Source organism: Equus asinus, chromosome 3 (assembly GCF_041296235.1).
Source record: "Equus asinus isolate D_3611 breed Donkey chromosome 3, EquAss-T2T_v2, whole genome shotgun sequence".
Classification (NCBI taxonomy): Eukaryota; Metazoa; Chordata; class Mammalia; order Perissodactyla; family Equidae; genus Equus; species Equus asinus.
Window position 1 is genome coordinate 154,076,930 of NC_091792.1, and position 125,171 is coordinate 154,202,100.

The 125,171-nt window shown below is 41.3% G+C and overlaps 2 long non-coding RNA genes across 2 annotated transcripts; both read right to left on the reverse strand.

Annotated features, from left to right (window-relative positions):
• Positions 1 to 13,339: 13,339 nt before the first annotated feature.
• Positions 13,340 to 15,687, reverse strand: LOC139045000 (uncharacterized). Its single transcript, XR_011502492.1, has 3 exons — positions 15,554 to 15,687; positions 14,593 to 14,676; positions 13,340 to 13,559 (listed from the first exon to the last, which is right to left on the reverse strand). It is a non-coding gene; the product is annotated as an uncharacterized lncRNA (long non-coding RNA).
• Positions 15,688 to 21,471: 5,784 nt separating this feature from the next.
• On the reverse strand, positions 21,472 to 101,183 carry LOC123284795 (uncharacterized). Its single transcript, XR_011502493.1, has 3 exons — positions 100,913 to 101,183; positions 98,734 to 98,770; positions 21,472 to 21,581 (listed from the first exon to the last, which is right to left on the reverse strand). It is a non-coding gene; the product is annotated as an uncharacterized lncRNA (long non-coding RNA).
• Positions 101,184 to 125,171: the final 23,988 nt, after the last annotated feature.

Genomic DNA, 125,171 nt, shown 5'->3' on the forward strand with positions numbered 1-125,171 from the left:
AGCAAACCTTCCCTGTTTGAGGTATGACTCAGATGTCCAGTTATACCCACTGGGACCCTTCATGAAACCTGCCAGAAACTGGCTATCCAAATATCATCAACATAATCTGTCAGCAAGACAAAGCTGAGTTTATTGGTGACCGAGGTAAAGCAAAGTCCCATCTTTGGAAGGTTTTGGCAATGTCTCATCGTGGGGATGGTAAGATCAGAATTTATTGAGACTTGGATGTTTGGCCTAAGGAAAGGCTTTCAATGTGGGGACTTGAAGAGATTGGCTAAGAATAATGATACTACAGTCCAGGATGGGTGGAAATTGCAGTGAAGACTTCGAGGTAAAAGATTCAGAGAATTTTCAGGTGCAAACTACCTGTTGCTGCTTTTCATTGAAGAGTCACGGGTCTTCTGGGGAGTTTCTGAAATGCACAATCCGTCATTTGTGTGGGCAGGACAATTCCAGAAAAGTAATGTAATAAAGATAGTAGAAGAGCAAAGCCAAGGTAACGTAGACAAGAAAGTGTGGTTTCTGATCTCTGTGCTCAGGCTGCGTGTGAGGGCAGACAACTTTGGTTCTCAAACCCTTGGAGTTTTTTAGAGCAGAGCTGGAAATCCACACTCACCCTCACCCTGCGCCTCCACCGGGCACTCCTTAATGTAGGTGACACCCAGTGTGAGAGATCCTAGCTCTTGGTTCTCTGAAAATTGTGAAGTCTCTTTTCTCGTCTAATCCTGCTTTTCACCTCCACACCCTCTCCTCAGCCTGCCCCACTTCTGTTCATGTGTGATGACCCATAAAGCCTCACCAATCTCCACCTTTGGATTCTGCTATAAATAAGACCATGCGTGCACTCACGGTCTGGCTTCATCCTGCTTCTGCCCAGCCCAGCCCAGTGACCCATGCGTCCGCCCCAGCCCCAGTCCCTGGAGCCTATGCTGCCCTCAGTCCAGAAGTTTCAGGAGGGCCAACTTCATCACCTGGGGAAGAGTTTGACATCCAGGCTGCCTACCTATACTTTTGGAAGATATTTTTTATGTTGACACAGGTTGACAATAAACGAGTGCTGAGAAATGTATTGATTCTCAAAAGGCAAAATTACCCTGAGTTGCAAAATATTGATCCCCCTTCTGAAGAACGTGACCTTCTCTCCCCTACCTTATTTATTATTTTTCTATTTGCTGCTAGATATAGCGTAATGATAAGAATGCCCTATCAAATGAATAAACCTCTATTGGGAATACATTGAGATTAACTTTGTCACAAAACATTTAAAGACAGCTTGCAAAGTAGATTGCTTTATCTGAGTGTGACAAGCTTGCATTAGAAATCTAGAGCTCTGCCACTTACTGACTTTAAAAGCTTTAATGCATGATTTAATCTCTCTCATCATCAGTGTCTTCATCTTCATTCTAAAAATGGGGCTGGCAATGCTTATCTGATAAAGTTATTGTCAGGATTAGAGGTTAAAATATAATGTACCAGATATATAGTATATAATCCATTTACAGTAGTTCTTATTACTTTTACTTTCTTTGGTGGAGTCTAGCTTCTATGCCTGGATATAAATACTTCCAAAGGTAATTATTGCTGTAGTTGCTATAGAAATTCTACCAATGTATGTTCCAAATGCAGAAGACAAAGAAAAAAGAAGAGGAGGTGGGGAAGGAAAAAGGATGAGAGGAAGAAGGAGAACCCATATTTACTGAGGCTTTACCATATGCAAGGCACTGCGAGGAGACTGCAGCACATCCTGACTCATTTACCAGGTACCACTCTTCTCATCCTGCTTTACAGATAAGGAAGGTGAAGCCCAGAGACCGGGAAGTCATTTATCCAATGTGCCACTAAACACCTGCATTTATATGTATTCTAACAACTTTCCAGGGGTAGGGAGGGGTTGCTTTCTACACTAACGCTGAGGAAACACGGGGAGAAATTGACACAAGTGGCTCAAGCTCACAGAACTAGCCTGATGCATCCTGGCTGCAACCTCACGTCTGTCTACTCCTAAAGTTCCCAGAACTTTTGTGGCTCCAAGGCTGAACAATAGGAAGATGTCCACATCCATTTGTAGAACTTTACTTTCAAATTCACATTTTGTTGTTCTACTTTGTTGCATGAAGCAAAAAGCAGACACTATTTGAATGAGAGAAAAATTAGTTTTAAGAAAATACCCTTGATGATCTCAAAAGTGACAATATTGTATTTTAATGGCTCTTGTTCCTAAGAGACAGAGCTAGGTTACTTTAAAGGGAGACTTCCCAGAGGCAAGTATTCATTCAACCAACAGATATGCCGAGTACGCTGTGTCCCAAGTATCAGGTTAGGTTTGGGATCGCGGTTTTTGATAGTAGTGATATTTTCTAATTCTGGTTAGATGTTGCTTTTGTTGAGAAGCGAGAGGACAAGGTGACCTGGGGATGAGTCCGGACGATTAGCACTGGTAATAATGGTTACCATCTTCTTGCATGTGCCCTCTGACCCAGCACTGCTTTAAATCCTCTATCTGGTTTATCTCGCCTCCTCTTCACAGGTAGCAGGTTAGCACTGCCTTTATTACAATAGCGTTCCCTCTTACAGGTAATGAAATTGTTTCTGAGAATGGAGATGTAACTCACCCCCAGCCATACAGCTTATAAGAGGTAGAGATGCTGATCAAAACCAAAGGTCCTGATCGTTAAGTCCTTTGATGACAGTACCTGGTGTGAGAGGGTGAACCAAAACACTCATCATGAGCAGGAGCTGAAAGATAAGACATCCTTGCCACAAAGTCCAAGCCAATGGAGTGAGCCAGGAAGCAGTGCCAGGATATAAAACCCAATCATGAAAATTAGACCAAGTAAAGGCAGCATAGAGGCCGGGCCACATTAGATGCCTGAGACCGCACGTCTAAAGATGAAGACCACCATCCATAGCAATAAAATCAGAGAGCTGGTGATTCATCTCACTCTTGCAGTGGCGCCTCATAATATGAGCCATGTGTGTCATATAAGCCATTGTTTGTTATAATATAGCCATGAACACCGGTGAATATATAGCAGGCTCTGAAATTAGGACAAAAAGTCTTCATTTCTGACACCAGGAATCTTGTAAAAACAATTTGCAGATGAGCCAGTCATAAATTCCCATGGCACAAGGGAGCACTGACATCAATAAAATTTTGAAGAAGAAAATGTACCCTCCCGAGAGCCACAAAGTTCCCGCCTGTAAGAATAAAGCTTAAACTTAAAGGAAGGATTCAGTCAGTCAGTCAGTCATTCTCAAAAAATATTTTATGAGCATCTACTTTGCACCAAGTTCAAAAGTGGACTAAAATAGAAGGATGACAAAATGCCCGGCCTCATGTAGTGATATTCCGGTGGAAAGAGGGAGACGCAAAACAAGCTAAAATTAAAGTATTTCTGACAACGTTGAGCACTATGAAGGAAACAAAAAAGAGTAATATGATAAGGAGGGACCAAGGGAGAGAAACTGCTTTCCATGAGTTGCTCAGAGAGGAAAGCCTTCTTGGAAAAGATCATCGTGTGTGCTGAGATCTGAATGACTGGAAGAAGCCGGTGTGTAGTCAGCCAGGTGAAGAGCATGCTAGGGAGAGGGGACAGCAACTCCAGGGTCTGGGAGGTGAACCGAGTTAGGCATTCAGAATAAAGGAAAGGAGGCGACTGCTAGCACAAAGGGAACGTGATAGGAGTTTTTAGAAAAAGGGTGACCTAGATCTTGTTATATTTTGAGGGCCATAGTATATAGGTCAGATTTATTCTGAAAGCAAAGGGAAACCATGGAAGGATTTTAAACAGCAGGAGGGGTGATATAATCTGGTGGCTACTTTTAAAGTATCTCTGTAGCTACAGATCGTAGGGGGGAAAAAAATGAAGCTATTTTATTACTCCAAGCAAGAGGTAGTATCGGTGGGGACAGGGAGATGGAGAAACAGGAATCGATTCAGGATGAATTTTGGAGGAAGATCTGCCAATGGGCCAGCTGAGAAGTGAGAGAGAAATGTAACCAAGCATAGATGAATTCAGGGGCTGGCCCTATGGCATAGTGGTTAAGTTTGGCACACTCTGCTTCAGTGGCCCAGGTTCACAGGTCCAGATCCCAGGCACAGACCTACACCGCTCATGAGCCATACTGTTGTGGCAACCCACATATAAAATAGAGGAAAGATTGCCATAGATGTTAGCTCAGGACAAATCTTCCTCAGCAAAAACCAAAAAAAAGAAGAAGAGGAAAGAAAAGAAAAGAAAAAAGAATAACTGAATTCAGTGTTCCCCTGACGCCAACAGGTATGGTAGTGCTACACACTCAGAGAAAAGATTAGCAGAGGAACAGATCTGGGGATGCAAAAGAAAAGGGCTCCTGTTTTGATGTTGTTAGATGTGAAATTCTTTTAGATATCTAAGTAGAACAGTCAGGTAAGCTGTGGGAAAAATTATTGAACTCAAGGGAGTCTTCAAGACTGAATATATACGGGCCGGCCCAGTGGCACAGCAGTTAAGTGCGCACGTTCCGCTTCGGCCACCCGGGGTTCACCGGTTTGGACCCCAGGTGCTGACATGGCACCACTTGGCACGCCATGCTGTGGCAGGCGTCCCACATATAAAGTAGAGAAAGATGGGCATGGATGTTAGCTCAGGGCCAGTCTTCCTCAGAAAAAAAAAAAAAGAGGAGGATTGGTAGCAGTTAGCTCAGGGCTAATTTTCCTCAAAAAAAAAAAAAAAATACTGAAGATATAAATTGGAAGGTCATCAGCTTGTTGTTGTTTTTTACAACTATGGATCCAGATGAGAGCACCCAGGAAAGAGTACAGACAGATAAGAGGACACAGGAACACGCCTGGGCACTCGACAGTTGAGAGCTGCAGGAGAGGGGTGAAGGTTTCCCATTGGTGCTATACCAACAACATAAAGCCTTCATTGAAGTCAAGGGGGAAATTTTGCCCTTTAAAGTACTGTCCTACCATTCGGGGAAGTGCTCAGAGCTAAGACAAAGAAGCAGGTGAGGGCTCTAGCCGGGGAGACTCTGCAGAGTCTGGAGGAAATTCAGTCCTTAGAGGAGGGGTCTCATTGCTGCCCACACCCAGGCCCTTTTTTATTATTTAATTTAATTTAACTTAATTTTTATATATCATTAGAAAAGATAAGGAGGAAGGAAGGGGAAATATCTGTCTCTCACACGCTCACACACACACACACACACACACACACACACACCCCTGAAACCAAAAGTGAACAGAAGAGAACATTACATCTCAGAGCTATCAAAGATCGTGAAGAATGGAATGATCAACTCAACATTCTAGTCTTCTACCTCAACTTCCCCTTCTTCCACCTCTCCATGTCTTTTTTCTCTTTATATCCCATAAAGAAGCTCGACCAGAGGAATATGTGGATTTGCTCGGGGCAGGGCACACTGTTCCTCTGTTCTAGTGGAGTGCCTTTCCCATGCTCATGTGCATATGAATCACCTAGGGATCTTAACAGAATACAGATTCTGATTCAGCAGGTCTGGAGTGAAGCCTGACATTCTACAAGTCTAATGAGCCCCTAAGTGATGCTGGTGCTGCAGATCCAAGGACACACTTTGAAGAGTGGAGTGCCAGTAGTCCCCACCCTGCCATGTTCCAGAGTTGAGCTCTGAGCCCTGAGGCCTGGAGATTTAGAAATATGATTTACGTTGGCACCTTGAGTGAAAGTTCTCCTTTCTGTGGATCGCTCACATTAACGAAATTTACACATGTAATGCACACAGGCAGAGAGGCAAGAAAATGGGCTATAATGAGAAGCAACAATCACAAGGATCAAGTTGTTTAAATCCATATGGCCAGCCGTCATCGCCCTTGGACGGATCACAGCCAAAGTTAAATAGTAATTAGGATACAGATTGAAAAGCATGGAATCAGAACAAGGATCGTCGGATGAAGTGAATATGCGTATATCTCACAATTTCTTATGTGTCCTCAAATTCAAATTTGTTAGTTAGTGCCTACCTCTCTGAATCTCTTTTTCCAGTGATTTCAAGTCTAATGGACCCCAAGCCAAGACATATAATCTTTTCCCACATTTGTTAGAACAGTAGAAATTCCTCCTCTGGAACATCCACTTAAAGACAAGCATATTATTGATTTGTATTTACGGAGTTTAGATATTTGAACTACAAAATAATAATAATAAGTACTAATATTTAGGGAATGCTTGCTATGAACTAAGCTCAGTGTCACCATCTTATGCACACAATATCACCATAAGGTAGATACTATTATTAGTCTATTCTGTGGAGGAGAAAGGAGAGGCCATGAAAGATTTAGTAGGTGCCAGAGCTGGAATTTATAGCCAGGCAGCCTGGTTCCCAAGGCTGAGTTGTTAACCAAGAGCTGAAAAAGACTTCACTGCAACACTATACAGCAATTTGTTTTTTAAGTATCATATGTGAAAAGAACCTATAATACTGGAAGAAATAGATTCACTTAAAAGTAGATATTTATGTAAAACAACTAAATTGTGGGCTTTCGTATAGTTAAAATGAATGAACTATAGCTATCTCAACATGGATTAACTCAGAAACATAACGGGACTACATATAACAAATAGAATATGTATATGACGATTCCATGTATGCAAAGTTAAAATGAAAATATCTGAAACTTGAAAATAAGATAAAAAGAGGCCTCTCAACATGGTCCTAGAGCCTTGTCTAACAAGCTTATCTGAGGATCATCTAACACAACTTTTGCTTAACTTGCTATTTACTATCACGGACCCTGCTCTGGAAAGTAAACGTTAATTAATTTACTTATTCATTTATTTATTTTTTGGCGAGGGAGATTGGCCCTGAGCTAACATCTGTGCCAATCTTCCTCTATTTTATGTGGGATGCCACCACAGCGTGGGCTGATGAGCAGTGTGTAGGTCTGCGCCCAGGATCCAAACCCGTGAATCCTGGACCGCCAAAGCAGAGCACACGAACTTAATCACTATGCCACCAGGCCAACCCCATAAACATTAACTTTTGAAGGTTGGTAAATTGCAAGTGAGCTCTGTCCAGTAGAAAAGATAATCCTAAAGTTTATGGGTTTTTGACCTGTAGGACATTAGAGTTTTTATCTAATTTAACGATCACATTTCGTTTATTAAGTTTATACTCTTGTCTCTCTTACCCTCCTTTGAATTGGTTCTTTCATGGTGCTCCTTCCTTCACTCCTGAGTTCAATACATCGTTGACATGTGCTCACTGCATAAATCTAAAGAGGTTATGTTTTTAACTCTTTGAAACTTATACTTCAACAAAGTTCAGAAACAGGCAAAACTAAACATACTTTTTAGGGATATTTACATATTTGGTGAAATTGTAAAGAAAAGGAAATGACTGACAAATTTCAGAAAGTGATTACTTTTTGCAAAGATAGAAAAAGATGCGATCAAGCTGGAGAAAAGAGAATGCTTAGAGATGTTCTGTTACTTAACCCGGGTTTGGGGCACATAGCTATTTGTAATATTATTAGTATGATTAATAAAATGTAAGTATGGGGCTGGCCCAGTGGCTTAGTGGTTAAGTTTGCACGCTTCGCTTTGGCGGCCTGGCATTTGTAGGCTCAGAACCTGGGCACAGACCTACACCATTCATCAAGCCTTGCTGTGGCAGCATCCCACATAAAATAGAGGAAGATTGGCATAGATGTTAGCTCAGTGACAATCTTCCTCAAAAAAAAAAAGAGGAAGATTGGTAACGTGTTAGCTCAGGCCAATATTCCTCACACAAAAAAAAAATAATAAAATAAGTAAATATATAAAATGCATGTATGATGTTTTCTTTTATAAGTATGATATTTTTATACAAATGCCTAAAACATATATCAAAATATTTTATTTATAGTGACTATATTCTATAAACTAATTAAAGAATTTTAAGTATATATCAATTGTGTTTATTAAAATACCTGATTTTTCCTGAGTATATATTGTCATAGTTGTAACTGTACATTTTAAAACAATCCCTAGCCATGAAAATATAGAAAATAGAGAAAGCTTTGATAACCCATGCTCTCTTCCATCATCAGGTCTTTGCTGTGGTGGACCATTCATCCATCCATCCGTCCATCCATCATTCATCTATCCATATGTTCATTCATCAGTCCACCCATCTATCTATCCATCCATCCATCTATCTATCCATTCATTCATCAATCTACCCATCTATCCACCTACCATCTGTCCATCCATCCCTCAATCCTTCAAACACTTATGAAGTACCTGCTTTTCTAATATACTTTCATAAGGAAGATAGGTACTTACAAGTAATTAAATTGTGATATATGTTAAGAAACAGAAATATAACAGAAAACCATAGAATATAAGACAGAGGACCTAATCTAGTTTGGGGAATCAGAGAAGGTTAGTTAACACCTAATACTTAAATCCTTAGCTTAATATTTTGTTAGATTAATTGACATCACTTCCTTTAGAAATGTTTTTCTTACCTCCCACGTCTAAGAAGCTGCCACATTCCTAAAATCACACAGTCAGAACGCAGCAGAGTTGTTGCTCGGCATGTCTGGATCTGGAACCCACCTTCCTTCTACATGCCATGTTGGAAGCTTCCAGTTTGTGCTGCAAAGGCCTTTGAGTGACTGGAGGTCATAGAAACATTCGGCAGGATTTTACTGAGATCGTTGAACAACAATTTGTAGAAACAAGCATCAGTATCATGTAATAGGTCAGTCAAAAATATTTATTATAATCCTATTGTATATAGAAATAATTAGGTGCTACCAAATTTTTAAAATTCTAAGAAAAACGTAGTCACGATATTTGAAGTCTCCTTTATTTAAGTCACTTTGAATTAGATTTCTCTGTCTTATGATCAGAAAAAGGAAATCCGCTGACTCATGTAGCTGAACATTTCAAGAGGCTAAAGCTGAATTTGACACAGCAAGAGTCAGGCCCTCAGAGAATATCATCAGTGTCAGTAGATCTCCATGAAAATTCTCTCACACTAGAAGTTTGGGCAGAGCAAACACACATAAAGAATTGTTTGTCAACATATCTAAGAGTTGGTTTGTTAATCACTTACTGTGATTTTCTGTTGCAAGCAAATAACAGAAAGTAAAACAACATATTTCTCAGCTGGCCACAGAAAGACATGTAGGAGAGTTTGGATGTAAACATCTTGTTACTTCGGGCATCAGGATGGGGCGCTGATAAGATGCCTGTCCAAGGTCCTCAAAAGGAATGGGGAGCACTGGGGAGGGAGATCAGAGAAAAACTCTGCAAAGGAGCTAAAGAAGTGAGAAAGATTTTAAAAGAATCTCTTTTCTTGCATAAAAGGTGACAGACTCTACCAGAAGGAGTCATTTGCATCATAAAACACTAGCAGAAATGAACTAGGCTGAGCAACAGGTGCTGTGGGGCTTGCAGTCAGCAGAGGTGCTCACACATTTTAATAAGCTCCAGGTTTGAGCCTGTGTCTGGATGCACTGGAGTCAGCGTGAATGTGGCAGTCAGGGAAAACTCCTCCTGCACAGAATCTTGGGCAGTGGGTTCCATAGTGGTCTTCAGCCTGGGGACCTCACCTGTATGGAGGCTGTAACTTCTCGTTGGGTGACCAAAACAAGGCAGTCTGACCCCTCTTCCTCCCGTCTCTCTTGGTTAAAATTGGGGTGAGAACATCCATCTCCGAGTTCTTGTGAAAATTAAGTATGATAATGAACGCAAAGGGTCTGCTAAATAGTAGGTTCTCAAGGTGAGCCTCGCTGCCCCTCCCCGATATGAAAAATTAAAAAGTCACTTTAACATTGGAACACTCAGAGTGGACTCCTCGAGGATTATGAATTCTATTAATATTTGTCTCTCAAATAAAAGAACAATTGGGGGGAAAATTGCATCCAGCCAAATCCATTTGAAATGGATGAGAGTTGAGCAGTAAATAATGAAGAAGAATGTAGACAGATCCAGAAAGGGACTTGGACCATTTTGCCACTAATAGGTGCCACAGACAGTTCATTACTGATAAATGTAGAATAATGATGTCCTTAATGAGTCTTTTCACGCACAAATTCATCATAAAACAAGAGGATGAGGTACAACAAAAAGTCTCTGAATAGCATTCATGCAGCGTGGAAAGCAAGGATAATTTCACATCCCAAAGAGAGCTACAGATTTAACAAAGCCTTCTGAGATTTTCTTCACTGCGTTTATAGGCAGAATCCCAACTAAACAACTTTTCTTCTAATATCTCAAAGGTAAATTTCAACCTGCCACACAGTTTGGGGCATCTGGAAGAACCCAAGAGAGGAAGATCTGTAGTCTTGTGCTTAAATGCTTCTGTGGTCCCTTATTATTTATTTGACCTTGAGCCATTTCTATCTGTGCCCTAGACTTTCTCAGTGGTAGCATGAAGACATAACACCTTTGCCGTGTGCCTCATACTTGGATGGTGTTATAGGTGGAATTGCATTCCTTACAAAATTCATCTGTTGGTACTCTAACCCACAAAACCTCAGGATGTGACCACATTTGGAGACACGGTCTTTAAAGAGGTAACTGAGTTCAAATAGGTCATTGGGGTGGGCCCTAATCAAGTAGGATGAGTGTCCTTATAACAGGAGGAGATTAGGACACAGATACACACAGAGGGAAGACCAAGTGACACAGCAAGAAGGACACAGCAAGAAGATGGCCATCTACAAGCTAAGGAGAGAGACCTCAGAAGAAACCAACCCTACCCACATTGTGCTCTTGGACTTCCAGCCTCCAAAACTGTGAGAAAATAAATTCCCCTTGTTTAAGCCACCCAGCACATGGCACTTTGTTGCGGCAGCCCTAGGAAACTAATACAGTTGGAATGCTCAAAAAATTACGTGATAACTTTTGTGCACCTACTCCTTAAACGGCACTTCACTGCCTTTTTTGGCAGCTACAGATGAGGAAGTCAGACACGGATGTGTGGAAGCGCTTTTTGAGTTAATAGTGCAAAACATGATAAACACTTTAGAGCATATGTCCACTATGTTCTCCTGCCTTCTATATATATTTCACTGAAAATTCTTTTTGTGCAATGTTCCAAATAGTGGACTCTGCAAAAGTGATGGAACCAAATCAAGCTGACCTAATTTCAGATCAATTCTACTTAACACCTGTAGCGGGCAGACTTGTAAGAGGCTCCCCAAATTCCCATCCCTTGGTGTATGTGCCCTGGACAATCTCTGATGCTTGAGAGTGAGTGGGACTGTGAATGTGATATAAGTTAAATGGTTAGATTAGGTTACATTATACGGTAAAGGTGATGGAATAGTCACTCCCGTAATAATGCTAAATTGTATTTAAGACTCCATCTTAGCAGACTGAGAGAAGAGATTGCCCTGATGGTTTTGAAGAGAAAGCTGTCATGTTGCGAAAGAGCCATAGGACCAGGCTCTGAGGTTGGCCTCTAGGAGCTGAAAACAGCCTTTGGCCGACAGCCAACAACAAAACCCAAGGAGCTGAATTCTTCCAACAGCCTGAATCAGTTTGGAAGAAGACCCACGCCTCAGACGAGATCACAGCTGTGGTTTTGATTTCAACCTGATCTGACCTGAAACCCTGAGTCGAGGACTGACTAACCCAGCCCCAGACTTCTGGCCCCAGGAAAACCTGAGATAACAAATGTGTGTTATTTTAAGCTGCTAAGTTAGTGGTAAATGTGCTGGCAGAAATAGAAAACCAATGCAAGGCCAAAATGCTGATTCTACGCCCGATTTACACAGCACACACGCGCAGACACCCTCTCACACACATACACGCAGACACTCTTTTTAGGAAACTGTGTCTTAATTAGCGTCCTGTCTTACTACATGCTTTTCCTTCTTCTTTGGTAGAGAATCAGAAAATTTGATTAAAGAAAGGAAAACTTCTTTTCAAGCCTGAGGACAGCTTAAATAACTGGACAGGCTGGATTATAGAATGTCCTCAAGGAAATGGACATTTGTCACCAGCAGAGGTTTCCTATCAAGCGATCAAAGGCCAGCCAGGCAGTCCATGGGAAACTTGATTTTGTAAGTAGAAAAGAGTAAAGATGAATATTAATCCTAGCTCTGGCATTTGCCATTCAAGCCTGGCAAAAGTTTTTAATCTAATCCAAGTTTTCTCGTCTGTAAAATGGAAACAATGCCCACTTCATGAGATTTTTTTTGAGATATAATCATGTAACTTAACATTCACCATTTTTAAATATACAATTCAGTGATTTTACACATAGTTATAAAATTGTGCAACTATCATCATTATCTAATTCCAGAACATTTTCGTCACCCCAAAAAGAATCTCCATACCCATTAGCAATCACTCTCCGTCCCCTCCCTTAGTCCCTGGCAAACACGAATCTACTTTCATTCTCAATGGATTTACCTCTTCTTGACATTTTATATAAAAGAATTAAACAATATGTAGCCATTTGTGTTGGGTTTCTTTCACTTAGCATAACATTTTCAAGGTTCATCCATGTTGTAACCTCATAAGATTTTTGTGATTAAAAAAAATGCCTCGATCTTGCGCTTGGCTCGCTTTGAGTCATCAGTAAATCAGTAAATGTCAATATCTTATTATTAATAAGGTGAATATTATAGAATTATGGACAACTAGCTTTCGAAGGCTGTAGAGATCCTTTCAACCTATCATTCCATGCAATGTAGACATCCCCAATCACAACCTCTTTGGCTGAGTATCCTTCAATTTTTTCTTGAAAACCTCCAGGCACTCGGAGCTCATTATTGAGAAAGACAGATGTTCCCCACGGCTGCAACATTCTGACTGTTGAAAAATTCATCCTTACATTGAAATAAAACCTGCCTCCTAGCAAGATTTACTAATTAGTCCTTGTTATGGGCTGTGTTGTGTCCCCCCCAAAAAGATATGTTGAACTCCCAACACTCAGTACTTCACAATGTTACCCTACTTGAAAATAGTCTTTGCAGATGTAGTCAGTTAAGATGAGGTCGTTAGAGTGGGCCATAATCCAATAGGACTGACATCCGTATAAAAAGGGAAATTTGAGGACAGATAGACACTGAGAGAGAGTGCCATGGGAAGATGAAGATCAGAGCAATGCTTCGGCAAGCCAAGGAGTACCAAAGATTGTGAACAAACACTAGAAGCTAAGAGAGAGACCTGGAGTAGACTCTCCTTCACAGCCCTCGGAAGGACCCCTCCTAATCTCAGACTTCTGCTTTCAAGAACTGAGAGTCAACAAATGAGTTTGTCACTTTGCTACAGCAGCCCCAGAAAATAAATATAGTCCTGGTTTTTTGCTCAGGTGCCAACAGGTTGCCTCTTTCTTCACTTGATGACCTTTCAAGTATTTGAGGGCAGCCCACCTGTTCCATCCCGAGGGCTCTTCTTCTCCAGAGTAACAGTCGTGTTCTTCCAGCTGTGAGACCGCCACCCTGCCGCAATCTCCTGCTCTTCTCTGGCTGTGCACTGGCTTAGAAATCAGTGCAAGTTCTCAGAATGCTTATTGAGCCTTGAGCAGTAAATCTTCTTAATATGTAAAATATTCTCCTTTGCTATTTTGTTTGAATTGTTGGGGTCTACACTCTGCGTAGGAAGAATTCATATTATTTAGCACCTGCTGGAATTTGAGCAAACTCAATGAATAAGGGTGGCAGAGGCAAAGTGGGGCTGCCCAGAGTGGAGTTTCCTCCAAAAATATCCCCAATATTGTCCACCATTCTTACTTCTCTCATCCCAGTCAGGCCACCATAATTTCACACCTAGACTTCTGCGACAACCTCTTAACTGCTCTTCCTAACCCCATTCTTGTCCACCTTAGCGTCCATCCTCCACCCTACAGGCAGAGCAATCTTTGTAAAGCACACATTAGATTAGGAATTAAGATCTTTGAGTGCATTTTCACTATAATTAGACTAAAATCCTTACCTTGGTCTACACGGCCCCACAGGATACAGTCCCTGCCACTCTCTCCAATCTCATCTTCTGTCATTCTCCCCCATTCACCAGGATACCTTCTCTATTCCTAAACACACAAGGTCATTCCCACCTCTGAATACTTATCTCTGATCTTTCTTTGTCTTTTTTGTTTTTTAAGGTATGCTTTCTTTTTTTGATGAGGAGGATTGGCCCTGAGCTAACATGTGTTGCCAATCTTGCCAATCTTCCTCTTCCCCACTCCCCAAAGCCTCAGTACATAGTTGTATATCCTAGTTGTAGATCATTCTAGTTCTTCTATGTGGGATGCCACCTCAGCATGGCTTGAGAAGCTATGCTAGCTCCACGCCCAGGATCTGGACCAGCAAACGCCGTGCCACTGAAGCAGAGTGCGTGAACTTAACCACTATGACACAAGGACCCCCCTAATATTCCTTTTTCATGGAACACTTCCCTCCCTCTCCATCTTCACATCTTTATGGCTACCATTCTCACCATTGAGGCCTCAATTCAAATGTCCTATCCCTAGAGAGGCCTCTCACTTGGTCATACTAACTAAAGTAGTGACCCCATCCCATATCACTCTACCCCAGGACCCTGAGGGGTGTGTATATGTGTGTGTGTGTACATGAGTGTGCCTGCCCAGGATTTCCCATTTTCCAAAATTGTCTGACATACTTACATGTTTATTATTGATTTCATTGATGACTCTATTCCCAGCATTTAGAAGAGTGCCTGGCATAAATAGTTGCTCATTAAATATGTGCTGAAAGAAAGAATGAACATATGGATAAATGAGAGTTAGTAGAAAAAGGAATTGGGAGATGAGGTCAGCCTTGGAGCAGGACCACCTCTGAATTGTGCGCAAAACTGTTGTGCCAATGAAGTGTAGCAAATGTTCTTGGAGGAAAGTTACAGTTGGAAACCCGTTCAACGAGGTGGACTCCTCTCTCATATGCTATGATATCCTCTTCTCCCACTTTCAAGTTCTCAGGTACTAACCTGAGGGGCTAAGAATAAGGAATCTGGTATGAAACAAACCAGTTCAGAGACTTGAGGGGTCCAAATCCACAAGCGCGGGGCATGGGGTGGAGCACTTCCCTTACTCTGAACATCCTGCCAGGACCCAGGTGGGGTCTTAAACATGTCACATGAGGAAGATGAGAAATTCAGAGTTACTATTTTCCAGGCTTTCCAGGAGTTCCTGAAGATTATAAGTTTTGCCTGCAAACCATTGACAATCCATCTGAGCCTCTTTGGAAGAAATCTGCCAGACAGGGGGTGTTTGTTAAAGGAGGCACAGACAGTCCCTGAACAGAGAGCCAAGGGTCTGGCCCAGGGCAGCCCAGCCTCGAACAAATCAGCTCCCAATGAGCCGCCTGAGCGGGAAGTGGCTCACGGCAGGCCACCTTATGCTCCACACCATCTGGCTCCCTGCACGCCCTTCCTTGCTGAGTTTTAATTTCCGAACCAGACGCACTGCTACAATTATACTTTACTTCCTTTTATGCATCCTGCTGTGGAAACACAGAAGCTTCTGGTAATTAAACGTCTACTTTGTGAACGGTGAGGAAGTTTCTGCACTTAACCATTACTTTATTTGCTGGAGATACAGCAGGGGAAAAATCCCAAGATTTTCGCACCTTAGATAGATCCCAGGTCACCAGGACGCTGACCCATTGACTCTGGAAGCAAATCTGTAATGCGAGAAAGGGGATATTGGAGTTTGATGAAGTCCCGGCCTGGTCTTTTATGAGCCGTGTGCCTTTGAGCCCTCTTTCTGTTCCAGGAGCCAGTTTTCTTCTGTTTCCCCACCCATGAAAGGAGTAAATCACATAAGATAGAGATAAATTTCAGTAGGATAAAAGATGCCAATCTGTTTTGTTGACATGCATTCCAAGCACCACCCTTTGTTTCTTTAAGCATATGTCGCCATCTGACCCAGCTGCTCCTGTGAAGCCCAGAGATGAGTTCTATCCAGGATGCACACCCTTAAAAATATAAGTCCAGTGTTGAAAAATCAAAGGATTTCACATATGTTTTTGGTAATTTCCAGTTTATCCTGAAAAGTTGTGAGATCTGATAATGTGCAAGACGCATGCTTACCTAGCAACATTCACCTGAAGCTGCGGCACACCTTTAGCAGAGATCCTGTGGACCAGTAGTTTCTCAAAGTTTAAAGTGCATGTTAATCACCTGGGCATCTTGCTTAAATACAGATTCTTATTCAATGGATCTGGGGCCCCAGATAGTGTGTTTGTAACAATCGCCCAAGATGTGGATGCAGGTGGGAGTGAAGCCCGTTTTGAGTAGCGAGGGTTTGGACTCCGGAGTGCCCTGCACCTCTCCCTTTTTCTTCCCCTCCCTGTCGTCTTCCAACCCTGATGCCAAACAACAGGTGCCATTTATCATTACACTCGCTCTATTGTCCTTTTTATATTAGGGATATATTTTTCTACACCTGGCCCACTTCACTCATTTGTCATCTGACAAACTAAGAATACATTTGAATATTTAGCCCAACTTTAAAGGGTTTTTGGTAACCCCAGCCTGGTTGAATCAGTCAAAGTCATTCCAGGAAGAAAAGTGTCATCAACTACTTTTAGTGGAGGGAATTTAGGTCGCACAGGTAATGGAGAAACTGATAGTGAGTTAGCCCAGAGTTAACAACAGCACACACCATTGAGCCCTGGAGTGGCAAGGGCAAATGGGGGAGGCAGTGTCACCAGAGTCCAGGGCTCAGCGTCCCCAGGCAGATGCTGGGAGCTCGACGAGCCTTTTGGGCAGAAGCTGGAGTCATAGAGAAGATGCAGTTGCTCACAAAGGACGCTGCTTGAGGCAGACAGGAAGGGTGAGAGGTGCCCTGGCTTCTCTCTTTCACCAGGACATAGTCTCCACTAGTCCCTCATGTCGGAAGAACCAAGCCGGAAGCCAGCTGACAAGGGAGCTTGAAAAACGCAGCCAGCAAGGGACAGCATCTACTCCCATACAAAGCAGAAAAGAAGTAAATTTAGACCTGAAGACAGAGAAACCAGGTCTGGCACTCCGCCCTTGGGTATATCCTCACTGTTGTCAATCAGAAGGAAGGTCTTGAACCAGATTTCCAAACAGCCAAAATGTTTTTTCCGTATTTCCTTAAAAATGAAAGGAAAAAAATCATACCACCTTTCAGTATCTACACATTATTCTCATTATTTTTTTTGCAATACCCTTGAACAGTTGGAAAGATCACTTGCTTAGGCATGAGGAGAGCTGTGGCTCTGGTCTAAACATTGCCATATGATGATTTTTTTTTTTTTTTGAGGTACAAAAAGCTGTAGATATTTAAGTATACAACTTGTTTGCGTGGAGATAAGCATACACTAGTGAAACCATTATCTCAATCAATGCCATAAACTTACCCATCACCTCCAAAAGTTTCCTCCAGACCCCTTTGGTTTTTCGTTTGGTTCTGTTTTTCCTTTTGTGGTGACTGTGCTTAATATAGATCTACCATCTTAGCAAATTTTTATGTCTACGCTACAGCACTGTTAATCATACGTCCTATTCTGTATAGTAAATCTCCAGAACTTATTTCCCTTGCATAACTGAAACTTTGCACCATTTTACTAACATCTTCCCCTTTTCCCCTCCCCACAGCTCAGGGCAACCACCTGGCAACTATTGTGTGCTTCTGTGAGTTTGACTATGTTTGCATGGTTTGACTAGAGTCCACGTATAAGTGGATCATGCAGTATTTGTATTTCTGTGTCTGACTCATTCCACTTAGCATGATGTCCTCTAGATCCATCTATGTTGTTGCAAATGGTGACATACACATTTTTTTTAAGGCTGAATAATATTACTTTGTACGTATATGTCACATTTTCTATATCCGTTCATCTTTCGATGGACGTTTAGGTTGTTTCCATATCTTGACTATTGTGAACAATTCTGCAGTGAACATGGGAGTGCAGATATCTCTTCAAGATCCAGATTTAAATTCCTTTGAATAATATCCAGAGGTGGGATTGCTGGAGCAAATGGTAAAGAATTGTCATATGATTATTGTGACCTTGGTAAATTGATATGACCAATTGGCTTCCACATACTTACTTGTTAAGTGGTAATAATAATGCTTCTCTACTTTATAAGACATTTGTAAATAGAAAAATAACATTAAAAAGCATTGATCCATTCAATGTGTAATTAATGAATTCCAAGCACCATGGTTTCTAAGGTTGGAGGGTGTCTCCAGTAAGAAGCTCTCCTGAAACCCCAATCTCCATTAGGCATAATGTTAAAGGCCTTATATATGCTTTCAAAGTCCCTGAGTTCCCCATTGTGTTGTTCAGGGTCCTCTTAGGAGACAGAAACCACATCAGTAATCGAACAGGGGAAATTAAATGTAAAGAATCATTAGTTTGAAACAAGGGATTGATGACTAAGGGACACCTATTTCATAGCACTTATAACACATAGTATTGAGTACCCATCTTGCCATCAGTCTGGGAGTTTCTTGAGAGCAGGAACTGTGTCTCCAGTTAATATGTTTAACCCTAGAACTTGAGGTATCTCCAGACCTAAGTACAATATTTGACTCCCAGTGACTGCTGAACGATTGTTGAGGAAATGAATGTACGGGAACTTAAAGTCCAAGGGGACATAGAGCTTCAAACTATTACAATAGGTAGCTACACATGCTTTAGAGCAGTTCCAGACAAAGATCCACGAGAGAAAGCTGGAGAGGTGGGAAGAAACATCACAGAGAGAGCAGCAGCAACACACACGAGAGGGATGAGAGAGCGATGCATATTCTGGAACCAACTGGTTATCCATATTTTCTAAAGCATGAGTGTTTTGTTGTTGTTGTTTTCTTTTTGGAGAAAGATTAGCCCTGAGCTAACATCTGCCTCCAATCCTCCTCTTTTTGCTGATGAAGCCTGGCCCTGAGCTAACATCCGTGCCCATCTTCCTCTGCTTTATATGTGGGACGCCTACCACCGCATGGCTTGACAAGCGGTGCCATGTCCACACCCGGGATCCCAACCAGCGAACCCTGGGCCGCCGAAGCAGAACATGCGCACTCAACTGCTGCACAACCAGGCTGGCCCCTAAAGCATGAGTTTTGAAGGAGAAGATAGCAGAATATGAAGTTGGCGAGAGAAGGCAGGAGCTGTGCCATGAGAAGGAGTTTGGATCTTGTCCACTATAAGGGGAGCCATTGAAGAGTTCCGTCAGGGGCTGTGACAGGATAGGCGATATGTGGGAACAGATCATCCTACACTCTGTGAGGGGTGCTGTGATTGACTGGAAAGGGCTGCACTTGGGAAGTAAAATTGGTTGCATTTTATGTATACAGACACAAGTATTCAATCAAAGAAAACCAGCTCAAAAACAAAAAGGGAAGAGAGAATTGTAAGTGCTTGCTGTTAGGAATTCTACATGGTTAATTCAAATATGATAAACAGTCCTGGACACAGTTCCATATTTCTTAAAAGCTGTGTGGCCAAAAGAATCAAACACTGAAAACGTACTTTTGAACTCTTTTCAAAGGAACAACCACCAAAGGATAACGGCCTGGAGCTCAAATTGACCAAAAGATAGGGTACTTCAAGTGCTTTTGGTCAGTGGGGGCTTTGAAATAAAAGCTTAAGTTCGCTATATGGGAATTTCGACAAAGTCATACAAAATAGAACTTTCCTTCTATTTCCTTTACTCTTTACCTTAATTCATACGTGACACATCAAATGTACCAGAACCAATGCTATTTTAAATAAAATTTCTTTAGGTTCTTGAATTTAGCAAGTTGGCAATTCATCTAACCCAACCGAGCCTTAGTTTTCTCATCTATAAAAGCAGCACAAATGTTCTCTTTTCATGGATTATATAATATTCCTGTTAAAAGTGATTTTTCTTTAAGAAACTAATTTTGCGAAAAGTGTCTATAAAAAGCACAAGTTTTTACCTTTTATGTACTGTCAATTTGTCCTTAGGGGGTCATAATTTAATGGAATCCTAGGGTAGCATCCCCCTGCTATAGAGTGGAAACAGTGGATTTTCCCACACACCATTGGTTTACTTAAGTAAAAATGGATAAATAGGGCCTATCCATGTAATAGAGAAGCATTTACTATAGAAAAAGATTGAGTTTCTTGAGTATGGCATGCTGAGAAAGACAAACCCCCTCTATCTTTGGGAACTAGTCATTTATTTAGCTCTACCTAATTAAAATCAAGTTTCTAAAGCTAGAATGCCTCATAAATTTTACTATGTAACAAACATATAGCTTTATTTATTGTTTAATTAAATTAACTATAACTTGATATTTGCATTCATATCCATCATCCTTTGAAGCGTCTTGGTGCTTCCGTTGATATCAAAGTTCATCTCAGTGAGCAACAATTGCCTGATCAGTAGAAAAGGTGAGAAGCGGGAACATTCAATTCCGATGGCTGATGTGAGGACTGAGACCATGACCATGAAGTGCTTATGGTGAGCCTTGCATGTGGTATTTGAGAAATAGACAGTGCCTGCTAATACTGTTTTCATTTTAATCGTGTTCTTTTGCTGCTATTGATGAAAGCTCCTAGAACATTGTGTAGCACACAGGAGTAATTGATCGATAATTTGAAATTACCTTATCTTGCTTTAAATGATGCATGATAAATGATTTATGAGTTGAAGGTGGAGAAGAGGACATTAAGACATAATACTCCACATCCTGATATACCTTCGCTAAATAAAAGTGGTTAAATTAATGTCTGTTACGACCCTCTTAAAAAGTAAATTATATGGATCACCAAGTTATGTATACATAATGGAGCAATTCAAACCACACAGGAGTTTCAAATGGCCGCTTCCTCCTTGTCTTCTATACTTGATTTTCTTTTTGTAAGAGGAACTTCCATTTAAAGGTTGTCAATAGAACTTCTGTTTTTAGTAAAGCAGATAGAAATGTCAGTTGGAGTAAATGGTGTTCACTCAAGGAAGGACCCCAGGGTGACTCTTTACTTTTGAGAATATGAGGCAGTTAGGCATCCACACTTCTAGAGAAATATTATTAATGTGATTTTTTTTTTCTGAGAAAGCATCTTTTTTTGTACAGCTTAAAGACTGCTGGAGAGAAGGGTGGGAAACAATTTCTCTAGAGTCTACAGGCCTCTTGAAAGTAAAAGGAAAGAGAGAGAATGCCTGCTATATAGTAAGAGCTCAAAAGTGCGTTGAATAAACTAACAAATGAATGAATTCTGATCTTTTCTCCTATTTTTTTGAGCTTCAAGAGAACTACTTATAGACATTGCTATTGGAGTCTGGAGAAATAGTTTCTGTTATAAACTTTTGGAAAAAGAAAATTGGTACAATGTTTAGGAAAGCTGGTTTGCAGCATAGAGTAAATGCTTTTCAAATGCCTTCACCCACTACAGTTAAAGTGAACTAGTTTTGTGTGGATGGACACTGTCACTGCGAAAAACTAGAAATACAGGAAAAATACTTTTTGAAAAGAAAATCTATTTGAAGACAGCTATTTGAACTATTGAAGCCCAAAGTCCATACAGGTGACCACAATGCTTGGCATTACCTTTCACCTTAATGGATCCTCCATTTCTCAAGAACAGTTGACAGGCTAATAAGCAGAGGAGAGCTTCCAGCGTCCTCATGGGGCTGTGACAGGAGAGTCCTGGAACACATCTAAAGTTAAAGAAAAAATGCCATTCAGTTGGAATTCCAAGTGGCTATGCCCAGGACAAGCGTCCAGACCTCATGAAGACTGAATCCCAAGCTCCAAGAGGAGGCTAAGAAGACACGGTGAGGAAATGTAATGTGCTATCCTGGATGGGATAGCGGGACAGAAAAAGACAGCAGGTAAAAGTTGAAGGTATCAGTATTGGTTTATTACTTGTAACAAACTACCATACTAATTTAAGATATTAATAATAGAGGAAACTGTGTGTGGGGTATATGGAAAGTCTATGTACTATCTTCTCAATTTCTGTTAATCTAACATTGTTTTTAAAATATCAATAAAAAACAAAGACATTACATTATATATAAATAGATGAAATACTCTAATTAAAAACAGAAATTGTCACACTGGGGGCCGGCCCCGTGGCCCAGTGGTTAGGTTCACATGCTCTGTCTCGGTGGCCCAGGGTTTTGCTGGTTCAGATCCTGGGCACGAACATGGCACCACTCATCAGGCCACGCTGAGGGGGCGTCCCACACAGCACAACCAGAAAGACTACAACTAGAATACACAACCATGTACTAGGGGGACTTGGGGAGAAGAAGAAGGGAAAAAAAGGAGAAGATTGGCAACAGATGTTAGCTCAGGCGCCAAGCTTTAAAAAAAAAAAAAAGAAAACAAACTGTCATAATGCATCAAAAAAATTAAAAACAAACAAAAATCCCCAAAACTTTGTGTAACATAAAAGAGACACATTGTAAATACAAAGACATAAAGAAATTGGAATTAAATGAATGTAAAGAGTATGCCATGGAAACACTAATCAAAAGAAGGCTGACAAATATTAATATCAGAATAATACAGTTAAAATTTGTCTTTTTAAATATCAAAAATTTTAAATACTATTTTAAGATGTCAAAATAATGATATTTAATGGGTAAAGCTATAAGAGAGAAAGAGAGACATTTTATTATTTAAGAACTGTCAACCCATTAGGATTATATAGAACTTCTAATTGATTTTTTCCTCTAATAACATAGCTCCAAATGCATAGAGCAAATATTGACAAATTTAAGAGAAAAAGACAAATGTTCAATTATTGTGGAAATTTTGTCACACCCTTCTTAGTCACTGACAGAACAAGGCAATGACAAAATCAGAGAAAAAATTGGAAAGGACATTGAAGATTAAAAGTAGAATTTAAAAATTCTAACCTGTTTGACCTAGTACACAGAACACTGCACCTGACAACTACAGGCTACTTTGATACACGAAACTGAAATCATATAAACTATATTCCATCATGTAGAATTAAGCTTGAGATGAATAACAAGAAGATAACTAAAATTTCTTTTTAAATTTTGAAAGTAAACAAAAACATTTCTAAATTAACCATAGGTCAATGAAGAAATCACAGTGAAAATTATAAGATATTTTGAACTGAATGAAAATGTAAATAAAACTAGTGAAAGCTTGTGGGATGAGGCTACAATTATAGTTAGAAGGACACTTCTCAGCTTGAATATATATATTATTTGTTTTAAAAAGTTAAAAATAGATGGGAAAGATATGCTTCTTAAGATACTAGAATAACGTCAAATTAGCCCAAACACAGCAAAAGAAAGAAAATAATAAAATGAGCAGAAATAAATTTTAAAAAATAATAAATATACAGTGCATAGAATCAATAGAGTCAGAACTCAATTGGTTGAAACAATAAGTCAAAACAAAATCAACAATTCCCTAGCAAGACTGATCAAGAGAAAAAGAGAAAACGCACAAATCACCAATATTAGAATAAAGATAGGATAGATCCAGCAGATATTAAAACAAGAAGTTATTGGGGGCAACTTTACCCCGTTATTTGAAAATTTAGGTAAAACTGACAAATTCAGTGAAAAACACAACTTACCAGGACTAACCCAAGAAGAAATAGAAAACTAGTTCATGTGATCATTCTTATTAGTTGTAGAAAAATTTTTATAAAATTAATGTCTAATCATTATTTGAACAAACCAAAACAAAACCTTAAGCAAACTAGAAATAGAAGTAAACTTTGCTAATCAAATAAAGGAAATTAAAAAAAAAAAAAAACTACAGCAAGAAAGTGCACTTAGTGGTAACACACTAGAAACTTCACTCCTGACATCAAGAGCCAGGCAACGGAAGACTACTTTTATTCAACATCCTTCTGGAGGTGGTAGCCAGTGCAATAAGGAGAGAAAAGTAATAAGACTGGAAAATCAGTAATGAAACTACTATTATTCACACCATATTTGCATATATCCATTGAATATGTAGAAAATCTTTTAAAAAATTATACGGCATTAGAGCTAAGTAGTGAATTCAGCAATTTCATTGGCTACAAAGTTAATAAATGAAAGTCTGCTGCATTTCTATGTAAGAGCAACAACTAGAAAATGAAATTTAAATACCATTTAGAAATATACGTATGCAATTATATACATACTATATCTATATATACAATTATATGTGCGTGTATGTGTTTCCTAAGATCTCCATAAAGAAATTATAAAAGATCTAAATAAATCAAGGACTATAACATGTACAGATTCTCCTTAAATTGATCTTGAGTTTTGACACGATTCCTAGCAGAAGTAGGGGTGTGTGTTTCAGTTGCTAACATGCAAGTCTTCCATGTTACTGCTACTAAAGCGTAAGCGGAAATGAAAAGAGCTGTGATGATCAAGACAATCTTAGGAAAGATTTTACGTACGGTAGACATAAATTTTTAAATATGGCTTTCATCGTTTCTAAAAATCTGCAAGAACGAGGAGAGTATTCACTAGCCAGAAGTCAGGTGCCCATCTCACTCTCAGTCCCTAACTCATCAATTTTATGGGTTCGTTTTCATAACCGAGTACAGGAGGAGATAGCTCCCCCACCATTTTTCCAGGTATAGTTTTAGGATTCAGAGGGGAGGAAGGTTCTTGTACTTATTAGTAAATAAATTTCCTACTAGTAATTAGTATATTATTGGTAATTTGTATATAGTATCACTATATGGTATAGAATACTATAACAGAGTAGGCATCCACGATAAACAAGGGAAAGGCTTAGGAATCTTAAAATGAGTGATTTTCCATTTCCCGTCAATAGACCTGGAGTTATTTTTCGGCTCCCACACAGTTTTTCAGGATTCACTTATGGTCTTCATTAAGTCCATTGTGGATGCCACAGGGTAACTCCCCTTTTCTCTGCTGGGCTGAAGTTGCCCCTGTGTGGTAAAAATTTCTAGATTTGTTGGATTTCGAGTGATATCTGCTATTCGCAGAGGAAGCAGGTTTATCTTGCTTTTGTTTGCAGTTTTAATTTCGCTGTGGCTTGTTGGTGGATTTTTGCATCACAGAGAGCACTAATTTGCAATGAGTTCCCTGTTTCCCACAAGAGCCAACAAGAGCACGCACAGGGCAGAGCCTATCTTGAGAATGAAGCAGTTTTTTTCCCTGAAATTCCTCTGTGTAGACCCAGGGTCCCACCAGATTGCCATAGAGCCCAGTGTGGGCCTGGCAGCACATATTTAGGCTGAGAAGGACTTGGAATAGAAGTGAGCCTTTGAGAAGACAGCAATGTGTGGAGACGGATGCTGATGCTAGAAAGAGCAGCTGAAGTTATCATGAGCTAAAGTCACGGTTATTTAACCTGCACTCCACACCTTTATTAGGACAATGGAAAGACCTCAGGCTAGTTAGGACCTTTTTTAAATGACATTTTATGCTAACAGATATTTTAATCTGGAAGCTAGTTGATGGCTGTTAGGTCAAATCTTATAATTGCAAGAGGAAAGTGGTTCCTTTTCTGAATTCAAGTTAAACGCATTATCTAATTATCCTCTCTACTAACAAAAAGCTGCAACTCTCCCCCCCTCCCCTGAGTTGATACATACTCAAAAGTATAAATATTGTTCTTTTAATTCTAGATATTTAAACCCTGTGGAAGATAACAAAATGCTTAGAAGATACTTAGAATTATTTCCAATTGGATTTTGTGTATTTTATATGCCTTTACCGTATGGGAGGGGTCAATGAAAATACTCCATAACCAATCTATAAATGAAAATTTGGGTGAGTTTATTCTGAGCCAAAATGTGAGGACCATAGTCTGGGGCCTTCCTTCCCAAAGGAAGAAAGGGCACCAAAGAAGCGGGGTATACAGAGTGGTTATATATCCCCAAAGAGGATGTTTCACATATGATTGAAATGTCCCTTTTACAATAGTCATAAGGCTACTCTGTCTTATGGACACAGCAGGTAGTGGGTCTGCAGTCTGGGTGGACACAGCAGGGTGCCAGGTCTGTTGTCTCAAGCTGGTTGGTCACAGGGTGAGCGCAACAATCAGTTCCTAGCCTAAGGAAAGATGCTTATCCTCAAGGAAATGCCAATGTGGGGGCAGGTTGCACCTTTATCTTAAGGGCATTTGTTCTTGCCATAGATGTTTAAAGCAGATATACAATGCATGCTCAATGGCCATGTCAGGCCCTTTATGAAAAACAAAGTTAGGCTGAATTAGGTTTATACCAAATGGCTTCCTCATATACTCCAATATATCCTACTGCTTGCCATTTCTATTTGTCAGAGGTCACAATGTATAGAATCATTCCACTGATGTTCCCAGTGAGTTAGAAAAATATGTTTTCTAGGTGACAGATTTATAGTCATAGTTTCTTTATTTTTCATTGACGCAATACGTGAATCAATAACACCAACATATTTTGAATAGCAAGACCAAAAAGATCACATTTGTCTTCTACTCACCTTCATTTACAGGCCTGTATGCTAGTGTTTTCTCCCTGTGTGAATCATTAGGGACCCATGACGTTTAGATTTACTGTGTATAAATGATCTCTGTCAGTGTTCTTTTGATACCCAGTTGTCTCAACTTGATCAGTAGAAGCTCACCTCAAATGGGGAATTATGTATCCTTTTGATATGACGCTGTGAAAAGCTATTTATTTGTGAAAGCTATCCTGCTTTCTGGCACAACAGGTTTTACAGGCTCACATTTTTTTAAAAGATTAAGATAACATTAGTTTTTAACATTATACACATTTCAGATGTACATCATTGTATTTTGACTTCTGTATAGATTTCATCATGTTCACCACCAAACGGCTAGTTGCCATCTGTGACCATACAAACCGGCTCCTTTATCCCTTTCACCCTCCCCTTGCCCCCTTCCTCTCTGGTAACCGCCAATCTATTTTCTGTACCTATACGTTTGTTTGTTTATCTTCCACTAGTGAGTGAAATCCTACGGTATTTGACTTTCTCCATCTGACTTATTTCACCTAGCAGAATACCCTCCATGTCCATCCATATTGTTGCAAGTGGCAAGATTTCATCTTTTTTATGGCTAAGCAGTATTCCATTGTGTATGTATATCACATCTTCTTTATGCATTCATACATCTATGGGCACTTAGGTTGTTTCCACGTCTTGGCTATTGTGAATAAAGCTGCAATGAACATAGGGATGCGTATAGCTTTTCAAATTAGTGTTTTCATGTTCTTTGGATAAATATCCAGAAGTGGAATAGCTAGATCATATGGTAGTTCTATTTTTAATTTTTTGAGGAATCTCTATACTGTTTTCCATGGTGACTGCACCAATTTACATTCCCAGCCAGCAAGCTATTATTAAAAAGACAAGAAATAACAAAAGATGGAGAGGATGTGAAGAAAAGGGAACCCTCAGATACAGGCTCACTTTTTTTTTTTTTTTTTTTGGTGAGGAAGATTAGCCCTGAACTAACATCCATTGCCAATTCTCCTCTTTTTCCTGAGGAAGATTGGCCCTGAGCTAACACCTGTGCCCATCTTCCTCTATTTTATATGTGGGACACCTGCCACAGTGTGGTTTGATAAGTGGTACATAGGTCTGCGCCTGGAATCTGAACTGGCAAACTCTGGGCTGCCAAAGCAGAGCGTGTGAACTTGATCACTACACCACTGGGCTGGCCCCTACAGGCTCACTTTTCACCTTTCAATCCAAAAGTGAATCAGCTACTTCTGCAAGGAATCTGGTTTCTCATGGTGAGAAAATAGCATTGGAGACAAGAATGCCAGCGCTGCTGTGAATGATAGGGAGAGAGAGGAAAGCATTCTCCTGGGCTATGTCTTTGGGCAGAGCTAAAAAGGATTTACTCTGAATTTCTTTTGTAAAGTAATGATTTGATTTTTATATTTCCAATTCAATTCTAATAGTACACTGTTCATACTCACATTTTTGATTGAAAAATTATACTTCCTTTTCTTGTATAGTGAACATCTTGAAAATGAAATAAACATCACTACCTTTATACTTTACTGAGAACATAAGAAAACCATTCCAAAGTAGTAATTCAACATTAATACAAAAGTATAACTACTGATAAGTTCATTTTTGGGGGAGTTCTTTTTGTTTATATTGTATTTTGTTATAGATTTGAAATCAGATTATTTTGTTCTGGAATAATGGTTCTTAAACTTTATTGTGCATCAGAATTATGTGGAAGGTTTGCTCAATAAAAACAACAGTAGAGAGTTGGGCCTTGCCCCCTGAATTTCTGATTCCTTAAGTTTGGGGTGGGGCCGAAAATTTGCAGTTCTAGTAAATTTTCTAATGCTGCCACTGGGCCAGGGACCATGCTTTGAAAATCACTGTTATAGAATCAACTAAAAGTTCTCACTGTGTTGCAGGTATTTATCTGATCTGTGGTGTTAACTTCAGAGCTTTCTGCTGGCTTTCAGTCTGAAGTTGTTGGCATTCCAACAGGTGCCACTGATAAATTCACAGACCAGGAAGGCTGCTTTCATTGTCAAAACACTAGGGAAGAAGAATCTGCTCTGCCTTGAGATGGTTAAAAAAAAATCACGAGCACTGTCTTCAAAATTCTGCACAAAAGTTTCATTTCGTCACTCTCTAACCCACCTGTAATGACTTGGTACGTAGTTACAGGTACAAGATATCTATATTTGCTTCCTGGTTGAATAAACCAGTCCTGCCTCCTCCGATTTAATTTCTGATAATGTCAGAGCACACATTTTCATACGTAACATCCCCTTGTCATTTTAATAAAGCAGATTATGTATTATCGCAACGAGATTATCCTAATTAGTAGTATCTTGACACAATACCAGCCAAAGATTTTAATTTCCCACTGGGGGATCAAGAAGGTTCCTAGACCTTAGAATCCCAAATGATTAGCTAGACAAATAAAATAAACACAAGCTCTCGTGGTTTGCTTTGAAATTCTCATATATGTTTCATGTCCTCATTTTAGTTGGAGATAAACTTAGTTTAGGACACCGGTTTCCCAGAGGCATTACCTTGACACTATATAAATTCTACATTCACAAAACCAATCAAATGTGCTATAGAAAACAACCAGTATATATGAAAATAAAATACCATTTTATTTTAAAATATCAGCAATTAGAAACGAGTCGGATATTACAAATTAAAACCATGATTCCCAAGTTCACATGGAAACTTTTCTACGATTCATATAATTTCCAGATTATCTGGATCCTGGTCCTCCTGGAGTCATTTCCTAAGAGAAGAATGTTTATAGCCATAACATCTTAACTGCCACAGTTCATTTCAACTGAAGTGCTGTATTTTAGATCATTTGTATAAAGCTTTAGCTATTTAGTTTTAGAGCAGAATCCAAATGTTGAAGTGAAATCAAATATACCATGTACCAAAACCCCTGATTTTTATTTCTATGTTAACTGTACTTAATACTACAGAGTATCACACAAAATATATGTTTTTTAGAATCAAGGAAAATTGATAAATGCTCCCATTTCATTATTAAATTTACTTTTGCCAACTTTTTCGTATTTGAAAAGAATTTAATACAAAATCTCCAAGTTTTGCATTAATATTTTTAAAAATATGAGGTCCAAAAAGGAGTCTTTTATAAAGAACAGTAAGAGGCACTATCATTCCCATTGAGCAATATTTTAAGGCTCTTGGCCTCAGGACCAAGCATTATATCAGTTCCTTGGCCTGTGGTTTGTTTTATCAGTCCCAAATTAAAACTCCACTACAAAAAATATCACTAGTTTAAAAAATGTTTAATTCTTATAATTTTTATTTTCAGATATTTACTGTCATCCCATTGCTCTTGTTAAAAATCATTAGTCCTGCACATATAATGAAAATATTCAGATACGATCTTACCACATTTCATATGTTTCACTACATACATCTTACTAGGTTTTTTTTTTTGGAAGCCTCTTTTCCAAACAAATATATCTCAAGACTAAGGTATTTCTGAACTTCATTTTTATTGCAAAACGTGTAATGTTTTTTAAACTCCAAGCATTTTTTTAAGGTGACAGATTTCGTTATATGAAAAACAATGTGGTGGTTTTAAAATATGGTCACAAAAATTTGGCATTCCTCCTACCAAACGGTGAGGTATGTGTCCATTCTCCTTGAATCTAGGCTCTGTGTCTTCTCGACCAATAGATGGGGGTGATGCTATGCCAGTTTCCAGGCCCCAGACTTAAGAACCTGGTAGCTTCCATTTCCTGTCTCTACTCTTACTCATAAATCCCTGCCACCATGCTGTGAGGAAGCCCACACCACTCTGTGGAGGAGCCCACACGGAAAGGAACTGACTGCAAGCAACTTCCATCCAGGCGACTCAGTTATCTTGGAAGTGAATCCTCCAGCCCCAGCTCAGCCACCTCAGCTAACGCTGCCTGGAGCAGAGACGAGCTGTCCCCACTACCCACATTGAAGATTTGTGAGCAAAACAAATGGTGGTTATTATTACAGTCACTAAATTTTGGAGTGATATGTTATTCAGCAATAGAAAGCCAGAACACTGCTGCTTACAATGATATACTATATAACTGGAACAAAGTTCTAGAGTTATAGATTTACATGTTAGGATCTTCTAAATGCTCTCTGACAAACTAAGATACTTTAAATATTAATATTTTAAAATATTTAAAATATAATAATTGTTCCCCCAATTAGACATTTATAATAGATTACACTAAGCAAGTAAAATTATTCTAATTTGATCTTTTTTGAAACATAGTTTGAAAAAATTAAAGTCAACAATGAATGACTTTTTTCTGGTGATGGAACAGAGTGTATTCTGATTGTGGTAACGTTCGCATCAATCTACACATGTGATAGAATTTCGTAGAACTATACACCTAAAGTAAAAATAAAAAAAGACTTCATATAAAAACTTATGAACTCTGAATAAGGTCTGCACTTGAGTTAACATTATTGCATCAATGCCCGTTTCCTGGTCTTGACCACGTATTATGATTTTCCAGGATATTAATGTTTGGGAAAAGCTGGATGAAAGGTACCCCAGAAGTCTGGATTATTTTTGCAGCTTCTTGTGAGATTAAAACTATTTCAAAATAAAAAGTCGTAATAAAAATTAAAGTCTGGACAATAGAAATTCACTTCAGTAAACTAACTGGTCCTGGCGAGAAGTCTGTGGTCCATTTATTGTGAGTAGAAAAACAGCTGCAGTCATGATTTCTAGGACGAGCCTCTTCAGGACTCAGAGACTCCAGCGATGATACTTCAAAGGCTTATTCTTATATTAATACAGACAATTTCATAGAGGAGATTCTGCCATCCTCATAATAGAAAAATACAGAGGTGCAGACTCTTGGTACAAGAGTGGTTTTAAATATATTGGCAAGACACAGAGGTGACTGAGGTTTGTTTGGACGCCCATGTTTCCAGTGCCCTGGATGCTTCAGCAGCTACAATTTCCCCAACCTGTCCTGAGGGATGGATAAAAATCTCAAATAGGTGAGGGCTTAGTCTTTATCTTGTGGACTTTTGCAAGTATCTGTAGAAGGCTTATAGTTTCTCCACTTCACTTGAGGTTCTTAATGAGGTTCGGAAACCTCCCCTGGGCATGTTGTGAGGGAGGCAATACAGGAAAACATCATTCTTTCAAAAGCTTCATCTTCCTAGAGATACTTTGTCCCCATTTGGCAAGGGAAAGATTTTTCCAAGTTTTCTCTTCCATGGTTCAGGAGCCATCAAGAGAAAACCATCATTTGGGACCATCTATGGGGAGCTGGCTTCCACTCTTAGTGCATTTTACATGTAGGGGACCATCACAGTTTAACAAAAATTGAGCAGTTGCAAGGTTCCTTAATAACTCAAAGATTCAGAACAATCCGTTTTGTATAAGGATCAAAATGGAGCACATGCAAAGAAAAATTGCATTTTTGAAGAAGGGGAATGGGGTCAGAGAGCAGATGGAAACCCAGGTAGCCAGACTCAGTCGGTGCTTCCCACCTAGAAGAGCAAAAGTCTTCCTGAAGGATCAATAGCTCAGGGATGGAGCTTTGCGGCAGCATCAATCCCCAGGTGGCAGAGGGCAGGTGAGGAGGAGGAAAAATCTGGAGACATCGAGGGGTCTCACCACACATGCGCCCAATTTGCACTTTGTAGCCCTTTTCCATTGTTCTCAGGATCCCTGTTGTTCCATGTCTTGCAAGACTACACCCATTTGTTGTGAAAACAAGACAATACAGAAGCGTTAAATGCAGCGTTATCATTTACTAAGATATCTGCATGTGGAAAGAGATGAGAGGATACGCCAGCCAAAAGCCAGGTAAAGATTTGTCCCAGTTCTAAACACTCCAGTTTTCCTCAGGTTTGTTTTATTCATGAGTATCACCCAACATTCCATGTCCCGCTTGCTACGTCCTCAAAACAAACATCCTATTTCTGAATTAGTTTGGAGTTCTGTTTCAGAGGGAGGCCCTGAACTCACAAGACACCCAAACTCAAGGGCCTGGTAACAGATGCCCAAAAAATGACTCAAACATAAATTTTGAAAACAGGGAAAGACGAATAAGTGATGTAGGGTACATACTGGAAAATAGGTGCAAATATATGTCTTGAAAACTAGGGGACACAGTAAACAAGATAAGGGACCCGTCTGAAATGATATGCTGACAGACATTTTAAAAGGAGCTCATGGAAGTCCCACGAGAGAACCAAGGGGGATGACAGTGAGGGGGCAAAAACATAAAGAATAGTTTTTGTTATCTGAGTTTTTAAATTTTAGAATACGTGACGTAAAGTGTTATGTTTGTTAGGTTTGTTATTTGTTTCTTCTTTATGTAAGAGTTTATTCTCCTTATCAAAGAACAAAGTTGTAGGAATCACTCTAACGGATATCAAGATTTATTATAAAGATATAGCAAATGAGACAGAGTGGTATTGGCACAAAAGTAGATAAATTGGAATAGAGGCAGAACCACGCAGATATGAACATTAGATTTATGAATAAGGTAGAACTGTAGAAGAGCACAGGAAAGACTTTTTTTTCAATAAATTATGCTGGTCAAATAAATATTCATATGGAAAGAAAATGAAACGTGATCCCTACTTCATACTATATATAAAAAAATGAATTGCAGGTAAACAATATTCTGGAAAATAACATTGAATTATATTCCCATGACCTTGATGAAAGCAAAGGTTTTTATACAGGTGCACGAGGTATTAGTCCAAAGGGAAGGATTGGTAAAATAGATCACACTAAAGTTAGGAACTTTATTTTGTCAATAAATACCACTAAGGGAGTATAAGATTAAGTCAGAGAGTGGAAGATATTGGCAATACATACAACCAAGAAAGACTTGGGTTCAGAATATATATATGTGTGGGTATATACAAATATATATATTTATTTACATTATTATGTCTATAAATAAATATATAATATGCAATTATATGTATATAAATTCTAATAATCAGTAATGAAAAGTCAGAAACCCCAGTTTTACAATGGGCAACAGTTACAAGTATTCACTCCACACACGTGAGGCTACCCAAATAGACAATAAACACAGGACGAGATGTTCAACATCTCTTTTAAGAAATACTAGTTTAAACCACAATGAGAAACCACTATATACTCACCAAAATGGTTACAATTTAAGAAGACTGGCAATTGCAAGTGTGATGAGGATGTAAACTAAAATTCCTATAAACTTCTGGGAGGTATTTTTACTGGCGTAACCCCTTTGGAGAACTGCTTCTAGCCACGTCTACCAGAACTAATATTGCCTACCCTATGACTCAGCAGTTCCTTTCCTCAGAAATGAGAGTATAATGGTCCACAACGTTCAAAGTAGTATCAATCAATAATATTGTTAAGGCAGAAACAACTCAGATGTCCTAGAAGAGTAAACTGAATAAATAAATCGTGGTATAGTTAAAGGATGGAATCCTACACCACGATGGAATGCACATGCGGTTGCCATGTGCGACAACTTGGCTGGGTCTCATAAACATCGTGATAAGTAAAGGATGGCAGACACAAAGGAGTACCGCCTGTATAATTCCATTATATAAAGTTCAAAAACAAGCAAAATTGATCTATGGTGTTAAAGTCAGAGTAATGGTTTCTTCTGGGCAAGAGGGGAGCTTCTGGTAGGCAGGTGGGGCGGACTGTATGAGGGCTTCCCCCTGTCCCTTCAGATCCTTTTTACTGTTTCGGTGCACCAGTCCCCACCCCCAAATACCTCCACCTCTGCTTCCTCAGTGCTTTCAGTGGATAGTACCTGGGGTGGTTCTTGAACAAACTGTCCTTTGGGAGGCCTTGTCCAAAGGCACAGAGAGCCAGAAGGGTCTGGGAGTTGATGCTCTCTCCCTGCAGGGCTGTCGCCACTGATTGTCATTGGGAGGGAGAAAGCCTGCCCCCATGTCACCGGGTGGGACAGTTCTCCCTCAGTCACGAGTTCTCCTGCAAGGCCAGACTGAAGCTACCTGTGGAGACTTTCCCTTTGATGACACCTTTCTCCCCTTCCCTGCTCTGCTTCTCCCGCTCTCTTGTCTGCTTCCACTGGGAGCACTTCCTCAATGATTCCCTTACACACGGGTTCTCACCTTGCTGTCTGCTCCTGGAGAAACTAACCTGAGTTGGCTGGCAATATTCAGCTTTTGTTGAAAAAGCTGGTTGGATAAAAAGAATATTGGTCATGCTGATGTGTCCCCTTTATGATAATTTATCAAGTTGTACAATTATGACTTTTAGTTTCATATGTACATTATTCTTCAACAAGAAAAGTTTTTTAAAATGTCCAAACCTTGTGGCTAGAAAAATCCAGAAATGTGTCCCAGAAAATTTTCTTATAGTTATATAGTGATTTGTGTTTAAGAGAATTCATTACAATGTAATTACAATAATGAATAAACAAAAACATTCTATATATTCAAAATTAAGTGATAAATTAAAGTATGTTACATCCATATGATTAAATACCACCCATTTATTATAAGACATTTAAAATTGTTTAATGACATAAAAGTGCCCAATAGGTATTATTAAAAAATATATATATCGGGTCAGCCCTGTGACCCAGTGTCAAGTTCAGGTGCTCCGCTTCGGTGGCCCAGGGTTTTGCTGCTTCGGATCCTGGCTGCTGACATGGCACCGCTCATCAAGCCATGTGAGGTGGCATCCCACACAGCACAACCAGAGGCACTCACAACTAGAATATACAACTATGTACTGGGGGGCTTTAGGGAGAAGAAGAAGAAGAAAAAAAAGAAGATTGGTAACAGATGTTAGCTCAGGTACAAATCTTAAAAAGAAAAAAAGTCAAATTCCAAGGCAGTACATAGAATATAGTTCCTATTTAGAAAAATAAAGTTGCTTTATGTATTTTTAATGTGCATCAAGATATTATAAGTGGTTATGTCTAAGTGGTAAGATTATGCCTATTTTTTCACTCTCTTCTGAAGTCTTCTCCATATTTTCTCAATTTTCTACAATAAATGCATTCTATACTAAAGGTGATTTCTATAATTCATTTTAACCAGAAATGCAAAAAAAAAAAATTTTCCTGCCTCTAAGACGAGCACCCACATCATGGAAAATAAAGTAGCCCTTAAAAATGGAGGATTTCTCGCACTCATTGAGATGGCTGCTATCAAAAACAAAGACGGCAACAGAGACTAACAAGTGTTGGTGAAGACGCAGAGAAATTGGAAGCCTTGTGTGCTGTTGGTGGGAACATAAAATGGTGCAGCCACTATGGAAAACAATATGGCAGTTCCTCAAAAATTAAAAATAGAATTACTGCAATTCCTCTTCTGGGTAACTATCCAAAAAAACTGAAAGCAGAGTCTCAAAGAGATATTTGTACACCCTTCTTCCTAGAGGCTCACAACAGCCAAAGGTGAAAGCAACCCAAGTGTCCATCAATCAATGGATAAATGGATCAACAAAATGTGGTAGAAATACATACAATAGAATATTATTTAGCCTTAAAAAGGAATGAAATTCTGACGCATGCTACAACATGGATGGACCTTGAAGACGTTATACTAAGTGAAATAAACCAGTCACAAAGGGAAAAACACTGTATGACTCTACTCATATGAAGTATCTAAAGTAGTCAAATCCCTAAAAACAGAAAGCAGGATGGTGGCTGCCGAGGGCTGGGGAGACGGGGACATGCGGAGCTGTTATTTAATGGGTATAGAGTTTCAGTTTTGCAAGAAGGAAAAGTTCTGGAGATTGTTTGCACAATAACGTGAGCATAATTAAAAATACTTAACTGCACATTTAAAAATGATTAAGATGGTAAATTTTATATTATGTGTACTTCATTGCACTTTAAAAAAAAATGGGTGGGGGCTGGCCCCGTGGCCTAGTGGTTAAATTAGCGCACTCCGCTGCAGGCCGCCCAGTGTTTCGTTGGTTCGAATCCTGGGCGTGGACATGGCACTGCTCATCAAACCACACCGAGGCAGCATCCCACATGCCACAACTAGAAGGACCCACAACGAAGAATATACAACTATGTACCGGGGGGCTTTGGGAAGAAAAATGAAAAATAAAATCTTTAAAAAAAAAATGGGTGGATATTGTTATTGCCATTTAATGGATGGGTGACATGGAACAATTCTGGGATTTTCAGTTTTAACCCTAGCACTGCCCTACAAATGCTCGCTCTGCTAATTAGCTCTGCACCATCATCAATGGCTTTGTTTAATCTCATCCCTTTATGCTCTAGATAAGTGCTGTCCAATAGAACCTTCTGCAGTTATAGAATTGTTCTATCTCTGTGCTGCCCAATGCAATAGTCACCAGCAACATATGGATATTGAGTGTTTGAAATGTGGCTAATGTGACTGAAGACCTGCATTTTGCGTTTTAGTTAGTTATAATTCATTTAAGTGGCCATATGTAGCCACAAGTGGCTACCATCTTAACGCTGGTCTAGATTCTTTCCCTACCATGGGACGAACTTTTCCTGTGATGATTTTGAGAGAACAGAAGCAAAGTTCCCCCACTCCCAGCAGTTTCCATTTTTCTCTTTGGCTGGGTTACAGTTACCCCAGTATTAGGATCAAATCCCCAAAACAGTATGCTTCTTCTACCTTTCCCACATAAAGAGGTTCCTCTGTGATCTTCCTTCTCATCTGTTCTGCTGGCAAACATTTGTCATTGTGAAACAGCTGATAATCACTTTGCTGAGTTTCCAATTGTTATCAGATTACAGAGTCCTGTAGGGGATCATTGATGAAGCTCAAATCAAGACAGTTTGAGTAATTTAGGGGTAACTACAGCTGCTCATGTCTAATTAGCTGCTGCCAGGGTACCATTTCTTTACCCAGGAAAGTGAGGCATCCAGAGAGATGGCTGGACTGACTATGGAATGAATTCCACAGAGGAGGCAGGAAAGCAACATTTGGAGGAAGGCAGGACAAGCACTGGAATCAGATGGCTGTGGGCTTAATTCCATTTATGCCACGTACCATCTATTATCCTGAACAAGTCCAAAACTACTCTGATACCACCATATTTTGCATCTCCAGGATGAGGATAATTAATACTTTTCAGATGATTAAGCCTGGCATATAATGATCAATCAGTAAATGGCATCTGTTAAAAATGGCTAACTCAATGTCTCCTGCTCTTCTTGTCATTATCTCATCTTCATTTCTTCATTCATTTGGCTGTAATCGAAGTAAGATGGTCGTACCTCCACTTGCCTTTTAATGAAAATGTCCTCATGAACTTGGGCCTTCATTTTGCTTGGAAAAATAATGTTTTGCAGAGATAAATCATCAAATGACTTATTAGGGTAGAAGGATGTTGCAGTTTCTAGTCACAGTTTTGTTTAGTTTTATATTTTGGGCCTGGAGTTGGGCTGGGGATGGAATTCAAGAAATGAGATATGAGCCAGAAAAGCTGGACCAGCATGAAGCAATTGCAAGGTGTGTGTAGAGGGGAGGTGGGGAGGCCACCACCCTGGTACAGCCAAGCAATGACTTTGAAGACTAGAAATATCTTTATGGATTCTGAAGCTGCTGGCTGCCAAGCATGTGATGCAAATTCCCTGCTTTGACACCCCCATAAATTCTTTAGTGGAATTTGCCTTGCTTATTAGAGCTTTTTGCATGAATGGCTGCTTGTTAGGAAACTCAATGAGAAGCTCAATTCTGCATCTATATGAATGTGAGACTAAAACAGAGAGAGCAAGACGGCACACATCTGGATTGCCCATTCATCTAGATTTTTAATCAACCAGAATTTATTGAAATTACTTTCTTGAGCATCTCATCATGTGAAATATCACCAGGCCCAAGGAAGGAGTTATAGTCTTTGTCCTAAAGAATCTTATGGTATAAAAAGAAGGACAAATATGGTAACAGGAGACCTGGAAGGATGCTGAAGAACTTCCAGTACATCTGCTTCATTTCCTTGATAAGAAAAAAGAGGCCTCAAGACTCAGAGGCTCAGAAAGGCCAAGCAATTCCCACTTAGTGTCAGAGGCAGGGCTTGGAGCTGTGTTTTGGACAAGTAGACTAATGGTCTTCCTTGTTACACTGAGAAAGCCCAATGCCATATCAGAGAAAGTAGAGAGAGATCCTTCCATAATCCTCTCAACTGATCACAATGACAAGGTGTTAGTCAAGCTCAGCTGTGGCAGACACTATAGTTGATTCCCAAAATCTATTCTCTTCTTCCTCCATATCAGAGAAACAAAAAATACTAGTTCTCAGCTAAGACTCCCTTCCCCAACTTCTCTTGTGCTTACTGTGTGGTACTGTGTAGTCCTGTGTGTAAGTTTTGACTGGAGAGGGTGAGCTTTGAATAAAATTGCCCTGTGCAATTCCAGGAAGTCCCACTAAAGGGGTGCAACGGACCCCTCAGACTCATTCCCCACCTCCACTGAAGTTCTCGCTATGACTGAGTAGATCAACTCAAAAGAGATTTATGTAAAACATGCTTTGGCCACCTGTATCCCTCTCAGGTACATGTTTATTTCTTTGTTCTAATTTCCTATGCTATATACTCTCCTTTCATCTTTGGAATATTATTCATCCTTGATGTCTCAGCACAAACTCTACGTCCTTCAAAAATCTTTGGCTGACAACACCAACTTTCAGCAACAGCTCCTGCCGATAAACACCTATAACGCTTGCTACTTGTATCACCTATGTCAAGGTAAAGAACTGGAGCCCATTCACTTGGACGTTTTAGACCCCACAGCTGCCTCTGAGGCTCCTGTGTAAGAGCTCCAGGCCTCTGCAGAGCACCGTCTGTGTGTGTGTGAGTGTGTGTATGTTGGTGAGATGGAGGAGCATGGGAAGAGAAAATACGCATTACTGTGGATAATAGAAAGTGACCAGAGAAATGCTGTAAAGCCAACTCAACTCACCCATTTATGGGAAAACACTTGTCTGGTGTTTGAGGGCACAAAAGCATATAAGTATATGTGCAGTGAACCGCTAGATACTCCATGAAGACAAAAGAAGGGAATATGAACACGAGCCTACCTATTTTGTATACAAAGCCTCAAATAAATTGCTGTAGGAAACTGACATTACAGGGTATACTAGTATAAAATGAACATGTCTCAAAGGCTTAATTTAATTCATTAGTTAATGAGAGAACTGGCAAAGATGTTACAACCTACTCAGATGAGAAGTCAAAGAACCACAAATCTGCGTGTAGTCAAAGAATGTTGACATAAATTTGTAAAAACTGGTCTATCCATAGGGCAGAAATCAACTGCATTCCACTGGACACAATTAATTTGCTTTCACCCGGGTAAAATTATTTGTACTACTATCAGTTTTCTAAAAGTTAACTTCTACCTTAACAGAGTTGTGAAATAGCTTAGTCAAAGTCAAAAGCTGACAACCTGATAGAATCAGACAATCCTCAGAGGCTCCCTCATGCCATGGAAAGGATATCCGTTAATCTCTTTAGCTCATTCCACAGCTCTAAACTTTTCACTTCACTATGTATTTCTTTAACATACTTCAACCTCCTCTCACTCATTTCTAGCCAGAATTTGTTCATAACATCTCCTCAAACAGGGGACTCTTTCTTGTCTCCTAGGCCTTTGGTCATGCTTGTCCCCTGCCTTTGATGGTCTCTCCTCTCCTCCAGACCCTCTTTACCTGCCAACTCACCTATTCACTTCTTTCCCTTCCTATTCTCATTTCCAATGTCTCTTTCTCAGATAAGCCTTCCGTGACCTCCCAAATTAGAGGGGCCACCTTTTCTTTTTTTTTCCACATTCCTAATGCTACCTAATGCTAGAGGCTTGCTTGTTTTGTGTTTATCAGATCAATAGGGACAGGGATAAGGTCTCCATTTATTGCCAGTTTGAGCAAACAAAAAAGAATTAAAGAACGAATGAACTTAATTCAGCTTCCACATCCTCACATATAATAAAGGAAAGGATGGATGCCTGTCCTGCCTGCTCTCAAGATCAGGGTGAGGATCAGAGCAGACCTATAGACAATGACAAATGGGCCTGACAAATCAAAGGGGTTTTTGTTTTGTTTTTTTATTAAACAAAAACTCTTTGGCAATTTCCATCTTTAACAGTCTTCTTTGCTCATGAAATAACCATCCAAACAGTCAATGATAAGAATCTTGACGAGAAGAATGTTTAGAAGTTGATTTAAAATAAAATTGGTCCATACGAAAAAGCAGACATTTTAGGCAGCACTGGAAAAAAAAAAAAGTTAAAATAATAAACACAAACATAAGTTTGGCTTATATTCGTCAGCAAGACTGTGAGTTAATTCGGTAAATATTTATTTCCTTCTGACACGTGCACTGTGTTCTTTTGAGGTATTTATGGAGGGGCTTGGTACTGAGCTGTTTATTATGATCTAAAAACAAACCAAGGCACACGTGAAATGCAGCCACCTAATTAAGAAAGAAGAAATAATATCCCATCATCAGTGCCTCCCACACACCTGAACTCCAATCGCGTGTCAGTCCTCGCCAAAGACACTTGAAAGCTATCAATTCACCGTGGGTACCATACGATGCTCACATGGAAGACAGATCTACTGACTCGTTAAAGTGCACTAATTATTCCACAATTTTGGAAATGAGAACATATGGGAGCTGTTTTCCTTGTGAGTGTTTCTGCTTCAAAAACAAACTACATGAAACTGAACAAGTATTTTCCATAATCTATGCTGTTTGCAAATGCTATTCAAAGTTCACCAAATTCACCAAAATTAAAAATGCTTAATTCCCCCTGGTCAAAGGCTATCTGATATTCAATTCTTCTTCTCACATCTTTTTACTTTTAGTCTCCCTTCTCCCTCTGAGCTGTGTCTACTTCTACCAAGATGAGAGCATCTAAGTTAAAAGTGAAATATTTTGATGGTTCAATTAATTGTTGGGTCAACATAATGTGAGCAGCTGTGGAGACGCTTTTTTTGTCTTCCTGAATAGAGTGGATGCCTTGGTGCTGTAAGAACTCAGCCTTTAAGAACAGAGAGCCCGTTTGCAGTGAACACAACAGTGAGCATCCTAGGCAGGGAAGAGAGGACTTTGAAGGATGAGGAGAGACTATCTCAGACAAGAAGACTCTTCTTTATCTTTACAGTCATGAGCCACTTAACAACATTTTGGTCAACAATGGACTGTATATCCGACAATTGGCCCCATCTGATCAGTACCACATAGCCTAGGTGTGTAACAGGTAGGCTATATATACCATCCAGGTTTGTGTAAAGACATTGTGTTAGCACAACAATGAAATCGTCTAACAGTGCATTTCTCACAACATATTCCCACCGTTAAGCTATGCATATCTGTATTCATGTAGCAGAAATCTCCACCTTCTAGATGGGAACAGTTTAAGATCTGGAGCCCAAAGAAAGCTATATCAAATGAGCCTATCATTCACAGAAGCACCCAAATTCCAAACTAACATTGAGATACTTGAAAATTGAACCAGGTCACAGGAGCATAGAGCTGAGATTATTCAGTGATAGTTTAGCATTATCTAGATGTTTATCTAGATATTAACCATTACATTATTAATGAGATTTTTATTCTTTTGTCTCTCTTCATATATGGCCTTTGTTCTTGCTAACTTGCATTTGCCTGGAGGCAAAAAATGAGAATTTGTCCCAGACAGAATGCAAAGAGATGGAGCAAGGTGATATAGGGCTTTTGTCAAGCAAAAACAGGATTGGGCACTAGGACAAAGGTCCTGCAAGCCAGGCAATGGTCTTGAGAGCAAGTTTTCCAAATCTTTATTTCTCCTCCTTTGGCCTGTGAACAAGCATGTCTAAAGGACCACTGTCAATAGAGTTCTCCTGCAATGTAAAAGAGAGATCCTTCCACCCACAGCAGCAAAGACAGGAAGTCAGCCATTTCATGATAAACGGATATGATGTGAGGACTGTTAATGGTTGAACTGTGTCCCCCCAAAAGATATGCTGAAGTCCTCCCCTCCAGTAATGGTATGTGAACATGACTTTATTTTGAAATAGTCTCTGCAGATTGAATCAAATTGAAATGAGGTCATTAAGGTGAGCCAATGCAATGTGACTGGGGCCCTTATAAGAAGACAGCTATGTGAAGACTCAGAAACACAGACGAATGCTGTGTGAAGACACAGAAAAACACAGATACAGGCACACCACCATGTGACGATGGAGGCAGAGATTGGAGTGATGTGTCTGCCAAGCCAAGGAGCACCAAGGTTTTCCAACCAAGACCAGAAGCTAGAAGAGGCAAGGAAGGATTCTTGCCTACAGATTTCAGAGGGAGCATGGCCCTGCTAACACCTTGATATTGGGCTTTTTGCTTCCAGAACTGTGAGACAATACATTTCTGCTGTTTTAAGCGATGCGGTTTGTGGTACTTTTTAGGGAAGCCCTAGGAAATTAATACAAGTACTATGGGAAGAAAAAAAAAAAGAGAAAGACAGGAAGAAAGCAAGAGGTGAGTATCTGTGTCTTTATTTCTCCTCTCTGTGCTTCTGTCTGCAGAATGCAGGAACCTCAAGTAAGTACATGTGACATCAAAGACTGGGGTAGGGGTGGGGGTCTCTAGCCAAGCTTCTCGGAGGACTTGAGGGGAGGCTACCTTGCAGGTGTCCTGCATCAACCTGGAATGAGGCCTCGCAAGAGGAACCGGGTGGTGCAACGTGTCTGATAAAGGGAGACCAAGAGGTTTAGGTTTCCCGAGTCTCTCCTTGGTGACTTTGCATCATTCCTAAGGGCCGGGAAATGCTAGAACCAATGGTATTTTATGTTAGAATTCCACATTTGTCTTGAAGTTCCAATTACTGCTCTTGTTTATCTCTTCTTCTCAATCTTATAGATTTGTTTCCAATAAGGCGGAATTTCAACTCCTGATTTTCCAGTGGGGTAACCACTGTACAAGCTGGTTAAGGAAAGATTACTTTCTCTGACACCTCAATTTCTTTTAATGCGATGACCATTCATTGAGTCACCCAGTCTTGATGCCACACATTCAGCTTCAGTGCCCACCTCTCTTAATTATAACGTTTTCTAGATCATTCCTCAATTCATTAAATACTCTATCAGGCCTTCTAAGATCAGCCTTCTGCCTGCTTCATTCACTCAAGAAACAAAAAAAGTAAAACAAAGCAAGAGTCATCTTTTCAGGTATTTGGGATTTAATAATGAGCACAATGAAAATGATACCTGCCTTCATAGAGATTTTATAGTCTATTAACAAGAGTAGATATAAACTAAATAATTATCCAGCTAAGTATCTAGTTGAAACTGTCATAATTGCTGTGAAAAGAAAGTACAGGGTTCTATGAGAGGTTGTGATAGAGAACTGGTCTAGTCTGGGTAGTGGTAAGGAAAGACTTCCCTAAGGAAGTGACATTTGATGCAAGATCCTAAGAGTGAGTAGGAGTTACCTGGGTGGAGTTACGTAGGCGCAGAGTGGGAACTGGTGGCAAAAACCTTATATAAAGCCTGAAGGAGGAATGAGCATCGAAGGAACCTAGCACAGCACAGCAGAATGGCAGTGGAGAGCCATGGTGAACGGTGTCTACCGGGAAGTTGGAAATGAAGGCAAGGGCCAAATCCATTACCATTTTAAGGATTTTGATTTTTTTAAAAAAAAGAGCAGCGGAAAACTGTTATAGAATTTCAACTAGGTGGTGACATCTCAGGCTTTGATCACCTGGCTTCACTGTGAAGAGATGGGAAGGTCGGAACTGGTGCAGGAAGACAAACTGATCTCCAGGTCAGCGGTCCTCAGCTTGGTTGTAAGCGGGCATTACCTGGGAGCTGTTGAACATTCTGGAGGCTGTGTTTCATGCCCAGAGTCTCATGCAATTCATTTGGGTATACCCGGGGCATTTCAATTTTTGAAACTTCTCCAGGTGACCTTAACATGCAGTCAAGATTAAGGACCGCTGTGATACCTGGATGGTTAGCTACACGAGGGCAAGGGTTTCTTTTTTTTTTTTCTACCTTGTTTAACACCTCTTGCCCCTGCCCCTGTATCTAGAACAGTATCTGATATAATGCTTAATAAAGGAAAGAAGGAAGGAAGGAAGAAGAGAAGCGAGGAATGAAGGGGGAAAGGGAGGGAAGGAGAGAGGGAAGAGATGAATGAACAATTTTTTTATATATGTTCCACTAGTTCCATTTATACTGCGATCTCTAAGTAAAATATTTTGCCCTTGCCTCTAGGACAAAGCCTACCACACTGTAGTTATAGTTTCTTTCTCTTCCTTTCTCTCTCTCTCTCTTAATCTAGCACCCCCTAGGTTTCAGATGTGCTCATGGCTGCCCATCTGGAAACTATATTTCACAGCTTTCTTGGCAGGTTGCTCTGGTCATGTGAAAAAATGTCGACCATAGGATGTGATCTGAAGTTCCAGGTGCAAGTCTAAGTTAAGTCCTCAGAGACAAACATGGTTGCCTCTCACCTTCTCTTTTCCCCTCCCAGGGCTAGAACACGGACATGGAGCTTGTGAGCCAGTTTCTACACTGCAGACAAAACCAACACACCTTGGGACAGTGAAGCAACAAGATAGTGTTGCCAAATGTTTGGCCATATAGAAAAACATTTGCATAACAACTAGTTTTCCACTAGACAAAATAATTTTCATTTTTCATATCATTCAGAAGATAAGTATTTGATTGTATACTTTACTTTGATAACCAGCCAGGAAAAATAACATCAGGATACTAGCAATGTCATATTTTAATTTAATATATATTTCCCTCTAATAGCTTGGCATCAAAATCCTTTGGGGAGCTTCTGTATTTTAGGCCAAGTTAGCATACAGAATATTTTGTTTTTATTATGAGAATCTCATATTACTTTATGACTGTATGCCAAATCATATTTAATAAGATATCAATTGAGCAAAACATGCAAATGGATTTTATGCACTCCATGGATGTTCACATGACATCTTAAAAGGAGTCAGCTATAGCAGAGCATTTGTTACAATTTGAGATCCCTGTGAAAACAAGGATCATGCGCATTTAGCCCAACAAGATAATGCTTCATTTCTCCATGTCCATTGACTGCTGGTGACAGATGGCTAATGAAAATGCTTTAGTTGCTCAAAAAGGAGTTCTGGCGTTATCCTCAGGATACAGTTCTTTGTTTTTAAATCAAAAGTATTTAAACTCTTTAAGAACAAAATAAAATCAGTGTGTGAGAAAGAGTGGGTGAGCATTCACACCAGCTGGCACACTCAGGCCGCCAGTTGTTAAATAAGCTTATGGGAATCTTTTTCATCTCTAAAATGAAAACTATTTCTGCTGGGTAGAATTAAATGTGTTAATGCACCAAAGCCCATTGGACCCTTTACGTGTCTGTGCCTGCAAACTTCTCCTACAAGCAGATCAATGAAGTGGAGGGAATGCCATGAAGCTTCAGTTTCTCAAAAGTCATTTTCAAGAGTTCATTTTACATTTCACCTGAACCACAAATGTGGTTGACAGAATAATGGCTTTGCCCTTCAAAGATGTCCATGTCCTAATGCCCAGAACCTATGAATCTGTCGCCTTACATGGCAGAAAGGGACTCTAGAGATGTGATTAATGAAGGATTTTGAGATGAAGAGATTATCCAGGATTAGCCAGGTGGACCCACTGTAATCAGAGGCGTCTTTCTAAGAGGAAGGCAGGAGAGACAGAGTCAGAGAAGGAGATGTGACGGTGGAAGTAGAGGTTGGAGTGATCTGGGGCTACAAGCAGAGGAACGCTGGCAGCCTCTGAAGGCTGTAAAAGACAGGTAAGCACATTCTTCCCTCGAGCCTCCAGGAGGCGGGCAGCCCTGCTGACACCTTGATTTTAGCTTTAGTAAAACCCATTTTGGACTTTCTACCTCTGGAATTCTAACACAACAAATTTGTGCTTTTTGAAGCAATTATGTTTGTGGTGATTTGTTATGTCACCAATAGGAAATTGTCTTTTTATAGAGAAAAGTTCATCATGACTCCTGTCACATTTCATATGCAAAAATAAACTCACAATGAATAATAGACCAAAGTTAGAACTGTAAAATCCCTTCAAAAATACAGAACATCAGCGGCCAGCCCAGTGGCGTAGTAGTTAAGTTTGTGTGCTCTGCTTTGGCGGCCCAGGCTTCGCAAGTTCAGATCCCAGCTGTGGACCCACATACTGCTCGTCAAGCCGTGCTGTGGCAGAACCCCACATACAAGAAAAAAACAAAACAGGGGAAAGTTGGCACAGATGTCAGCTTAGGGACAATCTTCCTCAGGCAAAAAGAGGAAGATTGGCAACAGATATTAGCTCAGGGCAAATCTTCCTCACACACGCACACACAGAACATCTTTGTGACCTTAGAGTAGACAAATATTCCACAGACAGGACATGTAAAAGCAAACTGCATCAAACGTAAAAACTCTTGCTCATCAAAAGATACTTTCAAGAAAATTCAGAGGAAGCCCCAGACAGAGAGATAATGTTTGCAATACATATATCTATCAAGGGACTTATATCTAAATATATAAAAACGTATACAACTCAATAAAAAGACAAACCCAAAGCTTAAAATATGGACAAAAGACTTAAACAAACACTTCACAAAAGAAAGTATGCAAATGGCCAATAAGCACTTGAAAGTATGCTCAACATCATTAGTCATAAGAGGAATGTAAACTAAAACAGTGGCTGTCAAGGATGTAGAGTAACTGAGATGCTCACACATTGCTGGTAGGAAGGTTAAATGGTATAACTACTTTGGAAAATGGCTCTGTGGGTTCTTATAAAGTTAAATCTATACTTCTCATATGGCTCAGTAACTCTATTCCCTGTTATTTACTAAGGAAAATTGTAATATTTTTCTACACAAAAACTTGTGAATGAATACTCATAGCAGCTTCATTTATAATAGCCCAAAACCGGAAACAACCCAAATGTCCATCAACAAAGAAAACGATGAACAGATTCTTATATATCCACACAACGGAATACCACTTGGCAGTGAAAAGAATGAACCACTGCTACATGAAACAACAGAGATGGATCACAAGAACGTTATTCAAAGAGAAAGATGCCAGATGCAGAAAAGTAGATTTTATATCATTTTAATCTGATGAAATTTGATGAAAGGTAAAACTAAAATCCAATCTATAGTGATAAGAAGCAGATCTGTGGTTACCTGGGGCTGAGAGTACTAGTGGGCATTGATTGGAAACAGGCAGAAAATATTTTGTGGTGATAGAAATATATTCTGTGTAGATTGTGGTGGTCACATCACGGGTGAATGCATTTGTCAAAACTCCTGTAAGTGGGTACATTTTAATTATGTAAATTCTAACTTTGATCATTTAAAGTAGATTTAAAAGTTTTTAAATGACAAAAGTTTAAAGTGTGAAAGAGGGTGGTAATAATGTTAAAAGCTCTCTGCCTATGTCTTAGCAAAAAAAATTAAGACTGAGATACTCTACTGTGTCAGAAAGAAAGAGAGCCATTAAAGACAGTAATTCAAGGTCTTGTCCAAAAGTGCTGGAGCAGGCATGAAAGGGGTCCCATTGGCCAAAGATAGGGCAACGTGAACATCAAAAAGAATAACAAATTCAGTTGATTGAAATTTATTTAATATTTAAAAACTATTGGATTCATAACAAAAGAGAGGAGAAGCAGGAGAGGAGATTGAGAGAAAGAGAGAGGACCCATTAGACACCAGTGGGAATAACTGGACAATTGGGCCACTGACTTCTTTCCATGAAAACTGGCAATTAAAGGAAAAGAATTAAGCATCTATCTTGTATTTCCTGTATAAACTATATTTCACGAAAACCAAATAGCCCTAGATGATAAGGAAAATTTCTTACTTACAGAAGAATTCCAGCTCATAAATATGGAAGAAAGCACAGACGCAGAAAATCCCTATTTAAAATTCCGATTAAAATCATTGGCTCAGGCAATGACTGTCAATGCATGAACAATTAGTAAAAACTTACCTTATTTTATTATTATTAAGATATTATATTGGTGAGATTGAGCTGTACCATCTGAACCCATTGATCAATTTTAGCATCAATAATAATGAGACAAGGCAACTTCCCTCCTGCAGTGATACAATATGAAGCACGTTAATGAAATGTTCTTGCCCCAAACACGGAACTTGAGTCTAATCAAGCCCATAGCACTAATGTCTATGGATAGGAAATAGGAAGAAGATATAAAAATCTGTTAAATGACACCAGGAAGCAACCACACAAACCCAGAATATGGGATTGTCTACAGAAAATATAAATCCATATCTGTGACAACACTATGACCAAAAGAAAAAACTGAATGGGGATGGACTGTATTATCCTAACAATGTGCTATTAATTAATAAATTAATTATAATCCATTAGTTAATAATGTGTTATTAGTTCAGGATTAGGCAAAAAGAGCCACAGAACAGAATAGGAAGTTGCTGGTTTGTAACCTCAGGAGTTCCCTTGGTGAAATCTGAAACTGGCCCCCCCGTACATGGAAGGCAAGGAGAGACCACAGAAAGAGGCAGCCACTCCAGACTGGAAGGTGGCAGGTTTAATCAGCAAGGGAATTGACATATGAGGCTTGTCTTGGGCGGCTGCAAGATGAATCGATCTCCACACCTGCCAGCCAGAATCTTAAAACTTTACATAGAGGCTTTAACGGGCTTCAGTCACACACACCTTCCAGATGATCTCAACAACACATTGCTCTCTCAAAGCTGCATCCTTGAAAATGGCTCCCATGGGGGAACAGTGGGCAGAACATACATTCCAAGGACAGAGGAGGGTGAGGATTGCCCAGGTCTAGCTTGAGGGTCGATCCGCAGTCATGTCCTCTCGATGGCCTTCTCCAGCAGAAGTCCAGAATTTATCACATAGTAAAGATTATACATTCAAGTGAGTGGGAAAATTGTAAAATAGCCAAAAAATGGTTTTGTGAAAATTAGATAAATGTTTAGCAAATAATAATAAATTTGTTTCTGCCATATCACTAAAAAAATAATTACAGATGAAGTAAGCACTTAACCATAAAAATACTATGAAAATGTAACACAAATAAAGGAATGCCTTTTTAATCTTGGAATAGGAAAGGCTTTCCTCATTAAAACACAAGATGCAAAATCCATAAATGGAAGTTCTGATCATTTAAGATAAAAATGTTAACATTAAGGGGTGATTTGAAAAGTGAAAATCAAATACTTATCCGGGAAAAAAATGTTTTCAACTTATATAATACAGAATTCGCTTAGAGGCTATAAGAACTCCTGCAAACCAAAAAGAAAGATACAAAATAATCCTAAAGAAAAGTGGGGAAAGGGTATAAAATTTCAATTCATACAAAAGGAAAAACGAAAGGAATTAGCACATAAAAATATATATTTAACTTTGCAATAATATGCAAATAAAAATAAAAGTATATATATAATAGTAAATACGATAAATAATGATTATATAATAAATATATATGATATTTCAACTCACACATTATGGGGAAAAAACTGTCAAGATCACGTCTATTGTTGGCAAGTTGTGGAGAAATGAGTACTCTTATATGCCTATTGTAAGGGAATACTTTTCCCTACTTATGATGTTTCTTTTCTTGTGGGGAAAGCCACCTTAGCATAACACACCTCTCTCTACCTCTCAATCATTTATTCCTGTAGGACAAAGGATTAATATGATTGATATAATTGGGGAGGTTGGAAAAGAAAACTGAGGAAGACTGCGTTAACTTGGCTTCTTCCTCCCCCCTGTCTCTTGACAGTAGACAGCTCAGAATCAGGAGACACTCTGCTTTGCACCTGCATGGCATTCTCTGGTCCCGAAGTTGAGAGATCAAGGAGGGAAGGCTGCCCCAATCCAGAGATTCTGGAAGGAAAGTTTGCTTAATGCTAGGATTCAGTATAGAAAATTCAATTGGCTGTCAGGATTTAATCCAGGCACGAAGGGAGGGTTCAACATCCACAAATGAATCAATGTGATACACCACATTAACACAATGAAGAATAAAAATCACAAGATTATCTCAATAGATGCAGAGAAAGTATTTGACAAAATCCAACATCCTTTTATGATAAAAACTCTCAATAAAATGGGAATAGAGGAAAAGTACCTCAATACGATGGTTTGTTCTTGGGGAAACATTGGGAGAGGGATGTGAAGGAATTCTTTAGCTTAATCTCTACTTGATGTTTTATAATAAGAACATATTCTTATATTACTTGTATAATTTTTAAATAAATTTTGAAGTATATAATAAACTAGAGATCAATAAGAGCTATGGTTTTATTTTGATGTTTTATTAATCTCTCTTGGATTTGACCAATTAACAATAAAGTGTTTCTTAAACAGTTATTGCAGGTAACATCTAAATAATAACAATAGTTATAGATAGTTAATAAATACTGTCTCTTTCCTATTTGTGTTCAGAAGTAATTAAAAGATAGAGGAAGGAATCAGACAGAGATTATGTAAGCTTTATTGCTGATTAAAGCTAAATTGGAGAACTTGGCTTAAAAATGAAGGCCATATGCAGGCCGGCCCAATGGAGTAGTGGTTAAGTTTGTGTGTTCTGCTTCAGTGGCCCAGGGTTTGTGGGTTCAGATCCTGGACGTGGACCTGGACACCAGTCATCAAGCCATGCTATGGCTGCATCCCACATACAAGACAGAGGAAGATTGGCACAGACATTAGCTCAGCGCCAATATTCTTCAAGCAAAAAAGAGAAAGATTGGCAACAGAGGTTAGCTCAGGGTCAATCTTCCTCAAACAAAAAGAGGAGGATTGCAATGGATGTTAGTTCAGGGCCAATCTTCCTCACCAAAAAAAAATAAAAATAAAAATGAAGGTCACATGAGCTAATACTATACCCAAGAAATACGCTCACTTTCTCAATTAGAAGAAGGGCTTGGAAACTGCAGAACCCTTAAAAGGCAGCCCACCCCTATAAAATTTACCGAATAGAGGAGCAGAGAATGTATGGGACAGCAAATTTGCTTCAGATATGTGGTAGACAGAATTCTAAAATAACTCCCAAAATTCCTGGACACTGGTGAATACATACCTTCTCCCAGTTATTTAGTCAACACTAATCTAAGTGTTGCTTTAAGAAATTTTGGAGATATAATTCAGGTCCAAAATCAGTTGACCATATTATGATGGAAAGATTATCCAGATGGGCCTGACTTAATCTCATGAGCCCTTTAAGACTGGTTTAGAAGTTAGAGACAGGGAAATCAGAGACTTAAGACATGAAAAGGATTTGATAAGCTGCCGCTGGCTTGAAGATGGAGGGAACCTGTAGCAAGGAAGGCGGGTGGGCTCTAAGAGCTGAGGCTGCCCCCTGGTGGACAGCCAGTATGAAATAGGGAAACCTCAGTCCTACAGTCACCAGGAACTGAATTCTGCCAACAACAACAACAAAAAAAATAATGAGCTTGGAAGCAGATATTTTCCCAGAGCCTGCAGACGAGACCTGAGCCTGGTCAACACCTTGATTTCAGTCTTGTGATAACCTGAGCAGAGGCCAGCAACACCATGTCAGACTTCTGAACTTCAGAACTGTGAGCTAATAAATGGGTGTTGTTTTCAGCCATTAAGTTTGTGGTGATTTGTTACACGGCAATAGGAAACTAATACATAGAGTAAGAAGGCACAAAGAGGTAAGCCATGGATGCACCAAACAGAAAAGCAGAAGAAAGACTGAGGGAGGGGAAAGAGCCGGATGTTACTGTCATGGAGGTTCTGCCACCTGGAACCTTGGGCACAGGAAGTAAGTGTTTTCCACTTAACACATAATTGATGTTCACCATCAGCTCCAGATAGGAACTTCCTGATCACTTAGCCCTGCGTTCCCAACAGAAGCTCCATATATATATATATATATTCAGCAGGACAAGTCTCTCTCTCCTGGACTTTCTTGTGCATTACAAAAGGTTTACTTTCCCTGGGTCTCACCCACTGTCAGATGTATCCCTGAATCACTGCGAGAACAGAAACACTCTCTAACACTTCCATGTTCCCCCAAAGGGGGTGACAGTACCGTTGGCCGAGAACTAATGAAGCTCAACCCCATTATTTGACAGATGAAGCAAGTGAGAACTAGAGAGAGAAAGGGACCTTGAGGAGGTCTTACAACCCCCTAGTGTCAGAGCTACATTTACACATGGGCTTCCTAGTACACCTTTTATTGCAAACCTAAGCTACGCATGTTATTCTTTTAGCAAGTCATTTACCACTCTAGTCACTACAAAAGGATTCTGGGTCCCTATGTCTTCCCCCCTTCACTTTCTTTGAGTGTTTGTTCAAATGTCACCTTCTCAGAAAAGCCTTTGTGACCCTCCTATTTAAAATTGCAAACACCCCCTCTCATTCCAATACTCAGTACTCGTCATCTTCCTTCTCTGATTTATTTTTTACATAGTACTTATTACCTTTTAATAGACTATACAATTTACTGATTTGGCTGGAGGGCTATGTAACCAACACTAGACAATAAACTTGAGAATGAAGGATTTCAATCTGTTGTGCTCACTGATGTGTCCCAGTTATTGTATCTCTGCCTGACACCTGATCAATATTCGTTGAATAAATAAATGAGTGAAGCTATTATTCTAAGTATTCCATATGAGTAATTATTTTCCCTCCTTCTGTTTGGAGAGAAAAAATAAATCTTAGAATGTAGTTAAATCGCATTGTATTTGCTTATAAGTATTTCAGAGGACTAAGGTCAAAAAATACGGTGAAGCAATTTATGAAAATAAAGTATATTCAGTAAGGAGTTTTTGTGGTACATTTCATAAAACTAAGATATGTAATGAAGAAATTTGTTTGATTTTCTCAGTCGGAAAACATATTTTACTTTCATATAAATCGGCATGAATTAATTATGTATTTCTTTTATATAAATTAAGTATTGATGAGCTCAGAGAGTAATAATATGCATTCATATTCTTTTTAATTTTGCAGTAAATTATTAGTCTACATTTTTTTCTCCTCCTAACCCCCTCTCTAGACCAGCAAGCTCAACAGCTGGATTTTTTTCTTAAAAGGGAATGCTGAATTTCAAAGAATTTAACACACAGTCTCGTCAATTTAGTCTGTTTTAAAAAATACTGAGTCTTTGAGAGATATCGATATAGTTGTACTTTTGGAAATATAAAGATAAATTCGATTTGGTACTTGACCTTGAGCAGCTTATCTTCTATTGGCAGGGGGAGGATGAATGCCTAGAAAATATTGTGAACAACCAGGAGTGTACATGGTCGGCCATACCAGAAGACGGGATGTGTACTTGGAAATCTTAATCATAAGCATTTGAAGTGTCATATATTATTTAAATTGATTTCATTACTTTTTAATCTTTAACTAGATTATTTCATTTTTTCCCACAGTGGAAGTCCTTACTTAAAAATAGAAACAATATAATGTTTTTGCAACGTATCTTCTCTTCTCTGGGTTTCAAGATTGTTTCAAAAAGTAAATATGGTTGTGGTAACTTGCTGAGAAATTCACTGGCATCAATGTTTATGTGCATATCTATCTTTTTCCTTGTAAATGCAATTTTTTTTCCTAAAAACCAAAAAGGATGTCGATGAGTAAATTTGCTGCCCTCCTGAATATTTCAATCTGACAGCTCAGTGTTAAGTGGAATAAAACTGCACTAAAATGTCCTCTGTAATTTATGACAAGTGATTTGAACATACCAGGAACGTTTTGTTCTTATATAAAGTCTGCTTTTTTATATACATTAAATAGATTTTCTGTTACGTAGGGTGACTGGCAACTAACAAAACACTTACTTGAATTGTTACAATGATATTTTAATACAAAAGATCACATTATAATCAACCCCAGGAGCACTTTCTGTGTTTACCTGAAAGGAAAATGATGATTTTTTTTCCCAAGTAGTTTAACTCGAAAACCTGGAGGACTGATGTTTGCTGGAGGGAGGGGCTTAAATTCTGTACACCAGCATCACCTCCTGGTGGAGTATAGTGAGAGAGGGTAAATTCTTTTCAGCTTGATTAGGAATCACTGGGCATGTTTTAAGGGCCCAGTTATTATAACATGGGCATGGAGTGCTCTTTGTGCCTAAGGGAATAGGATTGATGAGTTTATGGAATTAGAGGGATACAGGCGAGCACAGCAGAGTTGAAATATGTTAAGAGGGAACCAGCCAGGAAAATAATAGAACAAGACCAGAGCTGGGGTAGATACTGGTCTCCAGGTTGAACACTTTCTGTTTGGGATTGCCCAACTCTGGATGTCTGCTTTTTGCAGGCCCAGGATGTGTTGATTTCCTCTCTCTCACTACGGGCACCCCGTAAGAGATTATCTAGAGGAGAATATCAGTGAAATGGGCACCTGGGCCAGAAAGCAGTGGAAGAGTAAAAGGAAGGAAGGTACACGGATCCAACAGACAGTGCTGGAGAAGGAAACTGGCCTACTGAAGAAGAACAGTAAAAGGTTAGCAACCCAGGGGAGTCCTCCCGAAGGAGGATCAGAAGAGAAAAGGGAAACTGAGCAAATAGAGATGCTATTTGAAGCAAGAAACATTTAAAAGCTGGGGGAAGACTGCTTCTTGAGAAGTACAGGGCAGAGGTATTGGAGCTCTTGGGGCCCTGGGAGCACGTGCTTCTGAGGATCAGTCGCTTGCGTTCAGGAATCCACTGAGGGTGTTGAATTCCAGCTGAAACAGGTGTAGCTCTAAGCAACCACCTTTCCCAGGAAGCAGGTTTCCCAGACCTCAGAGGAAATACGGAAACAGTCATGGCAACAAACTTATTGTCAGGACCGGGAAGGCCTGCTTAAGAGAGAAATGCAACCGTGTCACTTGAGAAGCTCAAACTCAGCAGAGCTCTGGCGTTTCAGAAACAAGACACTCAAAGAGAAAACGGAAAATAAGAAGCTTTGAATACGTCGCAAGGAAATGAAAGGCATTTCAGCCAAACCTGGTGATAGGGGTTGACACCGTGTAAATTCCTAAACTTTGAAGAATAATTGCCAACGTTTACGGCGTGCTTGCTGTGGGCTGGGCACTGCTCTGTTTTACACGGATTAGCCCATTTACTTCTCACAACACTCTGATAAGGTGAGAACCACTTTTAATCCATTCTTTACAGACGAGGAAATTCAGATGCTGAGAGCAAGTAACTTGCTCAGTCACACAGCTAATAAGAGGAGGAGCTGGGATTCAAGCCCACGAGTCTGGCTCCAGAGAAAGCACTCTTAATTACCATACCAGAAATCAAAGAAAGAATGAGTCTGCAAGAGAGGAGCTAGTTTCCCCGGCCTGCTGCGGGATATGCTTGGTGCCAAATTAAACTCTGTCAAGAGAAACCTTCCCCTGAGATGAGTTACATATCCCAGAAAACATGTAGGCTGACGTCTTGGAAGACTGAAACTAAGATGGTCTCTTCTGGTGTGGCAGACACTGTGGTTGATCAGCCCTATATCCAATGCCATCATCTCCCTACCCTCCTTCCAGCCTGAGGTCGTTATGGAGCATCGTTTCGGTCAGTGAGATGCCAGTAGGAAAATTCTGGTTGCAACTTCCAGGAGAGCTTTCACTCACATGGCAGAAAGGGAAAGTCAGCCGGTGTGCCCTTTCACGCATTGCCCTGTTTTCTTCTTCCTTCTGGAATGCAGGTGTAATGTCCAAAGGGGCGGCAGCTCTCCAGCGGCCATGAGGAGAACCGCCAGCTAAAGATGGCACCACAAGAGTAGAAGATCCTGACCCCTTGACAGCATCATCCAATGTCTTCCCCAGCCCTGGACTGGCTGCCTCTGGACCTCTTGTCTGGGAGACAAATAAACCACAATTGTTTAAGAAAATATTCAGATATTTCTTTTGAGCACTTTATGCTGATCTTTCTCTTCTTTCTCTCTCAAATCTATCCACATTTTTAACAACCACAATCTCCAAGGAGGTGAGTCCTCAATTCTGAGTTGTTTCTCAATGGTCTCTTAAGTCCTGGCTCCCTCCAGCTGACTCTGGGCAAGTCATTCCACGGCGCTCACCAGGAGTCTGGCCTCTCTTCCTCTGCTGAATGCCATTGCCTTCAAACACCCTGTCTAATCTCGTAACTGCTAAAGCACCTTCCCCTTTTCTAATGCCCAGTTTAGACAGGAATATGTCACCTTTCCCCTGCATATCTCTTTAGCTTTAATTTTTTTCAAGAAAGTATGAGATCTGACAAAAAGAAGAGACAAACAAGTTATATGAAAAGTTAGGAAACATATTTTAAACTTTATATATGAACAGGTTGATTAATTTTTTTCTTTGTGTGCCTTTGTTTACATTTTTAAACATGGAAAAAAATTATCTGAGGATAGAAGAGTCATTAAAATTGAGGAAGACGTTTAAGATCATAAAAATATTATAAATGAGTAATTCTCAAAGTAGTTTCTTCTGGATCAGCAGCATCTGAATCACCTGGGAATGGTTAAAAAGGCAAATTCCCAGGCCCCACTCCAGGTCTACTAAATCAGGAACTCTGGGAGTGGGGCCAGGAAGCTGTGTGTTGCCATGCTCTCCAGGAGGTTCTGCTGTGTGTTCAAGTTTGCGAGCCACGGCTCTAGGCTCTCAGGCTCAGCTCTTCCCTTTAACCCACAGGAAACCACCCATACACTGAAATGCAGCTCCTGGAGAGCAACGTCTTAGTCCTATTTATCTTTGTGTCCCGGACACTTAGGAAGGTGCCTCATACAAAGAGAAAGGTCAAAACATATGCAGGCCAATAAATGAAGCAGAGAACAATAGCGGTACTTTAAGTTTAAAGCAGGTCCAAATAAAGATAGCTAATTCACAAATTTAAATTAGAAACACTATATTTGAAATACCAGGCATTATTCTCAAGATTTGTCATAATGGCTACATCTTTTTTGACATTTTTTTGTTTCTACTATGACTTATAGTTTATAGGCAGAAAAGTGCATAAAATATATGTGTATATACACACACAATAAAACATTGAAAAATGAAAAAATACATATGTAACTAGCATCTGGATTAAGAAATAGAATTTTTTAAGTTATTTAGAAGCCACTATGCCTCATCACCTCCGCCAATTCCCTTGAGATCATCACTACACAAAATGTTGTGATAATCATTCCCTCCTTAATGTTTTCCCATCCACGTGTGGATCCTTCAACAAATGTCACTTAGTTGTGCCTGTTTTTGAATGACCGTGAATAGATTCTTTAGGATGTGGTTCTTCTCCAGATGAGAACCATCCACAGAGATGAATGGCACTTAGTTCATTTTCACTGCTGTATAGTTATACTGTGTGAACATACCATGGTTTTGTGGGGTTTTTGTCCATTCCACTGTTTATGGGCATTTGGGTTCTTTCCAGTTTTTGTTGTCATGAACATTGCCCAACTACAGCAATCACCATCTCATGGCCATATTTGAGCCAAACATACCCCCTTGCCCCTCCTCTGACATCACTTGACTATTTGGAAGCAATTCAAAGGTTCATATAATTTCATCTGTAACCTGTAAAAATTCTTTTGAGGAATAGAAATTCTTCATTTTAACATGGTCCCATTGACCAATCTTAGTTGGGGGGTGAGGGCATTCTTTTAGACTAGTTTTAAGGAAAAAAAGCTTTCCTACTCCAAGTTTATGAAGAAATTTTTCTCTTCTTCCTAAAATCTTCTATTTTTCACCTTTCACATATAAGTCTTAACCCACCTGGAATTGGTTTCTGTGTAGGGGAATTTAATTGCATTTTTTGTTCAATATGTTTACTAGGTTAGCTCTAGGACATTCAGCAAAAAATCCATCAGTTCCCCACTGGTCTATGCTACCGTGTCTTCCATATTTAGAGCTTTGCTATCTATGTGGGTTTGGCATCTGAACTTTCTGTTGTGTTCTATTTGCTTGTATGTCAGTCCTTGCACCAATAACTCAGTGTCCTTAAGTCCTACTGCAGTCTGGTAAAGCAAGTACTCACTTTATCCTTCTGGAAGGGAGAGGGTGGATATGACTAGTCTTAGACTTTGCAATTCCCATATAATTTTCTAGAATCAGCTCACTACATGACAAAGTAATTGTGATTTCGGTTGATTTGGCATAGGTCATCTACACAATATCAACTCTGTGAATCCATAAGCATAAGACACATCTCCATTGTTTTAGCACTTCTTTAGTATATTTTGAAAAGAGTTCTGTAATTGTTTCTTATTCTATTGTAAATTTTTAAATATGATTGCTGTTTGTTGTTAGTATATAGAAATATAATTGATTTTTGTATTGATTTTGTATACAGCAGCCGTGCTAAATTCTTATTAATTGTATTATTTTTTTCCTATAGTTTCTTTTAATATTTGTAGTAATCTATTGGTACATAGTAAGTTATCCCAAAATATAGCGGCTTAAAGCAATAATAGTCATTTATTATTGCTCATGCTTTCTGTGGGTCAGGAATTCAGACAGGGTACAGTGGAGAAGGATGTCAATGCTCTGTAATGTCCTCAGCTGGACAACTAGGGGCTGGAATTATCTGAATCCTTTCCAGCAATTGACGCTTTCCAGAACTTTCCAGGAATTGATGCTAACTATTGCCTGAGACCTTAGCTGAGGCTGTCAGCTGGAACACCCACATGTGGCCTCTCCACGTGTCCTGGGCTTCCTCCCAACATGGTGGCTGGATTCCAAAAGCAAGTGTCCTGAGACACAGCAAGCCGTAGCATTACTTCTGTTGGATTCCATTGGTCTGGGAAAGTCACAGATTCCCTCCCAGATTCAAGGACAAGGAGTCCAGACACCAGCTCTCCACAGCAAGAGTGTCAACCACACTCTAAGCAGTATATGAGATGGCATTGGTGGGCTGTGTTGGAACATACAACTTGACACAATATTGTATCCACAGAGAAATCATCTGCAAATAATGACAGCTGTGTTTCTTCTTCTACAATCCTTGTTTCTTTTCTTTCTTTTTTTTCTAACCATACTACACTAGCAGGGAACTTTAATACCATGCCAAATAGAACAGGTAAAGTGGAGATGCTTGAACTTCTTTCTTCTCATCTTAAAGGGGATGATTTTAAACATCCCACCATCAAGAATGACTTTTGCTGCAGGTTTTTGTTTGGGTGCACATAAAAATGAGACACTGGTGTCCCCCCGTGTCCCCCAGCAAGGAAGGATTTGCTGCAGCTGTAGGGATGCGGTCAGCAGACAGCGTCTAGCTGTCAGCCCCTCAGGGTGCTGTCCGAGCTGAGGTCACGCCCTTCCCGGAGCGGCCTGCTTAGGGAGACTGAGCAAGATGGGGGTATGAAGACCTAGCCATTTTGGCCCAACACAGGATGTTCTGATGGACAGTACTGGGTCTAGAAGCCACCACACCCCCGCAATGTTTTCCGAGACTTTGTCAGGCGTGCGTCACAGTTCACTTCTTCTTCCAACCAATCCTGCTCCTGACCACCTCCCTTCACAGGTGATGATGCCTAAAAAGAATCTTGCAGCCAAACTCTACCTCAGCACATACTTCCTGAAAACCTATCTTGCAACTATTGGCACAGGGAGAAGTAGAATAAAGTGAGCAACGAGAGGAGATTTGGAGATGGATGGCCCATCACCTGGCTAGAGGAGGACCCCATCCCTGGTAGTGAGTGGAACACAGAGAGCTTTGGCAGAAGATGGTGTCCCAATTGTTATAACGTTTACTGGAGGTGAATTACGAGGATACTTTGACTGAAGGCAACACGTTACGGGGAGAGATCAGGCATTTGAGATTTCTGGAGAAAATAGTAGCTACGAGGATGCAGGAATTAGATAGTATATTTGTTTGCTAGGGCCGCCATAACAGAATACCACAGACTGGGGGTTTTAAAAAACTGAAGTTTAGGGGCTGGCCCCGCGGCCAAGTGGTTAAGTTCGCGCGCTCTGCTGCAGGCGGCCCAGTGTTTCATTGGTTCGAATCCTGGGCGCGGACATGGCACTGCTCATCAAACCACGCTGAGGCAGCGTCCCACATGCCACAACTAGAAGGACCCACAACAAAGAATATACAACTATGTACTGGGGGGCTTTGGGGAGAAAAAGGAAAAAAATTAAATCTTTAAAAAAAAAAAAAACCGAAGTTTATATTCTCACAGATCTGGAGGCTGGAAGCCCAAGATGAAGGTGCCAGCAGGCTTGTTTCTGGTGAGACCTCTCTCCTGGGCTTGGAGGTGGCCACCTTCTCACTGGGTCTTCACATGGCCTTTCCTCTGTGTGAGAGCACTTCTGCTATCTTTTCCTCTTCCTATAAGGACCCCAGTCCTATTAGGTCAGGGCCCCACACTTGTGACCTCATTTAACCCTAATTATGTCTTCAGTGTCCTTTCTTCAAATACAGTCACACTGAGTGTAAAGGCTACAACATACGAATTTGGGGGGAACACAATTCAGTCCGTAAGAGATGGCTGTTGCTAAGCACCATTGATGCCCTACAAGATGATAGAGAAGGGCTGAAGTGAGTAACAGGCAATTAACTGGAAGCCAGGTTTGAAAGTCAAGGGACCTCTTTGCTTGTGTGCAAAGAAGTAGAAGGACAGAGGAAGCCAGGCAGAGTTGAGTGACGCAGTCCCAGGCCACCACAACCCACACTGTTCTCTGTTCAGATACAGTTCACCATACACACTCCAGCAACAGCTCCTCCACGGTCCTGCCAGCCTCTCTTTCTGCAGTGAACCTTAGAAAGTGGACCTTAGTAGGACTAACTGAAGCCTCCATCAGCGCAGTTGGGCTTAGGGCTGTAGCTGGTGCTCATTGTCTGTCTCCTGGATATCCATTCAGCAGGCCGTGGTGGCTTCCCTGGAGACGTGACCCAACCCTCATTCCTGGGGGGTCAGAGCTGCCCCTGTCCATTTGTGATCGCAAGTCAATCAGCCAATTTCCTCAAGATTCTTCCAGCCCCTGTTGCATAACTGCAGCTCTGAGCCCTCCTGCCACGCAGGGTCAATTCCCGTGCCAGGGTGGCAACTCCTCTCCCGAGCTACGTCCAGTTATGCTGTCATGTACAACTGTGTGCATACTTCTTTTAGTCTTTGTCAACTTATCTTGGGATATTTACCTAGCAAAGTATGAATTCCAGGTCAGAGAATAAACCTGCATGCACTTGTAATCAATCATGCCATATCCATAGGTGTTGTCCCATCTTGGATTTCTACCAAAACGTTCCCCACAACCTCCCCAACAGAGAATGTTGTCAAATTAAACAAGTTTTATGGTTTGCTGGTTTTGGCGGGGTTTTTTTTTTTTTCAAATTTCAGACTGATGTTGTTTAAGGAAACCTGAGCTACCTCCTAAGGCCTGGAGAAATTGTGGCAGTGCAAGAATTTAATGGGGCTGGCTCTGTGGCCGAGTGGTTAAGTTTGCACACTCTGCTGCAGGCGGCCCAGTGTTTCATTGGTTCGAATCCTGGGCGCGGACATGGCATCGCTCATCTAACCACGCTGAGGCAGCGTCCCACATGCCACAACTAGAAGGACCCACAACTAAGAATATACAACTGTGTACCAGGGAGCTTTGGGGAGAAAAAGGAAAAAAACAAAATCTTTAACAAGAATTTCATTCAGTGAGGTGATAGCAAAGGACCTTATCCTTATTTCAATAAGGAAGATTGACAGGGCAAACTCCCTTGGCTAAGGGAGTAGGGGAAGCTTCAGAAAACAGGTGGAAGGTGCCAAATTCCACACAGAGCTGACAGCTACTTTCCTCAGAGAACCCTGGAAAGTCACATATTGAATCAGGAGATACTAGAGCTGACGGGGACTTTGGTTCTTATCTACTTCTTCCGTTAGAAGGAAATGGTGGTCTCTGACAAAGACAAACAAAGTCAGACACTGGTTAAAGTGGCAAGGACAGATTTTAATCAGTAATATACCATTGCAAAAGAGTCCAGTGTGGACTGAACCCAACTTGGACCCGCACAGAGATGACAGACATTTTAAAGGAAGAATGAGGATGCAGGGAGGCACATGAGCAGGGGATCGATAAAGTCACAGAAGTAAAGAAGTAGAAAAATCGGGAAGGGGGGGAGTTTGTTCATGTGAACCCATCTGGGTTTGCTCCTTCCTTCCCACGGAGTCTGGGAGACAGAGGCCCCATCTTGAGGTGTTGGGTGGAACGCACAGTCAATTCTTTTGGAAGCCTTGAGTTTTCTCAGGCAGCCACTTTGAGGTGGGCTGGGGTCATCTTAGGGATGTGGCCTTGAGCTGTTAGAAACTATGTTAGTGTCTGTGCAAGGCTTTCCAGGCCAAAGCTGAGGCCTAGTCAAGAAGAGGGCTCAGAGGAGTCTGGCTAGTGTTTGGTCAAGAGAGAAGCTTCGTCACCTGTAAGGATCAAACACCTGGCCCAAGGTCATCCAAGAAAATAAGGACAGAGTCTGAACCAGGACCCTGATTTCCCGACTGCCACTGGCTGGCAACATTTTATTGGCAGAAATTGACCACTTACAAAGATTATTTACCCACCCACCCAAAGAGCCACCAAATCTAGAAAGCTGGCTACTTAAGCCATTCAGGCTAAAATAAAATAATAATATGAATCCTCCTTTCACTCGCTCTGATGAAAGTGACATATGGAGAAACCTCTTTCTCAGCACACGATCCATAATTCAAACAGAAGTGCTGCCTACTTCCTCATTAGCTAAATTGTATTCATCGCAGAAAGCAGCTTTTGGTAGCAATATCGATCAGCAGGAAGGAAGATGGAAAAAAATAACACAACTTGAAAACTTCAGTCTCTGGGGTGTAACTCACCATCTGGGAATGACTTATTAGGAAAAGAACAAGGAAATACTGTCCATATATTACTTCCCCATTTTATATATGCAGTCAGTCCTCGTTAATCCAAGCCCACCACCATGGAATTGTGATAATTCAGAAACGACATTTGCAATCTGAATGTTCCATGCAAGACATTTAACTTGAGACCTTAAAGTTTCTAATGCAACTCAGGTATATTTCCCTCCAGTTCTTTAATTGTTTCTATATGTGATCATGTACATAATACCCACAACGTACACAGCAGGCAAAATGAATGTAATCTCTTGTTTTTTAGTTTTCATATTCCAGTTGCTTTGATAATTTTATCCCTCGTTCCTCATCTTAAATTAATACCATTTTATATGATAAGAACAATTTCCTTTTCATTGTATGCTATTTTATCTCAAAAAGCTTCTTTCCTCCTAGTAACAGAGAGATGTTTTTTAAACAAATGGTCAAAGTAAAAATGCAATAAAATAAGGGTCTTGTTCACAGTACCTGTCCCTGAGAAATTCACAGAAAAATGCTACATAAGGCATTTGTTACTGAAGATCCACACTATCTTTCCTTTTGTGTGTTCTAATAATTGAACAATTAGCACTCCACGTGTAAATTAAAATAAAATTACACTCTCCTAAATCTATTATCCAAGTTGTTTTTAATAATGTTCTGTTTACTTGCAGTTTCAAAATTATTTTTATTTCACTCCGCTTTTTTAATCAGTTCACTCCTTCAGATGAAGCTTAAATGGGTTGACTAGAGATGCAAACTGTTTCTAAAGAATATGAATTGACCCAAATAATTGAGTGAGAATTTGAAGTTAATGAGAGACGGGATCTATCATGAGGCAGAAACAATAGTAGGAGGTAAACAGCATAAAATGATTCATTTCTTCCATTCATACTCCTTCTGTGTTTGTTATAAATTTCCAGTTTGTTGTGAAGTTATTTCAAATTAAAGCTAATTATCAGCTATACATCAATGCTTCTATTGCAGCAAGTATACAATAAATGTCTCTATGTCAAAGGACTATGCTGGGGGAAATCCAAAGAGAAAGAACCAGACTCTTGCCATCTGAAGGACTTGTGTTCTGGTTGGAAGGGAAAATGCAAAATGGATACAGAAGCAATAGATGGAGATGTGTTAGTTTCCTGTGGCTGCTATAACAAATTAGCACAAACTGCGTGGCTTAAAGCAACAGAAATTTATTCTCCCATGGTTCTGGAGGTCCGAAGTCCAAATCAAGCCGTCGGCAGGGCTGTAGTCCCTCCAGATGCTCTAGGAGGCGATGCTTTCTTGCCTCTTTCCATTTCTCTTGGCTCCTGACCATCCTTGGTGATCATTGGCTTATAGCTGCATTACTCCAATCTCTGCCTCTGTCTTCACATGGTGTTTTTCTCTCTGTCTCAGGCTGTCCTACTGTCTTCTCATAAGGACATCAGTCACTGGCTTGAGGGCCAACACTAATCTAGTTTGGCCTCATATTAATTTAGTTATATTTGCAAAGACCCTATTGCCAAATAAGTTTTCATTCTGAGGTTCCTAGTGGATGTGAATTTTATGGGACACTTTTCAAGCTACTACAGGTGGTAAAAAAAAAAATGGTGCTAGGGAGATAGGGGTAGAGTCTGAGTTGGACTGAGGACCCTCGTAAGTTCAGAGAAAGATGGAATAAAAGGTATGATACCAGGCGCCATGGAAAACAGGACTTTGAAAGCTTTTATGACCTAGGCCCAGCCTGCCTGCCCATCCCCACACCCTATCTCTTCCCTAGCCAGAAAACATTTACTCTGGTCACACAAAACTTCTCACTTCTCCTGAGATATGTGGTAATCGTTAAAACCTCAGCAAAACAACAAATTAACATGTTTATTTGTTTCTGTAATTTCCATTGAGATCCCAAAGCTGGGGCGATAGAGGTTAACTTCCCATATGATCCCTAGAGGGGAGCTAGGCCCATCTCTTCTGAGCGATAGACAAAACAAGTCCTGAGACCCGTAGCCCCAAACTCACTACAAACCTAACTATCTACAAGAAAAGCCCAGAGATTCATTAAGTAGATTGATCAGAGACTTTTTTTTCAAGAAAGTTGTCAGTCTAGAAGGATGGGTAGAGGCATCTGTCCTCCTCTCCCTGGGGAGGCACGAACAGCTGTGTAAGGAAGTCCTGAGTTCCAGTTCTGACATAGGGCTCCACAGACTACAGTGAGAGAGTTCTCTGATAAATTAATTTGTGCATTAAAGAGTTGAAGGGCACAGAGATGGTGTTGGACACTTGCCTTTAGGGGAAAGGCTGGCTGGAGCTGCCCCAGGAGCAGACAGAAGAAAGCTGAAGTGGGAACAGCACTTCTCCAGCAACACAACAAGGGCATGCTTCCTATGTGTGTAGGGGACACTGTGGGGGACAGCTGGCTTAGGGTTGTCTCAAAAGGACCCTCTCCAAGAGGTCTTCCTGCGGGGGGTAGCAGACACCAGCAGAAAACCACTGGGGGAATCTCACCAGAAGCAGGAACTGAGGCAGATTCAAAAACCATCAGTAGGATCAAGCATTGTCCTTCTCAGGAAATACTGCAAAATGAGGAATTCCAGCCCTTGTATTGTAAGGAATGTCTAAGAGATCCCATAAGGGAAGAGTCAGCATTTAGCTATCTGCCATGTCAAAGAGCATTTACCAGTTAAGGGAGAACTACAACTGGACCAGCTACATAAAACTGTACCATTTTTTCATCATCCACCTTCACATGCAGTGGAGGAGCCAGAAACACCAGATCCAACAGAGATATGGAGAGTGGAAGAATTATCAGTAAGGAAAAGCTAAGTTATGCTGTGGTAACACACACACACACACACACACACACCTCTGTACTCACACTACATGTCCATCCCAAGAGCTCTGCTCATCGTTTCACCCAGAGACCCAAGCTGAATACTGCTGGTCTCCAAGAAGAGAAAAGGAGAAGATGGCTAAGCATGAACTGGTTCTTATAGCTCCTACCCAGAAGTTACACAGTTTTATGGCTAAAGCAAGTCAAACGGCCACAGCTAACTTTAAGTAGGTGTCCAAGTATAATCTTACGGGTTCTGAGAAGGAGAGAGAACTGGAATACTTGTGAGCAGCTCTAAGGACTACAGAAATGATCAAGGATGACAGAACAGACTGCGTCCTCCCTTTCTCACTGCTGGTTTCATAGCCTATCCAGAGCCCTTCCACCTGGGCCAGAGCTAGGCAGTGGAGCAGACCAAGAGCCCACAGTCAAATCCAGCTGACCCACGGCCAGAGAACTGTCCAGCCGAGCCTAATCTAGGCCAGCTGAACCATAGTCACCCTGCAGGCCGGGAGAATGAGAATAACTGCTCACTGCTGTAAGCCACTGAGTTTGGAAATGGTTGTTACAAAGCATTGTGATGGGACTAACTGACTAATGCATACACAACAGTGATTTAAAAACTCTTTCCAAACATCACTTCAATTTTGCAAAGGGAGAGATGACAGAATGGACTTGATGACAGAGAGGGGAAACATTTTTTAAGGTGTGTTAGGTTGCACTCCATCAAATTCAGCTCATCCAGCAAATCAGTCATGGCTCTTCTCCTTCACCCATTCTGCTTGTCTTTGTTTCCTGCAATTTTTCTCCATCTGAAAAATCTCTACCATTCCTTGAAGACCCAAGCTACGTGTTACCCCCTCAGTAAAGAACTTCCTGACTTGGCCAGGCCTTGTGTTATGCCTTCCCAGAGCACTTTGTTAAAACCTCCACTTTAGGAGTTAAGACTTTACCTCCTAGGCTGGATTCGGTGACTTTCTATGTTCTGGAAGAACTGTAGAAGATTTTTTCCCCTATCTATCTTCTCTCCTGGACTGCGTGCTCCTTATTCATTCATTTCATCAGTTATTTAACATACATTATAGACTGTCTACTGATGGTACAAGCACAAACAAGGCAAGACAGGGTGAAGCATTGTTCTTAGTGCTTTTTTTTTTTTAAGATTTTATTTTTTCCTTTTTCTCCCCAAAGCCCCCCGGTACACAGTTGCATATTCTTCGTTGTGGGTCCTTCTAGTTGTGGCATGTGGCACGCTGCCTCAATGTGGTTTGATGAGCAGTGCCATGTCCGCGCCCAGGATCCGAACCAGCGAAACACTGGGCCGCCTGCAGCGGAGCGCGTGAACTTAACCACTCGGCCACGGGGCCAGCCCCTGTTCTTAGTGTTTTTGTATGTATTACTACACATTTCTTAGGCTATGTTGTTAAGCAACTCTAAGATATTCATCGGTGGAGTTGATTATGAACATTGGGTTTTATGTGCTTTAGGAGACAACCAAATGGAAAGGGGCCAATGGAGATTGAACTTAGTGGTTTTGCAGAGAGATCTTAGATACCAATTATATCAGAGATTCATCTATATGTGGTAGCTATGGATTTGGGCGACATAATACATTGAGTACACCTGAGTGAACAGATTTCTCAGACATCACAAAAAATGCGTGAAACACCAAAATTTAAATGCAAGCTCCTCAAGACCAGAGACATTTCCATCCACTGCTCCATCCTCATTACCTAGAACAGCGCTCAGCACATCATAAGGTGCTCAGTAAGTGTTTGTGAAAGTTCAAATAATTGAATAAATTTAAGGGCCGGACAGAGAACAAGAAGCATAAAATCAGACCACAAAGAAGTGCCTGAATCAGGATTTGAACTAGGGTATCTGATTCCAAAGCCTGTACTCTCTCTACTGCATCCCGCTGCCTTGCTAAAGGTAAAATGATGACTTAAAGAAAGGGCAAGGCAAAACTGAAGTGTCGATGTAGACAGCTGATCTACGCAACGCAAAGTCAAGTCCAGTCTGTTTTTCTTTTGCTAATTTCATGGGATTGCTTTAAGGGCAATGGAGACTCTTTGCTTCTCATGACTAAGACTGTAAAAGAGAAATGCATAGTATTGTCACTTGACCAAGAATTAGACGTATGGTGAAAAGGCTGAGTGCCTCCCTGTGTTCCCATTATTTTCTGAAACACACACACAGTTCACAGATACAGGAAACAGAAAGAAAGAGGGAATGAGCAAAGGAGGAAGGAAGGAAAGAAAGGAGAGAGAGAGACAGAGAAGTGGAGAATAGCAGACCCAATTTCCCTAAAACTCTGTCATTTAAACCTAATTACACCAATAATGATGCACACTTATTTTAATGAGGATTTTGATTGTATAATTTTTAACAATTAGAATGTGGCAGAGAGTGGTATTATTCAAAAGATAATTACAAGCTACGCTAGTTGAAAAGTCAGAGGAGAAATCCCAGATCATTGCCCTGTTCTCCTGAAGGCCCCCATCTGAGATCCCTCTGGAGGCAGCAGTGATGGCCCTGAGATCTCTCTTGGCAGGAGGTGTCCTGAGTGCACAGGATCCTAAGGTAGGAGTTCACCTTCCCAGGATTCAGAGAGATAAAAATAAGAGAGCTAAGGCTCAGGAACAAACAAAAAACCATAAGCACAAATGCCAATCTATGACTTCCCAGCTGTGCAGAATGGAAAACCCTCCCCAAATTTTCATGCCCCCATCTGCTACATGAGGATGGGGACACCTTCCCCAGAGGACTGTTGCATGCCTTGCCCATAAAGCAATAACACTCCAAGCACATAGCGGGCACTCAGTGTGCAGCAGCAATTGCTAGAGATGGTGGAGGGAAGGCACCAGCAGAGAAGAGGTGTTTGTCATGTGGACATTGTCATGGGGCCTGAGAATAATAACATCCTTGTTATGGGTTGAATTGTGACTGCAAAAAGATCTGTTGAATTCCTAATCCCCGGTACCTGAGCATGTGACCTTATTTGGAAGTCGGGTCTCTGCAAATGTAATCAAGTTAAGATGAGGCCATTAGGATGCAACCCAATACAATATGACAAATGTCCTTAGAGAAGATGGTCATATAGGACACAGAGAAAAGGCTGTGTGAAGACAGAGGCAGAGATTGGACTGATGTGTCTGCAAACCAAGGAACGTCAAGGATTGCTGGCAACACCAGAAGCTAAGAATGTGTGTAACAGATTTTCCCCTTGAGCCTTTAGAGAGAGCATGGCCCTGTGGGCACCTTGATTTTGGACTTCTAGCTTCCAGAACTGTGAGAGAATAAATTTCTGCTATTTAAAACTACCCAGCTCACAGACTTTGTTACGGCAGCCCTAGGAAACTAAGGCGGTCCATAAAGCGTTTAACGTGGTTGGTGCTCAGTTCGAGTCAGTCTCCTCTCCTTCCCTACCATCCACCTATAGCATTTCCTATTGTCTGGCTGATTCCTCTTGTAGGCCTCGAGTTCCAGTCCCAGGGCGTAATTTACTAATGGCACCACAATGGGCACAATGGCAGTGACTATACGGCAGCTCACCAAGTTTGTCCCCATGACTCATCTTCTTCAACCAGAATCTTTGAAGTCTGAGTAACAGTTTCAAAATGTAAACAGATTATCAATTCACCCTCCGCCAAACCATTCCCAGGCTTCCCAGGCTTCTCAAGATAAAGACAAAAACGTTTTCCTGGCGTGTGGGGCTGGCCCTGCCCGCCTGCCCTATCGCACTTCCTACCACTCTGCCACTAGGTCTTGGACCTACAGCCACACAGAGGGAGCACAGTGCAACTGAGGAACTGAAAGGCCGGGCTCAAGCCCTTTGCACGTGATGACGTGTTGTCAGAAATGGTCCTCACATCTCCCTTCTCACAGTTAGTGCCCACTCCCATTCAGGTCAAACTTCCCTTCTTTGGGGGAAACTAGATCAGGTCCTCATTTACAGGTTATTTTTTTGCCACAGGTACCTTTTCTTTATAGCATTTATCACAATTCATGTTTATATATTTATGTGATTATTATATAAATTATTCTCAAGACCCCACTGGATTATAAACTCCAAAAAGACAAGAACTGAGGCAGTTTGCTCAGAATTGCATCCTCAGTACTTAGCTTGGTACCTGCCATGTAGAAATAGCTCAGTATACATTGGATGGGTGGGATGACAGATGGATTTGGATGGATGAATGAGTAGATGGATGGATGGGTGGACTAAGTCTTAACCAAAGCATAGAATAAGTCCTTGGCTGAGGCAGCTGGACATCTCCATTACTGAGGACTGGCAAGTACAGAATGTCCTGAATCTAGGTCTGATGCTGGCTTTGTCTTGCCCTCTTAGGTTCCATGGTCATACTGGCCTATTGGCAATTCTGTGCTGGTTTCTATCTACCTGCCTGGGTTATGACCTATTGACCATCTTAATCTTGATGTCCTCTACTGTCTAGTAATCTTCCTGAATGTCATTTTGTGGAATGAATAGAGTTTTGATGCTGAGTATATAAGGGTCCAAAGCTCAGACTTCCCAAATATATGCCATGTGGTTTTCGTTGAGTTAGTTTGCACTTCTTCAATCCTCATAACTATGAAATTATATATTATCTTCTTTTTGTAAATTATGAGAGATTACCTATGTAAAACAATACGGAAACTCTGTTTGAGAGAACTTAAATGACTTTCCCAAGGTTAAAAAGGAATGAAGTTTAAAAACTTGAGATTTCCAAGTCCAGCACTTTTTTCCCCTTCCTGATCGTAGTTTACATATATTTTTAAATCTAGGACACTTTCCATTGTTCTTCAAGGATTATGGCACACTCAGGCACATACACATTTGTTCTTGGTCTGAATTTAAGCTTTTCTTCATTGCTGATGTTCAACTTGAATCCCCTGCTCCCACCTACTAAAAGAAAAAAAGGGTGAGATAATGAAGAGACGAGGAACAAATGAAAAGAGATGTCATATCACAGGAAATCTTGATTACTCCACTTGAAATGCTGTATTATTGCTGAATGCGTGCAGGGAGCTTTGGAGGGAAGTATTCAAAAAATTAACCAAGGTTAAATAATTAGTATGAATGTACCCGGGCTGAACAGATTATAACATTCAAAGAGAAATTTTACACAGGATGGAGAAAAATGTTATAAAATTAAAATTAATGAGAATACGCTTGACATTCATGTGTTAGCTTGGATTAACATGGATATGAAGAAAATGGCACATCCTGCTGGGGAAACGGAGGTGGAAGGGCGGTATGAGAGCAGCTGAAGAGTTTCACATGCCTGGAGCCACCCTCAATGCTGCTCTGGATGCTCTTTGCCTGGAAACTCACACTTGTCTTAGGTCAGCTCCAAGTTTCTCATACCTGTTCTGTATCTCATCCTCCCAGAGCTAGGTCCATTTTTATTTTCACTTTGAGTCTTTTTGTTCTGTACTCACAACCAGTTCTGAATTAAGACAGAAGACATGCAACCAGGAAGGTGCATTTGAAAAGGCATAGACTGAGAGCCAAGTGGATTTGCATTCATATTCTGGCTTGGTATGGCTATGTGATGCTGTATTTTTCAGTCTTATTTTCCTTGTCTCTACCATGATGATTAGAAGCCTCTATCACATACTCGTTGGAGGATTTATTGCAATTTAATGCATTGGAACAATATTTAACACAGTTTGCTCCCCAATTGGGGGGTTTTGGTTGCAAGCAATGGAAGATGACTCTGGATGCTCACACAGAGAAAAGGTTTCTTTAAAAGGATACAGGGCAGCTCACTTAATTTGGGGGAAGGTTGAAAATTGAACTCAGTTTGGATTTCCAGCAATGTCCTAAAGAAAGCCTGATGAGAAAATTGCTGCCGCCCACATAGAACTAGAGGAAACTGCCCCTGTTGCCTCCAATATTATCACTTCTTCCCTTGACACCCCACCTGGCCACCTCCACTTTTTCGAGAAACTCAGGAAATGTCCTTGCTAGAGATGAAGCTCAAAACTCTTACACCCCACCTTGAGTGGATGCCATCCACATGCCCCTTCATTCTGCTCATCTGATCTCCACAGCAAAATACACTTGGCCCCCAGTCACTTAATTTCTTCCATGATTGAGAATAAAACATCAGACAAAAGCAGAATTGAGTGCATTCTCCTTTGATGCTTCTTTATTTCCTCTCTGTCTCCCTCACGCACTAGACTGGAAGCTCTATGAGGGTAGGACCGATTGTTTATTTCTGTATCATCTGCTCCTAGAATTGGGACTAGCAAGGGTGTTCAATAAGTACTTGGTGAATGAATAAATGAGTAAAAGTGGGAAATGGGCTCAATATCTCTCTTGGAAGTCCTTCCCAGTCAGAGAGATGGGTAGAGCAGAGCCCTGGAAAGTCTTAACCTCCCTAAGGGACCAAGTATGTGGCCTGGATGGTGGGATGGGTGGGGGGGGGGCGGGGAATAAAAGCAGCTTTGCTCCAGATTAAAGGCACAGATGGTCCTGGCTCACAATGTAGTACCATCCTCACCTTGTGGATTAAAATGGTGCCAGTGTGCCTGCCAAGGTCGCCAACCCAGGAAACGGGCTGGCTACATTTCCCTCTCGCAGACCCACATGGCCCATGGTCTCCCTTTCCTGGAGGAGAGCCCTGTGCAGAGAAAAGAAAGAGTGCTGAGGAAGCCTACATAACCTACTCACCATGATCCCTCTAGTTCTTTCCTCATCAAGTTCATTCTAGATCCAAGTGACTGAGGCAATGGGCCCTGGGCTGCCTGCCTTAACAAGGCACTACCTACCTCATTATCCTCAGACTCACAGCCCCCTCCAGCCTCCTCTCTTCTGCATTCTCCCTTGCTTCTCTAGCCTTCCTGCTTTCCTCTCCCCAGAACTGGGCTGTGAAAGCTTCCCCCCATGATGCTTTAGTTTTCATCTCCTTTCCACTGCGGCTCTGCTGTTACTCCTCTCCTCCCCAGGAACCACCAGGGAACCAGGCAAACCCCTCTCCCCACTCACAGTCAGCCATCCTGACAGGGCTTGAACCAGAACCATCCATTCTCTGATTGGGGGCGAGTAAGGACTCACTTCTCCGGCACTACCTTGTTACACTAGGCCTAAAACAAGTCCCACCAGCCGGTTTGCTCAAAGCCCCTACTCCATCCTCAGCTCGATAACTTTTAAATCAATGTGAATAGATCCTACTATCATTAGTGTTAATAAAGTGGAACTCCAAGCCCCAGGGAGAGAGTCACCACCAACCTAAATGACTGGGAGTGTTCTAGTCCTGGTGGATTTGGCCAAGCAGATAGTGACCCTGAGCAAGTTCTTCAGCTTGTTGGGTTTCAGTACTCTCATCTGCAAAATGTGAGTGTGTACCTAGCTCACAGGGCTGTTTCAAGGAGTAAATGAGAAGATGTAAGTCAAACACTGCATACGGACCCTGGACTATAGTAAGAGCTTGGCAGACATGAGCTATGACAATATCACTATGCTATTTAGTCCATCCCAGACCAGCAGGCTCTGACTTTGAGCTGCTAGACAATTGGTTCCCACATGCATTGAACCTCATTATACTGAGTTCATGGAGGTTTCTACCACAAATAGTGTCATCATAAAGGAATTTGGTCCTGATGCTCAAGGAGTGACCCGCATGCCACCCCAATCAGCAGGACCAAGAGGAAGGAGAAGAGCACCCAGTTGTCTGGGCACCACGCTTCAGGCACAGCTTCCTTCGGCAAACCTTTAATTCATGCTGCAAAGATACATCCAAATTGCAAATTCATGGGTAAGTTTTTTTCCCCAATGAAACTGTCATTGGAACAAACTTCCTGATACAGTGCTCCGTGGAAGGCCTCCCCTGGTAGAGATTAACATCATGTGGTCGATAATCACACCTCGATGCTCTACCTCGATGTTCTGGGAAAACCGGCCAGCTGCTGACTGTGTAAGTAGAGACAGGAAGAGTGAAATTCCAGTTTTAAAATCCAGCCTAAATGTTCATTGTGAGCCATAGAATCTTCCAGATAGTCCAGGCCAAGTCACCCAGGTAAAGAGACAGTTGCATTTTTAAGAAATAAACTCTGTCCACAAAATCAGGAGACCAGAACTAGAGCTCAAGATTAGTAGTTCAGTGACATGGAAACTCCCTTCATCTGTGGAACAAGGACCCATGATGACGCCCAGGGGCCCGTTTCAGCACTTTACCTCCACGGGCCTCCTCCTCCATAAAAACATATTCAAAGTGATCATTTATGACTGCATTGGCATAAAGACAAATATATTAATATTGTATGCTAAAACATTTTCTTTGACCTGAAGTTAATTTTTTATGTTCCTATTTTGAATGAAAGTAGAACACTTTTGTGGGCCCCTAAAAGTATTGTGAGTCCTAGGCCCTATACCCACTGCGATAGCTGGCTTTTCTCCATAAGCTAAAATTTCCTCTTATAATTAAAAGAGAGGAGTGGTAATTCCTGCTTCTGAGAATTTTCATGATAATTAAATGAGATATTGTATGCAAGCGACCCTATCCCCTGGTCAGCCTAAGCCCCCAAGCAACCTTAGATATTTGACTTGAGTCTCAGTGAATGAAGGAAGAAGACAGATGCAGGTTCAGTGTCGAGATTGTGTCTAGGAGCAAAGAGAGCCTTGGTCGGGGGCATCTCCTGGGCCGTGCGTGTTGTTGGCAATCAGTGTGGAGGACGAAAAGGAGAAGGGAGACAAAGAGCCATGCTTAGGACAGCCTTACTGTTCTCCAGGGGCTCCAAACATCCTAGGCTGACAGATGGGAACATAGCAAAGGTTGACCTGAGAGCCAGGCAAAGGTGGTGGGAGGGCCTCCTGAGAACAAGGACGTCTTCTTCCAGCTTGAATTAGTTCACAGTTCTGCAGTGTAAACTCATGTCTTCAAAATACCCTTCTTCCAGTTACATTTCTTCACTTACGAATAATTTGTTGTTGGTGGTGTTGTCGTGACTTTTTGGTTTCTGTTGTTGAGGAAGGAGTTGAGTTTCACATTTGAAATCAACAAAAGTGAGGAGCAGAGATTGCCAGGGAGATGCAGCACTTTGGAGCCTGAAGTGACCTTGAGATGCAAGCCCCCCTGGGAATTTGGAGAAAGCTGGGGGAAGGCTTCACAGTCCAGCCAGCCCTCTAGGGCTCAAGGGTCAGAGGAGGCTCACAGGGGGCGCACAGTCAGGGGCACATTCCTCTTCTGCCAACAGAGAAACTTCAGTCTCTCAAAGGATGCTCGTTTGTGAGAAACGCACACTCACCTACCAGGTAGCTCTAAACAAGGTCGTTTGGAACACAGCAGCTACCCTTTGACTTATACAAGCAACTCTTTCCATGGGACGCCATGGGGTCATCACCACCAGAGTCCTGTTTCCAGGCAGGGCTTTGGTCTACTCCAGTTCTCCTTTCCAGCCACCAGGACCTTTGACACAAGGGCAAGTTTACAGTACTTCTCAGGGGCTCTAAACACAGACTCACAAACAAAAGACTACAACTTTGAGAACAAAGCTGTCAGTGGGACGATGAAAGGTGAACAAGGAAACAGCCCACAAGTGCTCTGAACAATAACAGAGATTATCCGAAACAGTGGCTGCGCGCATCTGCGCAATCATGCCCAAGGGACCTCACCCCAACCCACTCCCACTTGCACACGCAGACACTGACGTGCCAAGTACAGAGATGAGGGAGAGAGAGGACGAATAAAAGGAACAGCACAGGATCGTGATTCAACAGACCACCAGCCCCAGAAGGGACTGGAGAGAGAAGCGCGCGCAGGATGCCGCTTTTTCAGAACAGAAGATGAAGCCGAAAGAGGGATGGCCCAGTGCCAAGGACGCACGGTGGGTCACAGGCGCAGCCCAGTATCTCTTAGCCTTTGCACCTCCTGTTTTAGGATAGGCTATGAGCATGCAAAAAATTAAAAGTTAATGTCAACATGCTTATAGTTTGTAAAACAGAAACAAAAAAACTCTCAACTTGGGAGTCAGAAAAAAAAAACCCTCGACTTAAATCCAATCTTTGCCACTTACTGACTTTGAGACTTTGGGTGGAACCCTTAGCCCCTCGCTGCCTCCCTGTTCGCCTGTGTAAGACGAAATTAGCAGAGCCATCTCCCAGAAGCAGGTGGCCATTACTCCAGTTGGTTTAGATAAAGTCCCTGAAATACACTAGTTAACAATACGTAAAACAGCAGTAAAAATAAACATAAAAGTAATAAAGTCCACTGTTTAGAGACTATTTTGGTTTACCATTTTAAAAGGAAAGCTAGGCCGAGGGATGCCAGGGCTAGATTTCAGGATTTGGTGTGAAAGTTACAGCAGCAACAAGGACAGTGATTCAGATGCCAGGTGGCCTGAGAGCCACTGCCCAGCCCTGCCGTTTCCTGCTGATACCAGGAAAGTTACCGAACCTCTCTGTGCTTTCGTTTCTCCTTTTGTAAGTGGTGTAGACAGCGCTGTAGAGGAGCTGTATGTTACACGTTAACATGAAACACTTGGAACAGTACCTGGAATATCATAACCACGATATGAGTATTAGCTACTCTTTTTATTACACTCTTTAAATGATTTATTCCTAATCCAGTTGGTCTCCAGCGGGCTTTACAGAGATAAGCATGATATCCTTCAGAGTCTCTGTCTATAAATGAGGTGGTTGAGTGTATGACCCACATTTTATTTCTCCAACATAGGGATTTCCATGCGCTAATTCAGAGGAATAACAGTGTTTTTCCTTTACTTCATTATAACACTTTCTGACTTTGGAAATTGTAAGGTAAAACTCATTGCTAGGGTCTGAATGTTTGTGTGCCCCCAAAGTTCATATGTTGAAATCCAATGTGATGATATTTGGAAGTGAGGCCTTTGGGAGGTGCTTAGTCAGGAGGGTGGAGCCCTCGTGAATGGGATTAGTGCTCTTATAAAAGAGACCCCACAGAGCTCCCCAGCCCCTTCCACCATGTGAGGACACAGTGAGAAGTCAGCAGTTCTTCAACTCAGGCTGGGTCCTCACTAGAACCGACCATACTGGTACACTGACCTTGGGCTTCAGCCTCCAGAGCTGTGAGCAATAAATGTGCACTATTTATAGCCACCCAGTCTATGATATTTCGTTATAGCAGCCCAAATTGACAAAGGTACTCTGAAAGTATTAAGGTATTCATCCGATCACTTAAACATAACCTCATTTTTATTCAGTAAGTTTTATTAACTGCATTCTATATGCCAAGTACCAAGCTGGGTGCCGGGTGCTGGGGTTACAGATAATTCTTTGCTATACCATTCAGCCAGTCACTCACATCTCAAAACTCTCCTGTTTAAAAAAGAGTTCACTTAACCTCAAACTATCAGACGGTCTTAGACCAAGCTTAGATAAGCTTCAACCACTAAAACATTTCAGCCTACAGTTGAGCGCAATTTTAATTTAGACAATTTTTTTTTTCAAGCGAGTCCCAGTTTATCCCATCTCTCCCTTCTTAAAGGATGTAATTAAGTTTGCCAAGTCTCAGCGGCCCTTTGCTGATCTTAAGTCAGAGGTGACTTATACCTCGTCTTATTCCCGGTTATGTTGCAACATCAGTGGATGCTCTCTCCCCCCGCACCCCTGAGTTATGTTTTGAACTTGGAGAGAAGAAACTGACTATTCGCCACACATTTCTAGAACCACATCACACATATAATACCTGGTTTTATGAGGAAATAACCCAGTTTTATAAACCTGTCAAGAGAATAAGTTGGATTTTTTTTTAAGGGTAGGTAATGCTTTGCTCAAATAAATGGATTCATGGAAAGCTTTGATTTTCCTTTTGAGAGTATTTTTAGAGCAGTTTTTTTAGAGCATTTTTTTTGTGTGTCTCTCATTCATGAGAGACTGGATGGCATATTTGGAACACAAGACATAAATAAGGGCACAGGAGTTAGAGAGAACAGAGTTTAAATCCAGTCTTTTATTTGAATCAAATCACAGACAGCAGGGAGGAAATTAAATTCTCCTAGTGTTTCAAAGGTTAGCCGACGGTCTGAGCCAATGTGGCACTGAAGGAATGGGACAACCTGGGTGGGGACCCTGACTGCATCCCTTCTGTCTATAACCTTGGACAAGTCACTTGACCTCTCTGAGCTACTCATTCTTTGCATTTCATAACCGAGAAAAATAATAACTATGAGGAGCATGAAGTGGGCCCTTCAAATGTCAGCCCCATCCTCCCAAAACAGAACAAATCAAAACAAAAAAACCTTCCATTCTGCACCTGGCATTTAGGCTAAAAACAATTCTTTCCCTCAGCTCTGGCTCCCTTGTTGGTGAAGTTGAGTATACAAGCAAATGTGCTTTGGCAAGGCAGACTGTTTTTTCAGCTGAAATGGTGGTGGTTCAATTAGCTTAGCAGTTTGCAGAGAAGATTCATTCAAAACACGGAAAAGCAAACATTGGCAAATGGAAAGTTATTTCCTAGCTTGCTTTGGAGATATTTTGAACACTGAAGCTCAGCAGAAAAAGAGCTATAAGATGGCTTCTTGATCAATCAAGGTAGAAGTGGTCTCAGCTAGAATGACTTCACGGAGAAACAAGGGCTTTGCCACGTGGCTTGTGTGCTGTGTGTTCCCGTTTACCAAGACTCGGGGTTCCAGGTCCAGGCATTCCCTCATTATTGCTTATTCTTCTATTTAATAGTTATCTTATTCTTCCTTTCTTTATATTAAGTGGTTTCTTCTAGCTCTTCCTCCCTTTACAAGACCATGAGCCACCTGAAGGCAGAATATCTTACTCCAAATCTAAGAGAGTAACGAGCGCTTGCCAGTGCAGGAAGCAAGCAGGAATTCTAAGCTTAGGGGTGAGAGAAGGGCTAGCAAACTTAGCCATGAGGTGTGGCTGGGCTGGGGTCACAGACATCTGGGTTTTAGCCCAGCTTCAGCATGGAGAAAGTCACTGAGCACCTCTGGGCCTCTGTTTTTCATCTAGGAAATGAGAATTATGTCTCCTGGCTTGGAAGCTCTGTTTGAGGAGAGGGTGGCACGTTAAGAATTGGACACTTACTTTTGCTGGTTTTCCTCCCCCTCCAATAATCAGATGATAGACACAGACATCAAAGGGCATCAGTGCCTAAAAGATAAAATAAAGGGACATCTACTGAGTACCTACTGTGTGTAGGCAGGCCCTTTCTTGCACCGCGGCAAAGGAGGTGCCCGGGGCTCACCCTTGGGTTCCTGCAATGGCTGACCTTGTGCTGGTACGAACCTGAGGTGAGCGCCTCTTGAAATGTTGAGTGCTGTGTGTCTGCTTATCTCACCTGGTACCTGTCCTGCCTGCTCTCTCTTGGCTCTCGTATTCCCTTTCTTGAGCTGCTGGAATAAATCACCACAAACTGGATGGCTTACAACACCAATTTATTCTCTCACAAATTTGGAGGGTAGAAGCCTCAAATCAAGGTGTCCCAGGGTCTCGCTCCCTCGAAGGCGCTAGGAGAGAATCTGTTCCTTGCTTCTTCCAGCTTCTGGTGGCTCCAGGTATTCATGGACTATGGCAGCCTTACTCCAGTCTCTGCCTCTATCTTCACACAACCCTGCCCTCTTTCTCTGTGTCTCTCTTCTCAGGTCTCTTACAAGGATATTTGTCATTGGACTTAGGGGTCATCTGGATAATCCAGGATGATCTTATCTCAAGATTCTTAATTATATCTGCAAAGATCCTTTTTCCAAATAAGGACACCATTCATGGTTCCTGGGGACTAGGACATGTTTGTATATTACAGAAACCGCCCTTTAACTCATTACAGCTCTCTTATTCCTCTCCAACTTCCTTCTCATATTCCTTTTCTGAATTCCTTGCTCTGCAACAAAGAAATGTTATCACCCATGTTTGTTAAGAACAGAAACAAGGAGTTCTGTTGAAATGGGGAACATTTATATTTTGACAGATGAGAATATTTACAGCACCTTATGATTCTCATTTGTAATTACAGCACTCATCAAAAATGTAGTTAATCCATTTAAGCTGTAAATTCAATGAGGACAGGAACTGGGGCCTCTTCAAAGCGTGAGCTCTAGTCCTGTGACTCATTGGTGCTCAGGAAATGCTCCTTAAATACATGGACGGAGGAGAGTTGGGAAACTGATAGAGCCCGTTACACAGCTTCTAAGCACATGGTCTAGGATTTACAGTCACCTAGTTTTGAAAGAGAAGAGCATCCTAGAAAGAGAATTAGACTAGAAATCAGAAGAGAGAGATTCTGATCCTGTTCCTAATTCCTAGCTTTTTCATCTGTAAAATGGGGAACTAACTCCTGTCCTGTCATTCCCAAAGTTCATCATTATTATTGGTGAATGCATTCTAAGTCATTGGGTCTTGCCAGAAATACAGTGAAGGCAAGGGGAGAAACTTCGGAATGGTGGAAATAAGCCTGTTGGATGGATCTGAGCCAAATTGCATGGCACGATGTCCAGACACTTGAATCCTCCCTTCCCCTCTCTTTCACAGGGAAGACTACCAGTAGGTGCTAGGTAAAGAGAGATGGGCGGTCGGGGCCCTCACGCCTGGGAACCAGGCCAGGAGCCAAAGCCACTTGGTTCTCTGCAGCCAGCTTCCTTCCTCCTGCCTGGTTTTCCAGTGGTGTGTGTGATATCAGCACACAGTGAGATGCAATTAAAATGTGTGCCATGGAGCATGAGCATCTTTACATTCTAATTACAGGTTAATAGGATGGACCCAGAGAGATCGCCTAATTAATCTTGGAAGGAGAGGCGTATGTTGAACGATCCTTCAATAAAAAAGCTATGCTCCTCCAAGAGGATTGTATTAAAAGCAGGTGAAATTCAGGTGAGAGATTCATTTCTGAATGAATACATACCATCAACATCAAGCTCACCAAAAATTAGTTCCACCAAATATAAGTTCAACTACAGTTCACAAGCACTGTGTTGTGAAAGTCTTCATCTCTCCTACCACAAACATACACATTTTACACGTGGTTTATCCTTTCTTCCTTCCCCCATTCCTTCCTTCCTTCCTTCAGTACATAATTACTAAGTATATTCAACTTAAAACTGTGACCTGGAACCAATTATTTAACGTGTCACCTTCACCTGAATCCCTGATTGTGACTCGTCTGACAATCACCTCCTAAATGATGCCTACTCGAATTTCTCCCAGTCCTGATCTGAACACCACGATGCAGGGGCAGTGCACATTTCAGTCTGATGACAACATTCTCCTGATTTCACAACACAGGAGGGCTTCGTTGCATAAAGAGTGAACTCAAAATGCCTCAACACAGCTTTCAAGACCTGTTGAAAGATCTTGAAAAGGTCCTTTCAGATCTTTCTTAATATTGTTCCTGGTTACTTGACCACATCAGCTCCCATCTTCTCTCTTCTACTTTTCCCTCACAGGCAGGTGTTTCTCAAACTATGGGTTTGTGTGCCCCCTGCGTCAGAATCACTGAGCTGTTTGAAAAAAAGGTAAATCCTGTCCTTTGGGCCAGAAAGGCTGAATCTGGACCTCAGAAGGTAGAACCCTGAAGATGCCTTTTTATGAAGTATTCCAGGTAATTCTGATGCCACTAAAATCTGAGAACCTGTGCTCTGGGAACACTAAGTATTAGGCTAAATTCTGAAAGCTCCGCTCTGTTGGTCACCTCTGCAAGTCTGCTTGTGCTGATTTCTCCCCGAGATCCCCCTCCCCTCTTCTCTTCTTAAGTGAACTCTTCTCATCTTCCAAGTCCACTCAAACATCAACAATTTGGAGAAAACTTTTTACTCCTTCCATCAAAGGTTTACACGAGTCTCTCTTTCCTTCAGGGTCCCTCACCCCTTACTCTCCATCTCCATTTATAGCACCCAGTGTGTTTTATTGAAGAGATTCATTTTCTTCACCATATCTCCAATTTCTTGCAGAGGAAAAAAAATGATTTTGTCTCAATATTTTCAACTTGGACTACAGTGCTGGTGTCTTTGTTCTATCATAGAGTATCAATGCTCCTTAAGATTAGGATGACAATAAAATAAATGTGAAGTGGACCTAGAAAGAGATGGGTGTGAATCTCAACTCTACTACCATTTTTGGGATAGATTTATTTCATTAATAGCCATAATTCATCCTCCAAGTATCCACACTCTTTGCCATGGAACTATGAAGTCCCTCACTTCCCAGATAATCTACTGTTCTTCATGAAAAGACACATCATTAATTCAACAAAAGTTTGTTGAACCAATATTATGTTCTAACTTATTGTGGGTATAGAGGCAAACATGACAGACAGAGTCTCTGCCCTCTTGGAGGAAACAGAATTTTGATATACTGGTGACTCCAGTCAGTCAGCCATTTACTTCTTTGTTCATTCATTAATTCATTAAACATTATTGAGCACCAGTTGGTACTGGAATTGCAGTAGGTACACTTACCAGCTTTTCAAGAGAACTTTAAAGACATCCAGATTTTTATGTAAAACTTCCAGATTTTGAAATGGTAGCACAAAATTGAAAATATATTAAAACTTTGTGTGGGTGAAACAAAAAAAATCAAGGGCCACTGTTTGAGATGCTTCTTTGTAGCTCTCATTGAAATTATCTGTGTGCATTTTACCTCCCCTTTTAGATTATGAATTCATTTGAGACAAGATCGGTGGGTTCATCTTGGTGTCGCCATGCGCCCAGGTGTTCTGCACTGTGCTTTCAGGTAGGAAATGACTGGTGGGACACAATCTTTGTATTCAAAGAACTACAAAGTGATCAAAGAAATAACAGATAAGACATGTTCACAAATGGCTATTACACTTTAATAATGATGTCAAGGCAACAACAACAATTACTTAGTACAGTGCTAGGCATTGTACTAAGTCTGAACCTATGCTGCCTAATTTAATCACCCCAGAAACTCTGCTAAATGTTATAACCCAGATGCCACCTGTCTGAGTATCCTTAAATGCTCTTGTCTTCTGAGGCCACTTGTCCTGAAATTTTAAATTTAAAATTGCTTATACTTCATTCTCCGTAAAGTAGAGAATCCACTATCTACCACCAGGGATCATGATGACATCATTTCCTATTCAATTCTAGCTTCGATTTCCTGCCTCTCCTGGATTCTGGCTCTCATTCATGTCTCATTTCCCACAGGTGATTTATTCTCATACAACACAAATACGTATTGAGACAATCCCTTTTCCTTTGGTTCTTCAAAGCAACCACAAAATCAATACTTTTCAGAGTTTACTGAAGATTTGAGATTAACAAGTAAGGATTTCAGTGAACATATCACAGAATGAGATTCGTAAAAGAATATTTGGACATACTTTTCTTAAAGTCTCTTTGCCTTGCATAAGATTGGGGAATGCTCACTGGCTGCTTCTTCCCATTTCTGATTACTTTCTGCAAGTTGCACAGGATCCCTGTCTCTCAAGACCATCTCAAATGTCTTGAGCTCTGTCACCTCTACACATCTTTTCCACAACTATGCCCAGTTTCTCTAGCTGCCCCCAGGAACTCCTAATTTCTATCAAGTTTTTGGCAGAACAAACCACTTCTTGTGATGGTCAATTTTATGTGTCAGCTTGTCTGAGCTATAGTGCCTAATTCTTTGGTCAACTATCAGTCTAAACGTTGCTATGAAGGTATATTTTTTAGATGTGATTAACATTTAATTCAGTAGACGTCAAGTAAAGCAGATGACCCTCCATAATGTAGGTGGGCCTCACCCAATCAGTTGAAGATCTTAGGAGAAAAGACTGCAGTCCCTCAATGAGGAAGGAATTCTGCCTCCAGACTACCTTTGGACTGGAGACTGCAACATTAATTCTTGCTGGAATTCCAATCTGCCTCCCTGAAGATTTTAGACTTGCCAAACTCCACAGTCTCACAAGTCAATTCTTTAAAAGAAATCTCTTTATATATATTTCTCTCTGTGCGTGCCCGATTATTTCTGTTTCTCTGGGGAACCCTGACTAACATATCTCTTTTTTCCTTGATCTCCTTTCTTGGCATCACCCTGGGGCAGAGGAGGTCATCATCTTTCATACGCAACTGGGCCTATCGAGGCATATTGGCAAACATAGCCAACTAACCCTAAAGATATTTTTCTAATCTCTAAGAAAGCAGAACAAACTGTAAGCAGATGGTTGTTGAAGAGCATTTTCCCTCTTGAATAGAGTTTAGTTTGGGTTTTGTTTGTTGATTTGTAAAGTGGAGAAAATGACAATCAGAGGAATTATATTCTTTCCCTTGAGCTATTAAATGGCCAGCCTGGCTTTATGAACTTCAAAGTTCATGTCCCTCCACCACACTGTCCCAATAATGTCAAAAGAACTAATAGACTAACATATCATGCACTTTGACTTGGTCAGGGGAAACTTCACTGATAGATGCGCACACTGGGACCCCGAAGGATGGGTTGTCCATTCCAGGGATGGCGGTAGGATGACATCGGGAGAAAAGGCAGGGAGATGAGGAAGTAGGTTTACTTGGGTAACTGGAGAATAAAGAATCTGGCTGGAATTCAGAGTTCACTGTGAGACTACTAATAGTCTGGAAAGCTAGAATGAGCCAGGACAACAACTGCAATGGAAAACTAACACAGGGAGCAATACTATTCAAATCTTAAGTGCCCTGTGTATACTGCGACAGGCCCCTTAATTCAGGCACTACCCAGAAGAAATGAAATGATGAGCCTTAATTGCACAGGAATCAAGATGATGACAAAGACATAATTCATAATTTGCAGCCCCTTTCTCATATTAAGTAACCTGCAAAGCATATCAACTTGAAGGTCATTTTTAGAATATGAAAGACACTTGGTAAAGTTAGATTGTTTTTCTCTCAAGCTTCCAAAAAACTCTGTGCAGAAGTGTCACTGTCTGTTCTCATGAAGGTGCTCCTGATGAAGAAATGCTCAGAAACAGGTGAGATTTCATCAGCTATTAAATGGCCAGCCTGGACCGGCCATGTTGACCTGAAATCACTCTCTCCTCTAAGATGCTGCCTGAAACCCCACAGCTGCAGTTACCTTCCTAAGCTTGAGGCTTTGATCCCTGGGAGATGTCCTCCTCTGCTGAGAGTCCTTTGGGGATTCCCATTTCACTTGAAAGTTGAGACAAATGGAGCAGACCATTTGGTCTGGAGCAGAACCAGAAGGTGAAGCGTCTTCCAGGCTGTAGAAAAGGCATTGAGGTGTTCATCCTGACATTTCCTTCTAACTTTCCCTTCTTGAGCCAGGCTGTCATGGTGCCCATCAGCTTCTTATACGAACTGCGCTGTCTCCTCTTCCCCCATTGGTTTGTGCACAAGCTGACCCTTCTGCCTGAAATGCTACTCCCACACTCGTCTTTCTCATTCAGGTTTAGTTCAAGGCTGTTTCCCTAGGAAAACCCTTCACAGGGATTGGACAACACTCTAACCCCAGCCTGCGTGTGTTCTTTCCCATCTCTGGCATCCCTCGGGGCTCTGATGCACACCCGTTCCCACCTGAATTCTTGCCCTTCCCTCAGGTCCCCTGAAGTGTTACCTGCTATCTGCTGCCTCCCATCCCCACTCACGCCCCATGGTGACTTCTCTGGCTGCTTCCCCCTCAAATTCCGTTTACCTTGAGGCACTTATATCATACACTTTGTTAGATGTCTTAGTCCGTTCAAGCTGCTAAAACAGAATATCATAGACTGGGTGGCTAACAATAACAGAAATTTATTTCTCACAGCTCTGGAGGCTGGGAGGTCCAAGACCAAGGCACCGGCAGATTTGGTGTCTGGTGAGAGCCCCAATCCTGGGTCATAGATGCCATCTTCTCACTGTGTCCTCACATGATGGAAGGGGCAAGGAGCTCTCTGTAGTCTCCTTTGCAAAGACACTGATCCCATTCACGTGGGCTCCACACTCATGACCTAATCACCTCTCAAAGCCCCATCTCCTGATACCCTCACACTGGAGAAATGTTTTAACATATGAATTCGGGAAAGACATAAACATTCAATCTCTAGCAACAGAATGACGTCCCCAAAGATGTCCTCATCCTGATCCACAGAACCTTTGAATTTATCACCTTCCACAGTAAAAGGGACTGTACAAATGTGATTAAGTTAAAGATCTTGAGATGGAGAGATAATCCTGGATTTTCCTGGAGGGTCCAGCAGAATCACCCACCATGTAAAAGAAGGAAAAGAGGGAAGAAAGTGATACACAGCCAGAAAAAGGCAATGTGACAACGGAAGCCAAGGTTGGAGTGACGGGTTTGAAGATGGAATGTGGGCAGCCTCTGGATGCTGGGGGAGGCAAGGAAGCAGATTTTCCCATAGAGCTTCCAAAAAGAACACCCTGTGGTTTTAGCCCAGTGAGACTGTGCTGCACTTCTAACCTTCAGCAGAGTAAGATATTAACTTTGTGTTGTTTTAAGATGCAAAGTGTGTGGGAATAGCTGCACAGCAGTAGGAAACTAACACCCGCAGCCCTGCTTCAAGGTAATAGAACCTCCTTTCTCCATCACAAGGCTAGGTCTTCGCAAGCAGAGGGAGCTTGCCTTAGTCACTCTTACATTCTCAGGTCGCATCACAAAGTAAATGCAAGAAATACATTTTTGTTTTGTTTTTTTTTAACTAAATCAATGCATAAATGAATCACCCAGTCTACCAAATTGACTCTTATAGACTTTTTTTTGCTTGTTTACCTTTTCAAACATATTGAATGTTTTATTAAAATATAACATGCTTGGGGAGGAGTGCACATCAGTGGACAGCGTGATGAATTTTCAAAGTGAATACATCCGGCTAACCGATGCCCAACTCAAGAAACAGAACACTAAGAGTGCCTCCAGAAGACCCTCTCATGCCCCCTTCTGCTCATGACCCATACCCCAACGGGTACCACTCTAGCAATTTGTATCACAATGTACTTCTTTTTCAAATAATGCATTCACATGGTGAAGAATTCAAATGTTCAAAAAATATATACAGTGAAAACTTCAGTTGTGTTGACCTTCTTCTCTGCTGATTCTCTCCAGAGGCAACCACTGTTAACAATTTATTGCGAATCCTTTCTGAGACGTCTTGTGTATCTGTCACTATATACCTTTTGGCTTTTGAATCACTGTCTGCAGAAGGGTTGTCTTTGGGTTAGCTGTTACTTCTAAGTTTTGCTCTAAGCAGGCATGTTGAGAGCTAACACATGCAGTGCGATTCTCAAGAAAAATGACCTCATGCTAGCAGCTGGGACGCCCACATTGCTTTGCTCACTGGCCTAATGTCCATCTCTGGTCCATCCTTCCCGCCTGATTCACCTGCTCTAAGATATGAGAAAAGCAATGTTAACATGGCTGAAAAGAATGCTGCTCTTGAAGAGAGCACATGAGTAACAGCCCCTTGGAGGCGGACTTGGCACCCAGCTGCCAAAATCAGCCTTCTGTTTAAAGGTGAACAAATACAGGCACAGGATTCACTGCTGGTGTGTGTGCATGGGATGTCAGATGCCTTGGAGTTGTCTGCTTGCTGGAAAAGGCCAGATGTAAGAGAGAACCTCTTTGGGACTGTAGTCACGCAGCTGTCATGGCGCCACTTTAGCTGACAATAGACAAATCCAAGGCAATGTAATTCTGTTGCCCTCACTGACTGGGAAAAGTGAGCCTCTCTCATCCTTTATGCTGATTTGGTAACTTCCAAATCAACTTCTCCCAGAACTCATTTCTGTACCCTAAGAAGGCAGCAAAGGGCAAGGGACAAAGCCTGGATTTTGAAGTCAGTACATATGGGTCCAAATCATGCTCGACCACTTAACAGCCCTGTGACCCTGGGAAGGTCACTTCAGTCTCAGAATCTCATAATGTGTACAGACAAAGGAAAAGAAGGACTTGCCTCACCAGGTAGTTAATGATATTAAATGAGATAATGTATGCAAAACTACCTGGCACAAAAATAAGCGGTAGTTATTAGCCCCCAAGACTTTTGGATTGGAAAATAAAAAACCAAAGCTTGCCTGCTTCTTCCATAAACCAGGTTCCTCTCTATATACATTGTCACCATTACCCCAAGTATTCTGGGAACAAACACAAAACTTGGGATCATCTTCCATTCCTTTTTTCTTTGACCTCTTTAATCAACCACCAATTTCCCCCATCCCTCCTTACAATATCTTTTATCACCAGTTCCTCTGTTCCTGCCCCAAATCAAGCATATCCCTCCTTCCATCTAGTCCAGTGGTTCCGAGCCATGGGCAACTTTACCCCCAAGGGCACATGTGGCAACGTCTAGAGATATTTTTGTTGTCATAACTGAAGAGTTGCTACTAGGGAATATAGACGTTACTAAATATCCTACAATCAAAACAGCAGTGCCCTATGACAAAGCACTATCTGGTCCAAACATCAGTAGTGCCAAGGTTAAGCAACACTGATCTAGCCCAAGTCTTTTTCCCATCTAATGTCCTTTCTGTGCTCTCTGCTAGGCTAGTTTTCCCCAAATTTTCTCTTATGATCTGTAACTCACAATGATTCTGTGTGTCCTAGAAGGACAAGCCCAAAATTATGGGCTTACTTTTGTGAGTTTACCTGTAAAAAAGGAAAATTAATATTAATAATTAATCTTTTTGAGAAATAAATGTGTTAGAAATTGTTCTAAGAATTTAGTATGTATTAACTTATTTTATCTTCAAAACAGTGCCATTAGAATTAAATTCAGGGGTTCGTTAGGCTCTGGTATTATAAGATGGCTTTCTTTAATTGAGCTTGAGACATAGAGGGCACTCTAAGGATTTGTTGAGCAACAACAGCTAACATCAAATGGACCTGCTAATGTTTGCTGAGTTTGGTAACAGGAAGAAAATGCAAGAGCCCAGCTCAGTCATGGTTAGTCAGGTTCTCATGTGGTTCGAAGCTCATGGGAAGACAGAATAAAATAAAGCCATTGTTTTCATTGTACAATGAGAGAATTTCTGTGGGGCTGAGAATTCTAGATGTAAACGTATGTTCCAGCTCTTTTCTTCCCATGCTTTGACTGAAAAGGAACAACTGAGGAGTGGCAGGCTTGGATCTTTGAAGAATCTGTCTCCTGCCTACTGGAGTGCATGGATCTTATCGAGGTTTCCAATGCACTAACCACATCTTGCTCATTCGATCTGATTAGGATGTCATCAACTTTGTAGGTTAGTGTGATGTTGTGCATAATATCCAACTCTGGACATTCATGCTAAGGTCCTGGACTCTTCATAATAAGACTATATATTACAACAGAGGGTGGATGAGTTAGTATAGCCCTGGACAGGACAGGAAATATACACTGCTCTCTACGCCAGTGAATGCCACTCCTTCTGATCCTCTTTCTGATTGGAATAAGAATGGATTTGCCAAATTGATGGTCACATGCCATGTACCTAGAGACATGCTGACTTGTTCTGGTAAATATCCCACATGTGGCACAGCAGCTATAATTGGGACTACTTCTTGGATGAGTTAGCAGTAGGCTACTGTCACCCTCCAGGATCTGGCTGGGTTTTGTAGGAACCAGTCTGGGAAATTATTTGTGAAATAGAAGGGACCGCCATCCCTGCATCTTTTAAGTATTTAAGGGTGATGCTATTTCTGCCACTCCCCTGGTATGTAATATTGTTTTATATGTACTGTTTTAGGAGTAGGCAGTTTCAGATACTTCCACTTGACATTCTCTGTTACAAAAGTTCTCACCCCAAAGCCAAGGGATTAATGTGGAAGTTGTGACAACTACTAGGAATGTTGTATTAGTTTGCTCGGGCTGCCGTAACAAAGTACCACAGACTGGGGGGCTTAAACAATAGGAATTTATTTTCTCACAGTTCTGAAGACTGGAAGTCTGAGACCAAGGTGTTGACATGGTTGTTTCTACTGAAGTCTCTCTCTCCTTGGCTTGCAGGTTGCCATCTCCTCCCTGTGTCTTCATCTGATCTTCCCTCTGTGTGTTTCGTGTCTTAATCTCCTCTTATTATAAGGACACCAGTCATATTGGATTAGGACCCACCCTAATGATCTCATTTTAACTTAACTACCTCTTTAAAAGCCCTATCTCCAAATGCAGTCACATGTGAGGTGCTGGAGGTTAGGACTTCAACACCTGAACTTGGAGAGGTCACATTTCAACCAATAACAGAAGTTTATTCCAATGACCATCTGGTGCACCCACGGATCAGTCATTGGATGCAGACCACCCTGGGAAAAGGCATGACCCTGGGGTTCTCTTGAGCCGAAGCCACTTTTACAGGGGACTAGAACCTGAGGGCTCTGTTGGCAGTTCTGTAACTGAAGGATTTCGTTCTTTCTTCCTAAACGTAGTTCTTCTGTGTGACACATCGTAGTATCCACCATACAATGCTTGGGCACTTTGATGACATTCAAATTGACTAATCAATCTATATGTTGACAGTTTACTTGAACATTTTGCAAGTTCAGACTCTGGTTAATTGAAAAGCATACCACTCCTCCCCAAGTGACTAATGACCGTCCTCATTCTAAGCTTCTGTGGTTTCAGCAACAAGGGATAATCCCCAGGTGGTAAAATAAAAGAATAAATTGAGTGTCAAACAATCCTGACTTCTCATTCCCCTCATGGACTATTCCCCTCATGGAATATCCTTACTACTCACAGAGTGGTCCAAGGACCAGCAGCAGCTGCATCCCCTGGAAGCTCATAGAAATGCAGAATCTCAGGTCCCACTCCAGACCTACTGAATCAGAATCTGCATTGTAATGAGATCCCCTCAGGTGATTCTTACTCTCATTAAAGTTTGAAAAGCACTGCTATGTATGACCTTGGGCAATCAATTAACCTCTCTGAGTTTGATGTTCTTCATCTGTAAGCGAAGGCAATTATAACTAGAAGACCTCTTAGATCCCTTCAAGTTCTAAAATGCCGTGACAAATCTGAGCAGAGTTTGATCTTTAAAAGCAACACCGTGCCTCTCACAGAAAATGCATTGAACTTTTAGCCCTCCTTATGCATGAACGTTCTGCTTCCTGCAAACTTGACTTCCATCTGTAATCGACAATTAAAGTCATGGTTGAAAGGAGACTTCTGATAGCCTAAATGTAAAAGGCATCCTTGTTAATATGTCAGCTCTGCACCTTAAGGCTAAAGTAACTTAGAGGTGTCTCAGGGTAATGTGTAAATGTGCTAGCCCAACACTTATTGGAGTTGAGAAGTGATTTGGGCGAAGCCAGCAAGGACTATTATCAATTTTACCATTTAGTGACTTGACCCTCAACAGAGGACTGATGACTCCTGGTTAGCCGGTATAATTTATGGCAATATTTCATTTAGATCCAGACATCAGCATGATAGTGATGGAAGTAGGGAGATCCAAGATGAATGAAAGATAGAAGCTTTAAGGTTGAACACCAAATTATCACCCATTCTTTCTGTACGGATCATTTGACGCCCCAGGCCCCCTTCTAAATTGAAACTTGCCAAATGACTATAAACCCCAAAGTACTTGAATCTGCAAATAGAATTTGGTATGAAAAATGGAAACCACAGCTTACTCTCAAAGGGTGTGTTCATTTTTTGGTAAATATTGAGAGAATAAAGTTGCACGCTTGGTGAAAACTGTATGGAAATTATTGTTTGAAAAATAGTAATGACAGTAATGCTAATATACTAATGAAAATAATTACAACTAACCTTTATTGAGTATTTTCTCAATGCCAGGAACTTTTTAAATGTACTTATCTTTAAAACAAAATAATGAAGCAATACTATTATTATGCCCTTTAAACAGATGTGGAAACTGACGCTTAGATTTGGAGATGTTCTGAATGTGCTGTAGCTGGAATAGGAACCCACATAATCTAACCCCAAACCTCTATTTCTATACTGTCATACATTTCTCAATCATCTAATCTTTGCTGCTTGCCACATAAATGTTCTTAATAAATACGAATGATAGGAATTATCATCTTTATTTTATAGAGGAGAAGAGGTCAATTACCTGCCCAGATTTCCCCAAGTTTGTAGCTGGGCAGAATAGACATTGTATCTACCTGACTGGAAACCCTGTCTCTAGCCTCCCTGCACCATGCCTGGGCCAGACCTTTTCCCACTTGTAACAACTCCAAACTAGTAAACAAAGTGACACCTACCTAATAATCCCCATCAGGTCTTCTCTCCAGGTGATTTATCAGGGCCTTACTTTGTGCATGATAAAAATGACGCTAGAATTTTAACCTAAGAAGAAATAGATGCTCCAACTTCAAGGGAAATAAAACTACATGGAACAATATTATTTGATTAAAGATTTATCAGGGGATTAGTGTTCCAAACAGAGTGAATAACTCATTCAATATGCAGAAATATCTAAGTAGTTGTCATGTGAGTTCTATGGGTGATGAGGCTTGGTCGAGAGAAATGATGTGGCAGACACCGTGGGTGCCCACTCTTACCCCATCAGCACTTTGGGCACTGTCTCACTTCCAGTTGCCAGCATCCAAGCTCTCTCCCTGAAGGCCTGCTTTTCTTTGGCAGATAAGTTCTGTCTGTCTGCATGCCAAGCAGACCAGCAGTGCTGGGGAGCTATTGCCACCCCTACCCTCATCTAGCAGCCCTCAACCAATGCCTGGTGGGAGCTGACGGCTTCACGCTCCACCTCCCTCACCCCTCAGGCATATCTCTTCAAGTTCCTCAGTGGAATAAGCTCTTCTCCACCTTGCCACAGTACCCACAATCAGAAATTGCTTGATAACATCCTCCTTATTAGCTTTGTTTCCTTCTCTGTCTCATTTCCCCACTCCCCTCACTTTTCCTAGGATCACTTTCCAAATAAACTATTTGCACTTGAAACCTTAATTTGGGTTTCTCCCAAAAGCAAACTCTGAGACAAAACAGAAGACTTGCTCAAGTTTACACTCATATTATGAGCTGAATGCTTGCTTTATGGCAAACACCAAACTAAACAAGTGTTGGGGATATGATGATAAACAAGACAGATGGGGCCCATACTCTCATTGAGTCTATAGTCTAGTGGGCAAGACATTGAGAAAGTAATTGCAAGTTATCAAAGGAGGTAGTCATAGTGACACGAAAGAAGCCAGTCTTAGAGATCTGTAAGTAGTGTTCCATTTATTTTGATATTCAAAGAGGGGATCGTGATGGGGAGAATGCTGCAAGCAGAAGAACAGTATATCAGAAGGTAAAGCCAAAGGACCATGTAGTGCATTGGAGTAGCAAGAAGATGGGTGTGGCTGGAAACGAGAGAGGCAAAGAGACGAGTGACGAGGATGCGGATGTGGGCAGGGGCCAGATCCAGGAGGGACTTTTAATTACAACAAGGGTTTGGGACTTAATCTTCAGGGCAGAGAAAGTCTGCTGAAGGGTTTTAAACAAGGCATTGGAAAGACGACGCTGGCTAAAATGTGGAGACTTGATAGGGAAGAAGTGGGGCCAGAAGACCAATGAAGAGGTCTTACACTAGAAGTCTAAGACTTTTACACTATGCTTTGCTTCCTTTTGATGACTGTGTCACTTAGAGATTGAGCTTAGCGGCACATAGCAGAAAATCAGTATAATGGTAGCTTAAACAAGTTAGGGGTTTATTTTTTTTCTCACATAACAAGAAGTTCAAGAGTAGGTATTTTTGGCCTTGGCTTATTGACTCAAGGATGTTGGGGATGAAGTCTTTGTGAGTATCTTGTTATTATCCTTGTGGTCACAAGGTGCTCCAATCTCAACCATTATGTCTGCATTCCAGACAAGCAAATAAGTAAAGGAAAGTGGGGGGACAGGTACTGGCTAGCGAAGTCCACTTGTTAAGGATCATTCCTAAGAGTCTATCCAGTGATTTCTGCTTACGTGAGGTTGTCCCAAATTGTGTCATGTAGTCATCTTCAGCCACTTTGGAAAAGGAGATGCAGTTTTTAGCTGGAAACCTTGCCACGGAACAAACACCCAACATTCCATTAATAAGGAAGAAAGGGAAAATGGATATTGGGGAAGCAATTAGCAGGCTCCACCAAATCCATGTCTACAATAACACAGTCAGATGAGATGAAGCAACAAACCCACAAACTATCGTAAGAGAAAAACTCATAACGATGATAATAATTCTAATATTGCCTGTGTTTGCAGAGCATTTGTACTTTTCCAAGTACATTTTGTGAATTCAATTCCCTTGTTTAATATACTTAATAAAATAGTGGCGCATAAAGATATTGATGTTTCACTAAGCAGAAATAACCCAAGAAAAGCTGAAAACATGATAAATAGAAATGGCAGAGGAAACAACTTGTCACTAAGACTCAAATTGCTTCTTTCCCACCGATTCTTTTTTTCTGGGCTTTAACTTACATTTGTAATTGGTTGTGTCTTCCTGAAGTAGGTACATTTGGCAGTTATTTAAAGAAGGGACCAGAGGTATTGTCGTATGGTGGAAAGAGAGAGATTTGGGCTCAAATCTAGCCTGGGCATTCACGACTCATGAGAAATGAGCCTCAGTTTCCTCTTTCATAAAATCTGGTAAAGTATACCTGCCCTATAGGTTTCAAAAGTGTTCAAGACAACTCCTAGCTCAATGTATATTAATTTTAGCGCTTACATATTTTTCCCTTTGTATGCCACTGCTATTAATTAGACGCTAACCAATAGGAAGAATAACAGGGCAACAAATTTGCAAATTTGCAGAGCGAGAGTGGTGAGTGGCAAATTTCGAGCTGGCATGAAGGGAAAGGATGGTTATGTAACCTGAAGCCAAAATGTGCCTAAGCTTGGGGTGTGAGGTGAGGAGGTTTGCACTATACTCCATATATCATGCCTTAGGCAACTGGGAGCACAGCAGGGTGTTAGAAAGAGAGCTATTCTGATCCAGCAGACTCCTTAAGCACTGAGTTAAATGCAGGGAGGGAGAGGAGAATGGGAAAACCTTTAAGGAGGAGGCCTGTGATTTTTCTTTTCCCTTAGAATGGTATGTTTGAAGCGTGACCAAAGTCTACATTACCTAAAATAGTCGTCTTTCCTCTGAAAGGAGCTTTGGGAAAGGCGGTTGCCACAGCGACTCACAGCTCCTGAGGAGAAAATCCCGAGGGCCTGTGGGATCGGCCTGTGGGGCAGCCCCTATGTATGCCTTCTGCTTCATGCTCTGAGTCCCAGGCACTTTCTCTAAAGGACTGTGGTCTTGTCATCCTCTATCACATGCCTGCAGATGCTGAAACAAAATTAACTGGACCCGCCCCCCGCTGAGCTCAGTTAAGCTGCTCAGAGTTGCCAGGAGGAACAGGAAAGGCCACTCACATATATCTCAGAGAGGTTGACATCTGGCCTGGGCAGGCAATTGAATCCAACAATCATTTACCAAACGCAGACTTCATGCCAGGCTCTAAGCTCAGCTCTGAAGACAAAGGATGTTAGAGCCTGGCTCCTGTCTCCAGGAGTCCACAGTCAAACTGGGGCGGGCCTCTTAGAAGGAAAGGGAGGAGGCGTCCAGCAGCCTGAGAATCTCAGGGAGTTCTCTCCGGAGGTGGTTTGCTTTGTTTGTTTGTTAGAGTGGAGTGAGAAATAGCAGAATGCAAATATCAGGCCAGGAAGTGAGAATGCCCAAAGTCACAGGGGAGGGACAGAGCTTGGCATGATCTGGCAGCTGGAAGGAGCATGACTAGCAGCCCATTTTTGGAAAGATGTGCTGGGTGCCATTTTGAATGCAGAGCTAAAGACGGGACATTTTATTTTGCAGTCCATAGGGAATCAATGAAGGATTTTGACCAAGGGTAGGGAGTTTTAAGATATTTAATTTAATAGTTCAGCAGGGTGGAGAGGGAACCAGAGTGGAGCCTCATGGGAGTGAGAAAGATGAGCTAAGGAAGTGTTGTGAGAGTCCAGGGGAACTGGGAGGGACCAATAAGGATCCTCTCCCAGGCAGCGCTGATGGGCATCAAGCAAGAGATGGAGCCTCTTACAATGTGCCTATACAGGTGATCTTCATGACAGTTCTGTCTCCATCTCGCAGACTAGAAGACTGGGGCCCGGAGAGAAAAAGTGGCTAACCCTGGGGGCAGATTCAGGACTCCCTGGACACAATGCCAATTTGTCAATCCAGGGCGGCATATGGACTCAAAGTTTACAAATGAGGCAGGCCCTAATGGCAGAAATAAGCTGTGCCTGAAACTCCTGCCAGGTTGATGAATATCTTGAATGCTTTGTAAAAGAGATCTTTGGACGTGTGGAGAGAAATGCTAGGGACACTGCTGGGGCCCTGAATTTAATCTAGCTTCCTTCTGGGAGCCTCAAGGACAGATTTTGAAACAAAGTCCCCAGAATTTAACTATCTTTACCCAGTCCCCTTCCTAAGTAACTACAGGAGTCACTTCTTGCTTCATCAACTCTAGGCTGAAGCAGATGTGTTTAGAAAGCGTTAGTGATATTTGCCGGAAAATATAATCATTGCCTAACATTTGTATTCATTTCTTTGAGCTGTTGGCTTATTTCTGGATATTAATTTAAATCTGCTCCTAATATTAATTAGAGGTAGGATTTAATAGTGGTGAGTCATTTTTACTTTTTTTTCCTCTTCTTCTAGGAAAGAATGCTAACTTTGGCAGTCCAGGATTTAAAGTATCTGTATTTCTTCTGGGACTTAAACAACAATGAGTGGGGATTAATATTTGGATAGGGAATATGGGAATGCATTCACAGTGCCTTTTGAAATTAATTAAAAATGTTTTCAGATTTTATAATGGGTTATTTAGCTAAATCACTCTGAAGTAATGAACTAGCGTAAGCCAAGCTTTAATGTAAGTCTTAGGTATTTGAGTGTCTTATAGTGTCTGGTTCTGTCTCACCTCCATATTCATTAGCTCATTTCTCCCCATCCCATCTCCTCTTTAGCATCCGTCATCCCAGCTTTCCACTGCTTGCACTTTAACCCGCAGCACTGCTCAATTCCTTTCACCTTTCCTCACACATCACCCAATTCAAGTCCACGTATTTTCACACCTCTTGTTCTCTTTGCTTGAACTCCCTCTCCAGGGCCTTATGCAACTGGAAAATTCCTACAGATTACTCAAAACCTTGCTAAGGCATCCTTTTCTTAGCAAAACCTTCAATGAATCTTCTAGACAGAATTTATACATCCCTTCTTTTATCATTTCTATCCCTCGACCAACTACATCTGTATTTCTAATAAGGTATTGCATTAGGGTATTAATGTCTGCCTCCCCTTCTAGACTATAAGCCCTTCGAGGTATTATTTGCTTCTGTCTCTGCCCCATGGGCTTAGCATAGTGTTCAAAATAGTACTGACTCAAAACCCTGGACTCAGCTCCCTATCCTACCCCTTTCAGGAGGAAGCAATGTAACTACATGATGAAAGTTGACTTTTTTTTAATCTGCCAAGAAGATTATACTTTCAATTTGTCAACAGTACGGGTTGAATTCAACCATATGTTGGAGATTTACTTAGTGCTGTTATTAATTGCCCACTGAAAGAAATGGCAGAAAACTATAGATTTTATAGCTTGGAATTTACAATTTTCTATTTTAAGGAACACCATTGATATAAAGAATGGAAATGAAATAACGATGATATGGTCCGATTAAACTGTGTGAGCAACACAGCAAAATTTTTCCTACACTGGGAATTTCTCTACTTTTTGCTGTGACGGAATCAAAAGTGAGGACTTCGATAAGGAAGAAAGCCCTACTGTTTGCATTCCTCCTTGGCTTCTGATTGGACCAGGGGACCAACCCATGACGCGCAGCAAGGATGAAGTGTATTTTAGAGACATAATGAGAACTAGATTCAGAAATCATAGTCTAAATGGACTTTTTTTTAATAAGCTCAGGAATTTACCAAATGTACCTCAAGCTTACTCTGAGAGCAAAATTTCCCAGAGAACCCTCATAAACATTTTTTTGAAACCTAGGATTTTATAAAACCCAGTGTCAAAAAAATGATTCTCTAGACTCAGAAACATCTGTCTTACTTTCTCTATTCTCCAGGTTATTTTCTTTTATAGCACCATGGGTGACACACACACATAGAACACACGCACAGAGTTTGGAATCTCATGCAGAGCTCAAGTCCCAGCGCTGTCACACGTGGCTGGCTGATGGTTGGCCAGCAGCTCCCCTCTCTCAGCTTTAGTGTCCTCATGTAAGGACAATCGCATCATGCAGTAGCCCGCATCAAGCAAAGCGATTACAGCCCAGCGTCATTGAGTAAGACTGCTTGAGGATGAAGACTTTTTCTGGAAAGGAGTACAGAAAGTCTCAGAGGGTGGTAGAAAACAAAACTCTGTAGGTGACTGAAGTAAATAAGAAAACTCTATTGTGTCTAGCTTTGTAGTACAAAGGATTTCAAATCTATTTTTCCCCAGTTTTCTATGATTTAAAATTTTCTGAAAATAATTTCTTTGATATAATTTATCACTTTGCATGCCTTCATTTGTCTGTTCATCCAGTGGAAGGAAAACAACCATGTTCTGAGCGCCTACTAAGTGCCAGGCACAGTGCTAAGGCATTCTCACATACTTAATTCATTTAATTTTCCCCAAATCCCTATGAGGTAAATGCTGCCTTCTTCACGTTATGGATAATGCGAGTGACTCAGAGCTAGCATTCTTTGCCAAAGGTCACAGGACTGGTCAGTTTGGGTTTCCATCACCATTCCTTCCAGGGCTACCATGTTTGTTCAAAAGGGTTGTGAACGGTACCCTGTGGGGTTGTTCAGTGTGACAGCCCAGTTACACCCCTATGTGACATCAAAGGCCAGTATGACATGCTACCCAGGATCCTGCTATCTCAAACGTCATCACACCAATTCTCAATTGTATTAAATTATGGCACTAAAGTATGGAAGAAAGGACTCCATATACTGGAAAGTCAATAAATTCGCAGTAGTAACTCACTTGTTGTAGACATTTGTTTTGTTCTCAAGAAGGTAATCTGTGTAGAAAAAAAAGCATAATAGTTATTTTAAGGCTTTCTAATAAGATCCAATTATTTGGGTTTTCCTTCCATAGTTCCATCTCATTTATCTTACTCAGAATCCTGAGCTCCCCAGGAGAGCTGAGAACACAGGAAAAGGCAAATTAAGACCCCAGAGCCTCAGGAATACCCTTCAGAAAGTTCATGCTCTGAAGCATAGGCAAATTATCCACAGGACTGACTTACATCTTCCTTTTGCCCTTTTATGCACTTTTTCCTGACTTAGAACCTATTCACTCTTCGGTTAGAAAGGATTCCAAATGGTTGATAATGGATTGACCAGTCCACAGCACAGATGAAGCACCAAATTAGGAGGTCTCAGAGATGCTGATGCAGGAAGCAGGATATGATGGTAGAAATGGAAGAACGATGAGAAGACAGAAAGAAACCAAAAACCCTCACAGTTGGCTACAGTTCACGTGAGGGCAGACATCCACCCAGACTTCAAACGACCCCTGAAGGATTTACTCTTGAAGAGGAGTCGACAAACCAGGCCCACAGGCCAAATCCAGCCTGCAGCCTGTTTTGAGAAAAAAGTTTATATTGGACCACAAACAAACTCTTTTATCATGGCTGCTTTCAGGTTGCAATGGCAAAGTTGGGTAGTTGTGAAAGAGATCCTCTGGGCTATAAAGCCTAAAGTATTTATTTTACAGCTCTTTACAGAAAAGGCACGCCCACTCTAGAATAACAGTGTTACAGGGATTTCTCCCAGTCGTCAGGTTAAGCTCAGTTATGCGGGTCACCACTACGCTGTAACTGTAGAGAAGCTGTGGAGTGATCTTGTAATCATGGTACTTGCATGCATTCAGAGCGTCATCCACTGAACACAGATTCCTAAAGCCCTTAAAAACACATCGAAGCTTAAAATAATAATCTTCCCTTACAGGAAAATGCACTTACTTGATATTAATGGACCTCTCTGCCTGGAATATTCTCTCAGATCTGTATAGTATGCACTTTCATTTCATTCAGGGCTTTGCTCAAATGGTACTGCCTCAAGGAACCCCTCATGACCCTCATGACCCCTGACTCCTAACCTAAGTAGACATACTCTTGGTTTCCCAATGCCCCATCCTCTGCTTTATTTTCCTTCAAAGCACTTAGCGCTAGCTGCCCTTGTATTGTAGAAGCATTTGTGTGTTATTGGTTCCCTCTCACCAGAAGCCGGGATGCCTGGGGGAGGGGCCTTGTTCACATCATCACACTACGGCCACGGGCCCTATGAAATTACCCTGTTTGCTCAGTACATACTTGTTGAATGAATAAATAAATGGAGTCAAGCAATGGCACTAAGTAGACGAGATGTTCCCTTCCACTTATTAATGGTCAGGAAGGTCAGCAAGAAAAAGAAAAAAAATCCCTCATTAAAACATGAATTTTTTTTAACTCGATGATATACCAAGAAGTCTAATGGAATCATGGATGAAAATATTTCTTCTATTCTATGGTGAGACTATGAGACAGAGTGGCAAAGGCGTGGAATGAGACAGGTCTGGGTTCAAATTCCACGTCTGTTTTCTAATATTTGACCTTTTTATATATAAAATATTTGAATACATGTATTACTTATATAGATATTTATATAACATACTATATATACAAATATATGTATATATTCAAATATTTTATATATATGAAATCTATATATATATATATTTATATATATATAAAATGTGGTTACAATTAGTTACCATGAAGAGTTATTACCAACCAAGAGGACTGGACTTTTTTGTATATAAAATATTTTAATATATACATACATGTATATATTCAATATTCAAATTTTATATATAAAACAGTCAAATGTTATACATAGGCGGCTGTGGTTAGCCACCACAGGGGGATTGCGAGTGAAGACGATGCGTGCTGAGTTGCCGTAGGAGAGCTTGGCCCTCAGAGCGCTCAGCGAGTCGATTTACTCCCACTTCCCGCAGGAGAAGTGAGACGTCGCTGCTCAGACCCGCCTCCACGGTTCTCCACTAAGCCCTCAGTTCCCCAGTTTTCATTTAGAAAGTCAAAATGAGAACCAGAAGTCGGCTCCCAGGCCAGCACTCCTTGGGTCCCCCTCTCCTTTGTTGGGAGGGGGGAGTGACTCACCTCCGAGGGAATTCGGGAAGTCTCTGGAGGATGGTTGCAATTTGTTGACTGTTTTCCACAGTCTTGTCGGTTGTCATAGCTCAACTTGAGACAGCCCTGCTTCCAGCCACCCCGTCAAACAATGCCTGCTTTATGACTTCAACGGCCAGCAGCCTGGAGTCTGCAAGGGCCGCTGGCTCCCCCTGCGCGCCCAGGACCGGTAGGCGGAGGGGACCAGCAGGCTGAGGGGATGCGCCTCCAAATCGAGGGCGGATACATGTTCCCTGTTCTCAACTCACCGCCAAATAGTGCAATCGCTCCAGAAGCTTTTGGAAAAAAATATCATTCAGCCTAAAAGGCTAATTTTATGCTCTACTCGAAATGACTGCCAAGTTTTTGAAAAATGCCAGAGTTAAAAGGCTTTTGTGAAAAGGGTGCTCTGGGAGAAGGAAGGAGAAGTGAAGGAATGTTCTCACCCAGACACTACCTCACTGTAGTAAGAAAAACAGAATAAAGTAAAATGAAATGAAAGGTTTGCTTTTCACTTTGGAGAAAGAGCAGCCAGCTCAGCACACAAGGAGCCCTTCTGAAATTTTAAGGACTTCTAATTATAACAAATAAGCCTGGCCTCAGACTAACGTCCATCGCTGAGATTAACAACCTCCAGCTGCTTGGAGAAGTTTAGCTCCTCCGTAGACTCCTTCCAGCTCATGTAGCGAATCCTTGTTTGTCTACAATGTTGAAGGAATGGAGGATTTCTAGTCTATTAATTAATTCAGGTCAGGAATGACAAATAAAACCAGACATGGTTTCAAATCCTGGGTCTGTTACTTCACAGCTGTGTGACCTTGGACAAGAGCTTAGCCTCTCTGAGTTCAATTTGTAAAATGTTGCCTAACTTTAAAGGCTGGTTAGGAAAAGTAAGTAAAAACCTATTTTCAAGGTGCCTAAATGAGCGTGGCTTGGAATAATCTCATCTTATTCCTGAACTTCTGGACATGATATTTTAAGACGGATGTAGGAAAGGGGCTTAGGACCATAACTTGAAAACCTAAGATGGAAGTGACAGATGAGTTATAAGAGTTTTTTATGTGTTCTGGATACAAATCCCTTATCAGACATAGTATTTGCAAATTTTTTCTCCCATTTTGTGGTTTGTTTACATTCTTGGTGGTGTCTTTTGAACAACAAACGCTTCTAATTTTGATGAAGTCCAATTTATTTATTTCTTTGTTGTATGTGTATTTGATGTCATATCTAAGAAACAATTGTCTAACCCATGGTCACAAAAATTTATTCTTTTGTTCTCCAAGAGTTTTATAGTTTTGGCTGTTATATTTAGGTCTAATATATTTTGAGTTAATTTTTTACATATAGTATAAGTTAGAGAATCCAACTTTAATCTTTTTCGCATGTGTATCCAGCTGTCCCAGAACATTTGTTGAAAAGATTATTCTTTCTTCATTGAATTGTCTTGTCCAAAATCAGTTGATGATAGGGGCTGGCCTGGTGGCACAGGGGTTAAGTTTGCATGCTCCATTTTGGCAGCCCAGGGTTCGAGGGTCCAGATCCCAGGCACGGACCTATGTACAGCTTATCAAGCCATGCTGTGGCAGATGTCCCACAAGTAAAATAGAAGAAGATGGGCACAGATGTTAGCTCAGGGCCAGTCTTCCTCGGCAAAAAGAGGAGGATTGGCAGCAGATGTTAGCTCAGGGATAATCTTCCTCAAAAAAGAAAAAAATTCAATTGACGATAAACGTAAAGGTTTATTTTGTACTCCTGATTCTATGCCATTGTTCTATATGCCCATTCTTATGCCAGTGCCCCGCTGTCTTCATGACTATAGGTTTTAGTAAGTTTTGAAATCAAAACATGTGAGTTCTCCAACTTTGTTGCTCTTTTTCAGGATTGTTTTGGCTGCTTTGGGTCCCTTGCATTTCTGTATAGAGTTCATTATCAGCTGGTCAATTTCTGCAAAGGAAGTCTGTTGAGATTTTGATAGGAATTGTATTAAATCTGTAGATCAACCGTGAGAGTACCACCATCTTAACAATATCGAGTCTTCTGATACCTGAACATAAAATATCCTTCCATTTATTTAGATCTTTAATTTCTTTCAACAATGTTATATCGTTTTACAAGTCTTTCATTTCTTTTGTTAAATTTATTCCTAAGTATTTTAAATTTTTGGGTGCTACTCTGAATGGAATTGTTTTCTTAATTTTGTTATCAAATTGTTCATTGCTGCCATAGAGAAACACAGTTGATTTTTATATATTGGTCTTGTATCAATTTAAGCTCACGGTGGGCACAACAGCCACACATGGACAATGGTAAATAGAAAACTGCAATTGCGATCTGCTAAATTCACAAGTCTAAGGTGTCAGCTTTTTCCTTTATATCCTAAAATCATTGGTTAGAATTACATTTTAAGCCCACATTTATCAGAAAATCATTTTAATTTTGCTTTTCTCTTCGAAAGACATTGCCAGAGGAGATGGAAATCTGCACGATGGGCAGGAGCAGACAGGTGGGAGGCTCGGCACGACCAAGGACCTGGAGGTGGGAACGGGCTCTGCTCTGCGTGGCCTGGCCAGCCCCCTACAGTTTGACGCCATCTTTCCATTCTTGCAGTAAGAGAGCAACGAGCAGGGAAGCCCTTTTCTTCATTAGTGCCATGCTAGGACAATAAGGGGGGACATCCTCAGTCTTATTCAATGTGTTGTCCTCTGGACAATGCTTTCGATTATAGTGAAACCTAAAGAAATCAACAACTTTTGTTCGATCTGTGCTTCTTGTTTTACAGTTTCGGTATATTCTCCCCAAACCACTTCTGCTCCTGTTCCCCAGGGACTTTATTCCATTTTCCATTTTAACACCATTCTCGTTTTCAAAATCACTCATGCAGCACACAGAAATAGAAATGTAGGCTACCTGAGTCAGCCTGAAAGAGTAACTATCCGGTCCCTCCCCATCTGTAAGTGACCCCTGCGACACTACGCTTTGCACACACGTCCCTTTCAGCCCCTCTTGCATGTGTCACAGCTATCGGTTCACAGGTCTGTCCACACAGACCCCTTAAGAAAAAGCAGCATGTCCTTTTCAAGGCTGCATCCTTAGAGCAGTGGCCCATAGTAAATGCTTAGGAAATGTTTTCTGAATGAGCGTGCAAGGGAACTTCCTTGTAGCTTCTCCTTTACCCTTTCTGAGGCCCCAGACAGCTTTACCGAAATAACTGCTTTGGCATAATTTTTCTAAACATTTCTTCTGACATTTCTTTTAGGAAATAATTTTACCAAAAGTCAGCAGAGTTATTGAGCACCTGCCGTGTGGAAGCCTCTGCCATATGTTATGAGAAGTACAAAGAACAGGACCTTTGATCGAACTGGGGGCACAGCTTATTTAGGTGACAAAGATAAGTGCAAACATTGACTGAGTGCTTACTATGTGCCAGGCATGGTGGTTTGGTGAATATAACTCATTAATCCTTGCAGTAAACTCAAGAGAAGGGCGCTGGCATTGTCTTTTTCAACAGGTCAGGGGATGACACACAGGTGGGCTAAGTAGCTTGCACAAGGTCACCCAACTCATCGATGGCTGGGCCAGGATTTGATCTCAGACAGTCTGACTCCATAACATATTCACTTAACCCTGTGCACTACTCAGCACATAGGAAGTCACAGGTGACCACTGACAGGCAAAATTTTGCATCTCACCAGTAATTCAGGGCAGCAGGAGACTGTAGGTTAGGATGTTCATTAAAGTACTCAAAGAGATAGTAGATTTGAGTTGGCTGCAGAAAGCTGGGTGAAATTTCAAAACAAAGGCAGGGAACTCTAGGCAAGAGGGAAGGATGGGCAACACCATAGAGGCAGGAGGGGGCTCCAGCCATTCTGAGGTACTATGGTCAATAGGGCCCAATGCACCGTTCTGGGTAATGAAGATCGAAAAAGACAAATTCCATGCTTTCATGTACCTTATAGAATAAATAGCTTCAAAAATAAAGATAGACTTGTCCAGTGGTGACATGTGCTATGAAAAAAATAATATAAAGGGATAGAAAGGGACAAAGGAGGTGCTGCTATCTTATATAGCGTGTGAAGGAAACAGCCTCTCTGAGAAGGTGACGTTTCGCCAGACACCGAAAGGAAGAAGAGGAGGGAGTCATGGGGAAACCTGGAGATGAGGCATTTCCAGGAAGAAGGAACAGAAAATCCAAAGGCCCTAGGGGAGTGGATTCTTATCGAGTTTGAGGAAAGTAAGGAGGCCAGTATGGCTGGAGCGGAACAAGTGAAAAGTAGAGAGGTGGGAGGTGAAACCCAACAGGTAGCTGGGGCCAGGTTCTACAGAGTTTTGTGGACCATCGCGAAGGCTCTGAATTTTCTTCTGCTCAAGACTTTCCAACAGCCTCCCATCTGACTCAATGGGGCAACATATGGACCTTCTGTTTTATAAAGATCGCTCTGGCCGAAGGCTCCTTGGATCAAGGAGTAAGTGAGCAGGTAACCAGGAATATTGGAGGAGCAATCTTCTTAACAGAAACATTCCTGTAGAGAAGTAGGGAGAATTGAAGCTGGAGAAAGTAGACTGGGGATGGTCTTGGTCGCCATGCTGACTAATTTAGGTTTGACTCTCCAACAATCAAAGGGTTGGAGGAGGACACAATACGAAATACACGATACAAGACTCAGATTTCCTGTCTCAGATGTCTTCCTTTTCTATGAATAACATGAGCACTGATGATTTTCAGAATGTTTTTTCAAGTATATTCGACTAGGTGAGATACAGGAAACCAAAGAAACTCTAAACTAGTAAGGGCATAGCTGTCACCAATCCTGGGACAGGTAAGGTGCATTCCAGACAATTGTATTTTACTAAGAGCAGACCTCTTCTGAGCATTTCCTTTGTGTTAGGCATTCCTGTGCATGCTTCCCTTGGATTATCTCTTTGACTCTTTCCAAAACTCATGCAGTCAGGCGCATCTTGATTGCTCTCACAGAAGTGGAACCTGAGACCAGGAGAGTTCAGATAACTTAGTGATGGTTACACAGTTAAGAAAGGGACACCTGAGATTGTTTTCATTGTTATTTTATAGTCCTTTTTTAATATTTCCATACACTAATATAAATATTTACAGCCAAGTTATTTAATCAAGTGTTTATGGACAATTCCCAGCAACTCCTAACAAACTGTTTGTAGTGGATGAACTAATAATTTCTCTGTAACACGTCCTGAAAACCTGTGTTTGGGAGCTGGGAGAGAAAGTGAAGGAACCACCGGTCAATTGAGACACAGGAGGTGACCTAGAAGAATGTGGATCCTGCATTCCTCAGTCCAGTCTTGATGATATTGGACCAAAATAAAAATAATAATAATTGGTCTTAAAGTCAAATTCAGAGTTTTTAAGATAAGACAAAATATATAGTTTCCTTTACAGGATGCTTATAAACATCCATATAATTACTCAGAAGGAAATTCAGTAAGGATTTTAGTCCTCATTCTTCAATTTCCACGGGCTAAGAATGACATCCCGAGGTGCCACACCCGGTGAGTGTTAAACTGTGCTAATGTCAGGTACCACTCTCTCATCCCAGGATTTATTTCGTTACCCAACTCTGAATTTAATATCTGATTATCAGTGTAGCCACCATGAGAGAAGGGCCAGATTTTCTATATCAGCCCTCCATCAAAACCCCACATTTCACTCCTAAAGAAAACAGGACATCCTTCTGGCTTAGGGCGTTATATTCAACTTTGCGGACTAGAGATTTCTCCTATCAAACGTGGCTACCCCAGATTTCTCCATAGAAGTCAGACATAGGAGTAATGCGTTCTTCACATTAATCACACAGTATATAAGCCAGGAGCAGGGTGTCAGAGAATCTCTTCTCGACAACATCTTTTATCCATCAGTTTGATTTTATTTAGCAGAAAAGACATCAGAGCTGGGGGCAGCCACCCCTTCCAGCCCTTCTAAGACTAAAGATGATCCCTACTGATGCTGCTCATCTTAGTTTCCTTATCTGCAGAATCAGTGGACTCCTAACTCCTGAACATTTAATACTTGTCTTATCAGATTTAATTGGCGAAACATTTTGTTTTCTTATACTAGTTCAAAAGGAAACTAAATCATTTGTAGGTGACTTGGCAAAATTGAATGCTGATTAAATTCAACTACAATAAAAAATTGGTTTACCTTCTACCTTTCCAGGCAAGGAATAGAGAAGGAAACCAGCTACTTCAACATAAATAAGATGGTGGAACCTTTAGAATTTTCCAAAGGATTGAATGGAAATGTCATGAAGAATGAAAGCAATGAGATAGGAGAGCAACATTGGCCTTGCATCCTTGCATCATTCTTCCTCTTAGCTCCACCTCCCTTATCCACTTATGTGTCCATCTGCCTGTCTATCCCTCTATCCATTGTCCTATCCATATCCGCCCGTCATCTATCATCCATGTCTATCTATGAACAATATGTGCGGTTGTCTATCCATCTATCTCTCTATTCTTATTTTTAAACTTTCTTTATTTGACAAGCATACACTGGGCACTTATGACCTTAGTCAGTCCCTCTATTAGTAGGGATATCATAGTCAATAAAGACCTGCCCTCAGTTAGCTTATTACGGAGAGATTGATGAGTGACTATAATGACACCTCAGTCCGATAAACACTATGAACGAGGTTAGCACAGGTTCTGCTGCGACTTGAAGGGGTGACACCTGAAGGAGACTCTGGATGGATAGCAATTAAACCATCAAGGAAGGCAGGAGGAGCAGGATGCAGAAAGAACAGAATGCACCAAGTTGTAGAGATATAAAACAGAAGTCAGAATCCGGCCAATCCGGAAAGGTGCATGTAGAATCAAGTTAAATCTTTGATTGTACTTTGAACTTGTTTTCCAACAAGAGTCCTGAACGTAACTGGAACTCTGCCCAGAACACCTGCAATCCAAACATAAATACTGCAGTGTGGTTTAATTTATCTTCCCAGAAATAGGTGACTGCTGCTGTCATGTAACACATTCTGGCTGTCAACAGAAACTTGAGTGTATTGTCAGTGCGTAGCATAAACATGAATGCCGGGATGTCATTTGACACTATCTGGAAAACAGGTTTCTGTTAAGAGAGGAACTGGTGGGAAAAACAAGGAAAAAGAAAAGGAAGAAAGCATCCCAGCACTGGATGCGTGTATTCTTTACCACCACTTGGAGAGTTTGCTATTCCATTTAATATGTTGCCATCCCAGGTGAAAACAACAGAGAATTTCAGTTATTATCCAAATAGGATTAAGAATCTGCTTCCCACACTGACGTGCTGATCTAACACACTTTCCTCTTTGGATTTGGTCTTTTAAACACAGCCTATTAAAAGTTGCTTTAATTGGCATTTTGTTAGAAAGTTAATGCAAACTTACCAAAAATAGCTTGTGAGAGAAGCAGATAAGAACACAAAAGAAAAATACATTCTAATTGCATAAATTCTTTTCTTTCAGTCAAGCTTCTTTTCAAAGGCAGTTTTAAAAAAAGTGGCTCAATAAGTTACCCTTCGGCAGTCTTGTCTCTCTGGCAGCCTCCATTCGCCCTTGAGGGATCTCTTCCGCTCCTGCTTCCATCCCTCTGTCCATATGTTGTCGGTTAGAAGTCTTTCTTATTCACCCAACTGATGCTATGGATGATGTATTGCGTATTGCCCCTTGCTACACACTATCTCAGTTGGTTTGACTCTGTTCTGTTTACCCCTTTGCCAAGAAACTGCCTGTTCATGTGTGTCCTTTGAGAGCTGTTCATAAATCCTGTGTCAGAGAGGTTTCATTATAGTCAATTTTTGTTCTTCTCAAACACAAAGATCCACATTGCCCATCTTGTGCCAGGTAACAAAGGTAAAATAGACACATAGTCCTCACCTCCAAAAAGCACATTGACCTGTGGGCAAGACAGAAAATTACACTAAAACTCTGCATGTGAAACGTTGAAGATCTCCACAGAAACAAAGAGAAAGAGAAACCCAGCTCGCTCTGCAGAAGGGCAAAGGGAAGGTTTCCGTTCCCCCTGCCCAAAACACGGACCATCTTACGTGTCAGGAAATGGAATTAATCCCATGGGTCACTCAATTTGCCCAAGTCTCTCTAAAACTTCCTTTATTTGCATACCCTTCACTTGCTTACTACATTTGCATAATAATTGTATAATTACCTTTCTCTTGAAGCCACTAAGAGTCCGTTCAATAGTAATAGATTCTAATGAATCTACTTAACTTGGCTACTTTCTCTTTCTCCAGCTGGATTTCTCTTGCTGTTCTGCCTAACGCTCTTCCATTCACATGCGCCTTGCTCCTGCACAAACCCACACACCTGCTCTTCTCTCTCTGGAGCAAGTGGGCCAGTAAAACTACCAAGGTGTGACTCAGAGACTGCAAGAGGTCATCATACACTGTGATCACCTTCATCGCCGTCACAGCAACCATCGCATTTGTGAAGCACTTAGCAAAGATGGTTAGTGTGTATTAGTATGTACATTTCACCAATAGGCTTAAGAAAGCCTCATATCAACTCCATGAAGTCGGGATTCTTCACTTTCTTTGCAGATGAGGAAATAGGCGCTCAGAGAGTCCCCAGTACCTGAGCCTTTCCTATAGGAACTGAGACGCTGGCTGAGGATGTGGAGCAGACACTAGATCAATCAAAACTGGAGCACAGAGTCTGACTCACAAGACTGGTGAGTCTGGGAGTGGTTCTGGAACTGCTTAAATCCCTCGCTCCTGTTCAATTCTAAGAGTCCTGGCTGTGGGGAGGAGGATGGGGCAGAGGGCAGGAAGCAGGCAGAGCTGACAGACGGCCCTGAGTTCCCTCCCGCCCAGCAGCTAGGACTGTTCTGCCTTCTTTGCTCACCAGGCTCTGTGCTAATCCCATTTGACATGTCAGGGCTGCTTAGCGTCTCATGGAGGAGCCAGCTTTGTTCGAGATCCCATAGACACAGAGGGCCCGGCGGGGATTTCAACCCAGGCTCTGAAGTGGTTCAGCCTGTGCCCCCTCACTCTGCCAAGGCTGCAGGCCACACATTAGCTGAAAGTTCTGAGCGTCAGGTCAGCTTTGTTCTGGTCACATCTGACCTTCTGCCTCGGTTATGGAAATGGAGTTTCCTTGTCATCCTCAAGGCCAACTGCCCACGTAGTGGCTGAGTACTGGTCCCAAACCCCAGTCTCTTTCTCTCTCCCTGTACTCCAAGATTGATCACTGGGTTGCTACCCCAACCCTTGGGCCCGAAACCCTATTAGTTACCCTTTACTCTCATTATCCTCAACTTTTCCAACACTAAATCTCATGCTTTCTCCCCCATGGCTTCCTTTCTATCCTCAGATAGAAGCTTTTGCTAAAACCAAACATGAAGCTTGAGCCCAATTCCTTGATGTAAGACCTAGCCAATGCTTCTATCTTAGCACCTAATAATTTCTAAGAATTTCCTAGCCTCATGTTCCTATTATTCTTCTTTCTCTCAAGCCTTATTTTATTATCTTGTATATTTTGGCCCTGAGGCTAATTGAAAGACAGGACCACGACCTCCAGAATAAAGTCTCAACTTCTTAACACACAGAGAGTGTGACCATGATGACATGGACCCCAACAAACTTTCCAACCTCATCTCTCACCATCATCTGCCACACCTGTGATGACCCAGAACCACCAAACTTCTTAGGCTTCGCTGAGCACACCATTCTGTTCATCCCACTCCCCAGTTACATTTCTTGAGATGTTTTTTATTCTACTTGGTAAACTCTTATTCACCCTTCAGATCCAGAGCTTACGTCACCTCCTTGAAGAAGGTGAAATCTACCTGTCTCTTTGAAAAAGACAGAGAAGGCATGTGTTTCTACTATTACTGATAGTCAGTGCTATCCCTGCTCCTTTCATGAATTTCTATCCTTCCATTCACCTGTCCCCAGAGATCTGTCCAATGGGTGCATTGGTAGAAACGTGAACTGAAATCCATTTGACTATTTAGCTAGCTTATTCCAAGGCTATAAAATGACAGTCCTGGGAGCCCTCGTGGTGTACAGACATCCTTAATAGATCATGGTGCTCTTTCATACCAAGCCTGCCCAATCTCAGGCCCCTGTGTAAAGCAATGTTCCAGGAAACTACCACCAATCAATATGAAATGGAAGATGAATTTCTGTTCATCAAAAGATTCCATGAGGGCCAGCCCCAGTGGCCTAGTGGTTAAGTTCGGTGTACTCCACTTCTGCAGCCTGGGTTCAGTTCCCGGGCATGGACCTATGCCACTCTTCTGTCAGTGGCCATGGTGTGGCAGCAGCTCACATACAAAAAAAAGAAGAAGACTGGCAACAGATGTTAGCTCATGGCAAATATCTTCCTCAGCAAAAATAAAAAGTAGAAAAAGATTCCATGAGAACAGTGAGAAAGGAAGCCTCATTCTGGGAAAAGATACTTACAATGTACGTAACAAAGGATCAGCATTCGGATCTTGTATAGAATGCCAACAAAGGAAAAAAGAAAACAAATGGTACCTTTGCTGCCTTCACTCTAGGAAGGGAGATTCCTCGTGTGGGGGCTGGAGGGAGACTTGAGTTCCCTGAGCTCAGCCTTTATGAACATAAGGAATGAACACCACAGGAACACACAACTGTTTGATGTCAACAACAGGTGTGAGTCTGGCTTGTGGCCCCACCTTGGCTCCGCTCACCTGCTTCGTCCCAGAGCCAGCAGACTCCAACGTCCTGCTAGCAACTCGTGTCCCTGTGAGTAGCTGGCAGGGATTTCTGCCTGATTTGATTCTCCTTGACCACGGCACCTGTGGACTAGACCCAGATTCTTATGGGGAGCCAGAAAAGGATGAGCTTTCTGAAGCAGCCCTGACACAAAACATTCGACAGTGAAGCAAATCTGGTCGTTCTGTTTGTTATGGCAGCTGGGTTTGCGCCAGAATCTAGAAGACGCACTGTGAAGACAGTTGCAAGTCATTCAGCCATATTTCTTGCTAAATTGCTGTGCCCTCAATGGTGAGTCTATTAAACTTTTCTTTTGTTAAGCTTCCCTCAACTATGAAAGGGACAATTTGTCAACAGATTGGCCCCCATGAAAGGGAGCCTGAAAGGGAGAGGTTGAGCTGAAGGGTGTCAGGATTCCCTCACCTGACAGTACAGTGCCATTGCTTCTGCTCTGATGTTCTGAGAGGTGATAAGTGAGCGGTGGAACTGGGAGATTACTGGTAGACTGACAGCATTGCATGCAGCAGAGAGGTCAGCCTCTGGTGTCTGGCAGGTTCAGGCTCTGCAAGCCCAGGGACTAGGGGCAAGTTCCTTAATTTATCCAACCTTTAGCTAATTCAATTACAAAACCAGGTGCAGGCTATCTCTTCACACAGTTGTAAGGAGGAAACGAGACGATGCCTGTAGAAACCCGCTGTAGTGCAGGCGCGTAGGAGAGCGGAGTGAGGAGGAATCTGCCTCCTGCCCTATTAGCACTCCTAATAAAAAGGGAAAAAAGTCTGTTTACCTAATGGGCTAGTAGTAAAAGCCATAGACTAACTTTAAAAATGCACTTGAAGGATTCGGGCATCAGCAACATGCATCCAGAGCCAACTAGTTAGGAGAAAGGCACCGATGTATTGTGGACATACGGTAAGTCAGCTCTCTGGGGCCACAGACATCGCTATTCATTCTCTGTAGATCTCTAGCACTTCACTGCGCAGCAACACAAAGCTAATATTCTCTGAAAAGTGATGAGAGCATCTTTGGACAAAATATAACAGGCATCAGGTAAATAGCTCCTATGAATTACGGGCCCACCAAGACAACATGGATGACACGGTGCCTGCACAGAGCAGACACGCAGAACGAATGAGTAAATCAATGGGTCTTTCAAAAACACACAGATGCAGGGCAGGCCAGGGAGCAGATAAAAGTAATAATCATGGAAAGTGATATGTTATCATGCATTGATTGTTCTGGGAACTTTGCTATCCTCATTTCCTCAACACTTAACCTGGAGAGAAATGGGGAGTATTCTACTCCTCACTCAAGAGAACTGAGGCCCAGAGGCTGCCTCGCTTACCCAATGCCATGTGACTGATACACAGGGAAGCAGGAATCTGACTGTCTCCAAAGCCATTTTTCTTAAGGTTAACTCCAGCCAGGACTGACTGGGACTTACTCTGAGGGGACAGTGAAGGGGAGAAGGTGGGCTGTTGTGAAGAGTGTCCAGGGTAGCGACAGCCTGAAGGGTATGGTGCCCAGGGGGAGGGTTGTGGTACAGGGTCCATGGGCAGACACAAGGTCTGGGCTGCCTTCAAGGCTCCTGCCGTGGGGGAGATTAGAGGGGATGCTGGCAGGGGGCCCCCCCAGAGAGGCAGTGTGGAGTTAGGAAGCTGTGCCTAAAACCGGGAGGGCAGAGCGGGTCATGGAAGACAGTGCCATAGCTACAAAGGCCGTAAGCACAAAGGGACTCTCCGGCAGGTTCCTTTCCCTCCTGTGTGAAGCCATTCCTCAGTCTTCCTGGTCTCGGACTGTGCTCTCTGAAATCTCTTGCACAAGGAATTTCATAACATGAGATGCTGTAGCTTTTACTGCTCTATTGACTTCTGCGATGAGGGAGTGGCATTAAATAGTTCACATTATCCTTTTTAGGATCACGTTGGCAAAAATATATTAGCAGATGTAATTGTCTGACACTTTGAGGAAGCGGCATCTCAAAAATAGGAACCCATGAAGAAGGAGGAAGAGAGAGAGAAAACACCTGTCTCGCTCTGCTTCCTGTGGCTATTTATTTTCAAGATAAGGCTTGTTTTTTTTTTTAATTTCGGCCTCGAGTTGCTGGCATATTTATTTATCTGCTTATAATGTTTTTTTTTTTAAAGATTGGCACCTGGGCTAACAACTGTTGCCAATCTTTTTTTTTCTTTTCTGCTTTATCTCCCCAAACCCCCCCTGTACACAGTTGTATATCTTAGTTGCATGTCCTTCTAGTTGTGGGATGTGGGACGCCGTCTCAACGTGGCCTGATGAGAGTTACCATGTCCGCGCCCAGGATCCGAACCCTGGGCCGCCGCAGCGGAGCGCGCCAACTTAACCACTTGTCCACGGAGCCGGTCCCTCTGCTTATAATGTTGAAGACGCCAGATCTAGGCCCTTGACTCATCAGTTCTCTCCTCTTCTATCTGTCCTCAAAAACTCCAGTCTTTCTTTGTTTGTCATGAAAGTTCAGAGCTGAGAGGAATTGAAAGGGCGTCTAGTCCCCATCCAGAGTTTGAATCCTTCTCCCTGTGTGTTTACCCAAATTCAACCGAAACCACCCAGTGACAGTGGAACAACACCCTCCTCCCACAACAGGCCTTTCCCAAGTGCAGTCAGATCATTACACTTCTGCTTGTAAACCTGCAGAGGCTTCACTTGCTGTTAGGATTAAAAGCAAAAAGCCTTAGCAACCTTGCCAAGCTTCCCCTCATCACAGGACCTTTGCATATGCTGCTACCCCTGTGTACTTTCCATACCTAGTTAAATGCACTTGACCTTCAGTGCTGCGCTGGATTTAGCTTTCATGGGCTCACAAGGGCTGACTGTTAAATTTTCAGGAATGTTACAAGCTGGTTGTTAAATAGAGCTATTATTAAAAATAAAATTACATAAAATCATGAATAAATTGAATTAAAACAAAGGTAGCACTCAAAATTCATCACTTCCTGATTATTATACTACACTTTACTACTATGCTCTTATATTTCCCCAGCCTTATTGAGATATAATTAACATTGCATAAGCTTAAGACGTATGTGTTGATTTGATACATTTGTATATTGCAAAATGATTACCACCATAGCATTAGCTGGTACCACCATCATATCACATAACTACCATTTCTTTTTTGTGGTGAAAATATTTAAGATCTACTCTCTTAGCAACTCTCAAGTATATTATATAATATTATTAATTATAATCACTGTGCTGTACATTGGACCCCCAGAACTTATAACAGCAAGTTTGTACCCATTAACCAATGTCTCCCCATTTCCTCCTCCCCCAGCCCCTGGTAACCATCATTCTAGTTTCTATTTCTGTGAGTTGAGCTTTTGGTAGATTCCATATCACACTGTATCTATGCTCTTAATATCATTTCTGTATGGTAGAAATGCTATATAACGGTGGTTCTTGTTCTCATCTTTCCACTTCCAACTTTACATTCAGACATGCTAGTGATAGCCTGAAATCAGACATAGAGGAAACATTTACACTATGGAAACTGACAAATGCTACACATCTGAGCTTGTTCCCCTCACTCCCCCACGCCCAGCCCCTTCAACAGAGCCCATCATTAAACCTTTAGCAGTGTACCACGACTTCAAAATAACTTCCATCCTCACTTCCTGTGGCTGCCTTTCCTGATCCTCAGTCCACATCAGATCCTTATGTGGTGCGATTTCATAGGACTGCATTGTTTTCTTGCACAGTCTTCTCTTTTTGTAATTACACATTAACAGTAAATTGCACTACTAAATATGTAGATTCTACATTCTACAGACCATAGAGCAGCATGGAGAGAGCAGAATTCTTGCTGGATTCTGCACAGTATTATTTTGCTCCTAGCAACAAAATGATGCCAAACTCAGCAGAAGTTCCCAATAAATACCTGAAGGGTGAATATCAAACTCAGATTAATAGAAACGTTTAACAAGAGTTGAAATCTTCAGCCTCTTTTAAGGAATAAGAATAATTTATTATCTTAACAGAGAATGAGAATTCTCAGGAAGAAGCTGTCTTCTTTTGGAGTAACATTGATAAGCTATCTGAGGTTAAAAGGAATGCCTGAGGACTGGGCGTTAGCAGGAGCTAAACACAAAGGAGTGTGGCTAACCCCCCTGCGTGAGAGGAGAGAAATGAGTATCCTGAGAGCGTGAGGTTGGAGGACCAGGAGCTTCAAACTATCCAGTGAGAAATCCCCTGTAGTTGGGTGGCCAGAGAGTGTTTAAGAAAAAAGATGTCTGATGTTTCATTTGAAGTTTTTGTTGATGTGCAGTAAATAACTCTAGATTCTAGTCTCCCTCCATAATTAACCGTTAGTGAAGGAAGGGCTATACTTCACGCTTTAATTAATGCCACAGTATATGTGTGATGGCAAGATAATTCATAAGCTGAAATGATTAAACATATACAGGAGTTGAGAACTAGAAGTGATTATAATCAAGAAAGACTAGGAATTTCGAGAAGTCTTCTTGGTAGTTCTAGACTTCCAGTTCATAGGCATATGAGATTTGGGGTTGTTTGTTGTTTTGCCTCAGATCTTAAGGTGCCAGAAGACTGGGAAACATTCATTTTAGTAGTGGTCCTATTCCTAACCTAGAGAACAGAAAATATTTCATTTGTGGCTGAACGTTCCCTTTGAGGAAGGGGAGAGGGGAAGGTTGGAGCCAGCCAGACCTGTATTCAAATGCAAGATTAAAAATGCATCACCCAGGTCAAGGCTCATCCTCAAAAGCTAATGGAGGCTGAATTTAATGAGGAGCCAGGAGAGGGGAGTGAGCAGATCTTAAGACATATTTTGGAGATAGGAACATCAATAAGACTTGTTAATAGATTAATGTTGAGGGTGAGGAAGGCAGTGGAGTCATAAAATGACTCTAGGATTTCTGGGTTTAGAACCCGAGGGGATGGTGATATCATTTAGCAAAAGGGGAAGAAACTGCAGGAGCACCATGGTGCAGAAGGAAAGTCTGTACCATGTGAGTTCAGGGGTGCAGCGATGAGCTCCTGTTAGAGCAAAGACAGCCAGAGATGGTGGGTGATGCGGGATTGGCGAGCCAAGGAGTCAAAAGAAAGATTTCTTGGACTCTCAAGTTCTGCTATTAGTGCTCTTTTATTCAGAGAATAGCATGGGGACAGGACCCATGGGTAGTGAAAAGCTTCAATGTGTTGAGGATTAGGGCTAAATTTATAAGGCATGAGTATGTGACTTATTTTTACCAGACAAAGGAAAGATGATGCAAAAAGTCATTAAGATGGTATCACTGCAGGTGGGATCTGGTGATTGTGTGGTCGTATAACTTTAGATACAAATCGGGTCATATAGATCGGCATGTAGGCCAGGGCTTGGGCTTCTCTACCTGGCACAGTGCTGATCCACATCAGTGGATATGAGAACCTTTCACTTAAAAGGAGGGGGAGTGCCCAGAAATACTCATGGTGAAGTGGCATGATTAGGGTCACACAGCCCCTGCCAACACTCCCGCCGACTATATCTGTTGATTTCTACTCTTTCACTCGTTTTGCTGATCAGCATCCTGTGGTTTACTTGGATAGACTTAGAGATTTGAGTCATATTAATGTGTCTATATTTCAAATCCATTTCTTTTTGAAAAGCAAATGCAGTAAAAAATAATGGCTTGAGACTGCATGTAAAAACTACTCTTCTGGGAAATTTCCAATATGCATCTTTCATGACTTACTTATCTAATCTTTCCTACTTGCAAGAACTATATATTAAACTCTGAATGAAACATTATCAAGTAAATATCATAGAGGAAAAGGGGCAGAGGAGCAGGTAATTGTATATAAATTACCTTTTACAAAAATCTTATCATTGTTCTTATAGTTCAAGGTCTAATGAACATCAAGAACAAAACATGGCACTAGGAAAATATAATTCAGGTGTGATCTCAAAGAGTTTATATTATCAAGAGTCACCTGTATTCCAAGTTACAAAGTGCCAAATGGGACGCAAGTAAATTCAGAAGAAAGAGAAATCATTCTCACTTAGCAATGATCCCAAGATTTGAGCATGAGATAATCGCAGTGATTATATAGTGTCAGGAAACTAACAGAACTCCTATAATATGAATATGGATTAAGATTTATGGCAAATGTATGGCTCCACAGAATAATTAATTGTTGTATGAAGTGATCAAACTTGGATATATTTGGTACACAATAAGTAGAAAATAGTATCACATATATGTGCTGAAATCATGTGAAAAATGCGTCCCAGTGCAAGGACCACTGAGTAGATGGCAAATGTGCAGCAATTAGTTGATAACATTCCTCTTGACCAAGGTAGAGCCTGGACATCTTGTTTGAGGCATCAGGCCGGGTCATTCTTCAATATTAAGGTCAACTATGCAAATGCACTTATATAACACACACACAAAGATGAAGTATTGCTTCCTTGATGTTTCTTCTCCCCAACAGAAGACCTAATTCAAAACTCATGGCACGCATGCATTCTTCTTGACACAATTTGGCAGATACTAGTCTGAAGGAGGCAAGAGGGGTTTTGTGTAGAGGTATCAGGGTTTCTCAACATCATCACTATTGACCTCTTGGGCTGGGTAACTCTCTGTTGTGCAGAACTGTCCTGTGTGTTGTGGGATGTTTAGCAGCATCCCTGGCCCCAATTCACTAGAATGACAGTCTTGGTCATCAAATATTTTTGTGCATATGTATGCTTTTAATTTAGATAAATTTCGTTGAGGAATAAACCTCAGTCTCTTTCTTACTTTGTAACTTAAGACGATGCTTGAATATCTTTCCATGTGTCCCTCTGCTTCCTTGATTCTCAACCTTGAGCATACATCAGAATCTCCTGGAGGGCTTGTTAAAAGAGATTGCCAGGCCCCACCCCAGAGTTTCTGATTCGTTAGAACTGGGCTGGAGCCCATGAATTTGCATTTCTAACAAGTTCCCAGCTGATGCTGATGCTGCTGGTCCTGGATCCACAGTCTGAGAACCATTGCTCCAGTTCATTTCTTCTAGCTGCTGCCTAGTGTTCCATTATTGGCATCCTCAGTATGTTACTCGTTCATTCCTCTAATGATGGATGGCCTGGACGTCTCCTACAAACAGTGCTACAGAAGCATCATCCTCGTGCCTGTCCCTCACACACTGGGTGTGACATTCCCTAGGTCTATACCTAGGAATGGCATTGCTGGCTCACTGGGCGTATGCATGCTTTATTTAAATGAGTACTGCCTGATCACACTGTGGAAAGGCTGAGCCCAGCCACGCTCTACCAGCTGTGCCTAAATAGCTTTATCCCCACTTAACAGAGGAGGAACTAGGAATCAGGAAGTTAATTAAACTCACCCCTTCCGCCCCTGTCATTAACACAGCTAGTGAGTGAAGACTCTTGGTGCAAAACCCAGTCCGACTCCACCCTGCTGGTTTCTTACAAAATGATCTTTCAGTGGCTTTGAGTTCCACCACAGAATTTTCCGCAGCTCTCAGACTGACCTTTTTTATTCACCTCACCGGTAAATTGTGCTTATTTGCCCTCCCCAGAGCTCACAGTCTTAAGCTAGAAAAAGAGTAACCATTTTATTGAGAATTTTGCCAGTTAAAAGAGTAAAGGCACCTTGTCTTTATGATCACCCCCAAAGTTGGGTTGGATCTCCCAGCCTGGTCAAATTCCGATTTTTTATGAGAGTCACTCACTGTGACGTATTCTCCATCCCTGCTCACTAGAGCCTCAGGCTTCTGCCTTGACCTCCGCAACACAGGGGTGGCCGGGACAAAGCCATGTCTAAGGAAAGAACTCCAGACTTGATGGGATGCTCCGCAGATACCTACTGCACGTGACCTTACAGAAATTACCCTTTACTCATATATGTCTGTTAGAGTTGACAAAGCATCTTCATGGCAATGGTCCCCGACCTCCCTGTTAGGCAATGCCAGGTAGTGTCATATCCAAGTGGAGAATAAAGCTCCACATAAGTGATTCTAGGTCGCATGGCTTATAAAGAGATGGGGTTAAAATTCTGGAGTGGGCATTTCCTTCCCACTCCACCTAACTCTGAAACATCTCTGGGCTTCAGCTTTCTCCTGCATAAAATGAGGAGGTTGAAGAAGTTGTTGGTTTTTAAGCTTTAAATTACAAGTTTTAAATTACAAGCTTTACAATCGAAATGTTAGTTACACCACATATAGATTGAATTGTGCCCCCCTCCCCCAAATTCATATATTGAAGTTCTAAGCCCGGGAATCTCAGAATGTGACCTTTTTTGGAAATATGATCGTTATAGATGCAATTAGTTAGGATGAGGTCTTACTGCAATAGGATTGGCCCCTAGCTTCCACCAGCGCTAGGAGAGAGGCCTTTTCTTACAGCCTTCAGAAGGAACCAACCCTGCCCACGCCTTGGTTTCGGACTCTGGTCTCTAGAACTGTGAGAGGATACATTTCTGTCATTCTAAGCCACCCAGTTCAAGGAATGTTATTATGGCAGCCTTAGGAAACCAATACACACCCTAATATATTCACAGCACCCCATCTGATAGGCCCCTTCCTTTCTAATTCTAGGCCCTACATGTTGCACAGGGTATCTCTCTAGCTGGAGGGCAGGGATAGTGGGGGAGTTGAGGGTTGAACCTTCTCTTTCTATAGCTGGGACCCATCTGGGAGTAGTAACTGTCACTTCGTGTCACCAGGGAGCAGGTCAGGTGTCTGCAGGTGTTGCCAAGTCAGAAAGTAGGGAGAGGAGGGCACCCTCTTCTTCTCATTCCGTACATTGTCTTGCCCATCCGTCTTTACCTTAAATTCACACTGCACCAAATGAAGCTTAGGTTCCCAGGCAAGCTGATACATGTACCAAATGGTGACGTAAATGTGGGTCCCTGGCCTGGAATAAAGCCACAGAAAGTGGCGATTCTGGCATAGAGGAGATTGTGTGACTGCATAAGGATGTTAGAATTAAATGATCTTTACAAAGAAGGTCTCACCCCTCGGGCCACAGTTAGTCACCACTGGCTTAAGCAGTTCTTTACCAAAAGGCCTTTTTTGCCATCTCCAGGGTATTACGGGAACCTAGAGGAGAATCATGCCCCTCGTCTAGTTTCTTTGGCTCTTCTGCTTCACAAGGGAAATAGGCTTTGAGTTCCAGAGATAGAGGATCAGGGACACACCCACTTGTGCTCTGTCATGCCCACCTCTCCCTCGGATTCCACCCACAGGCCTCCCCCCTTAACCCTTTTCTCTGCAGGCATCCTTGTCTCCACCTGTGTCCTCATCTCCACCCTCTTCCCAGAATTCAGCAACCCTCACCTTGGAAACAATACGCATCAGTTCACCCACTGGTATGTTCTTGGGTCTTAGATGTGATCTGTCTCAGACAATCATATTTGAATGGCCTCTTATTCCTTCTGAGGGAAAGCATGGATTCTGGGCATGAGGTCTGCTGGGTCATCAGGAAAATGGGAGGTTCCTCTCCCATGCAGGGGAAACTTGAGTCCTGGGCTGCATCTGCTCCTGCCTTTGAGGGTCTCTGAGCAAACCCATCTCTTCATCATTGGGGCTATTTTCTCCCAAAGCCCCATCTAATTTATTCTTTTATTCACTCAATATTGGGCACCTACTGTGTGTCAGGCACTGTTCTAAGCACTTGGCATACAACAGTGAGCAAAACAGATAAAGTTCCCTGTTCTAATGAGGTTTGGGTTCTAATAGGGGAGACAGAAAATAAACTACAAATATGATCATCAAGTGAGGCATATAGTATTCCAGAAAGTGATCTGAACTATAAGAACAAGGAAAGGTAGACAAGGAAAAGGAGGATGGAATACTGAGGATGGGGGATGCGTGTTGTAGAATTATGTAGGGTGGCAGCATGGGTCTCTTCAAGAGGGTGCCATTCGAGCAAAGTCTTGAAGGATGAGGTGAGGGAATTAACCATGCAGATATTTGGCAGAAGAGCATTCTGAGCAGACAGAATAGTGGGTACAAAGATTGTAGATGGGACTGTGCTTGCAAGGTTTAAGGAGCAGCAGGAGGCCAGTGTGGCTGGAGCAGAGTAAGCGAGAGACACCTATATGACCTCCACGAGAAATGTGTATGTATAATATACAAACCTTTATACAATCTCCTTCCTAATAATAAGTAATTATGCTGAGAGTAGCCCTCAACCCCTTGTGTCCCTGTTCTGAAAGGTCTCACAATGTATCCCACAGTATAACTCCTGGGCAAAGTCATATATCCCATCCACACACAAAAATGATCAAAGCCACGCTGCCTTCCCTCTGCTCGCCCTCTCTCCCTGGCCCCTGGAATATCCTCAGACTCCTCCAGAGAGCACTAGAATTTCAGTGAACATAGATCAATGTGGTATAACTGGAAGAGACGCAGGAAGTCCTGCAATTGAGTGATTTCCAACCTAGCTGTTTCGACAGACATTTATTATCTACTGTGTACCAGGAAGTAATACGTTAAATGGCAGGCATGATTAGTATTAGTAACATTATTGCTACTGTACAAGAGTCCAAAAGCTGGGAATACTAAGATGAACAAGAAATAGTCCCTGCCTCAAGTGAAAAAAAATGCAAAAATGATTTCCCATAATACGATAAGAGCAAGCATTTCCTCGGTGCTACACACATTCCTGGCAGTTTTCTGGTCACTTTCCATGTGTTATTCCTGAGACCTGATCCCATTTGCATCCATAAAGTCATAAGAAGAAGGAGATTCTGAGAGGTTAACAAGCTTCCCTAAGTTAAGACAGTCAGTGAGTGGGAAAAGTGGAATTCAATCTCCATCCGTTTGATCCCTGAGCCTCCTGATACACTCTACCGGTGCATGATTAGAACCTAAACAGTACGTATACTTAAGTGCCGCAGGAACAGAGAGGAGAATCCCTTCACTCCCTCTTTGTGGAGTCACAGGAAGTCACAGAAAGCTACAGAACAGTGGGGCATCAGGTTTACAAGTGGGGAAAGCACATTCCTGTGGAGGAAACCCATGCAGAGAAAATGGAAAACATAAAGAGCGCAGCCGAACTAGCAGGAGATGGGGTGGGAAAGGGAGGTTGGGGCCACATTGTGGGAGCCCAGTGATCTCTGTTTAGGAGCGTGGAGTTTACACTGGGGCCACCTGACATTCTATCCTGCTGAATGGGTGATTTGACTCACTCCTTAACACAGAATTGGTGAATTACTCCCCTTTCCCAATCTCTATTTACTTTATCTTTTTTCCTGGGTTGTCAGAAGGCCAATAATTTGGCACCCAGCTCTGAAAACATGCTTCCTTTATGTAGTCAATAAGCAATTATAAAATGAATGACATATGTATTCATATTTTAATGCCAAGCAATATGGCAGGCCTTGGGGATAGAATAGGTGTTTATCAACATTGGATGGTTGGTGGGTTGGTTTGTTGGTTCGTTGGTTGGTTGGGTTGGTAGCCTACTTGGTTGATGGAATGTATCAACGAATACAGTGAGCTCCCCAAATTCAGAGGCCACGTCATGGTCATTCTTCCATCCCCCCAGTGCTTAGTACCATACCTCATCTATAGTTGCTCTCAACAATTATTATTTGAATGAAAGATAAGATGAACATGTGAGTGGGTATATTTATAAATGATTGAATGTATGAACATACAAGTGAGCGGGTGAATTGACTGTAAGAACAAGTGAAAGAATGAACAAGAGTGTCCATGTTTCATCCTATCTGTGTCTGTCCCTACAGAGAGTAGAGACTTTTACCTGCACTTACATATTCTCTCTCCACTTCTTTCAACCTCCTTCCCCAAAACACAATCCAGAAGTTGTGCATATTCCTGGGGAGAGGATTATGTCAATGTGTTTAATTTTTTAACTAAGCTTTTAAAATTTGAGATTATTGTAGAATCGCATTTAGTTATAGGAAATAAAACAAAGGGCTCCAGTGAGCCTTTACTCAGTTTCCCCCAGTGGTGATATCTCACAAAACTCCAGTGCGGCATCATCACAATCAGGATATGGACATTGATACAGTCAAGATACAGAGCATTGCCGTCACTATAAGGATCTCCCACGTGCCACACCCTCTTCCCTCTAGCACCCCCCATTCTAATTCCTGGCAACCACTTATCTGTTCTCCATTTCTATAATTTTCTCATTTCAAGATTGTTAAATAAATAGACTCACACAATAAGTAACCTTTTGGAATTGGCTTTTTTCACTCAATGCAATTCTCTGGAGATTCATCCAGTTGTGCATATCAATAACTCATTCCCTTTTATTACTGAGCAGTATTTGATGGTATGATGTACCAAATTGTTTAACCATTCACCCATTGAAGGACATTTGTGTTGTTTCCAGTTTTTTTAACTATTACAAATAGTAACCTGTATTTGTGTATGTGTTTTTGTGTGAACATAAGTCTTCATTTCTCTGGGATAAACGCCCAGGAGTGCAATTGTTAAATGTTAGTGTTTTAAGAAACTGTGAAACTATTTTTCAGAGTACCTGTACCATTTCACACATTCCCACCAGCAATGTATGAGTGATCCAGCAAGGATATGGAAAAACTGGATCACTCATACATTGCTGGTGGGACTGTCAGACAGTATAAATACTCTGGAAAATAGTCACTAGGTTTTATTTTAGCCATTCTAATGACTACATAGTGATATCTCAATGAAGTTTTTTTCAATTATTTTTTATTGCAGTAGCATTGGTTTAGAACGTTATATAAATTCAGGTGTACGTCGTCATGGAAGTTTTAGTTTGCATTTTTCTAGTAGCTAATGGTGTGGAACATCTTTTCACGTGCTTACCTGCCATCTGTGTATCCTCTTCTGTGAAATATCTGTTCATGTCTTTAGCTCATTTTCTAACTGAATTTTTTTTCTATTGAGCTTTGAGAGTTCTTTAAATAATCTAGATATTAGTACTTTGTCAGATACGTGATTTGCAAATGTTTCCTCTCAGTCTATAGTTTGTCTTTCACCCTCTTAGCAGAGTCTTTCACAGAGCAAAAGTTTTAATTTTGATGAAGTCCAACTCATCATTTTTTTCTTTCATGCCCCAGTATGAATTATAATATAATTATAAGTATAATTCTTTCAGCCCTGGTATTTTGTATTTTTTGAGGAATGGGTCAATTTTATCTAGGTTGTCAAATGTGGATGTGTAAGGTTGTTCATAATGTTCTCTTATTGTCCTGCTGATGTCTTCAGGATGTGTAGTGATATTCCCTCTCTGCCAGCGGTAATTTATGTCTTCTCTCTTTTTCCTGTGTCAGTCTTTCTAGAGGTTTGTAAATTTTCTTGATCTTTTAAAAGAAGCAGTTGTTTGTTTCATTGATTCTCTCTAATATTTTTCTGTTTTCGATTTGGTAGATTTCTGCTCTTATCATTGTCATTTGCTTCCTTCTGCTTCCTTTGGGTTTATTTTGTTCTTTTTCTAGCTTCTTAAGAGAGGAGCTTAGATTATTGATTTGAGATTTTCTTTTCTAATATATGTAGTTATGCTCTAAATTTCCCTCTCAGCATTGTTTTAGCCATGTTCCACATAGTTCTGTATAT